We start from the raw sequence: 121,896 nt of genomic DNA on the forward strand, positions 1-121,896 counted from the left end.
TAGGTCACGAGCGGAGTGACTCTGCTCAGTTCGCTCTCGGAGGGGGGAGAACTGTGACGTAGTGGGGGTCATTGCTGGGCTGTGGTGACCCCTGCTGTCTGGAGCAAGACCCAGCAGGGAAAACCTCACTAGGCAGAGGTAAGGCCAAACTGGTTGAACCAGTGGCCAGACACCCCCCATGGAGAGGAACAAAGGAAGGTGGACTGCGGGGGCAGGGCTGGAAGGGAATTTAGTTAGACTGTGGGAGGGCATGGAGGAGAGCCTAGAAGAAGGGACTGGAGTTTAGGGGCTCAGTCTCCCCCATCTCAAGGGGGCCTGAGGCATCCTAGCCCAGCTCTGTGGCCAGACTACATCTGTGCTGGGCTGTATCCTGGAGAGGCAATAAACTTCCTCTATTCCACCGGCTGGTGAAGTCTGTTTGTGCCATTTCGGGGTGCAGGAGACAGGGGACCCCCAACGCGCTGTCACAGTCCCCGGTAGCGTAGGCGCGGGCCCGTGCATTGCGGTCATACCAGACCTTCTGCTTCCTCTGGGCCCTGCTCAGGTTCTCTCTGGCCAGGCCCATGAGCTCGGCAAGTCTTTCCCGGAATGTCAGGACGTATTCCACGACCGGCTCACCCTCCGGGGAGACCTTCCCCTCCCACTCGTCTTTCAATAAGTCCAGGGGGCCCCTCACTCGCCTCCCATATGACAGCTCAAACGGCGAGAACCCCGTGGACTCCTGGGGCACTTCCCTGTACGCAAACAGCAGGTGGGGTAGGTACTTGTCCCAGTCCTGCGGGTGTTTGTGCATAAAGGTCCGTAGCATCTGCTTCAGAGTCCCATTGAACCTCTCCACCAACCCGTTGGTCTGGGGGTGCTACGCCGAGGCCCAGGTGTGTTGCACCCCACTCTTCTCCCACAAGCACCGGAGCAGGGCCGACATGAAGTTGGATCCCTGGTCCGTGAGAACCTCCTGGGGAAACCCCACCCTGCTGAAAATGGTCAGCAGTGCGTCTGCCACCGTGTCTGCCTCGATGGAGGGCAGGGCCACGGCCTCGGGGTAGCGGGTGGCGAAGTCCACCACCACCAGGATGTATTTCTTCCCCGTCCGGGTCGCTCTGTTGAAGGGCCCCACAATATCCATCGCCACCTTCTGGAAAGGCTCCTCTATGATGGGCAGGGGTCTCAATGCAGCTTTCTTCCTGTCTTGGGCCTTCCCCACCCGTTGGCAGGAGTCGCAGGACCGGCAGTACCGCTGGACAGCTGCAAACATCCCCGGCCAATAGAAGTTTTGGAGCAGCCTCAGCCGCGTGCGCCGGATCCCCTGGTGTCCCGAGAACGGGACGTCATGGGCCAGGTGTAGCAGCTTGCGGCAATACCTTTGGGGAACCACCAGCTGCCGCTGGAGCCCCCACTTGCCTACCGTCCCGGGGGAAAGCCATTCCCAGTACAGAAATCCCCTCTCCCACCGGAACTTCTCCTGGCAATCTCCTCCTAGGGGTTGAGCGGCACCCAGGTCAGCCCGGTCCCTCAGGGCCTGCAAGGAGGGATCCGCTCGCACCTCCGCCTGGAATTCAGCGGCTGGGGCTGGGACAGGGCCGTGGTTCCCCCCACTGCCTAGGTCCAACTCTAGGTCCGCTGGGTCGGGGCCCTGGGCCCCCTGTTGGGGAACCTCCTCGAGTTCCGGGCCACAAGCCCCTCGCTTGCTCTGGCGACGGGTGGTGACCAGCGTCCTGTGGGGTCCGTCTGGCCACTCCTCTAGGTCACTCCCCATTAGCACGTCAGTGGGCAAGTGCGGGTGCACCCCCACTTCCTTGGGGCCCTCCTTGGCCTCCCATTTCAGATGCACCCTGGCTACGGGTACCTTAAAGGGGGTGCCGCCTATGCCCCTCAGTGTCAGCTGAGTGTTGGGTAGCATACGGTCTGGGGCACTATGTCGGGTCGGGCCAGCGTCACCTCCGCCCCTGCGTCCCAGAAACCCGTAACCTTCCTACCATCCACCTCCAGGGGTATGAGGCAGTCCCTCCGTAGGGGCCGCCCCGCCCCCACCCGGTGCACGGATAAATCTGTCTCCCGGGGGTCAGACCTCCCAGGGGAGGTGCACTGAGCATCCTTCCCCCCTCCCCAAGTGGAGGTTTGCCGGCCAGCCCCTGCCTCTGGGGCAGCCGGCCTTTCCTCCCGCCCCAGCCAGTTAACCCTGGAACGTCCCAGGTCATGGGACCTGTTCTTGCGCCTGGTGCATTGAGCCCTCTTGTGGCCTCGTTGCCCACAGCGATGGCAAGTTAGGTTCTGTGGGCCCATTCGGGTCGGCTCTGCCCGGGCCCTGGCTGGTTGTTCTCTTCTAGCTTAGCAATCAGCTGGGCCTTGGTTGCTTTCTGCACAGGCAAGCCCCTCTCTCTGCACAGCCCCACCAGCTCTGCCTTCAAGAGTCGGGCGTAGGCCATCTGCCTGCTGGGTCCCTCGGTGCAGACTCACCAGTCTAGTGCTGCAGCGCCCCACGATTCCCAGGAACCGCTTCGCTCTGTCTCCAGCATGCCTGGCTCCAGGGCTCTTGCTTCTACTGTGCCTTGTCGCTCGCCGCTGGAAGCTCCATCCACGGGGTGCAGTGCATCCCACTCCTGACACCAGTGTGACGGCGCGTTGGGGGTTCCCCGTCTCCTGCACCCCGAAATGGCACAAACAGACTGCACCAGCCAGTGGAATTGAGGGTGGTTTATTGCTCCTCCAGCACAGCGCAGCACAGATGTAATCTGGTTACAGGAACTGGGCTAGGATGCCTCAGGCCCCCTTGAGATAGGGGAGACTGGGCCCCTAAACTCCAGCCCCTTCCCCTAGGCTCTCCTCCATGCCCTCCGACAGCCAGCAACCAACCCACTAACTTCCAGCCCTGTCCCCCAGCCAGGGCAGCATCCACCTTCCTTTGTTCCTCTCCATGGGGGGTGTCTGGCCACTGGTTCAACAAGTTTGGCCTTACCTCTGCCTAGTGAGGTTTTCCCTGCTGGGTCTTGCTCCAGACAGCAGGGGTCACCACAGCCGAGCAAGTACCCCCACTACGTCACACAAGGCGACAGAACTGCGGACACAAGGCGACAGAACTGCAGACACAAGGCGACAGAACTGCAGACACAAGGCAACAGAACTACGGACACAAGGCGACAGAACTACGGACACAAGGCGACAGAACTGCGGACACAAGACGACAGAACTGCGGACACAAGGCGACAGAACTGCAGACACAAGGCGACAGAACTGCAGACACAAGGCGACAGAACTACGGACACAAGGCGACAGAACTGCGGACACAAGACGACAGAACTACGGACACAAGGCGACAGAACTACGGACACAAGACGACAGAACTGCGGACACAAGGCGACAGAACTGCAGACACAAGGCGACAGAACTGCAGACACAAGGCGACAGAACTGCGGACACAAGGCGACAGAACTGCGGACACAAGACGACAGAACTACGGACACAAGGCGACAGAACTGCAGACACAAGACGACAGAACTACGGACACAAGGCGACAGAACTGCGGACACAAGGCGACAGAACTACGGACACAAGGCGACAGAACTGCAGACACAAGACGACAGAACTGCGGACACAAGGCGACAGAACTACGGACACAAGGCGACAGAACTACGGACACAAGGCGACAGAACTGCGGACACAAGGCGACAGAACTACGGACACAAGGCGACAGAACTGCGGACACAAGGCGACAGAACTGCGGACACAAGGCGACAGAACTGCGGACACAAGGCGACAGAACTACGGACACAAGGCGACAGAACTGCGGACACAAGGCGACAGAACTGCGGACACAAGATGACAGAACTGCGGACACAAGGCGACAGAACTGCGGACACAAGGCGACAGAACTACGGACAGAAGGCGACAGAACTGCGGACACAAGGCGACAGAACTGCGGACACAAGGCGACAGAACTGCGGACACAAGATGACAGAACTGCGGACACAAGGCGACAGAACTGCGGACACAAGACGACAGAACTGCGGACACAAGGCAACAGAACTGCGGACACAAGATGACAGAACTGCGGACACAAGGCGACAGAACTACGGACACAAGGCGACAGAACTGCGGACAGAAGGCGACAGAACTGTGGACACAAGATGACAGAACTACGGACACAAGGCGACAGAACTACGGACACAAGGCGACAGAACTGCGGACACAAGGCGACAGAACTGCAGACACAAGGCGACAGAACTACGGACACAAGGCGACAGAACTGCAGACACAAGGCGACAGAACTACGGACACAAGGCGACAGAACTGCAGACACAAGGCGACAGAACTACGGACACAAGGCGACAGAACTGCAGACACAAGGCGACAGAACTGCAGACACAAGGCGACAGAACTACGGACACAAGGCGACAGAACTGCGGACACAAGGCGACAGAACTGCGGACACAAGGCGACAGAACTGCGGACAGAAGGCGACAGAACTACGGACACAAGGCGACAGAACTGCGGACACAAGACGACAGAACTACGGACACAAGGCGACAGAACTACGGACACAAGGCGACAGAACTACGGACAGAAGGCGACAGAACTGCGGACACAAGACGACAGAACTGCGGACAGAAGGCGACAGAACTGCGGACAGAAGGCGACAGAACTACGGACACAAGGCGACAGAACTGCGGACACAAGACGACAGAACTACGGACAGAAGGCGACAGAACTGCGGACACAAGACGACAGAACTATGGACAAAAGGCGACAGAACTGCGGACACAAGGCGACAGAACTGCGGACACAAGGCGACAGAACTGCGGACACAAGACGACAGAACTACGGACACAAGGCGACAGAACTGCGGACACAAGACGACAGAACTATGGACAAAAGGCGACAGAACTGCGGACACAAGGCGACAGAACTGCGGACACAAGGCGACAGAACTGCGGACACAAGACGACAGAACTGCGGACACAAGGCGACAGAACTGCGGACACAAGATGACAGAACTGCGGACACAAGGCGACAGAACTACGGACACAAGGCGACAGAACTGCGGACACAAGGCGACAGAACTGCGGACACAAGATGACAGAACTACGGACACAAGGCGACAGAACTACGGACACAAGGCGACAGAACTGCGGACACAAGGCGACAGAACTGCAGACACAAGGCGACAGAACTACGGACACAAGGCGACAGAACTGCAGACACAAGGCGACAGACCTGCAGACACAAGGCGACAGACCTGCAGACACAAGGCGACAGAACTACGGACACAAGGCGACAGAACTGCAGACACAAGGCGACAGAACTACGGACACAAGGCGACAGAACTGCAGACACAAGGCGACAGAACTGCAGACACAAGGCGACAGAACTACGGACACAAGGCGACAGAACTGCAGACACAAGGCGACAGAACTGCAGACACAAGGCGACAGAACTACGGACACAAGGCGACAGAACTACGGACACAAGGCGACAGAACTACGGACACAAGGCGACAGAATTACGGACACGAGGCGACAGAACTACGGACACGAGGCGACAGAACTGCGGACACAAGGCGACAGAACTGCGGACACAAGGCGACAGAACTGCGGACACAAGGCGACAGAACTACGGACACAAGGCGACAGAACTACGGACACAAGGCGACAGAACTGCAGACACAAGGCGACAGAACTGCAGACACAAGGCGACAGAACTACGGACACAAGGCGACAGAACTGCAGACACAAGGCGACAGAACTGCGGACACAAGGCGACAGAACTGCGGACACAAGGCGACAGAACTACGGACACAAGACGACAGAACTGCAGACAAAAGGCGACAGAACTGCGGACACAAGGCGACAGAACTGCGGACACAAGGCGACAGAACTGCGGACACAAGGCGACAGAACTACGGACACAAGGCGACAGAACTACGGACACAAGGCGACAGAACTGCAGACACAAGGCGACAGAACTGCGGACACAAGGCGACAGAACTGCGGACACAAGGCGACAGAATTACGGACACGAGGCGACAGAACTACGGACACAAGGCGACAGAACTGCAGACACAAGGCGACAGAACTACGGACACAAGGCGACAGAACTACGGACACAAGGCGACAGAACTGCGGACACAAGGCGACAGAATTACGGACACGAGGCGACAGAACTACGGACACAAGGCGACAGAACTACGGACACAAGGCGACAGAACTACGGACACAAGGCGACAGAACTGCGGACACAAGGCGACAGAACTGCAGACACAAGGCGACAGAACTGCGGACACGAGGCGACAGAACTGCGGACACAAGGCGACAGAACTGCAGACACAAGACGACAGAACTACGGACACAAGGCGACAGAACTACGGACACAAGGCGACAGAACTACGGACACAAGGCGACAGAACTGCAGACACAAGGCGACAGAACTGCGGACACGAGGCGACAGAACTGCGGACACAAGGCGACAGAACTGCAGACACAAGACGACAGAACTGCGGACACAAGGCGACAGAACTGCGGACACAAGGCGACAGAACTACGGACACAAGGCGACAGAACTACGGACAGAAGGCGACAGAACTGCGGACACAAGACGACAGAACTGCGGACACAAGGCGACAGAACTGCGGACACAAGGCGACAGAACTGCGGACAGAAGGCGACAGAACTACGGACACAAGGCGACAGAACTGCGGACACAAGACGACAGAACTACGGACAGAAGGCGACAGAACTGCGGACACAAGGCGACAGAACTGCGGACACAAGACGACAGAACTACGGACAGAAGGCGACAGAACTGCGGACACAAGACGACAGAACTATGGACAAAAGGCGACAGAACTGCGGACACAAGGCGACAGAACTGCGGACACAAGACGACAGAACTACGGACAGAAGGCGACAGAACTGCGGACACAAGACGACAGAACTATGGACAAAAGGCGACAGAACTGCGGACACAAGGCGACAGAACTGCGGACACAAGGCGACAGAACTGCGGACACAAGACGACAGAACTATGGACAAAAGGCGACAGAACTGCGGACACAAGGCGACAGAACTACGGACACAAGACGACAGAACTATGGACAAAAGGCGACAGAACTGCGGACACAAGGCGACAGAACTACGGACACAAGGCGACAGAACTGCGGACACAAGGCGACAGAACTGCGGACACAAGGCGACAGAACTGCAGACACAAGGCGACAGAACTGCGGACAGAAGGCGACAGAACTACGGACACAAGGCGACAGAACTGCGGACACAAGGCGACAGAACTGCGGACACAAGGCGACAGAACTGCAGACACAAGGCGACAGAACTGCGGACACAAGGCGACAGAACTACGGACACAAGGCGACAGAACTGCGGACACAAGGCGACAGAACTGCGGACACAAGACGACAGAACTGCGGACACAAGGCGACAGAACTGCGGACACGAGGCGACAGAACTGCGGACACAAGGCGACAGAACTGCAGACACAAGGCGACAGAACTACGGACACAAGGCGACAGAACTACGGACACAAGGCGACAGAACTGCGGACACAAGGCGACAGAACTGCGGACACAAGGCGACAGAACTGCAGACACAAGGCGACAGAACTACGGACACAAGGCGACAGAACTGCGGACACAAGGCGACAGAACTACGGACACAAGGCGACAGAACTGCGGACACAAGGCGACAGAACTGCGGACACAAGGCGACAGAACTGCAGACACAAGGCGACAGAACTACGGACACAAGGCGACAGAACTACGGACACAAGGCGACAGAACTGCAGACACAAGGCGACAGAACTACGGACACAAGGCGACAGAACTGCAGACACAAGGCGACAGAACTGCGGACACAAGGCGACAGAACTGCGGACACAAGGCGACAGAACTACGGACACAAGACGACAGAACTGCAGACAAAAGGAGACAGAACTGCGGACACAAGGCGACAGAACTGCGGACACAAGACGACAGAACTGCGGACACAATGCGACAGAACTACGGACACAAGGCGACAGAACTACGGACACAAGGCGACAGAACTACAGACACAAGACGACAGAACTGCGGACACAAGGCGACAGAACTACGGACACAAGGCGACAGAACTGCGGACACAAGGCGACAGAATTACGGACACGAGGCGACAGAACTACGGACACGAGGCGACAGAACTACGGACACAAGGCGACAGAACTACGGACACAAGGCGACAGAACTGCAGACACAAGGCGACAGAACTACGGACACAAGGCGACAGAACTGCAGACACAAGGCGACAGAACTGCAGACACGAGGTGACAGAACTACGGACACAAGGCGACAGAACTGCAGACACAAGGCGACAGAACTACGGACACAAGGCGACAGAACTACGGACACGAGGCGACAGAACTGCAGACACAAGGCGACAGAACTACGGACACGAGGCGACAGAACTACGGACACAAGGCGACAGAACTACGGACACAAGGCGATAGAACTGCAGACACAAGGCGACAGAACTACGGACACGAGGCGACAGAACTACGGACACAAGGCGACAGAACTGCAGACACAAGGCGACAGAACTGCAGACACGAGGTGACAGAACTGCGGACACAAGGCGACAGAACTGCAGACACAAGGCGACAGAACTGCAGACACGAGGGGACAGAACTGCGGACACAAGGCGACAGAACTGCGGACACAAGGCGACAGAACTGCAGACACAAGGCGACAGAACTACGGACACAAGGCGACAGAACTGCAGACACAAGGCGACAGAACTACGGACACAAGGCGACAGAACTGCAGACACAAGGCGACAGAACTGCAGACACGAGGTGACAGAACTGCGGACACAAGGCGACAGAACTGCGGACACAAGGCGACAGAACTGCGGACACAAGGCGACAGAACTGCAGACACAAGGCGACAGAACTGCGGACAGAAGGCGACAGAACTGCGGACACAAGGCGACAGAACTGCGGACACAAGGCGACAGAACTACGGACACGAGGCGACAGAACTGCGGACACAAGGCGACAGAACTGCGGACACAAGGCGACAGAACTGCAGACACAAGGCGACAGAACTGCGGACACGAGGCGACAGAACTGCGGACACAAGGCGACAGAACTGCAGACACAAGGCGACAGAACTACGGACACAAGGCGACAGAACTACGGACACAAGGCGACAGAACTGCAGACACAAGGCGACAGAACTACGGACACAAGGCGACAGAACTGCGGACACAAGGCGACAGAACTGCGGACACAAGGCGACAGAACTGCAGACACAAGGCGACAGAACTACGGACACAAGGCGACAGAACTGCGGACACAAGGCGACAGAACTACGGACACAAGGCGACAGAACTGCGGACACAAGGCGACAGAACTGCGGACACAAGGCGACAGAACTACGGACACAAGGCGACAGAACTACGGACACAAGGCGACAGAACTGCAGACACAAGGCGACAGAACTACGGACACAAGGCGACAGAACTGCAGACACAAGGCGACAGAACTACGGACACAAGACGACAGAACTGCAGACAAAAGGCGACAGAACTGCGGACACAAGGCGACAGAACTGCGGACACAAGGCGACAGAACTGCGGACACAAGGCGACAGAACTACGGACACAAGACGACAGAACTGCGGACACAAGGAGACAGAACTACGGACACAAGGCGACAGAACTGCGGACACAAGGCGACAGAATTACGTACACGAGGCGACAGAACTACGGACACAAGGCGACAGAACTGCAGACACAAGGCGACAGAACTACGGACACAAGGCGACAGAACTGCGGACACAAGGCGACAGAATTACGGACACGAGGCGACAGAACTACGGACACAAGGCGACAGAACTGCGGACACAAGGCGACAGAACTACGGACACAAGGTGACAGAACTGCAGACACAAGGCGACAGAACTACGGACACAAGGCGACAGAACTACGGTCACAAGGCGACAGAACTGCAGACACAAGGCGACAGAACTGCAGACACGAGGTGACAGAACTACGGACACAAGGCGACAGACCTGCAGACACAAGGCGACAGAACTACGGACACAAGGCGACAGAACTACGGACACGAGGCGACAGAACTACGGACACAAGGCGACAGAACTGCAGACACAAGGCGACAGAACTGCAGACACGAGGTGACAGAACTGCGGACACAAGGCGACAGAACTGCAGACACAAGGCGACAGAACTGCAGACACGAGGTGACAGAACTGCGGACACAAGGCGACAGAACTGCGGACACAAGGCGACAGAACTGCAGACACAAGGCGACAGAACTACGGACACAAGGCGACAGAACTGCAGACACAAGGCGACAGAACTACGGACACAAGGCGACAGAACTGCAGACACAAGGCGACAGAACTGCAGACACGAGGTGACAGAACTGCGGACACAAGGCGACAGAACTGCGGACACAAGGCGACAGAACTACGGACACGAGGCGACAGAGGCGACAGAACTGCAGACACAAGGCGACAGAACTACGGACACGAGGCGACAGAACTGCAGACACAAGGCGACAGAACTACGGACACAAGGCGACAGAACTGCGGACACAAGGCGACAGAACTACGGACACGAGGCGACAGAACTACGGACACAAGGCGACAGAACTGCAGACACGAGGTGACAGAACTGCGGACACAAGGCGACAGAACTGCAGACACAAGGCGACAGAACTGCAGACACAAGGCGACAGAACTACGGACACAAGGCGACAGAACTGCAGACACAAGGCGACAGAACTACGGACACAAGGCGACAGAACTGCAGACACGAGGTGACAGAACTGCGGACACAAGACGACAGAACTGCAGACAAAAGGAGACAGAACTGCGGACACAAGGCGACAGAACTGCGGACACAAGACGACAGAACTGCGGACACAATGCGACAGAACTACGGACACAAGGCGACAGAACTACGGACACAAGGCGACAGAACTACAGACACAAGACGACAGAACTGCGGACACAAGGCGACAGAACTACGGACACAAGGCGACAGAACTGCGGACACGAGGCGACAGAATTACGGACACGAGGCGACAGAACTACGGACACAAGGCGACAGAACTACGGACACAAGGCGACAGAACTGCGGACACAAGGCGACAGAATTACGGACACGAGGCGACAGAACTACGGACACGAGGCGACAGAACTACGGACACAAGGCGACAGAACTACGGACACAAGGCGACAGAACTGCAGACACAAGGCGACAGAACTACGGACACAAGGCGACAGAACTACGGACACAAGGCGACAGAACTGCAGACACAAGGCGACAGAACTGCAGACACGAGGTGACAGAACTACGGACACAAGGCGACAGAACTGCAGACACAAGGCGACAGAACTACGGACACAAGGCGACAGAACTACGGACACGAGGCGACAGAACTGCAGACACAAGGCGACAGAACTACGGACACGAGGCGACAGAACTACGGACACAAGGCGACAGAACTACGGACACAAGGCGATAGAACTGCAGACACAAGGCGACAGAACTACGGACACGAGGCGACAGAACTACGGACACAAGGCGACAGAACTGCAGACACAAGGCGACAGAACTGCAGACACGAGGTGACAGAACTGCGGACACAAGGCGACAGAACTGCAGACACAAGGCGACAGAACTGCAGACACGAGGTGACAGAACTGCGGACACAAGGCGACAGAACTGCGGACACAAGGCGACAGAACTGCAGACACAAGGCGACAGAACTACGGACACAAGGCGACAGAACTGCAGACACAAGGCGACAGAACTACGGACACAAGGCGACAGAACTGCAGACACAAGGCGACAGAACTGCAGACACGAGGTGACAGAACTGCGGACACAAGGCGACAGAACTGCGGACACAAGGCGACAGAACTGCGGACACAAGGCGACAGAACTGCAGACACAAGGCGACAGAACTGCGGACAGAAGGCGACAGAACTGCGGACACAAGGCGACAGAACTGCGGACACAAGGCGACAGAACTGCAGACACAAGGCGACAGAACTACGGACACGAGGCGACAGAACTGCGGACACAAGGCGACAGAACTGCGGACACAAGGCGACAGAACTGCAGACACAAGGCGACAGAACTGCGGACACGAGGCGACAGAACTGCGGACACAAGGCGACAGAACTGCAGACACAAGGCGACAGAACTACGGACACAAGGCGACAGAACTACGGACACAAGGCGACAGAACTGCAGACACAAGGCGACAGAACTACGGACACAAGGCGACAGAACTGCGGACACAAGGCGACAGAACTGCGGACACAAGGCGACAGAACTGCAGACACAAGGCGACAGAACTACGGACACAAGGCGACAGAACTGCGGACACAAGGCGACAGAACTACGGACACAAGGCGACAGAACTGCGGACACAAGGCGACAGAACTGCGGACACAAGGCGACAGAACTGCAGACACAAGGCGACAGAACTACGGACACAAGGCGCCAGAACTACGGACACAAGGCGACAGAACTGCAGACACAAGGCGACAGAACTACGGACACAAGGCGACAGAACTGCAGACACAAGGCGACAGAACTACGGACACAAGACGACAGAACTGCAGACAAAAGGCGACAGAACTGCGGACACAAGGCGACAGAACTGCGGACACAAGGCGACAGAACTGCGGACACAAGGCGACAGAACTACGGACACAAGACGACAGAACTGCGGACACAAGGAGACAGAACTACGGACACAAGGCGACAGAACTGCGGACACAAGGCGACAGAATTACGTACACGAGGCGACAGAACTACGGACACAAGGCGACAGAACTGCAGACACAAGGCGACAGAACTACGGACACAAGGCGACAGAACTGCGGACACAAGGCGACAGAATTACGGACACGAGGCGACAGAACTACGGACACAAGGCGACAGAACTACGGACACAAGGCGACAGAACTGCGGACACAAGGCGACAGAACTACGGACACAAGGTGACAGAACTGCAGACACAAGGCGACAGAACTACGGACACAAGGCGACAGAACTACGGTCACAAGGCGACAGAACTGCAGACACAAGGCGACAGAACTGCAGACACGAGGTGACAGAACTACGGACACAAGGCGACAGAACTGCAGACACAAGGCGACAGAACTACGGACACAAGGCGACAGAACTACGGACACGAGGCGACAGAACTGCAGACACAAGGCGACAGAACTACGGACACGAGGCGACAGAACTACGGACACAAGGCGACAGAACTACGGACACAAGGCGACAGAACTGCAGACACAAGGCGACAGAACTACGGACACAAGGCGACAGAACTGCGGACACAAGGCGACAGAACTACGGACACGAGGCGACAGAACTACGGACACAAGGCGACAGAACTGCAGACACAAGGCGACAGAACTGCAGACACGAGGTGACAGAACTGCGGACACAAGGCGACAGAACTGCAGACACAAGGCGACAGAACTGCAGACACGAGGTGACAGAACTGCGGACACAAGGCGACAGAACTGCGGACACAAGGCGACAGAACTGCAGACACAAGGCGACAGAACTACGGACACAAGGCGACAGAACTGCAGACACAAGGCGACAGAACTACGGACACAAGGCGACAGAACTGCAGACACAAGGCGACAGAACTGCAGACACGAGGTGACAGAACTGCGGACACAAGGCGACAGAACTGCGGACACAAGGCGACAGAACTACGGACACGAGGCGACAGAGGCGACAGAACTGCAGACACAAGGCGACAGAACTACGGACACGAGGCGACAGAACTGCAGACACAAGGCGACAGAACTACGGACACAAGGCGACAGAACTGCGGACACAAGGCGACAGAACTACGGACACGAGGCGACAGAACTACGGACACAAGGCGACAGAACTGCAGACACAAGGCGACAGAACTGCAGACACGAGGTGACAGAACTGCGGACACAAGGCGACAGAACTGCAGACACAAGGCGACAGAACTGCAGACACAAGGCGACAGAACTACGGACACAAGGCGACAGAACTGCAGACACAAGGCGACAGAACTACGGACACAAGGCGACAGAACTGCAGACACGAGGTGACAGAACTGCGGACACAAGGCGACAGAACTGCAGACACGAGGTGACAGAACTACGGACACAAGGCGACAGAACTGCAGACACGAGGTGACAGAACTGCGGACACAAGGCGACAGAACTGCGGACACAAGGCGACAGAACTGCGGACACAAGGCGACAGAACTGCAGACACGAGGCGACAGAACTACGGACACAAGGCGACAGAACTGCAGACACAAGGCGACAGAACTACGGACACAAGGCGACAGAACTACGGACACAAGGTGACAGAACTACGGACACAAGGCGACAGAACTGCAGACACGAGGCGACAGAACTACGGACACAAGGCGACAGAACTGCAGACACAAGGCGACAGAACTACGGACACAAGGCGACAGAACTGCAGACACAAGGCGACAGAACTACGGACACAAGGCGACAGAACTGCAGACACAAGGCGACAGAACTGCGGACACAAGGCGACAGAACTACGGACACAAGGCGACAGAACTGCGGACACAAGGCGACAGAACTGCGGACACGAGGCGACAGAACTGCGGACACGAGGCGACAGAACTACGGACACAAGGCGACAGAACTGCAGACACAAGGCGACAGAACTGCGGACACAAGGCGACAGAACTACGGACACAAGGCGACAGAACTGCGGACACAAGGCGACAGAACTACGGACACAAGGCGACAGAACTACGGACACAAGGCGACAGAACTGCAGACACAAGGCGACAGAACTACGGACACAAGGCGACAGAACTGCGGACACGAGGCGACAGAACTGCGGACACGAGGCGACAGAACTGCGGACACGAGGCGACAGAACTGCGGACACAAGGCGACAGAACTACGGACACAAGGCGACAGAACTGCGGACACAAGGCGACAGAACTGCGGACACGAGGCGACAGAACTGCGGACACAAGGCGACAGAACTGCGGACACGAGGCGACAGAACTGCGGACACAAGGCGACAGAACTACGGACACAAGGCGACAGAACTGCGGACACAAGGCGTTATTCCTCGGAGAATGAGGTTTACCGCCGTCGACAAAACTGCCGAGTTCTGTTGACGTCATGTTGACAGAACTCGGCGGTAGTGTAGACACAGGGATAGTCTTGTTGACAAAACCCTGTCGTCTAGACACACCCCCGGGGAGAAGAGCTTGGGGGCTGGGAGGGGCAGAGGGGGTGGGGTGGAGTGGCCCCCGACAGAGCTAGGTGGGGATGGAGAAACTGGCCCTTCCCAACACACACCGCCTGCCCCAGAGCTCAGGCGCTGGTGGGAGGGACACCGCCATGGAGAGACGGGCCTTCCCGGGGGAGGGGACGGGAAGGTCTGGCTGAGGATGGGAGCCCAGAGAGTGAGGAAGGGCATTTCCAGCTGACAGTGGACAAGAGCGGACAGACGGGGCCAGGCCAAAGGTCTGTCCAGCCCAGTGTCCTGTCTGCCACCAGCGGCTAATGCCAGGGGCCCCAGAGGGAGGGGACACAACAGGGAATCATCAGGAGAGTCTCCCATTCCCAACATCTGGCAAACCTCATCCTCGCCCGTCCTGGCTAATAGCCACTCATGGACCTACCCACCATGAACGTACCTAGTTCTTCATTTGAACCTATTGTAGACTTGGCCGTCACAACACCCTCTGGCGAGGAGTCCCACAGGTTGTCTATGTGGATGATCGCAGTATTGCCAACCTCAAGAAATCAGAGAGCATGAGTCAGACCCTTAAAAATCCCTTCAATCATTTTTAAAAAACATAATCAAGTTGCGGGTTTTAGTCTGCCCTGACTTTAACTCTCTCCTGCTCCTCTCCTGGTGTGTGTGTGTGATCATTTCGGGATGAAATGCCGCACTTTAGCACACCCACCTTGCCTGGCTGCTCTGATGGAGACTGGAGAGGCTCAAATACATTCAAGGAGAATTAAACAGAGACGAAAATGGTGCAGTCTTTGTTTTATTTGGGTTAGTCCTAGGCTACGTCTAGACTGGCATGATTTTCCACAAATGCTTTTAACGGAAAAGCTTTCCGTTAAAAGCATTTGCAGAAAAGAGCGTCTAGATTGGCATGGGCACTTTTCCGCGAAAGCACTTTTTGCGGAAAAGCGTCCGTGCCAATCTAGACGCGATTTTCCCCAAGAAAGCCCCAGTCGCCATTTTCGCGATCAGGGCTTTTTTGCACAAAACAATACTGCGTTGTCTACACTGGCCCTCTTGCGCAAAAGCATTTGTGCTATAGGGCTTTTGCCCAAACGGGAGCAGCATAGTATTTCCGCAAAAACACTGACAATCTTACATGAGATCGTCAATGTTCTTGCGGAAATTCAAGCGGCCAGTGTAGACAGCTGGCAAGTTTTTCCGCAAAAGCAACTGCTTTTGCAGAAAAACTTGCCAATCTAGACACAGCCCTAGTGACAAGCGATTGATTTCAGTATCGTGATGCTTCTCTTAATGGCTACAGATGTGGCTTCTGACAACCTGTGTCGCTGACAGGACGTGAGCAGGGAGAAATGGCCATTTGCTAACTCACAAGGGGAAAGCGAAGGAGTTTGCTGGTGTTAGAAAGGAAGGTGGGATGTTGCAAACGAATGGTGAATGAATCACTCGCTAAAGTCAGGAGGGACTGGTTTGAAGGAGGGCGAATGGGGAGAACGGAAGGTGCTAAGAACATGCAAGCCAAATCGAGACGTGATTGATTGCACGAGGAGGAAGAGATTATGTAAAGGCACTTGGAAAACAGAAAAAAGAGCACACCTGGGCTGAGGATGGGCTGTGTTGCCCGCACACATTTCTCTATCCCTTCTCCTGTTTAGAGACACACCTCAAGGTGCAACCCTGTGAATTTACACACCCACCCCACCCAATTCCCAGGGCTCAGGGCGGAACTTGCTGCGGGTTTGCAGGGTTTGCAGAGGAGTCCTGGCAGCTCTGGTCTTAGGCCGTGTCTTGAAGGGGAGTTCTTCTTCCAGGTCTTCCTTCCTTTCCCTTTTCCTTCTTCTTCCTCCTGCTGGTCTCCTTCTTGGCCCCCAGTTTACATAGTGACACTTGCGTCCTGCTTAGCTAGACTTCAAGCAACTATTTTAGTATAATTTTACCAGCCACTCACCCCATAGCGTAACAGAATTACCTACCCAACCTTCGCTGGTTTACCCCTGCAAAATGAATTATCCAGCAGACAGAAACAGTTCCAAAGCAGGCAGAGATCACACAGACCAACAATAGGAAGGGTGAGCGGAGGACGAGCTGAGGATGGGGATGGGCTGAGGTTGGGCTGCGGATGTTCCAGGAGTTCCTGGGTTTGGACGTTTCCGTCTGGTTGGACGCCCTGGGCACCCTACACTCTGGGCTAAGGGAGTGTGTTGTACGGGAATGTGTAGTTGGAGCTGGTGTGTTGTGGCTCTCTGGATCTCCCCCTCCCCCCATCAGAGCCACCCTCTCCTGGAGCCAGGCCGGAGGGCAGAGCAGAGACCTGGCGTTGTATTACACCGGAGGGCTGGCTGGAGCTGGCTTGCGGGCTTGCGTTGTTGTATCTGCCCACAGGCCCAGCAGGGGGCAGCAAGACCCTACTGTAGTGTCCTTGCACCAGGGCTCTGGCCTGCACTGTCCTTGCACCAGTGCCCCCTGTGGCAGGGGGCGGGGACAGGGCCTGCGGCCTGGGAGGTTCGGCTTTTCTCACCCCACAGGGCACACAGTGCCAGGTGCCGAGCGCCGTTCCGCGGCTGCCAGGGCCGAGGCGGCCAAGTAACACCCTGCTTGTCCGTCACCTCACCCTGCACTGCCAGGCGGGGTCTGAGCCAGGATCCAGGGCCTGTCACCGGCAGGGCTCAGCCCCAGCTTCCAGTGTCTGCTGGGAACCCCCCGCCGGACGCTGCTCCCGAGAGGCCAGCTGGCGCCCTGGCGCACGAGGGTCTGTCCCTTCATAGGCCGGGGTGGCACTTCCTGACCCTCCCCGCCGCAGAGGACCATCACCAGAGCATGGGTGCCCCCCTTGACCCCGAGATCCCCACCGTCTCCTCCCCTCTGCCCCAGCCCCTGGGGTTCCTGCTCCTCAGCATGCCCCTCCTCCTCGGGACGGGGGGCAGAGAGCGACAGAACCAGCGGCCACCAGACCAAGGCAGCTCAGCTGGGCACCGCTGGGGCTGGCAGATCAGTGGGGGAGGAGGAGCTGGTATTTGGGAGGGCGCGGGCTGGGCCCGGCCCTGGAACCAGCCCGACTCAGGCGCTCAGGGGCCAGCAGCTGGGCCTGGTACTTGGGGAGGCTGCTGGCTCAGCATGGAACTGGGGCTGGCCCTATGCTGGGGCCACCCAGTGTATGGGCGAGCTGGAGGCTCTGTCTAGTGTTGGGGGGCTCATGATAGTGGCTCGGCCTGATGGGGCTGGGACAGGTGGGGCAGGGCTCCTCCAGTCAGGGGCGGGGGAGGCTCAGTGCTTTTCCTTTTATTGGGGGGTAGGGTTTCAGGGTTCAGGCATGCAGGGGAGGGAGGCCCTGGCAGAATGGGCGGGGCCAGTAGACCAATATGCTCTCTAATTGTTTTCATCCATGTGCAGAATAAATGTTGTTCTGTGCACAGAGGCAGGTGCGGATGGGCACCACCAGTGCAAACACCTGCTGCTAGCTGTGGGCGCTATGCCAGTCAGCTAGGGGCCTGTGAATCTCTCTTGGGTGATGGCCCAGGTGCTCAGCTCACCCGGGTCACTGTGGCAGGCTGGCCTCCCCCAAGGGGGGCTCGCTGCTGCCCACACGTCAGGGGCTTTCATTCCGGACAGGGCAGCCAAAACCCAGGGCTCCCCAAATCAACGGGTGCTTCGACTCGCCCGCTCTGGCCCGGGGGTTTGACTGCCCAGAGTCCTGCTGTTTCATCACATTTGTGCCCTGGCTTTGTGCTGCCTCAGCCCTCCAGGGGGCACCAGGGCTGCAGCCCATGGCTGACGGTGCCTGCCCTGGCGCCAGGCTCTCAGGGCTGCACCGGCCCTGGCCCGCAGCCGAGAAGAGGCAGCGAGGGCAAGTGGGCAGTGCACCAGCAAGGGGCTCCGGGGACTGCTCCTGAGCCTAGTCTGCTGCGTGGCCGGGGGCAAGTTGCTGCCCCTCTGCCTCAGTTTCCCCATGCCCGGCAGGGGGTTTGGGGTACTGAGCAGCTTCGAGCACTCCCGAGGAACCGGGCCCCCCTCAAAGTGCTGGCGCCCGTCGGGGAGGGGGCACTGGGCCTGCTGGCCACAAGGAGCTTTTCCCTCCTCACTGGTGGCCCATGGGGGAGGGAAGTGCAGCTGCAAGCCCCTGACCCCAGTTTGTGCCTCTCCTGGACCCTCAGTTGACACCCCTGCTAGAACCCAGGTGTCCTGCCCCCCCCCCCCCCCGCCCGACACAGCCTGGCTCAGAGCGCCCTGGCCCCCCCCCCCCCCGCCCGAGACAGCCTGGCTCAGAGCGCCCTGGCCCCCCCCCCCCCCGCCCGACACAGCCTGGCTCAGAGCGCCCTGGCCCCCCGCCGCCCGACACAGCCTGGCTTGGAGCGCCCTGGCCCCCCCCGCCCGACACAGCCTGGCTCAGAGCGCCCTGGCCCCCCCCGCCCGACACAGCCTGGCTCAGAGCACCCTGGCCCCCCCCCCCACCCGACACAGCCTGGCTCAGGGCGCCCTGGCCCCCCCCCCGCCCGACACAGCCTGGCTCAGGGCGCCCTGGCCCCCCCCCCCCCGCCCGACACAGCCTGGCTCAGGGCGCTCTGGCCCCCCCCCCGCCGCCCGACACAGCCTGGCTCAGAGCGCCCTGGCCCCCCCCCCCACCCGACACAGCCTGGCTCAGGGCGCCCTGGCCCCCCCCGCCCGACACAGCCTGGCTCAGAGCACCCTGGCCCCCCCCCCCACCCGACACAGCCTGGCTCAGAGCGCCCTGGCCCCCCGCCGGCCGACACAGCCTGGCTCAGAGCGCCCTGGCCCCCCCCCCCCCCCGCCGGACACAGCCTGGCTCAGAGCGCCTTGGCCCCCCCCCCGACACAGCCTGGCTCAGAGCGCCCTGCCCCCCCCCCCGCCCAACACAGCCTGGCTCAGAGCGCCCTGCCCCCCCCCCCGCCGCCCGACACAGCCTGGCTCGGAGCGCCCTGGCCCCCCCCCCACCCGACACAGCCTGGCTCAGAGCGCCCTGGCCCCCCCCCCGCCCAACACAGCCTGGCTCAGAGCGCCCTGGCCCCCCCCGCCCGACACAGCCTGGCTCAGAGCGCCCTGCCCCCCCCCCCCCCCCGCCCGACACAGCCTGGCTCAGAGCGCCCTGGCCCCCCGCCGCCCGACACAGCCTGGCTTGGAGCGCCCTGGCCCCCCCCCCGCCCGACACAGCCTGGCTCAGAGCACCCTGGCCCCCCCCCCGACACAGCCTGGCTCAGAGCGCCCTGGCCCCCCCCCCGCCCGACACAGCCTGGCTCAGAGCACCCTGGCCCCCCCCCCGACACAGCCTGGCTCAGAGCGCCCTGGCCCCCCCCCGCCCGACACAGCCTGGCTCAGAGCACCCTGGCCCCCCCCCCACCCGACACAGCCTGGCTCAGAGCGCCCTGGCCCCCCCCCCCGCCCGACACAGCCTGGCTCAGAGCGCCCTGGCCCCCCGCCGCCCGACACAGCCTGGCTTGGAGCGCCCTGGCCCCCCCCGCCCGACACAGCCTGGCTCAGAGCACCCTGGCCCCCCGCCGCCCGGCGCCAGGCTCGCAGCTCTGACGGGAAGTGACAGTCGTGCGAGGGCGGCTAATAGCCTGTCAATGCCTGGGCAGGGATGAAATAAAACATTCCCGGCTCCTGCGCTTGGGACTGCGGCCAGGGTCAGAAGCCGACTGGGGCGCGGGCGGAGACACTGGGGAGAGGGGAGGCTGGGCTAAGAGCCCAGAGAAGACAAATGGCCTTCCTGGCTTCCCGCCCTCTGGACCAGGTCTGGGGGGCTCCCTTGGCTCACAGCCTGGCTGGATCCTACCTGCAGCTGCCCTGGCCGGCGCCCGGGGAGACAGAACAGCCGCTGAGCGGCGCGGTCGGGGCGGCTCACACCCTGCTGCTGCGGGCGGGGCGGGGAACCCGATTTCTCCTTTCTACGGGGTTAAATACAAAATCATCCGAGGGCAAGAAGCCTGTTTGAATGGCAAAGTCAAGCCCTCCGGAGCCAGAAAGGCCAGAACGCAGGGGGGCCGTGACACCCCCCCGGACCTGAGGTACCTAGCGAGTCCCCCCAGGCTCACCTACCCTTCCTTCCTCTGGAGATGGGACTTCACAGCCCCACCGTCTGGGAGGGGGACAGAGAGAGGGACTGGAACGCCCACCCCCCTGCGCCCCAGGTCAGCACCACGCCCAGGGCATGGCCAGATGCAGGTCGCCACCCCCCTCCAGCTGGCCATGGGGAAGGGAGGGGCCTGCAAACATGGGAGCCCCATAAATACATGTGCCTGGTGCTCCTCCCCCCCTCAGTGCTGGACCCGCTTTCCCCCCCAGTGCTGGACCTGCTCTGCCCGCGGGGCACTCCTCCCCCCCCTTCCAGTGCTGGACCTGCTATTGGGACATGGGGACATGCCCTGCTAGGCCCCCACTCTTGGTGCTCTGAGCAGGTCAGGATGTGGGGGCTTGTCTTGTCCTGGCTGATGCTCCCAGCAGGGTCTGGCTTCCAGCTGAACAAGAAGCAGGATTGGGGTTGCCCCACCCTGCCCGCCCAGCGCAGAGAAGGGGGCCGGGTGTGGCGGTGGGGCAGGGGACCCCCGACTCCTGCACCCCCATAGTAGATGGACAGACTCCGCCAGCCGGTAGAATAGAGGGAGTTTATTGCTTCTCCAGGATACAGCCCAGCACAGCACAGATGTCATCTGGGTACAGGATGCCTCAGCCTCGCCTGAGCCCCTAAATCCCCCCTTTCCTAGGCTGCTTCTTCCATGATACCAGACAGAAACTGAAATGTCCCTTCCAGCCCTGCCCCCCCGCCAGGGGCTGGCCTCCCCTCCCCTCCTTCCTTTGTTTCTCTCCCTGGTGCTCTGGTCGGACAGGTCGGGAGCCCCTTGCATAACGCCTCATCCCCTGCCCTGCTGGGCCGTGCTACAGACAGCCGCCAGCGGAGGTCAGCCACAGCCCACCGCCCAGCACAGCAACCAGCAAGGTACCGACACTACATCACACCTGTCGTCGTCCCCCCCAGAGAGCGAACTGAGCGGGGCCACTCTGCCGGTGGCCTGTGGAGGATCGGGCCCCCCCACGGGACAGCGCGGCGGCGATGATGTTGGCCTCCCCTTGACGTGGATCACTTCCATGTCGTAGTCCTGCAGGAGCAGGCTCCACCGCAGCAGCTTGGCCTTGGTCCCTTCATCTGGTGTAGCCAGGTCAGGGGGCAGTGGGCGGTGTCACCGTGAAACGCCGGCCAAACAGGTACGGCTGCAGCTTTTGCAGGGCCCACACCATGGCCAGGCATTCCCTCTCTACGGTCGCGTAGCTCCGCTCCCGGGCCAGCAGCTTCCTGCTCAGGTACACGATGGGGTGACGTTCCCCTTTCTCGTCCGCCTGCATCAGCTCCGCCCCCAGCCCGGTGTCCGAGGCGTCCGTAAATACGATAAAGGGCTTGTCAAAGTCTGGGTTTACCAGCACTGGGGCCTTGGCCAGGGCTCCCTTCAGTGCACAGAGAGCCCTCTGGCACTGCTCCGTCCAGACCACCCTGTCTGGCCTCCCTTCCTGCACAGCTCTGTGATCGGGGCAGCGATGGAGCTGAAGTTGGGCACAAACCTCCGGTAGTACCCCGCCATCCCAATGAAAGCCTGGACCTGCTTCTTGGTCTGGGGCACAGGCCAGTCTCTGATGGCTCCACCGTGGCCAGCTCTGGCTTCAAGCAGCCGCTCCCCACCTTATGGCCCAGGTAGGACACTTCGGCCATTCCAACCTTGCACTTCCCAGCCTTTACGGTCAGCCCGGCCTCCCTCAGCCGATCCAGTACCTGGCTGACCTGGGCCACGTGGTCCTCCCAGGGCTGGCTGAAGACGCAGATGTCATCTATGTACGCTAGGGCACAGTTCTCCATTCCCCGCAGCAGCTGGTCCACCAGACGCTGGAAGGTGGCCGGCGCCCCTTTGAGACCGAAGGGCAGGACCAGGAACTCATAGAGCCCCAGCGGCGTGATGAAAGCCGATTTCAGTCTGGCCTCCTGGTCTAGCGGCACCTGCCAGTAGCCCTTGGTGAGGTCCAGGGTGGTGAGGTAGCGAGCTCCCCCCAGCTTGTCCAGGAGCTCGTCGGGCCTTGGCATTGGGCAGGCGTTGGACACTGTGATGGCGTTGAGCTTCCGGTAGTCCACGCAGAACCGGATCGACCCGTCCTTCTTGGGAATCAGCACCACGGGAGAGGCCCAGGGGCTGGAGGACGGCTGGATCACCCCCAGGGCCAACATGTCCTGGACCTCTCTCTCCAGGTCCTGGGCTGTTTTCCCCGTGACTCTGAATGGGGAGCAGCGCACTGGGGGGTGAGTGCCCGTCTGCACCCGGTGGACAGCCAGGTTGGTGAGACCAGGCTTGTTGGAGAACAGCTGCTGGTGGGAGCGCAGCACCTCTCGGATCTCGGCCTGCTGGGCCGGGGTGAGCTGGTCCGAGAGGGAAATTGACTCCAGTGAAGAGTCTGCTCCGGTCCCAGGGAACAGGCCCACCAGGGGATCCTCCCCCCGCTCCTCCCAGGGCTTACACACGGCCAGCACCCAGTTCTCCCTGTCCCAGTACGGCTTCATCATGTTCACGTGGTACACCTGCTGGCCACGTGTCCGGCCCGTCAGCTCCACCACGTAGTTCACGTCACTCAGCTGCTTAACCACCTTGAAGGGGCCGTCCCAGGCGGCTTGCAGCTTTTTCTTCCGCACGGGGATCAGGACCATCACCTGGTCCCCGGTAGCGTAGGCGCGGGCCCGGGCATCGCGGTCGTACCAGACCTTCTGCTTCCTCTGGGCCCTGCTCAGGTTCTCTCTGGCCAGGCCCATGAGCTCGGCAAGTCTTTCCCAGAATGTCAGGACGTATTCCACGACCGGCTCACCCTCCGGGGAGGTCTTCCCCTCCCACTCATCTTTCAGTAAGTCCAGGGGGCCCCTCGCTCGCCTCCCATATAACAGCTCTAACGGCGAGAACCCCGTGGACTCCTGGGGCACTTCCCTGTATGCAAACAGCAGGTGGGGTAGGTACTTGTCCCAGTCCTGCGGGTGTTTGTGCATAAAGGTCCGTAGCATCTGCTTCAGAGTCCCATTGAACCTCTCCACCAGCCCGTTGGTCTGGGGGTGATACGCCGAGGCCCAGGACTGCTGGACCCTGCTCTTCTCCCACAAGCACCGGAGCAGGGCCAACATGAAGTTGGATCCCTGGTCCATGAGAACCTCCTGGGGGAACCCCACCCTGCTGAAAATGGTCAGCAGCGCGTCTGCCACTGTGTCTGTCTCAATAGAGGGTAGGGCCACGGCCTCAGGGTAGCGGGTGGCAAAGTCCCCCACCACCAGGATGTATTTCTTCCCTGTCCGGGTCGCTCTGTTGAAGGGCCCCACAATATCCATCGCCACCTTCTGGAAAGGCTCCTCTATGATGGGCAGGGGTCTCAATGCAGCTTTCCTCCTGTCTTGGGCCTTCCCCACCCGCTGGCAGGAGTCGCAGGACCGGCAGTACCGCTGGACAGCTGCAAACATCCCCGGCCAGTAGAAGTTTTGGAGCAGCCTCAGCCGCGTGCGCCGGATCCCCTGGTGTCCCGAGAACGGGATGTCATGGGCCAGGTGTAGCAACTTGCGGCGATACCTTTGGGGAACCACCAGCTGCCGCTGGAGCCCCCACTTCCCTACCTTCCTGGGGGGAAGCCATTCCCGGTACAGAAATCCCCTCTCCCACCGGAACTTCTCCTGGCAATCTCCTTCTAGGGGTTGAGCGGCACCCAGGTCAGCCCGGTCCCTCAGGGCCTGCAGGGAGGGATCCGCTCGCACCTCCGCCTGGAATTCAGCGGCTGGGGCGGGGACAGGGGAGTGTTTCCTCCCACTGCCTAGGTCCAGAGCCCCAGCCTGGTCCGACTCCATGTCCGCTGGGACGGGGCCTTGGGCCCCCTGTTGGGGAACCTCCTCAAGTTCCGGGCTGCAAGCCCCTCGCTGACTCTGGCTACGGGTGGTGACCAGGGTCCTGTGGGGTCCGTCTGGCCACTCCTCTAGGTCACCCCCCATCAGCACCTCCGTGGGCAAGTGCGGGTGCACCCCCACTTCCTTGGGGCCCTCGGCCTCCCACTTCAGATGCACCCTGGCTACGGGTACCTTAAATGGGGTGCTGTCTATGCCCCTCAGGGTCAGCTGAGTGTTGGGTAGCACATGGTCTGGGGTCACTATGTTGGGTCGGGCCAGCATCACCTCTACCCCCGTGTGACGGCGCGTTGGGGGTTCCCCATCTCCTGCACCCCGAAATGGCACAAACAGACTGTACCAGCCAGTGGAATTGAGGGTGGTTTATTGCTCCTCCAGCACAGCGCAGCACAGATGTAATCTGGTTACAGGAACTGGGCTAGGATGCCTCAGGCCCCCTTGAGATGGGGGAGACTGGGCCCCTAAAACTCCAGCTCCTCTCCCTAGGCTGTCTCATCCATCCTCACAGACAGCCACCAACCAACTAACTAAATTCCCTTGCAGCCCTGCCCCCCCAGTCAGGGCAGCATCCACCTTCCTTTGTTCCTCTCCATGGGGGGTGTCTGGCCCCTGGCTCAACAAGTTTGGCCTTACCTCTGCCTAGCGAGGTTTTCCCTGCTGGGTCTTGCTCCAGACAGCAGGGGTCACCACAGCCCAGCAAGTACCCCCACTACGTCACAGTTCTCCCCCCTCCGAGAGCGAACTGAGCAGGGTCACTCCGCTCGTGACCTAGGGAAGTTCGGGTCCTCTGTGTGGGAACCCGCCCCGGGGACATGGGTGCTCCCCTTGACTCAGGCCGGCCATGGCAAGGCCCCACATGAGCTGGCTTCCCTCTGTCCACTCGCCGCCCCGCTCCAGGGCGACTGGCGCAGGCCTGTCCTCGGGGGTCACACCCACCCTTCCGCTGGCCTTGATCTCTGGCCAGGGTCTCTCGGGCCGGGGCCATGAGCCCAGCGAGCCTTCTCTGGACAGCCAGGGCGGCTTCCACCCCCGATGCTCTATCCAGGGAGGTCTTCCCCTCCCATAACTCTCTCAGCAAGCCCAGAGGGTCTATCTGGGGTAGAGACCCCCAAGCCGCTTTCCTCCTGTCTTGGGCCTTCCCGCCCCTCTGGCAGGAGTCACAGGACCGGCAGTACCGCTGCACGGCTGTAAAGATTCCCGGCCAATAGAAGTGCTGGAGCAGCTTCAGCTGGGTGCTCCGGATCCCCCGGTGGCCCCCAACGGGGACATCGTGGGCCAAATACAGCAGCTTGAGACGATACTTTCGGGGGACGACCAGCTGCCGCTGGACCCCCCATGCCCTCGCCTTCCTGGGGGGGAGCCACTCACGGAACAGGAGCCCACGCTCCCGCAGGAATCTCTCCTGGCCACCTCTCCCCCGGGGCTGAGCTGCACGGAGGCCAGCCTGGTCCCTCAGCCTCTGCAAGGAGGGGTCTGCCTGCACCTCAGCCTGGAATTCAGCTGCTGAGGCAGGGATCGGGACCTGTCCCCCACCTCTGCCTAGGTCTGGAGTCCCAGCCTGGCTGGACCCCGTGTCCACTGGGATGGGACCCTGAGGACGCTGCCAGGAGTCCTTCCCTGGACCCACGTTGTCAGCCCCCCGCTGGCTCTGGCTCCGGGTAGTGACTAGAGCCCGCTGGGATTCATGGGGCCACTCCTCTAGGTCATTCCCCATCAGCACCTCGGTGGGCAAGTGCGGGTGCACCCCCACTTCCTTGAGGCCCTCCTTGGCCCCCCATTTCAGATGCACCCTGGCTACAGGCACCTTAAACGGGGACCCGTCTATGCCCTTCAGGGTCAGCTGCGCGTGGGGTAGTATCCGCTCCGGGGCCACTATGTCGGATCGGGCCAGAGTCACCTCCGCCCCCGTGTCCCAGAAGCCCGTCACCTTCCTACCATCCACCTCCAGGGGTATGAGGCACTCGCTCCGCAGGGGCCGTCCTGCCCCCACCCGGTACACGGAGAAATCCGCCTCCTGAGAATCAGACCTCCCAGGGGAGGTGCACTGAGCATCCTTCCCCTCTCTCTGAGCTGAGGTTTGCCTGCCAGCCCCTGCCTCTGGGGCAGCCTGCCCTTCCTCCCGCCCCAGCCAGTTAACCCTGGAAAGTCCCCGGTCCCGGGACCTGGTGCACTGAGCCCTCTTGTGGCCTTTTTGCCCACAGCGATGGCAAGTTAGGCTTTGGGCTGTCTCTGTCCAGGCCCTGGCTGGTTCTCTGGGGCGCAGACGACCTGTTCCTTGGTCTCGCCCCGTAGTTGACTCCCTCCGTCGCTCAGCCGAGATCCGGTCTCTGCGCGGTTCCCTCTCTCTCGGTCCTCTACTTCCAATTCCCTGATCCGCAGCTGGATCTCCAGCCGCCGCAGCTCCGCTGGGCTGGCCCCTGCCCTAGATGGGCTACGGCTTGCAGGCCTCCCGGGAGACGCTGTCTCATCTCTCCGGTGGGTTCCAGCGCTCCTCCCCCTCTCTGAGCCTGACACACTCTCAGGGGGGGTCTGGCTGCTTCCCCTGGGGACAAGATCCTGGCCCTGTGGCTGGTCATTATCTTCCAGCTGGGTAATCAGCTGGGCCTTGGTTGCTTTCCGCACAGGCAAGCCCCTCTCTCTGCACAGCCCCACCAGCTCTGCCTTCAAGAGTCGGGCATAGGCCATCTGCCCGCTGGTCCCCTTGGTGCAGACTCACCAGTCTAGTGCTGCAGCGCCCCACGATTCCCAGGAACCGCTTCGCTCTGTCTCCCGCACGCCTGGCTCCAGGGCTCTTGCTTCTACTGCGCCTTGTCGCTTGCCGCTGGGAGCTTCATCCACGGGGTGCAGTGCATCCCACTTCTGACACCAGTGTGACGGCGCGTTGGGGGTTCCCCGTCTCCTGCACCCCGAAATGGCACAAACAGACTGTACCAGCCAGTGGAATTGAGGGTGGTTGTGACGGCGCGTTGGGGGTTCCCCGTCTCCTGCACCCCGAAATGGCACAAACAGACTGCACCAGCCAGTGGAATTGAGGGTGGTTTATTGCTCCTCCAGCACAGCGCAGCACAGATGTAATCTGGTTACAGGAACTGGGCTAGGATGCCTCAGGCCCCCTTGAGATGGGGGAGACTGGGCCCCTAAACTCCAGCCCCTTCTCCTAGGCTCTCCTCCATGCCCTCCGACAGCCAGCAACCCACTCACTAACTTCCAGCCCTGCCCCCCAGCCAAGCCACCATTCCACCTTCCTTTGTTCCTCTCCATGGGGGGTGTCTGGCCACTGGTTTGCATAGTGACTCATCCTGTTTTGCTGGGTCGTGGTACCCACGGCAGCCAGTGGGGGTTCCCCCAGAGCCAGCAGCATAGAAACCAGCCAGGTACCCCCACTACGTCACAGTTCTCCCCCCTCCGAGAGCGAACTGAGCAGGGTCACTCCGCTCGTGACCTAGGGAAGTTCGGGTCCTCTGCGTGAGAACCCGCCCTGGGGACACGGGTGCTCCCCTTGACTCGGGCCGGCCGTGGCAAGGCCCCACATGAGCTGGCTTCCCTCTGTCCACTCGCCGCCCCGCTCCAGGGCGACTGGCACAGGCCTGTCCTCGGGGGTCACACCCCCCCTTCCGCTGGCCTTGATCTCTGGCCAGGGTCTCTCGGGCCGGGGCCATGAGCCCAGTGAGCCTTCTCTGGACAACCAGGGCAGCTTCCACCCCCGAAGCTCCATCCAGGGAGGTCTTCCCCTCCCATAACTCTCTCAGCAAGCCCAGAGGGTCTATCTGGGGTAGAGACCCCCAAGCCGCTTTCCTCCTGTCTTGGGCCTTCCCGCCCCTCTGGCAGGAGTCACAGGACCGGCAGTACCGCTGCACGGCTGTAAAGATTCCCGGCCAATAGAAGTGCTGGAGCAGCTTCAGCCGGGTGCTCCGGATCCCCCGGTGGCCCCCAACGGGGGAATCGTGGGCCAAATACAGCAGCTTGAGGCGATACTTTCGGGGGACGACCAGCTGCCGCTGGACCCCCCATGCCCTCGCCTTCCTGGGGGGGAGCCACTCACGGAACAGGAGCCCACGCTCCCGCAGGAATCTCTCCTGGCCACCTCTCCCCCGGGGCTGAGCTGCATGGAGGCCAGCCTGGTCCCTCAGCCTCTGCAAGGAGGGGTCTGCCTGCACCTCAGCCTGGAATTCAGCTGCTGAGGCAGGGATCGGGACCTGTCCCCCACCTCTGCCTAGGTCCGGAGTCCCAGCCTGGCTGGACCCCGTGTCCACTGGGATGGGACCCTGAGGACGCTGCCAGGAGTCCTTCCCTGGACCCACGTTGTCAGCCCCCCGCTGGCTCTGGCTCCGGGTAGTGACTAGAGCCCGCTGGGATTCATGGGGCCACTCCTCTAGGTCATTCCCCATCAGCACCTCGGTGGGCAAGTGCGGGTGCACCCCCACTTCCTTGAGGCCCTCCTTGGCCCCCCATTTCAGATGCACCCTGGCTACAGGCACCTTAAACGGGGACCCGTCTATGCCCTTCAGGGTCAGCTGCGCGTGGGGTAGTATCCGCTCCGGGGCCACTATGTCGGATCGGGCCAGAGTCACCTCCGCCCCCGTGTCCCAGAAGCCCGTCACCTTCCTACCATCCACCTCCAGGGGTATGAGGCACTCGCTCCGCAGGGGCCGTCCTGCCCCCACCCGGTACACGGAGAAATCCGCCTCCTGAGAATCAGACCTCCCAGGGGAGGTGCACTGAGCATCCTTCCCCTCTCTCTGAGCTGAGGTTTGCCTGCCAGCCCCTGCCTCTGGGGCAGCCTGCCCTTCCCCCCGCCCCAGCCAGTTAACCCTGGAAAGTCCCCGGTCCTGGGACCTGGTGCACTGAGCCCTCTTGTGGCCTTTTTGCCCACAGCGATGGCAAGTTAGGCTTTGGGCTATCTCTGTCCAGGCCCTGGCTGGTTCTCTGGGGCGCAGACGACCTGTTCCTTGGTCTCGCCCCGTAGTTGACTCCCTCCGTCGCTCAGCCGAGATCCGGTCTCTGCGCGGTTCCCTCTCTCTCCGGGACTCCCGTTCACACCCGGACCGGCTCTCCGTGAACTCGTCCGCCAGTCTCCCGGCCTCCTGGGGGTTCTCTGGTCTCCGGTCCTTGAGCCACAGCCTCAGTTTGGGTGGGCACGCTTCATAGAACTGCTCCATCATGACCAGCTTGAGCAGCTCCTCTGCGGTCTGGGCTCCGACTCCAGACACCCACTTGCGGCAGTATTGCGCCAGGCGGGAGGCCAGATCCACATAGGTCTCCCGTGGCCCTTTCTGTACCCCCCGGAACTTCTTCCTGTACATCTCGGGGGTCAGCCCGAACTTGTGCAGCAGGGCCTCCTTGACTCGGTTGTAATCCCCTGGCTGTAGGTTCTCCAGCTGACTGAGCACTCCGGCCGCCTCCTGGTTCAGTGCGGGGACGAGCTCCTGCAGCCAGTCAGCCGGGGGGACCCGTTGCAGTCCACAGGCCCTCTCAAAGGCACTGAGGAACCCGTCTATGTCACCCATGTCCTTCAATTGGGCCACCACGAGCCTCTCCAAGCGTCTGGCAGTCCTGGGACCTTGGGGCTCATCCGCACTTGGCGCAGCCGGTGCCCCGCCGGTTCTCCGCTCTGCCATGGCCAGCTCATGCTGTCGCTGCCTCTCTCGATCTTGGCGCTGCCTCTCTCGATCTTGGCGCTCCCTCTCTCGGTCCTCTACTTCCAATTCCCTGATCCGCAGCTGGATCTCCAGCCGCCGCAGCTCCGCTGGGCTGGCCCCTGCCCTAGATGGGCTACGGCTTGCAGGCCTCCCGGGAGACGCTGTCTCATCTCTCCGTTGGGTTCCAGCGCTCCTCCCCCTCTCTGAGCCTGACACACTCTCAGGGGGGGTCTGGCTGCTTCCCCTGGGGACAAGATCCTGGCCCTGTGGCTGGTCATTCTCTTCCAGCTGGGTAATCAGCTGGGCCTTGGTTGCTTTCTGCACAGGCAAGCCCCTCTCTCTGCACAGCCCCACCAGCTCTGCCTTCAAGAGTCGGTCGTAGGCCATCTGCCCGCTGGGCCCCTCGGTGCAGACTCACCAGTCTAGTGCTGCAGCGCCCCACGATTCCCAGGAACCGCTTCGCTCTGTCTCCAGCACGCCTGGCTCCAGGGCTCTTGCTTCTACTGCGCCTTGTCGCTTGCCGCTGGAAGCTCCATCCACGGGGTGCAGTGCATCCCACTCCTGACACCAGTGTGACGGCGCGTTGGGGGTTCCCCGTCTCCTGCACCCCGAAATGGCACAAACAGACTGCACCAGCCAGTGGAATTGAGGGTGGTTTATTGCTCCTCCAGCACAGCGCAGCACAGATGTAATCTGGTTACAGGAACTGGGCTAGGATGCCTCAGGCCCCCTTGAGATGGGGGAGACTGGGCCCCTAAACTCCAGCCCCTTCTCCTAGGCTCTCCTCCATGCCCTCCGACAGCCAGCAACCCACTCACTAACTTCCAGCCCTGCCCCCCAGCCAAGCCACCATTCCACCTTCCTTTGTTCCTCTCCATGGGGGGTGTCTGGCCACTGGTTTGCATAGTGACTCATCCTGTTTTGCTGGGTCGTGGTACCCACGGCAGCCAGTGGGGGTTCCCCCAGAGCCAGCAGCATAGAAACCAGCCAGGTACCCCCACTACGTCACAGTGGTTTATTGCTCCTCCAGCACAGCGCAGCACAGATGTAATCTGGTTACAGGAACTGGGCTAGGATGCCTCAGGCCCCCTTGAGATGGGGGAGACTGGGCCCCTAAAACTCCAGCTCCTCTCCCTAGGCTGTCTCATCCATCCTCACAGACAGCCACCAACCAACTAACTAAATTCCCTTGCAGCCCTGCCCCCCCAGTCAGGGCAGCATCCACCTTCCTTTGTTCCTCTCCATGGGGGGTGTCTGGCCCCTGGCTCAACAAGTTTGGCCTTACCTCTGCCTAGCGAGGTTTTCCCTGCTGGGTCTTGCTCCAGACAGCAGGGGTCACCACAGCCCAGCAAGTACCCCCACTACGTCACACCCCGTGTCCCAGAAACCCATCGCCTTCCTACCATCCACCTCCAGGGGTACGAGGCAGTCACTCCGCAGGGGCCACCCTGGGCCCTTGGGGCCTGTGCGCACTCAGTGCAGCCGGGGCCCCGACGCTTCTCCGCTCTGCCATGGCCAGCTCATGCTGTCGCTGCTCTGTACGGTCCTGGACTTCCAATTCCTTCATTTGCAGCTGATCTCCAGCCACCGAAGCTCCGCTGGGCTGGCCCCTGCCCTAGACAGACTACGGCTTGCTGGGCTTCCCGGGGAGGCAGTCCAGTCTCTCCGGCAGGCTCCAGCGCTCCGCCCCCTCTCGGAGCCTGAGACGTTCCCAGGGGGGGTCTGGCTGCTCCCCACTGGGACAGGATCCCGGCCCCATGACTGGTCATTCTCCTCCAGCTGGGCAATCAGCTGGGCCTTGGTTGCCTTTCCCACGGGCAGGCCCCCCTCTCTGCACAGCCCCACCAGCTCTGCCTTCAGGAGTCGGGCGCAGGCCATCGCCCCGCTGGGCCCCTTGGTGCAGACTCACCGGCCTAGTCCTGTAGGGCCCACAATTCCCAGGAACTGCTTCGCTCTCCCTGGGAAGCAACTGGTCGGACAGGTTGGGAGCCCCTTGCATAATGACTCATCCCCTGTCCTGCTGGGCCGTGCTACAAACAGCCGCCAGCGGAGGTCACCCACAGCCCACCACCCAGAATAGCAACCAGCAAGGTACCGACATTACATCACACCGGGGTTGCCCCGCCCTGCCCGCCCAGCGCAGAGATGGCGACTGGGCCCTGCCCTGCTCCAGCTCCCTCGTACTTTCTGTGGGGAGTGTGGTCCAGGCACCAGGGCTCGTCCTGCTGTGGCTGCCTACTGCCCCTGGCGGAGAGTGGGGTTGGGGGCTTACAAGCCTCCAGTCCCACCCAGGCAGGAGCGCTGGGCAAGCAGAGCAGGGCCAGCCCCCGACACCGCTCCCCAGGCCCAGCTGGAGCAGCCGGTGGGGTGGGGAAGCCCCCTGTCTGGGCGGGATCCGAGCCAGGACTTGGGGGGGCCTAGATCCCAGGTGGGTGGCCCACCCTTGACATAACCACTGGGGAAGTCTGGGCTGCAGCCCCTCTCCGTTATGTCCAGGAGGCCCCTCGTTCAGGGCGCTGGAGCGAGCGCTTGGGGGGGACGCGGAGCTAGGGGGTGAATGAGAGTCTACAGTTCAGAGCAACGGGGCCCTCTTCCCCCACAGCGCCTCTGTAAAGCCCAGCTCCTCAGCCTGCTGCTCCCTGGGCACAGACCCACCTCTCCCCCTCCTGGCTGGGAGCTTCCAGCCTGCCCAACCCGCCTGCTCGGAGGCAGTAACTTGGGGGGGGGGCTTCCCCAGGCCTTTGTACGCGAGCGGCCCAGAGAACACGGATTAATACCGAGGCAAGAGGCTGCATGTCCCCAGGCTCCCCACCTGGACACGGCAGGAGCCAGCCTGGGCCACAGGATCGTAACAGCCCCAGCGCAGTACAAGCCCATCAGCCTTGGGGGCTGGGAAGTGACAGGGGATCCAGGGCACCACTCCTATGTCCACATGGCGGCTGGGCTGGGCTAGGCTGTATCCTGGAGCAGCAATAAACCCCCCGTTCTACTGGCGGTGGAGTCTCATCCTGCTGCAGATGGGATGCAGGGTCGGGGGATCCCTGATGCGTCGGCACACAGAGCACCTCAGCTGCCACCCTGGCCAGCAAGGAGCCCCCCAGCAAAACCCCTCAGGCACTCCAGTGCTCCCTGTGCCCCCCCCATGCCCCACCTTAGGCAGGGGAGAGGTTATAACCCATCCCCCACCTCCCCTCACACACCCCAGTGCTCCCTGTGCCCCTCAGCCCCCCTTACACAGGGGAGAGGTTCTAACCCATCCCCCACCTCCCCTCAGACAACCCAGTGCTCCCCGTGCCCCAGCCAGCCCCCCCTCACACAGGGGAGAGGTTATAACCCATCCCCCACCTCCCCTCACACATCCCAGTGCTCCCTGTGCCCCCCCATGCCCCACCCCACACAGGGGAGAGGTTCTAACCCATCCCCCACCTTCCCTCAGACACCCCAGTGCTCCTTATGCCCCCCCATGCCCCACCTTACACAGGGGAGAGGTTATAACCCATCCCCCACCTCCCCTCAGACACCCCAGTGTTCCCTGTGCCCCCCAGCCCCCCTTACACAGGGGAGAGGTTATAACCCATCCCCCACCTCCCCTCAGACACCCCAGTGTTCCCTGTGCCCCACCCAGCCCCCGCTGACACAGGGGAGAGGTTCTAACCCATCCCCACCTCCCCTCAGACACCCCAGCGCTCCCTGTGCCCCCCAGCCCCACCTCACACAGGGGAGAGGTTATAACCCATCCCCCACCTCCCCTCAGACATCCCAGTGTTCCCTGTGCCCCCCAGCCCCACCTCACACAGGGGAGAGGTTCTAACCCATCCCCCACCTCCCCTCAGACACCCCAGTGCTCCCTGTGTCCCCCCAGCCCCCCCTTACACAGGGGAGAGGTTCTAACCCACCTCGGAGCAGGCTCTCCCCGTCCCAAAGGACCAGCCAGGGGCTCAGGTCAATGTGTATCTTGGCTCTTACCCAAAGCAGCTGGCTGGGCCGGTCCTCTAGTACCTGGCATGGGAAGGTTTCTTAATAACAGGAGCGGCTGAGTAGGGGGCCGAGGAAGGCGCCTTATGTTCCTTGGTCCCCAAGTGCTTGACGCAGGCTCTTAGCCGAGACGGAACCGGCTGCTGGCTTCCACGTCTCTGTCACGATGGGTCGGCGGATCCTTCCCGGCCTCGGCAGGGTGCTGCGGGAGCCGGGAGCGGGAGTCCAGACGGAGGCACCTCAGGGCCCTTTCTGGCCTCGCCCTGCCGAGGGGAAATCCACTGTCTCCTGGGACCTCCCGAAAGGGGGCTGATCACATGACCACCAAAGCTGAGTGTGCACCTTGGGCCGGGAGGCCTGGAGTGCCCAGGCGTGTCCTCAGGCCAGGGGCCATCGGGTCCTCCTCAGGTGTCAGCTGGCCACGCACAGGAGCCTTGTGCACCCAGCACCGGGCACCGGCCCCTCCCAGGAAGTGGTCGACGCCGTCGGCTGCCTCCCGCCCCACACAACAGGTGTGAAATACCGACTCACAACTGTGCACACCCATCGCACAAGCACGGGAGTGGCCTGGGCAGAGCCAGCAGTGCCCAGGCTTTGTGTGACACCTCATTCGGCCCCCAACCCACACTGGTGGGGGCAGCGCTGACCTGCCTGCTCCCACTCGAACCCAGTCCCGTGACGGGGGGCTCTGGACCTTCATGCAGCGTGTGACCCTGGGGGCTGCTTAGAGAGGGGCTTCCTGCGTCACTGTGGACATGGGATTCAAAACCAGCTGGCATAAGGGGCGGGGCCTGCACCTCGGAGTGGGTGGGGGGGTTGGGCGGTGGCTGGCACAGAGGGCGGGGCCTGCACCTCGGAGTGGGGGGGGGTTGGGTGGTGGCTGGCACAGAGGGCGGGGCCTGCACCTCGGAGTGGGGGGGGGGTTGGGCGGTGGCTGGCACAGAGGGCGGGGCCTGCACCTCGGAGTGGGTGGGGGCTTGGGCGGTGGATGGCACAGAGGGCGGGGCCTGCACCTCGGAGTGGGTGGGGGGTTGGGTGGTGGCTGGCACAGAGGGCGGGGCCTGCACCTCGGAGTGGGTGGGGGGTTGGGCGGTGGCTGGCACAGAGGGCGGGGCCTGCACCTTGGAGTGGGTGGGGGGTTGGGTGGTGGCTGGCACAGAGGGCGGGGCCTGCACCTCGGAGTGGGGGGGGGGTTGGGCGGTGGCTGGCACAGAGGGCGGGGCCTGCACCTCGGAGTGGGTGGGGGCTTGGGCGGTGGCTGGCACAGAGGGCGGGGCCTGCACCTCGGAGTGGGTGGGGGGTTGGGCGGTGGCTGGCACAGAGGGCGGGGCCTGCACCTCGGAGTGGGTGGGGGGTTGGGCGGTGGCTGGCACAGAGGGCGGGGCCTGCACCTTGGAGTGGGTGGGGGGTTGGGTGGTGGCTGGCACAGAGGGCGGGGCCTGCACCTCGGAGTGGGTGGGGGGTTGGGTGGTGGCTGGCACAGAGGGCGGGGCCTGCACCTCGGAGTGGGTGGGGGGTTGGGCGGTGGCTGGCACAGAGGGCGGGGCCTGCACCTCGGAGTGGGTGGGGGGTTGGGTGGTGGCTGGCACAGAGGGCGGGGCCTGCACCTCGGAGTGGGTGGGGGGTTGGGCGGTGGCTGGCACAGAGGGCGGGGCCTGCACCTCGGAGTGGGTGGGGGCTTGGGCGGTGGCTGGCACAGAGGGCGGGGCCTGCACCTCGGAGTGGGTGGGGGGTTGGGCGGTGGCTGGCACAGAGGGCGGGGCCTGCACCTCGGAGTGGGTGGGGGGTTGGGCGGTGGCTGGCACAGAGGGCGGGGCCTGCACCTCGGAGTGGGGGGGTTGGGTGGCTGGCACAGGGGGTGGGGCCTGCTCCCGCCGGGCAATTCATCAACCCGCCCCCCCCCACCAAGCTATGCGTGTCCCCCAGCCTCTGCTGAGCCGCGTGTTCCTCTGCCCCCGCCAGGCGCTCCCCTGCTGACCTGCCTGCTCCCACTCGAACCCAGTCCCATGACAGGGCCCCATCAGCCAAAGGCCTTGCAGCTTGTCCAAGAAGGGCTGGGGCGCCCCGGGCCAGAGGGCCCCGTTTGCTGGATCCCGACGGAGCCTCAAGTCGGTTTTTATCCAAAGGGCCTGTCGTTGTCGGCTGCTCTCTGGCGGGGCCGGCGTTACGCTCACTGGGGCGCGGAGCGGGGGAGGGAGGCTTCCCTGTCCCGCTGAAGCCGAGACCTGAGCTGCCTGCTGTGACCCCACTTGTCTCCCAAGGGTCCCTTTGTGCTCGGGGGGGGGGGGGCACCCACAGTGTGGAACCCTCTGCACCCTGTTTACCAAGTGACTGTCCCGCTCACATTCCCCCTGGGCCTCGCATTCCCCCAGCCGCCCTGCTGGCTACCCCGTAATGCCGGCCTGATCCCCCGGAGATGCCAGTGAATGCCAGAGTCTCCCCAGGGTACCACTGAGCCACCCTCCTCCCTCACCCGCACTTCCTGGAGGACGGCAGTGCCCCCGAAATGCCCCCCGAGACACGTATTCAGTAGGGTGTGTCCAGCGAAGCACCGTACCCCCCTGCAGGCCCCACTCCACCGTCCCCACACCCCGCCCCACCTCTGATCCACCCTTCCCCCAGCAACGTCACCTGGGTGGCAGCCGCGTTCGCCTCCCCCCACGCAGGTGCTGGAAGCAGAGAGCCCTGGGGCGGGCGCTGCGAGGGGCGGCCCCGTGGGGCAGGGCACAGTGCAGCAGGCTGCCAGGCCGCCCGTGTGGGGGGGGGGCGCAGGGCATGGGGCGGCCACCCCCCTCCATCCTATGGCCTCTGGGGGCGGAGAGCAGGGCAGGGCCTGCAGGCGGAGACAGGCGATGGGGGCGTAGGGCCGGGGACGGCCAGGCGCGACCCTTAGGCCGCAGGGTCAGCAGGTGACACCGGGTGTGTCGGTGGCTGGAGGCTGCGTCCGGGCGCCACTAAGGGCCAGCAGCGCCGAGCCGGCTACCTGCGACCTGCCCCCCGGAGCCCTTCCCGGGGCAGTGGGGCCGGGGCCCGAGGACGAGGGAGGGTCCCGGGCAGGACGTGCTGGCAGCTAACGGGGGGAGCAGCGGGGGCCTCGCTTGGGCCGAGGCTGCAGCTCCGACCTCTGGCCGCCTGAGACCAGCCGAAGCCCCCGGCCAAGACCCAGCCGCCCGCCCGGAGCCATCAGCGCCAGCAGGGGCAGCGGAGCGGGCATGCGATGAGATTGCTGGGCCTCAGCTCCCGGCCCACGGGCCGCTCCCCTCCCCGCTCGGGCGGCACCAGGCCGGCGGGCACGGGCGCTGCCTGACCCGGCTCCGCAGCCGGGATCCCCGTTCGCCGCGCCCCGCAGTCGGGCTGGGAGCTGCGGGCTTTGGGACCCGGGATCCCTTCCCTGCCGGCCGCCGCCGCTGTTCCCGCTGCCTCCGGCGGCTCCTGCCGGCAGGTGCCTGGGCCCGGCCTCTCGCCCTGGATCCCGGGAGGGGCCGGAGCCGGGCGCCCCGCCCAGCCCCGCCCCGCCCCGCCCGGCTCCAGGCAGCGCCCCGAAGTTACAAATAGCGGCGGCTGCAGCTTCGCTTCCTGCCTAGCGCAGCGCGGACCCGCCTGCAGCTGCCCCGGACCGCGCCTCGCTGCGCCCCGCGCCATGGAGCCGCGGAGCCCGGCCGCGCCGCGCTGAGCCCCCCGCGGGGCCCGTTCCGCGCCTGCACCCTGGCTCTGGGCGCCTGGAAGCAGCTCCCGGGGCTGGGCTTGAGCAGCAGGATGGGCAACGCCGCCGGCAGCGCGGACCCGGCTCCGGCCAAGGAGGCGAAGACGCAGCCGCCAGCCACCGCTCTGCCGGCCAAGCAGCCCGCGTCCCCGAAGCAGCCCATGCCCAGCGCGGGCGAGCTGGAGGCGAGATTCAGCCATGTGCTGGTAAGTCACAGCTCCGGGGCCGGCCCCCGCGGCGCCCTCGCCATGGCCCCCGGGCCCCCCGCGGCCCCCTGGATCCCCCAGGCCGGGCTCCCGGCCCCCCGCGGCCCCCTGGATCTCCCAGGCCGGGCTCCCTGCCCCCCGCGGCCCCCTGGATCTCCCAGGCCGGGCTCCCTGCCCCCCGCGTCCCCCTGGATCTCCCAGGCCGGGCTCCCTGCCCCCCGCGGCCCCCTGGATCTCCCAGGCCGGGCTCCCTGCCCCCCGCGGCCCCCTGGATCTCCCAGGCCGGGCTCCCTGCCCCCCGCGTCCCCCTGGATCTCCCAGGCCGGGCTCCCTGCCCCCCGCGGCCCCCTGGATCTCCCAGGCCGGGCTCCCTGCCCCCCGCGGCCCCCTGGATCTCCCAGGCCGGGCTCCCTGCCCCCCGCGGCCCCCTGGATCTCCCAGGCCGGGCTCCCTGCCCCCCGCGGCCCCCTGGATCTCCCAGGCCGGGCTCCCTGCCCCCCGCGGCCCCCTGGATCTCCCAGGCCGGGCTCCCTGCCCCCCGCGGCCCCCTGGATCTCCCAGGCCGGGCTCCCTGCCCCCCGCGGCCCCCTGGATCTCCCAGGCCGGGCTCCCTGCCCCCCGCGGCCCCCTGGATCTCCCAGGCCGGGCTCCCTGCCCCCCGCGGCCCCCTGGATCTCCCAGGCCGGGCTCCCTGCCCCCCGCGGCCCCCTGGATCTCCCAGGCCGGGCTCCCTGCCCCCCGCGGCCCCCTGGATCTCCCAGGCCGGGCTCCCTGCCCCCCGCGGCCCCCTGGATCTCCCACGCCGGGCTCCCTGCCCCCCGCGGCCCCCGTATCCCCCCACCTGCGTCCGCCTCGCCATGGCCCCAGGGCCACCTGTCCCCTGCGTCTCCCTGCATCCCCCATGCCAGGCTCCCTGTCCCCTGCATCCCCCTCGCCATGGCAACAGGGCCACCTGTCCCCTGCATCCCCTTGCATCCCCCTCTCCGGGCACACCAGGCCACCTGCTCCCTGCACCGCCCCACACCGGGCTCCCTGCATCCTCATCGCCATGGCCCCAGGGCCACGTGTCCCCTGCGTCTCCCTCCATTCCCTATGCCGGGCCCCCTGTGTCCCCATCGCCATGGCCCCAGGGCCCCCCCATGTCCCTTGCATCCCCCTCTCTGGGCACGCCAGGCCAACTGCCCCCTGTATCCTCACACACCAAGCCACCTGCCCCCTGTGTCCCCCCTTGCCATGCCTCCAAGGCCACCTGCATTCCCCGGTCCCCCCCCCCCCCGACCCTATTGCCATATTCCTGAGCCCGCCCGCCCCCCCCATCCCCATTGCCATGGTCCCATGCCCCTTACTGTGCCCCCAGGTCCACCCGCCCCTCTGCATGCCCTCAGACCTGCCCCCCCGCCTTCCCATCGTTGTGTCCCTAAGCTTGCCTGCCTGCCTCCTGTGTCCCCATGCCCGTGCCCCCAGGTGCCGCCTGCCCCTGCGTTCCTAGTGGGTCTCTGTGGGGAGCAACGTACAGTGGCAGCAGCTGGCTTTTTGCTGCCAGCCTGTCGGAGGCTGCGGCACAAGCAGGGGGCCTGTGACCTTCCCTTTGGCCTGCAAGACAACTTGGCCCCAGGAGCAGAGAGGGTGCAGGCCCCACAGCGTCCAGGTCACTGTGGGGGTGGGGGCAGCGCAGGGGCCTGGCCCCTGTCTCAGCCCAGGTGGGATGGCCCCAGCCCTGTGTGCAGAGAGAAGGTCACCCAGACCTTCCGGTCCCCTCCCCAAAGCGGGCGGTGACGCTTCTCAGCCTCTCTCTCGGGGGGAGGGGGAGCCGCCCGCCTGCCTGGAGAAGTTGTTCTGTGCGTGGGTGTGTGAGAGCAAAGACTATCCTGGCCCTTCCGAGGGGCCCCCAGGCCCACCCAGCCGCGTGCCTGCCCTCAGCCACTCAGGCACCATAAGTTTTCGCTCCTGTGTTGCTGCAACATGACGGCTCCCTCGGCTGCCTGGCAGCTGGGCCCGCGCCTCGCGCCCGGAAGCAGAGCTCTGTGCTCCCCTGCATCGGAGCGGCTGGCTCCCAGCGTCCAGTGGAATGGATGGGCGCTGGCTGGGGGACCCCGGGCAGGAGCAGTGAGACTCGGGCACCTGGCTTCTCTTGCCTTTCCGCTTGGACCGTGAGTCAGTGCTGGGGCTCTGGGAGGCAGCCAGGCGAAGGTTCCATGCGGACTCCGACGTAGCGCTCCTGGCGCAGCCTGGAATGTAGGAGTCTTGGAAACTGTTGTTTGCCGGGGTGCACCATTGGTCCAGCACGGCCAGGATCCTGCCTTTGGCAGCAGCCAATTGTGCGTGTGCGTGTGCGTGTGGTGCTGCAAACCAGAGCACGAGAGCTGTTCCTACGGGACCTCTGCAGCCACCAGCTTCTGTCCTCGCGTTGCACGTCTGTGCACCTTTGGTATTGGGGGTCAGTCCTTGTTTTAAATCCAGCCTCACATTCCTGCAGCAGGGAATTCCACAAGTTCTCTATATGCTGCTTTAATGTGTTGCCCTCTGATTTCATTGAATGGCCCCCTAGCCCATATCCAGTTATGGGACAAGCAAAACCAGAGGGGAACAGCCCAGTTTCATGCACTAGTGCTCTTCGAACCCTTCAGCACCTCAGTCAAACCTCCTCCCTGCGCCTGCTCTCCAGGCTACTCAGATTGGAGTCTGAAATTCCCTGTTCGAGACCCGCCCCCACCCGCCCCTTGCCACCGCTCTTGCCTGTAATTGCAACGCTTTCTGAATTGCATTGACCCCTTTTGCCCATTTGGGGAGCCAGTTTGTGCGTTTTTTCCTGTGGCTCCTGTGGCCTTCGTGGCCTTGCTCCTGGGCCTGGTCCCGACTCTCCTGAGCGTCTCACCCGCCTGTCTGCTGCTGTGTGTGGCCCAGGGGTAACAAGCCTGGGAGCCCAAGGGAGGCCGAGCTGCCGGCGCCCCCTTTGGGGCTGGTGGCAGGTCTCGGTCTGCTCCTTCGGGGGTTTGTCTAAAGCCGTATGGACTCATGTTGAGGTCCCAGGGCTGGGGATGAGTGAAGCTGGGGTCTGTTTTGCCTTCCTGAGTCTCAGTTTCCCCATCTGTAGCATGGGGGCAGGCTCCCTTGCAGCAGGGCTGTGAGTTTTGTGTGGTGCTGCGGGCCCCTCGCCTCAGTGGCCTTGTATCATCCGAACAGCCCTGGCACCCTCCACACACACAGTCAGATGATCCCCTCCCGAGCTTCCGTCGCTCTGCGGTGCAGCCGTCGCCACGGCCCTTCGCTTCCTGTCAGTTAACCAGGCCTAGCGTGCGGCGGGCGCCTTCCCCTTTGCTCTGTGCCGATTTCCCTACTCGCCCTGCGCAGCCATGGACTCCGGGGGGGGGGGGGTTCTGATCCTCTAGTCCCGCCCCCGCAGGCCAGTCTGGCCCAGGGAGCCTGGGCCGCTGCTCTGAGCTCAGCAGGGTCCTGTTCTGACCAGATTTAGAGGCCACATCTGCTCCCCCTCCCGAGGACGGGGGAGGAGGAGCAGCCGTGCGGTGCCGTGAGCCCAGTGGCAAGTGCACAGCTCAGGTTTGCCGGCCTGCACAAGCCAGGACAGAGCCGTGGCCCAGCGCCCCCCACGTGCAGCTCCCAGCGGTTAGGGACCTGCAGCAGACGCCCTGCTGCAAGGGAGCCTGCCCCCATGCTACAGATGGGGAAACTGAGACTCAGGAAGGCAAAACAGACCCCAGCTTCACTCATCCCCAGCCCTGGGACCTCAACACGAGTCCATACGGCTTTAGACAAACCCCCGAAGTAGCAGACTGAGACCTGCCACCAGCCCCAAAGGGGGCGCCGGCAGCTCGGCCTCCCTTGGGCTCCCAGGCTTGTTACCCCTGGGCCACACACAGCAGCAGACAGGCGGGTGCGACGCTCAGGAGATGTCCTGTGGGGGTGTCGGGCGTGTGCTGCTTCGGCAGTGGCAGGGCGGGAGAAGGGGAAGGGGATGGTTTCCTAGCACTGTTGGCTGGTTACGGTCGGGGACTGAGAGTCAGGGTTCGGGGCTGGGCGGCTGTGGGCAAGTCTGCCTCTGGTTCCCCCAAAGAAGGGGGCTGCTGTCTCGGGCGACTGAGACCCGGGGCAAAGCACCATTGGAACCGCCTGCCTTGATCTGCCCCCGGAGCCGGGCTGCCTGCAGGAGGGAGTTGCAGCAGGCCCTGCTTGCAGTCACATGGGCGCTTGTGAAACGTGGCTGATGGCCCAATCTCTCTTCCTCCTTCCCATGGACTCCCCCAGGCCGCTTACCATCAGGGAGCCTGCCCCAAGGGGGGTTGGCTTGCCAAGCAGGAGTCGGGGCCGGGCAATTCTCTCCGTCCCTCCCAGCCCTTCGAAATCTGCGTTGGAACTTTCCCAACCCTCTCGGCAGCGCGAGTGGGCGGGTAGCGCGGCGGCGCAGGGCCCACGGGCCGGGTAGATCCGCGCGGCTGCTGGGGCTGGGTTGCGCTGGGGGTGAGGTCCTAGCGGGAGCTGCACCCGGGCAGCGCTTGCGAGTTGCAGAGTCAGCGCCGCACAAAATCAGCGCAAGCCGGCCACCCCGGAGCCCCCAACCGGGGGGGGGTTAATGGCGACTCATCCGCCATCGCTCCCACGGGCACCCCCAGGGACCCGTCCTTGCGCATGGCCGTCCTCTGTCTGCATCGACGATTGGGGCAAAGCCGAAGGGCTGATGGGACGCGCTGGAGGTCGGTGAAGCGCGGTGGAGACTGGCCACGTAGGGCGTGTCTACGTGGAAGGGTGGGCGCTGCTGGCAAATCTCCTCCTCCCGGAACGGCGTATTCCTCCAGGGCCCACGTGCGCGGCGCCTTGCAGGCACAGAGCAGCCTGTGGGCGTGGAAGGGGGGAGGCGAAGGTGCCTTGGTGTGTTGGCCCCCGGGCTGGGCTGCCCTTCGACGGGCGCTGGCAGACTGCTGAGGAGAGACCTAGCGCTCGGCCGAGGGAGAGAAATCGCCCCCATCTGTCCGGTTTCACGGGGAGGGGACGGGGGCTGTAGCGGGGGCTGTGGGGCCTTGGGAGGGGGCAGATTTCTGCCGCCAGGGGCCCTTTAGCCCGGCAGGCAGCTGGAGCGAGAGAAAATCTGACTGGAAATCAGGGCTGGCTGCTTGAGAGTGGCAGCGATTGGCTGTTGGAACAGCTGGTGGAGGATTCTGTGGCCTGCAGCCTTTACATCGCTGGGGCCTTTCTCCTGGGCGGGTGCAGGAATCGCTGGCCTGTGTGATGCACCCGGCACCATGTGCAACGACCCTCTTCTCTGGGCCAGTCGCTGACCCATCCCTGGGGTTCCTTTGTGAGGCTGCTCTGCAGCTGAGCAGTTGGGCCCATGAACAGAAGAGCGGCCAGGCTGGGCCAGACCAAAGATCCATCCAGCCCGGTGTCCTGTCTGCCTCCAGTGACCAATGAGAGAGCGAACAGACCAGGGAGCCATCCAGTGACCCCTCCCTTGTCACCCGGGCCCAGCCTCTGGCAAGCAGGCTAAGGATGCCAGGCCATCCCTGCCATCCTGGCTAATAGCAGGTTTAGGGCCGATGGACCTGTCCTCCATGAATGTAGCCAGCTCTTTTGTAAACCCTGTTATGGTCCTGACCTTTACAACATCCTCTGGCAAGGAGTTCCACAGGTTGACTATGCGCTGTGTAGAGAAAAAACTTGCTTGTGTTTGTTTAAACCTACTGAATATGAATTTCTTATGTTGTGGGGACAAGTAAATAACTTTTCCTTATTCAGTTATTCTACACCAGTCATGATTTTATAGACCTCGATCTTATCCCCCCTTGTCTCCCCTTTCCTACGCTGAAAAGGCCCCATTTTATTAATCTCTGTCCTCCTATGGCAGCCGTTCCAAACCGCTAATCATTTTTGTTGCCTCCTCTGAACCTTTTCTAATTCCCGTGTCTCTTTTTTGAGAAGAGCAACCACATCGGCAGGCAGTGTCCGAGATGTGGGCATCCCATAGATTTACACAGAGGCAGTAAGATGTTCTCTGATGTATTCTCTGTCCCTTTGAAATGATTCCTACCGTTGTTTGCTTTTGACTGTCACTGCCCTGAGTGGATGGTTGCAGAGAACTCTCCACAGTGGCTCCAAGATCTCTCTCGCGGGGTAACCGCTCATGTAGCTCCTGTTCTCGTACGTCCGGTCGGGATTAGGTTTTCCAATGGGCTTTCCTTTGCATTTATCAGCACTGAATTTCATCTGCCGTTTTGTTGCCCGATGGCTTCGTTTTGTGGGAGCCTTCTGAAGCTCTTCCCAGTTTGCTTTGCACGTCGCTATCTGGAGCAGTTTGGTCTCCTCTGCCAGGTTTGCCGCCTGGCTGTTCAGCCCTGTATTGATAGGTTGATGGGGCCGGGCCCAGCACGGACGCCTGGGGGACCCGCTAGTTACCGCTCTGCATTCAGAGAGCTGGCGGTGCCCCCGGCCCGTCCTTCCCTGTCGTTTAACTGGTTATCAGTCCATGCCAGGACCTTCCCTCTTGGCCAGGGCAGAGTCTTTGGGGCGGGTCCTTGTCAGCGGCTTGCTGCAGCCTGGGCTCTGTGGCCGCCCCTCCTACAAGCCCTGAAGTGAGCGCACAGGTTCAACGACCTGCCCCTTTGTAAGATCTGGGGTGGTGGGGGGAGGCCCTGCTCACCACGGCCCGGCCCTGGCCGTGCCCCCAGCGCCCCCACTGGCAGTGAATCCGTTTGCAGACATCCCCAGTCGCTGTCCCTGCCTCATCCGTGCAGCTCCCCCTCCCCTATGGGTGTGGGCAGCCAGGCCCTGATCCGGGGGGGGGGGGGGGGGTGGAGGGAGGATCCTTCTCTGCTGCAGGAGCCCTGGGGGTGTGGGGAGTGAGTGGGCAGGTGTCTGGGAGGCTGGTCAACCAGAGAGCCGCTTGCTCTCAGAACAGAGCTGGGAGCAGCCGTTGGCGGCTCCGTCCCCCGTCCGCAGAGCAGCCTCTGGCAGTTCAGCAGATGGCGTGTGCGTGACGGTCTCACGCTGGCGTCAGGATCCTCGGGGGGACGCGGCGCCCCCAGAGCTGGCGCTGGGCGTGGGAGGGGATGCTCCACGCCTGGAGGCCTGCTCGCAGCCAGGTCCCGGAGCCTCGCCTTGCAGGCGGGGAGACCTGATCCAAGAGCAGGGGCAGGGTCCGTGGCATTTGGAACCCCTGGGCCGGGGGCTGCCTGGCTCGGCATGACGCCCCTACCCCGGGGGCAGCTTTGGGCCTAACCCACCTGAGCTGCAGGCTGCATCGGGCCAAGTGCAGCACCCTGGGGCCCCAGGCAGGACTCTGGCCGGTACCGACTCTAAACCGACTGCCCTGGGGCCAGAGGCACCGCCGTCCCCTCTAGCTGGGGGTGGCCCCACCCTGCTCCACGCCGCCCTCTCCCCCAGCCCCGCCCCTGCCTTCCACCCTGCAGTCAGGCGGTTCCTGGGGCGGCTGGCCCTGTCCTCGCAGGGCCAGCAGTTTGGGGCGGGGATGCCTCGGCCACAAAGCGAAGCCCCGTGGGGCGCTGCGTTTCCCCTGCCAGCGGCGCTGCTGTGCAGGGGAGGGACCCGTCCTCCTTCCCCGGGGGAATCGTGCTGGACAAATTCCACGTTTGGAGGGGAACTGGGGTCTGTTCCCCCCCCGTCCTGCCCCAGCTACAGGGGCATTTTATTACTAGAGGCCCCCGTGAGTTCAGGGCCCCCATGCTGGGGGCTGCAGGCACAGGCGCGGTCCTGAAGAGCTGGTCCCCAGCCAGCAGCTCAGCATCTGAGTCAGGAACAGAACCCAGGTCTCCTGATGACTCATCCAGGGCCCTACCCACTAGGCAATGCTGCCACCGTGGCAGGTGCGTGCTCTTGAGCCTGCCATGTATTCTGCGTGGCTTGGGAAGGTCCTAGTGGGCCCAGGAGATGTGACCCTTCCCCCGTCCCTGCGCCTGTGTCGTGCTGCCGCTGGTGCAGCCGGCCAAGAGCAAGCCGGCATCTGCCTGCGCCATGCATCAGCCGAGCTCTGGGGCGGGGGCTCAGCTGCCCCGTGGGGCACCTCTGGCCAGGCTGCCTGGCTCCATGGCTCTGGCTGCAGCTGCGCTCAGGGCCCAGGCTTGCTGCACCTCTGGCCAGGCTGCCTGGCTCCGTGGCTCTGGCTGCAGCTGCGCTCAGGGCCCAGGCTTGCTGCACCTCTGGCCAGGCTGCCTGGCTCCGTGGCTCTGGCTGCAGCTGCGCTCAGGGCCCAGGCTTGCTGCACCTCTGGCCAGGCTGCCTGGCTCCGTGGCTCTGGCTGCAGCTGCGCTCAGGGCCCAGGCTTGCTGCACCTCTGGCCAGGCTGCCTGGCTCCGTGGCTCTGGCTGCAGCTGCGCTCAGGGCCCAGGCTTGCTGCACCTCTGGCCAGGCTGCCTGGCTCCGTGGCTCTGGCTGCAGCTGCGCTCAGGGCCCAGGCTTGCTGCACCTCTGGCCAGGCTGCCTGGCTCCGTGGCTCTGGCTGACGCTGCGCTCAGGGCCCAGGCTTGCTGCACCTCTGGCCAGGCTGCCTGGCTCCGTGGCTCTGGCTGACGCTGCGCTCAGGGCCCAGGCTTGCTGCTCCTCTGGCCAGGCTGCCTGGCTCCGTGGCTCTGGCTGACGCTGCGCTCAGGGCCCAGGCTTGCTGCTCCTCTGGCCAGGCTGCCTGGCTCCGTGGCTCTGGCTGCAGCTGCGCTCAGGGCCCAGGCTTGCTGCTCCTCTGGCCAGGCTGCCTGGCTCCGTGGCTCTGGCTGCAGCTGCGCTCAGGGCCCAGGCTTGCTGCTCCTCTGGCCAGGCTGCCTGGCTCCGTGGCTCTGGCTGACGCTGCGCTCAGGGCCCAGGCTTGCTGCTCCTCTGGCCAGGCTGCCTGGCTCCGTGGCTCTGGCTGCAGCTGCGCTCAGGGCCCAGGCTTGCTGCTCCTCTGGCCAGGCTGCCTGGCTCCGTGGCTCTGGCTGACGCTGCGCTCAGGGCCCAGGCTTGCTGCTCCTCTGGCCAGGCTGCCTGGCTCCGTGGCTCTGGCTGACCCTGCGCTCAGGGCCCAGGCTTGCTGCTCCTCTGGCCAGGCTGCCTGGCTCCGTGGCTCTGGCTGACGCTGCGCTCAGGGCCCAGGCTTGCTGCACCTCTGGCCAGGCTGCCTGGCTCTGTGGCTCTGGCTGACGCTGCGCTCAGGGCCCAGGCTTGCTGCACCTCTGGCCAGGCTGCCTGGCTCCGTGGCTCTGGCTGACGCTGCGCTCAGGGCCCAGGCTTGCTGCACCTCTGGCCAGGCTGCCTGGCTCTGTGGCTCTGGCTGACGCTGCGCTCAGGGCCCAGGCTTGCTGCACCTCTGGCCAGGCTGCCTGGCTCCGTGGCTCTGGCTGCAGCTGCGTTCAGGGCCCAGGCTTGCTGCACCTCTGGCCAGGCTGCCTGGCTCCGTGGCTCTGGCTGCAGCTGCGCTCAGGGCCCAGGCTTGCTGCACCTCTGGCCAGGCTGCCTGGCTCCGTGGCTCTGGCTGCAGCTGCGCTCAGGGCCCAGGCTTGCTGCACCTCTGGCCAGGCTGCCTGGCTCCGTGGCTCTGGCTGACCCTGCGCTCAGGGCCCAGGCTTGCTGCACCTCTGGCCAGGCTGCCTGGCTCCGTGGCTCTGGCTGACGCTGCGCTCAGGGCCCAGGCTTGCTGCACCTCTGGCCAGGCTGCCTGGCTCCGTGGCTCTGGCTGACGCTGCGCTCAGGGCCCAGGCTTGCTGCACCTCTGGCCAGGCTGCCTGGCTCCGTGGCTCTGGCTGACCCTGCGCTCAGGGCCCAGGCTTGCTGCTCCTCTGGCCAGGCTGCCTGGCTCCGTGGCTCTGGCTGACGCTGCGCTCAGGGCCCAGGCTTGCTGCACCTCTGGCCAGGCTGCCTGGCTCCGTGGCTCTGGCTGCAGCTGCGCTCAGGGCTCAGGCTTGCTGCTCCTCTGGCCAGGCTGCCTGGCTCCGTGGCTCTGGCTGACGCTGCGCTCAGGGCCCAGGCTTGCTGCACCTCGGCCTGGCTGGCTCCCTGCGGCGCTGGCAGGCGAGCTCGGCCGGGCAGGGAGCGCAGCGATCGCTCCCCGGGGCACGGCGCTGCAGGACGCCCGTCGAGGGGCCCTGGGGCAGGAGCTCCGAGAGCAGGGGCCTGGCATGGCGGGGAGCAGGATGGGTCCCTGCAGGGAGTCCAATGGCAAACCTGGGCCCTTCAGCCTCCAAGGGGGGTTAATGCAGGTCTTGCCCCACGCCGACCCGCTGGGGAGCAGCCTGGGACTCCCGCCCTCAGCAGGAACCCGAGCCTTCCAAGCCTAGTGACCCCCCCACCCCCAGAGCTGCTCCAAGTCAGGGGGACCTGCCCTTGTCCCTGCCCCCTGCCCTGCCAGGGCGCGCGGCACCTCGTGGGAACTCCCAGCCCTTTTGAACAGCCTCCCTCTGGTTCCCTCTGGGGCCACGCGCCCCTGGCGGGGGAGGAGACTTCGCGTTCCCCCGGCCTCGGGTCTCGAGTGGCCTGGGGGCTGCTCAAAGGGCCGGACCCGGCCCACGGACGCTGTCTTGATCCAGCCCGTCCCTGGCAGGTGTCTGCCCAGCCTGCTCCTAAATGTCTCCCGGGATGGAGACGCCCCAACCCTCCTTGGCAACTGAGTCGTGTCACCGCCCTGGCGGGCAGGAAGTTTTTCCTACTGTCCAGCCACAACCTCCCTGGCTGCAGTTGAAGCCCATCGCTGCCTGTCCTGCCCCTCGGCCTCCCCTCTCCTGGACTAAACAAGCCCCTTTCCTTGAGCCTCGCTTCCCGCCCTGGCCGCGGTTTGTTGCTCTCCTCTGGGCCTTCGGGGATCCCCCAAGGAGCCCGCACTGGGGCTGCCCCCGTCGCTGGCTCTCCATGTGGACTCTGGGCGTGGTCCCGCCTGGGGGGCTCCCCTCCCAGCGAGACCAGGAGCACACCTGTCCCTCGGCAGGAAACCCAACCACAGGGAGGGGCCGGCCCCTTCTCGCGCAGCAGCCTGCTGATGTCACACGTGGGGCAGCTGCTTCCTGCCACTCGCTGCCTGGCCAGCCCCCCGGCACAGGGGATCCCCGCAGCCCAGCTGCTCCCAGCCAGGCCCGGCTGTGCTGGCCGGAAGTGGGCCTGGCGTTGAGAGAACCCTGGCTCAGGCGGCCCGGCTGCCTCAGGGCAGGGGCTGGTCAGTGCGCCGGGAGCCACGTGCCTGCCGCTGGGTCTGCTCCCTGCCGGCCTGGGGCAGCTTCCGTGGGATAGGGCCCACATGGGTGGTGGGGGATGGCAAGCCTCAGCCCCGCCCCTTATGCCTGATGCCCCACCCCTGGAGCCGAGCCCCGCCCACCTCCAGCCCAGTCCTTCTTGGCTACATGGAGGGCTGGGGCTGTAGCCCCAACCGTCCCAGCAGCCAGGCCTGAAGGCAGTTTTGGGAAGGCTGTGCCTTCCCTTGCCTGCATTGCCGGCTGGGCGCGGGGCCCTGGGTGTGTCCTGCTCATGGGCCCGTCTCTCAGGGCCCTCGGGCGTACGTATCTCTGGGGCCCCGGGCGAGTGAGCCCCCCCTCTCCCTGTCCCGCTGCCAGCTGGGCAGAGGCAGTGCAGCGCAGTGGCTAGAGTGCCACATAGGGACTTGGGTTTGGTTCCAGCTCCATTCTGGCCTGCTGTGGCGCCGACTCTCCCCGCTCTGTGCCTCAGTTTCCCCTCTCAGCCCGTCTGTTCAGGCACTGGGTGCACTCGGCCCAGGGGCTCGTGCTGCCCCCTACGGAGCTGCATCGACAGCCTGACTCGGGCGGGGGGCGTAGGGCTGCTGCATCACCGCCCGTAGGCCCCTCTGCCAGCACCGGCCTGTCTCCGCCTTGCTCGTGCTGCCTGCGAGTCCGTCCTGCACCCGGCACGGGGGCCCCGATCTCGATGGGCCTCCGGGCGCTGCCGAGGCGCAAGTGCTAGAACCTCCACAGCCCAGCTTCTAGCTTCCACGGGCAGGTCCCGTTCCTCTGGGCTGGCGCGGGGGGTGCCCGTGGCCGGGCACGCCCAGGGCCGAAGGGGTTGGCGTCGCCCGACTGCAGAGGGGCCGCTGGGCCAGCGCCGCTGAATGCGCCAGCCGCCTGCAGCGGGGTCTGAGCAGCCTCCCTCGGGACCCGGCTCCGCAGCAGGCTCCGGGGGCTGGGCCCTGCAGCGGGTAGCAGGACTCCTGGGTCCTCGGCTCCCCATCGTGGGGTGAGCTGGGGCGTCATGGCCCCTCTCTGGGCCTTGCTTCCCCTCTGCCGTGGGCAAACGGCTGAGCCCCTCCAGGAATGGTTATTTGGCCAAGGCCGGGGTGCCTGGCGCAGGCCGATGGCAGCTCCCAGCCTGAGGGGGGGGTTGCTGGGGGAGCTGGAGTTGCAAGCACACAGAATGGGCCCAGCTCCGGGCACAAGTGGGTCCCAGCTGACTTGCCTGCCGTCCCCCCCCCGCCCACCTGCAGCCGATGGCCCGGCGCTGGGAAGAGCCAGCTGGCTCAGACGGGGTCCCTGGGAAGCCCTGCCCGGCATGAGCCGGTGCGCTCTGGCACTGCCGGAGAACAGGGCCGGCTCCCTCCCGAGCCTTCCCCAGCGTCCCCCCGCGGGCAGTGCTGGCGAGAGGCGTTAAGCTCTGTGCTGCCAGGAGACGTTTCACTCCGGCGATGGCAGTTCAGGCGTGTGGGTGGGTTTGTGGGTCACACGTCTGCGAAAGCCGGGAAGGTTTTCGAATGGCAGCGGAGACCCTGGGAGCCTCCCCACGGATCCATGAACCCCGGGGGCTGCAAGTCTGAGCGGGGCAGCGCCCGGGCACTGCTGGGTCTTGCTCCTCGGCTCAGGCCATTGCGGCACCGGCAGCCTCCCCTGCTGAGCCAGCACCAGGGCCCGCTGGTGGAGTTGGCGTGGCTGGGGCGTGTGACGTGGGGGGGCCTGTCTGCTCTGTACCCTGGGGTCCCACTGACTCACCCACGTGTGCGTTGGCCCAGCCTGAGCAGAGAACAAGGCTCGTCCCAGGGGGAGAGACAAAGGAAGGGAGGCGGAGACGGCACCTGGCTGGGGGCAGGGCCTGGGAGCTGGGCAGTCTTGTCTGGAAAAAGACAGAGAGAAGAGACTAAGCTGAGTACTGGGGGTTGGGGGGGGGGGGGTGGATCCCTGCCCCAAGGGGTCTGAGGCTGCCTGGCCCTGACTCCTGTGTCCACATCACATCTGTGCTGGGCTGTGTCCTGGAGAAGCAATAAACCCCCCGTTCTACTGGCTGGCGGAGTCTCATCTTGCTGCTACGGGATTGGGGGGTTCCCGACGCGCCGTCACAGCATGTGTTGGCTAACTGGCAACAAGAAGTGCTTTGTCACACAACATACAGCCGACCTGTGGAACTCCTCGCCAAGGGGTGTTCTGAAGGCCAAAAATATAACGATTTTAAAACCCCCAAGCTAAGTCCCTGACAGATAGGTCCATCCATGGCTCTCCACCCAGGTGGGCAGGGATGCAACTCTGTGCTCACTCGGGGTGACCCTAAACCGCCAGCTGCCAGAAGGCAGGAGGGGAGGAGAGGGGTGCAATTACCCTGGTCTCTCTACTCTCCCTTAGCTCCAACACTGGCCACAGTCAGAGACAGGATCCTGGGCGGCTGGTCTGGCCCTGTGTGGCGGCTCTTGCACTCTTGTATTGTAGGGGCGTGCAGAGCACCCAGGGGAGATCGTGTTTGGGTAACAGTAGGGACCAGGTAGCACGAAGTCTTGGGTGCAGGCCTGGCAGTCTGGCCCCTGAGGCTGCAATAAGCCGCAGAGCCTTGTGTCCACAGAGCACGTACGGATGTGTTAACTGGCAGACAAGTCACCGGGGTTTCAACACCCCATGGAAGGCAGTTGCCTCTCGTGCAGCTCCCTGTTCATCCTGCTAGTAGTGACCGAAGTTTATTCAGCTCCTTTTAGCCCAAAGCACAGCGCTGTGCCAGCTGCGGGGAGGAATTGAGTCACCCAGCCCTGAAATGCAGCCACCTCTGGGGTGGAATGGGCCAGCACACAACAATGAAACACATGAGTTAAGGGTAGGACGTGCAGAAGGATTCGTTGTGCAATTGAAATTGCTGGGGTGGTCTAGGGATGCAGAAAGCAAACGAGCAGGCTGGATGTGAGGAGAGATTAACAAGATGGGGACTTTTCAGCCTGGAAAAGAAATGACTGCAGAGGGCTATGGGAGAGGTGTGTAAAACCATGGGTGGGGGGGCAAAGTGAATAATGAAGAGTTATTTACTCCTTCCCATAACACAAGAACTAGGGATCACCTTATGAAAAAGGCAGCAGGTTTAAAACAAACACAAGGTAGTATTTCTTCACACAACACACTGTCAACCTGTGGAACTCCTTGCCAGAGGATGTTGTGAAGGCCAGGACTTTAACAGGGTTCACAAAAGAGCCAGATACATTCATGGAGGATCAGTCCATTAACGGCTGTTAGCCACGATGGGCAGGAATGGTGCCTGTAGCTTCTGTTTGCCAGGGCTGGGAATGGGTGACGGGGAGGGATCACTGGCTGGTTCCCTGTTCTGTTCACTCCCTCCGGGGCACCTGGCTTTGGCTGCGGTGGGCAGCCAGGACACTGGGCTACATGGACCTTTGGTCTGCCCCAGCCTGGTTGTTCTTATGAATTGGGCCAGGACACCTGGGTTGACTAAGCCTCTTGCAGGGTGTGATGGGATTTGAACTGTTGAAGCCTCGGGTCATCCAAAGACAGACACCCCCCCCCCCCGCAGTGCCAGAGCCACCTTGAGATTGATAGGGCGGCTGGCAGGAGTGGAGCAGTCCCTGCCCTCTGCTCGGGCCCAGGTGCTGCCCGTCCTGCCCAGGGGAGGCTGCAGGCTGGGGTGCTAGGCCAGTCCGAGAGTGTGCTGGTGGCTGAGCCCCCGCAGGACGGGATCAGAGCAGGGTCTGATCTGGCGGCGCGGGGAGGGGCTGGTGAATCACGGGACAATGGGAGGGGGGCTCTTGGGAGCCCAGGCTCTGGCTGGCTGTGTGGGGCGCACTGCGAAGCCTCGGCGGCCCCGTTGGGCTCTGTGCCGCTCGCCAACAGCCCCTCTGCCGTGCGGCCCCTTTCGGAGGAGAGCGGCAGCACAGGTGCCGCTTGCGAGAGGAGCCCCGTCCCGCTCTGACACCAGGCACTGAGCGCCGGAGCCGCTGATTGGTCTCCCCGAGGCTATTTCTGTTTCTAGCCTCACAACCTAATTTTAGCCTCCTGCTCCGCTCGCTCTGCTCGGCTGCGGCAGGGAGGGAGGAGAGGCCCAGGCAGATGCTCACCCCAAAGCGGAGGTGGGATGAGCCAGCGTGGAGGAGAGTGAGTGGGAGGCAGGAGGACCCAGCTACGCCCAGCGGTGCTGGAGCGAGGGGCTCCCCAGGCCCGGGGATGCCAGTCTCTGGCCCGGGTTTCCCCACGGGGGGAGAACCACGGAGCCCTCTTGAAGGTCTCCCCACAGTCGCACGGCCTGGCTCTGACGCCTCGTTCATCCCCCGGCACCGCAAAGGGCACTGAGGTGCCATTAGCGGGTGGAGAGATTTCCCTTCCTCGGGAGCGGCTGGCTTGGCAGGTCTCCTCCGGGATGCCCTGCTCCCAAGTGAGGCTCCTCTCGGTTTGTGCCTGCACAGTTTGGTTCTAAGCCCAAACCCCTCTGGGCCGTGTTCCCTGCAAGCTGAGCGCTTGGGTGGGAGAGACTCAGGTGCCGCTCAGCTGACTAGCAGGGCGCCCACAGCCAGCAGCCTGTGTTTCTATGGGTGGTGCACATCTCCACGTGCACAGAACAAAATGTATTCCACCCACAAATGGAAACAATTCTGCGAGCCTGGTTCCTTCCTTATTTCTTGTTTTCTCTGCTCCAAGGATGCTCTGCCCCTGTGGCCCAGTTTTGGAGGGAGCCTGATGGTGTGAAATGCTGTGAGGGCTGCTGCCCTCAGCTTTGAGCACCAGGAGAAATCTACAGGCACGTCACGGTTGTCTCTGTCGTCACCCAGTCATGGGAGCCGAGGAGCTAGAACTCAGATCCTCCTGCTCACACAGCAGCAGCCCAGAGCCCTACTTAGCGATGAGAATCCCTGTTAGCAGTGTAGGGTCTATGACCTACAATGGAGCGGTTCTCAATCCATCCAGCAGAGGGCAGTGACTCACAAACGCCTGCCAGCTCATCGCAGGGTGGAAGGGCATCCCATGAGCACTGCAACAGGGTCATGACTCGCCACATGGCGCCTCCTGCTGGTCTCCTGGGGAACTAGCCCAGGGCGCGTCGGCTGGCTGGTGTCCCGCCCTCGGTACCCGGCTTCTGAGTCCCTCCCGGCCAGTGGTGCCCTTCCCTCGCGGTACGGCCCCGTGGCCGAGCCCTGCACGCTGGCGCCCCCCTCCCGGCGAACCCCAACATCTGTGCTCCCCTCGGTGCCCTCTGGCATGGCCACTCCTCCCTGGCAAGGGTGGGCCTGCTGCCTTCTGCCCTGGCTGCCGCCCTGCCGCCCTAGCACCCTCAGGCCTGGCGAGCGAGGCCTCAGCCTGGGACTTTGCCTGGCCCGAGCTCCCCGGCGCTGCTCTGTGTCCGGTGCCCTCTGCAGCGCCCGGCAGCCAGGCCCCTCCTGCCCACGGCTGGAGCCAGAGCGGCCTTTCCCTCTTCAGACAGCCCCAGCTGGGCCCTGGCTGGCTGCCGGCCACTCTCCCAGGCTGGATTTCACCCTTGGTAGGGGCAGGGCAGGGCAGGCGCCCCGTCCTAAGCACCTTTGGCCATTGCTCCTGCCCCCGTGGGCCGTGGAGCTTTTAGCTGCCCCAGTTGGGGGCCGTGGCTCCCGGCTCCTTGCTGATGGGGGGGGGGAGCTGACAATTATCTTGAGAACCAGGAAAGTAAATACCCCTCCCCCATGTTAAATATCTGTGGGGAGCTGCTGGGGTGCGGCTCTGGCCCCCCGCCCTGTTCATACCCCCCCTGGCTCCTTTTGTGGCTGCCGCCTCTCTGCGAGCCCTGAGTCTGGAAAGCCGCGGGCGGGAGGGCCCGTGCTGGGGGGGCAGGGCGGCAGGCCCAGGGCGGCGCAGGCTGCTGCGTGTCCGGTGTTTGAGCTTCCTGATCGGGAACCAAACGGCGAAACCAGAACTGTCGGGGATGCGCTAAATCAGACGTGATGTCGATAGTGATGTCACGTCCAGTGTGTCTGGGATTCCTGTTGAAACCATCCGGCCCCCCCCGCGCGGCCTGTGCTGAGAGCCAGTGGCCTGGCGGCGCGGGGAGCTGAGAACGCCAGGTCGCTGGGCCCGAGCCCTCCCCCCGCCTGGCCACGCAGAAGGAGAAGTGGAGGCCCCGTGCTCCCCGCGGAAAGGGGAAGTGAGGTCACCTCCTGACCCTGCGCACGCAATGCCAGGCTGCCTGGGGATTAGCCACCCGGCTGCACCCAGTTACTGCACGAGGGGCCCGATCCTGGGCCGCGGCGAGCTGCCCGGGGCCCTCGCCAGCTCCCCATTCTGGATTGGGCCCTGACGGCCGCTGCCGCGGGATGGGGAGGCAGGAAGGAGCTGGGTTGAGCAACGTCAGTGCCGAGAAGACCACAGTGCACAACATCCTGCTGCTGAGATAATGCCTCTCACAGACACTGATTTCGTGGGCTGAACCCGTCGGGCGGCGCCCGTAGCCATGGTCTCTGGCAGGGAGAGCGCCAACCGCTCGTGTAGGAGGGCAAGGCCGATGGCCGCAGCTGGGGGCTGGGAGCCAGGAGTCCTGGGTTCTGCACCCCTGCACTCACTGTGTGGATTTAGGCAAACCACGCCCCCTCACCCCCCACCTGTGCCTCAGTTTTCCTGTCCATAAAATGGGAGCTAGTGACACTGACCCACCATCAGGGCTGGCTGTGAGGCTTTGAGCAGCTGACTGTGAAGCACCCAGAGACCTGGTTAAAATGCAGTCAGACACACTCGGATCTGGGCTGGCTAGGACCAGGCGTCTCAGTCTTTGCAGGAAGATTCAACTTGGCTTTCTTGATTCAGCCCAGGCCCCGCCGCAGCACTGAGCCAGCTGGGCGGTCCTGCCCTGCACCGTGCGCACTGTGAATCCCAGGGGGCGAAGGCTGGCTCCTGCTTGGTGCTGCAGCCAGGTCTCTGCCTGTCTAGGGCAGACTGTGCCGGGGTCCCTTTCTCTCTGGGACTCACCTGACCAGTCCTGGCGGGTCTGGCTGGTGATGGAGCAACCTGGATTGGAGCTGGCGCTCAGGGTCTTTGGAGGCGGAGGTTCGGGGGATGCAATGCTGGGAGGAGGGTGGAGACCTTACGCCTGCCCCTTGGGCCTGGTGCATTTGAGGAAGGGGAAGAGGCCTCACCTGGATACCTGGGCAGCAAGGGGCCCTGCATCGTCCGTCAGCCTGGACAGACAGAGGGGGCTCTGCCCACCCCTCGCGGGGCTCTCCCCCTCCCTCAGGGCTGGGACGTAACTTGCTCCCCTCCCGTCTCTCCCCTGCAGGATTCCATGAACCTGCCGCCCGACAAGATGAAGCTGCTCTGCCAGTACGACAGCGAGAAGAAGTGGGAGCTGATCTGTGACCAGGTGAGGCAGAGGGGCCTGATCCAGGGCGTCTCACGGGGCTGGGGCACCCATGGGTCACCCCCAGGGCCACCCTAGCACCTGCTGCGAGCGGCTCAGCTGCACCTTTTGCCTGCCGCTCACAACAGGAAACTCACACCCAGACGCCCCTTCCGGCATCGGCAGGCTGGTACCTGGGCTGAATGCTGCTTTGCAGCGTGGCGCTCCCTGCCCTCCCCACAGGTGTTCTGGGGCGCAGGCCCAGCAGCCGCTGCTGCCCGGGGGCCGTCTGAGGGCTGGCTCCCCGCCAGCGGGCCCCGCAGAGCAATCTGAGGCGCTGAATCCTCGGGAGCCAAGAGGCCAATCCTGGCACTTCCTCGCTGAGTCATTTCTCTCCGCCTGCCATCTCTGCACCCACACTCAGTCACTTCCTTAGCAGAACGACTCCTGCGGAGCCGGGCTCGCTGGGCCCCCTCGCGGCGGCCTGCAGAGACCGCGCCGGCCCCTCTCGCCGGGGTGTGCGCTGGCTCTGACCCAGCCCCGGGCCAGGGGAGGCTGCCGGCTCGGCCCATAAGGCCTGCCAAGCGCTCTGAGGCTGCAGACGCTGCACAGCGCCGAGTATTATTAGAAACCGGCGAGATCAAACGCCTCAGAAACCCTGAAATTGCCGCATCTCACTAGAACGGCTTCCTCCCGGGGGCGGGGGGGGGGGGGGGCATTGCCAGAGTGGCTGAATGTTTTAAGCAGCCTCTGCACTTGCTTAGCTCAGGGCCCGGTGACTCCAGGTTTCTGCTGTGGGGGGTCTACGCTGAGCAAACTCCTCAGGAGGGTCGGGGGGGGGCTCCTGGCTGGCCCGGGCTGCCACGTTTCTCTAGAGCAGGGAGTTTGGCTGCTTCCCCAGGGGGCAAGGAAAAAGCAGCATTCCCACGGCCCTGCCTGCGGCTGCTGGCAGGCCCCACGGAGAGGCCAGGGGCTGGCTGGGCGGAAGTCAGGCACCTGGGTCTTTGTGCTCTGAATAGATGGGCACAGTCCCCGCGGGTCCCTGAGCCAGGCAGAATCCCCCCCCCCACCGAGATGCCAAGGGCCGGCTGGCCCACGTGTGGCGGCGCGTCGGGGAGCCCCGACCCTGCACCACGTCCGCAACACGACGAGACTCCGCCAGCCAGTAGGACGGGGGGTTTCTTGCTTCAGCGAGGTACCGCCCAGCCCGGGTTCTATGTGGGCATCTGAGTGAGGGGGCAGGCAGCCTCAGAGCCCTTGGGGGAGGGTCCAAGACTGACTCTTCCCCAAGCCACCCCCTCCCCTTGTCCAGACCCCTTCCCTCTCCGGTGAGACCTGGCTGGGCCCTGGGCCTCATCCGGGCCCCCAGGGCGACCCCCCGCTGGGCAGTGCTTACAGACTGAGGCCAGTAGGGATCATCCACTGCGCACAGCCCAACCACAGCGCCCAGCGCATGGACCGTACCCCCACGGCATCACACCATGCACGCTCCTGAGGGGGTGGAGCAGGGCCGGAGCCATCACATGCCGGCTGGGGATACCATGGCACACCACAGCCACAGCCGCAGGGCCCTGATTCTGGCTCTGGCTGGGCACAGGAATCCCGCACCCATCAGCTGTGCCGTGGGGGAGCAGGCCCAGGACCATGCCGTGGGTGGGGGCAGGCCTGGTGCCATATCACGTGGTGGGGCAGGAGGCAGCCTGATGCTGTGTGAAGGGACAAAGCCTGGTCTGTGGTTAGGCCCGGAACTGGACATCAGGAGATCTGGGTTCTAATCCCACTCCTGCCACCAACTCTCCCTTGGGCAGCTCCCTTCATTTCTCTGCTTTGTGAAGCAGGGGGACTATTCCCGAGGCCGTGGGCAGGGCCTGGCTTGGGGCGGATGGGGAGGTGCCCACAGAGCGCTTGTTCGGGGCTATGGGGGTTGGGGTGGGGAGACAGGAGGCTGGACTAGAGAGCACAGGGGTGTGGTCTGGGGCAGGGCACTGCCCCGGGCAGCTTCTGTCTCCAGGCCGTGGCTGCCGGGGGAGGATCCCCGGGGCCTGCCCGGTGTCCGGGGGGGGCAGGGTGATGCCGCAGCCGAGGGCACCCGCTCGCTGTGCCCTGGAGGACGGGGCTGGCGGCCGGTTCGCTTGCTCCCGCCCAGATCCCGGCATGTCGGTTCTGCGTGGAGCCGCCGGCGCGTGGTCTGGCCGTTCCCGGGGGGTGGGGGCGACCTGGCTGCCGTGGGCTTCCTGAGCCGCTCTCTCCCTGGCCCTCCGCAGCTGTCCCTTGTGCACAGACCCCTGCGGCTGCCCAGTGCTCGGGGCTGTATGAGAACCAGGCCTGAATGTCTCCCCCCTCCCCCCCAGGAACGGTTCCAGGTCAAGAACCCCCCCTTCTGCCTACATCCAGAAACTGAAGAGCTACCTGGACACGGGCGGAGTCGGTAGAAAGGTGACTTCTGATTGGCTGGTTTTACCCTCCCCCTTTTGTTCTCCCCTCCCCTTCCTGGCCCTTCCAGCGCCGAGGTCGGGGGGGGGGGGGGGTGTCCCAAAGGGGAGGGGAGCCATTGGTGGGTGGGCTGCCCTCTCCAAGGGGGAGGGAGTCTGGCCGGACAGCCCCTTTCCTTGCCACGACCCCTTCAAGGAGGCAGCAAACTCCCCGGGGGCTGGGGCCAGGGGCCCATCGGGCGCAGCGTCCGCAGCAAGCGGCTCCCTTTGCCAGGAGAGAGACGCCTGGTCGGGACCCAGAAGGGGGGCTGGGCTGGGGGGGCTGCCTGAGTCACAGCCCGGCCCCCTCGGCTTCCTGGGAGCCCAGGGCCACGGGGAACAGCCGAGGGCCCCTCGTGGGGGGTGGGGCTGGATACCGGTGGGCTGGGGAGGGCGTCTGGCCCAGGGACCAGGCAGGGGGGGATCCCTGGGAAAGATGCTCCGGTGAGGTCAGGGGCCGGCTGAGCTGCCCGGCTCAGAGACATAGGAGGGGAGTCCTGGCACCCCTCCCCCGCTCCCTTTCCCTCCCGCCCCCAGCGCCCCTCCCCCGCTCCCTTTCCCTCCCGCCCCCAGCGCTCTTCCCCCACTGCCTTTCCCTCCCGCCCCCAGCACCCCTCCCCCGCTCCCTTTCCCTCCCGCCCCCCCAGCGCCCCTCCCCCGCTCCCTTTCCCTCCCGCCCCCAGCGCTCTTCCCCGCTCCCTTTCCCTTCCGCCACCCAGCGCCCCTCCCCGCTCCCTTTCCCTCCCGCCCCCAGCGCTCTTCCCCCACTGCCTTTCCCTCCTGCCCCCAGCACCCCTCCCCCGCTCCCTTTCCCTCCCATCCCTAGCGCCCCTCCCCCGCTCCCTTTCCCTCCCACCCCCAGCACCTCTCCCCGCTCGCTTTCCCTCCCACCCCCCAGCGCCCCTCCCCCGCTCCCTTTCCCTCCCGCCCCCAGCGCCCCTCCCCCACTGCCTTTCCCTCCCGCCCCCAGCGCCCCTCCCCCGCTCCCTTTCCCTCCCGCCCCCAGCGCTCTTCCCCCGCTCCCTTTCCCTTCCGCCACCCAGCGCCCCTCCCCCGCTCCCTTTCCCTCCCGCCCCCAGCGCTCTTCCCCCACTGCCTTTCCCTCCTGCCCCCAGCACCCCTCCCCCGCTCCCTTTCCCTCCCATCCCTAGCGCCCCTCCCCCGCTCCCTTTCCCTCCCACCCCCAGCACCTCTCCCCGCTCGCTTTCCCTCCCGCCCCCAGCGCCCCTCCCCCGCTCCCTTTCCCTCCCGCCCCCAGCGCCCCTCCCCCGCTCCCTTTCCCTCCCGCCCCCAGCGCCCCTCCCCCGCTCCCTTTCCCTCCCGCCCCCAGCGCCCCTCCCCCGCTCCCTTTCCCTCCCGCCCCCAGCGCCCCTCCCCTGCTCCCTTTCCCTTCCGCCACCCAGCGCCCCTCCCCCGCTCCCTTTCCCTCCCGCCCCCAGCGCTCTTCCCCCACTGCCTTTCCCTCCTGCCCCCAGCACCCCTCCCCCGCTCCCTTTCCCTCCCATCCCTAGCGCCCCTCCCCCGCTCCCTTTCCCTCCCACCCCCAGCACCTCTCCCCCGCTCGCTTTCCCTCCCGCCCCCAGCGCCCCTCCCCCGCTCCCTTTCCCTCCCGCCCCCAGCGCCCCTCCCCCGCTCCCTTTCCCTCCCCGCCCCCAGCGCCCCTCCCCCGCTCCCTTTCCCTCCCGCCCCCAGCGCCCCTCCCCCACTCCCTTTCCCTCCCATCCCTAGCGCCCCTCCCCCGCTCCCTTTCCCTCCCGCCCCCAGCGCCCCTCCCCCGCTCCCTTTCCCTCCCGCCCCCCAGCGTCCCTCCACCGCTCCCTTCCCCCCTGCTCCCAGCACCCCTCCCCTGCTCCCTTCCCACCTGCCCCCAGTCCCCCTCCCCCTCTCCTTTTCCCTCCTACCCCCAGCGCCCCTCCCCCGCTCCCTTTCCCTCCCACCCCCAGAGTCCCTCCCCCGCTCCCTTCCCTCCTGCCCCCAGCGCCCCTCCCCGCGCTCTGACCTCGTGGGAGCCAGGTCCCCAGCTCTCCACACGTCAGCGTCCCCCTCAGCGAGACCCCCCCGGGCTCCCCCATCCCAGGCAGCAGTAGCCAGGGGCCTGTCGCTTGGGTGCTGGGAACACGGAGCTCTGCCAAGGCCTGGGGGCGCTGAGGGGCCGGGCGCTAGAGTCCCCGTTGCAGCGGGGCGGGGTCAGGGCTGCTGGGGCGCGCTGGCCTAGCGGCTGGTTTGCGGCAGAAGAGCCGCGAGGCTGCAGATCTGCCTGACCCCCCGGCCTGTCTGCCCCGCAGTTCAAGAGGCGAGTGCAGGAGTCCACCCAGGTGCTCCGAGAGCTGGAGATCTCGCTGCGCACCAACTACATCGGGTGAGTGTGTGCGGGTCGCGGGCGCCGGCACGGGCCTGTCGCCCTCGGGGGGCCGCTCCCAGCCCGGGGGCTCAGTCCGGGGCGGGGCCCGTGCCCTGGGGCTGTCGGTCTGTGCTGGGAGGGGGCCGACGCAGGAGCGAGCGGGCAAGGGGTGCTGTGCTCTTGCCTGCTCAGCGCTGCAGCCAGCCCGAGGTCTGGGCCGGTCACTGCCTGGCTGTGCCCCGGGGAGCTCGCGATGGGTTTGCCACGGGGCTGCCTCCCCGGCAGCCATCTCCTGATTTCGTGGGCCCCAGGCTGTCTGCCGGCCCGGGGCAGGGCGGGGCCGAGACGGGAAATTCCCTCGGCTGCCCCTATCGCCGTGTCGGGGGCAGCGGCCCTCCCTTTGCGCGTGTCCACACGGGCGCCGACGTTCCCGGCTCTCGGGATCCGACCTGTCTGCACGGCCACAGCGGCCCGCAGTGCATCAGGCTAAATCTCCCCCGGCGCGGCCTTGGAACGGCCATCCTGTGGTCTGGGCATGGGGCAGGGCCCCGCCCTGAGCGTGGGGCTGGGGCTGACCCATGGCGCCCATGACGGCTCAGAGCGGCAGAGGCAGAGAGAGGCACCTGGGCCTTCTCCCCGTGCAGATGGGGTGGGGGGCGAGCGGGGGGATTGACGGGACAGCAGCAAGGCAGGTCGGGGGGTTCAGGCTCTGGGACTTGGGACAATTCCCAGCCTTGCCACAGACTCCCTGCCTGGCCTTGGGCATGTCCCCGAGCCACCATGGGGCTGCGAGACGGAGAGGCAGTGATGGCCTGAGCAGTCCGGGGGGCGCGCGGAGGCTTTGGGGGTGGGACAGAGCTCTCAGGAAAGGGCCAAAGTCCCCCTGGAGCAGCGAGCCTGGGACGGCTGTGCGGTGCGGGGGGGGGGGGGGGGGGCGCGGAGGTACTGCTGGCTGTCCCTGGGGGTGCAACCACATGGCCGGGCCCCGATGGGGAGTGAGCCTGGAGACATGTCAGACCGGGCCGGACCAGGCTGCCTCGGCTGTGACCTAGCTCACTGGGGGGAGCGCTGGGATCGTGCAGGGCAGGGCTCCCCATTCAGCGGGGTTCAGGCCAAGTGGGGGTAGCCGCAGGGCTGGGACGCTCCTGCCTGGGAGGGAGATGCGGGGGGGGGGGGGGCAGAGCGCCAGCCTGGGCGAGGAGGCACCTGGAGAGGAAGCAAAGGGAAGGGGGGGAGCGCAGCCGAGGGGAGAGGAGAGGCTGCAGCTGGGCTGTCGGTCCCTGGCTGACGCCCGTCTCTCCGCCAGCTGGGTCCAGGAGTTCCTGAGCGAGGAGAACAAGGGTCTGGACGTGCTGCTGGATTATCTCGCCTTCGCCCAGTGCGCCGTCACGTGAGTCATGGCTGAGCCCGGGGGAGGGGGGCTGGCGGGACTTTGCCCGGCCCTTTCCTCCGCGCGCAGAGCAGTGGGGGGCTGTGAGCGGGTCCCACCCAGAGCCAGGGACCTGCAGGAGCAGCGTGCTGCCCGGGGGCCACGCTGCCAGCTCCGGGGCGGGACTCCGGGCCCCTCGCCCTCTGGGCCCCCGGGGAGCAGGGGAGGCAGCCCCGCCCGCAGGAAGGCCGGCGAAGAGCCACAGACGGGGCAGCGCCCGGCCTGGGGGGCCGTGGGGCGCTGGCTGGCCGGTCTGCCCTGGCACGTTTCACTGTGAAAAGCGATATCCACACGCCCTTCCCTGGCCAGGCACACGACACTCTGGGGTGGCCGGGGGCTGCAGGAACCTGGCCCCTGCAGCGGTGGGGCGGATGCCCCAGCTCCCCACGGGAGGCCGGCGGGATCTGGGGTTGCAGGAGCAGGCCCAGGAGCAGAGGGCTCTGGGATGGAGCAGGCAGGTGGCGTGAGGCCCCAGGGAAGCCAGACAAGTTGTGACTGGAAGGGAGGGGCCAATTGCTCCCGGGAGGGCGATTAACCAGCGGAACAGCCTGCCTGGGGGAGGATCAACTCTCCGTCCCTGGGAGGGGCTACTCAGGACCAGCCCCCTCCTCCAGAAAGCTCCCTCCATCCTGGCACTTTGCCATGGGCGGCGCCCGACCCCCGGGCAGCGTGACAAGCACCTGAGCGTCTCGGTACCATGTAGAGCGAAGTCCTGTCCCCTGCCCCCGTGCACCCTGAGCATCGCGGGGGCGTGTGGGCCAGGCTCTGGGAACGCAGAGCCGGCAGCCCCGCTGGCCCGGGTGGCGCCGCAAAGGCCACCTCGTCGAGCCGCGGCGGAGGGGCGAGCGTGGCTGCGTGGGCTGGGGCTGAGAGCTTGCGGTAGTGCACGCTGCGGGGGCCTTTGGCTCCGGGGCTGAGAACCGGGCTCTAGTTCTGGCGGGTGCCAGGGCCCTGGGGAGGGTCCATGGCCGGGGCTGGGCGGGACGGCCGGCGTAGATGGTCCCGTTTGCCTTTAAAACCGATCTAGGAAACCGCAGCCCGTTAGCAAACGTGGCCCCATGAGCGGAGGCAGTTCCCCTCCCCCGGCCCCGTGGCTGTCCCTGTCCTGGGTGCTGAACCCTCTGCCGCGGGCAGGCTGAGTTCCCTCAAAGCCCCGCGCCTGCAGGGCCGGACGCTGGACGGTGTGCTCCCGGAGCCCTGGGCCCCCGGTGCCACGCACGCCCGGGGGCAGCAGGACGCGGGGGAAGGGCTCGTCGGGCTGAGGGGCTGGCCGGGCCCGTCTCCGCCCGCCCTGCGGCGTGGGAGCAGAGCGGGGCCGAGCCGTCTCCGCCCGCCCCGGCTCGCGTGGGGCCTCCTGTGGCCGGGCTCCGTGCTGGGCCTGCCCTTCCCCCGCGGGCCGGGATCCCGCTCACACCCGGCCTCACCTGACCGTGCTGTCTCCAGGTACAACATGGAGAGCGCAGATAACGGGAGCCCGGGCTCCGACAAGGGCAAGTCCCCTGACAGATCCATGGAGGACCTCAGCAAGAGCAACTCCTCCTCCCCCACTCAGGGCTCCTCCAAGACAAGGCACATGACTGTCAGGTAACACGCAGCCCGCTGGCGGGGAGGCTGTCGAGAAGGGGCAGCCCTCGGGGCCTGGCTCTTCTGGCCAAGCAAACGGGCTGCAAGAGTCCTCGCCCGGCCTGATGTTAGCACAGCCCGTGGGCTGCCTGCCCCGGGCCAGGCGGGCGGCACCCCCCTCCCAGCGGGGAACACTTACAGCCATGCACACACCAGCCCCGCCCTGTGGGAATGCCCGTGGGCCTACTGCCCCATGGCCGCCTAGCAAACTCCACACACAGCTTTGGCTCAGGGCGCTGGCAGGTTGCCCAGTACAGTCTGGAGTTGCTGAGCTGAGGAACCCGCCCCTCTCCCCACTAGCATACCACATCTGTAACTTGTGGCACTCCATGCTGCAGGATGTGCCTGAGGCTAGTGGCTTGCTGGGTGCCAGGGAAGAGAGAGAGCTGAATAGTGGAGCTGGCTGAAAGGTTTTACAATTAAAACTGCAACGACAACAATAATATTTGTCAAACCCACCACCGAGAGAGAGATGCCCAGCGCTGCTCCTCGTGCTGCGTGTGTTGGCTGTGGCTGAGTGGCCCTTGCAGCAGGATCGGGCTGTAGCCACTAGAGGACCAACGAAACCTGCCCTGATCCGATGTTAGCCCGAAGGCCGGTTGTGTAAATGGCAAGCTGGGGGCTCTAAACCGCCCCCGTAACTGACAGAGCTGGAGCTGGGGGACCCAGAGAGCAGGCGGAGGCACAGGCTGCCCAGTGCCGGGGCCTAGCGCCAGGAACCCAGGCTGTGCTCCTGCGAGACGCTTGCAGCTGCTTCCCGGTGCCCCCGGCCTCGGCTCGTGCGTTTCCCGTGGTGCCCGTGAGGCAGCGCAGGGCCGTTCCCCCCTTCCCATCCAGTGCCGGCAGCACGGCTAAGCCCTGTGCCCAAGGCCACCCCGCAGTCGGTAGCAGAGCAGGGAATTGAGCCTCCTGCCCTGATCGCTGACACATTCCCCCCCCACCCCGACTCTCCGTGTGCCCCAGGGCAAGGCCTGTCCCATGATGGGCCTCGGTCCCCGGTAGCTGCTAGCTCAGGCCAGGGCTGAGGTGAAACGTGGGGATCTGAGACAAGGGGAGATGGACCAGTGGGCCCTGAGGAGCTGGACCCAGCTGGCTTCGGCCCCTGCTGATGGGAGACGCTTCTGAGCCTGCCCGCCCCTCCCATGTTCTAACCACAGTCTTCTCTTGCACGCTTCCCTTGGGCCGCGGCTCACGGTAGGTGCCCAGGCTCTTGGGATGGGGGAGATTTGGCTCTGCCGTCTGCTCACCCGCAGGGCGCTCCCGCCTCGCTGTACGACCGGTGCCCTGGCCCGCAGCTGGGCTGCTCCTGCCGGCTGTGCGCTCTCAGGGATACGGGCTTTTCCCCTGTGGCCCCGTGGGGCCCAGCCATGGGGGGGAGCCAGAGTCTGACCCCGTGGGGCCGGCCCAGCAATGGGGGGAGCCAGAGTCTGACCCCGTGGGGCCAGCCCAGCCATGGGGGGGAGCCAGAGTCTGACCCCGTGGGGCCGACCGAGCGCAGGGGATGGGGCAAGCGGGATCCTGTGGGACCCTGTCTAGCCAGGGGCAGTATCCCAGCGCGTCCTCCCTTGGGTGCAGCGGGTGCCCGCCGGGGCTGTGGTGCGCGGGGCCTGCGTCGGCCTGTGGAGCCCGAGCTGGACATGCCCCCCAGGAGTGTTAACAAGGCTGCCGTGGAAACCAGAGTCGATCCCCTCGGGCCCAGGGCACAGATCGCCCTTCGTGGGCACTTCCCGAGTTCCCGGCTGCCCCGGGAGGACCCCAGCCCGGGAGTGCTGGCTGAAAGCCCCTCGCTGGGTCTGGTGGCGTCCCTCGGCGGGGCGGGCCTGGAGGGACGGGCAGGGCAGGGACGTCAGGGACAGGCTGGTGTGAAAGGCGGAGGGAGCGCGCTGCAGGCAGACGTGAAGCCCAGCAGGATCCAGGCCCGCCCCCGCGATGCTGAGCGCTCGGCCCGGCCTTGCTCCCCTGCCGCCTGCAGGGCCCCGAGGCCTCCCGGCCCCCCATTCCCCCCCGCCCTGGGCCCGGGAGGAGGGAGCAGCCCCGTGAAGCTCTTTCTCCCTCCTGTCCTGCAGGCCTAATCCTCCTTCAGCTGCTGCCTCTTGAACCAGCAGGCCCACACCCTCTTTCCGCAGGCGCGCCCAGGCCTTCCCTCCAGCGCCCCTTGGAGCGAGCAGGAGAGTAACCCACCTGTGACCTCCTGCGCGCCCCGGTGAGCCTCCCGCAGCCCCCGAGATCAGCCGCGCACCGGGGCCGCGGGCCCAAGCAAGCGCAGTGCCCGGCCCGCCAGCCCTGGGCCTAGGTCCCCCTGGACTCCCCACAGCACCTCCCCGGCTCGCCCGCCGCACGCCCGGCCCCGTCCCCACGCCAGCCCCGGGCGGGAGTGGGTGGCTCGGGGCTGCCCTGCTGCCGGCCTGAGCCAGGCCCTGCCGGAGCTTCGGCCGCCCCCGCCCCGCCTCACCCGCTCTCCCCTTGGCGCAGGCTGCACCCGGCGCCCAGCAGGAAGGCGCTGCGCAACTCCCGCCTCATCAGCCAGAAGGACGACGTCCACGTCTGCATCATGTGCCTGCGCGCCATCATGAACTACCAGGTGGGGCCGGGGGCGGGGGGCAGCCTGGGGGCTCCGGGATTTCCCTGCTCGGCTGCAGCCCGGGGCCCTGCTGGGCCAGGCACAGGGGCCCCAGGAGCAGTGGCCACTGGCCCCTGCAGTTAATCTGCGGGGTCCCGGCGGCAGGAGGCTGCGGCCCTGCTGGGCACCCCCTGGGCGCAGCTGCTGGATTCATCCCCGGGCCAGGGGCCGGCACGGACGGGGGGGTTCCTGGGTGGGGGCGCTGGGCTGCACTGACCGGAGGGGGGGGCTGAGACCCGACAGTCTCATGGCTGAGCAGCCTCCCTCCCATGTCCCCTGCCCCCCTCGCGCCCCTCCCTTGTGTTCTCCCTCCTGCCCCAGCCCCTCCCGAGTCCTGGCTCTGGGCCTGGGCTCCTGCTCTGCCCTGGCATCGGCTGCTCCGCGCCGGCCCCGTCTGACGGGCCTGGCTGCGCTCGCTCCGGCCCCGCGGGGGCAGGCCAGGGGGCTCTGCCGTAAGGGCACCGGCGGGGCGGGGAGGCTAACGCTCGTCTCTCCCCTAGTCGGGGTTCAGCCTGGTGATGAACCACCCAGCCTGTGTCAACGAGATCACCTTGAGCCTGAACAACAGGAACCCCAGGTGCGCTGCCCGGGCCCGGCGCCGCCAGACAGGCCGTGGGGCCGTGGCCTCCGCCCCGGCGGTGGCATCGTGCAGGGGAGGGAGTTGAGGAGGGCACATGCCCCCGGGGGTGGGGGAGCTGGGGGTGAACGGCGGGGGAGGGTGCAGGGGCGGGTGGGGCGTGTGACACGGGGGGAGGGCGCAGGGGCGGGTGGCGGAGGGCGCAGGAGGAGGGCCGTGGCCGTGGCCGTGGCAGCAGGCTCCGGTCCGACCCGCGCTTCTCCCTGCAGGACCAAAGCCCTCGTCCTGGAGCTGCTGGCCGCCGTGTGCCTGGTCCGAGGAGGACACGACATCATCCTCTCTGCCTTCGACAACTTCAAGGAGGTCAGAGCCTGGGGTGGGGGATGGGGCGGGGGACTCCTGCCTCCTAGACCCAGCTCTGACCGCAACTCTCCATGCGGCTCCGGGAATCCCTGCCCTTCCCCTGCCTCAGTTGCCTTCTCTGATCCCCAGCTCCCTGCTGGGGCTGTGCGGGTCAGGCCTGAGGAGAGACGCGCCTGGACTAGGGGACGTGGCAAGCCGGGGAAATGTAACCCCTCCGACGGAGCAGCCTCTGCCCATTCCCCTCGGTGCTGCTTTGCTACGGCCCTGCCAGGCACCTGCCCCCACTCTGGGCTGTGCCCCGTGGCCCTTCTGGGGCTCTGCTCACTTGGATTCCTAAAGCGGTGGCCCTGGGCTGAGGTGCTGGGCATGGTGGGGCCGGGGCATGGGGCGTGGGGCGGTCCCACATGGATTGGGTCAGGTCTGGCCAGGGCAGGAGCATGTGGAGCGTGGCCTCGCCAGGGTTTCTCATCTCTGTGCAACCTCTGCCCTTCGCACTAGTGAACAGTGCGGCGCCCACAGTAGCCCCTTCCACCAACCAGCTCGAGGGGTTTCCTGGCACTGATATTCAGTCCCTCGCAAACCCTGTGGAGGGATGTCTCAGGTACTCGCCCCTCTTGCACATGGGGAAACTGAGGCACAGATATCTTGGCGTCACTGTGGCTAGTTCTCTACAAACACCACTCAGCGTGCAGCGGCAGTCAAACAAGCAAGCAGAATGTTAGGAATCATTAAAACCATGGTCCGCCCTGATCTCGAATACGGCCTACAGACGTGGTCGCCTCATCTCAAAACAGATCTCTTGGCACTGGAAAAGCTTCAGAAAAAGGCAACAAAAATGCTGAGGGGTTTGGAACAGGTCCCGTATGAAGAGAGATTAAAGAGATGGGGACTGTTCAGCTTAGAAAAGAGGAGACGAAGGGGGATAGGACAGAGGTCGATAAGATCATGACTGGTGTGGAAAAAGCGAATAAGGAAAAGGTATTTACTTATTCCCACAATATAAGAACTAGGGGCCATCAAATGAAATGAACAGGCAGCAGGTTTAAAATATAAAAGGAAGTTCGTCTTCATACAGCGCACAGTCACCTGTGGAACTCCTCGCCAGTGGATGTGGTGAAGGCTGGGACTTTAACAGGGTTCAAAAAAGAGCTAGACAGATTCATGGAGGTTAGGTCCATCAGTGGCTATTAGCCAGGTTGGGTAGGACTGGGGTCCCTGGCCTCTCTTTCTCTGGAGGGGGTGACAGGGGAGGGATCGTGTGAGGATTCCCTGTTGTGTCCCCTCCCACTGGGGCACCTGGCGCTGGCCACTGTGGGCAGACGGGACGCTGGGCTGGATGGACCGTTGGTCTGACCCCGTCTGGCTGTTCTTAGCCTTCGCGGGCCCCTCTGAGCTGCAGCACCTGGGGGGGGCAGTTGGGCTGGGCTGGGCTGAAGCCAGGAGAATGCTGGGCTCAGACGCTCCCTGTGGGTCTCCTGGGCTCCCGCTCCCTGCTCATGCCACCTCGTGCCCTGCACTGGGGCCTCTGCCGACTCACGGCCGGGGCTGCGCCGCCGAGCTCCCCGCCTCCTCCCTGCCGCTGCAATCCCAGGCCTGGCCCCTGCAGGCCTCCCCTCCCCTCTGGGTCGCTGCCATTCCCAGCCCCGCAGGGCAGCCTGGTCGCTAGTGGCCAGGTGTGACAGACTGGGCCGTGTCTGGGCACAGCTAAGGGCGTCCGCTCAGGGCGAATTGCTCAAACCCGGGGCTCCTTACAGCCCCCGACTGGTGACCTCTCCAAACAGGTCACACACCAGTCCCACCGAGCGCTTCAGCTGCCTGCCTGAAGCCTCCCGAGCAAAACCCCTCCGACACCCCAGCAATATCCGTGCCCCAGATGGCCCCGGGCCTCATACACAGGTGGGGGGTCCTAGCACCCAATCCCACCTACCCCGAACAAGTTCTGTCCGGTTCCAAGAAACCAGCCACAGATCCCTGGTCAATTTATCCTCTGGACCTTACCCACAAACCACGCTGGGCCAATCCTTTAGAATCTATATCTAAAGGTTTATTATTACAAGAAAGAAAAGCATGAGAGTAAGGTTATTAAAGTACAGTACGTTACATGCACCGAATCTCCCAATCCTCGATGCAGGCTCTAGCAGAGATGTTGCAGCTGCTGGTTAAAAAGTTCTTATTGCACATCCTACGATCAGGATGGGTTCACAGGTCTTCCGGGCTCTTCAATCCCTGCAGTGCTGCCTCTGGGATGAAGTGCTGAGCTGAGAACAAAATGGCATCGACCACATGGCCTCTTTATACTCCTTCCTGGCCTCTTCTTGTATGCAGCAAGTCACCTGGTCAGAGGCCAACCTCTGTGTTCCCTGCTGGCTGCCCTCAGGTGACAGCCCCCATTCTTTGGGTGTGTCCTTGGCCCATCAAGTGCCATTGTACCACAGGGCCTGGCTAATCAGCCTGTTCATAGCCATGCAGCTTCCACACAGATCACAGATTCCTACCTACACACACAGACATTACTCACATAAATAGCGTACATAAGATCAACAAACAATAATCTCCCATTCAATACCCCACATGGCTCCCCCCACACCAATTTCTGGGGCCAACACCCCCACCTAGGGGTGCAGCAGTGATCTGGCTGCTTCCCTCCAATTCAGCAACGTGACACCAGGTGCCGAGGCTCCAGCCTGGGCCCAGCTGTTATCGAAGAGTCTGGCTTGTGCTGCAGCAGTGCCTGGGTGCCGGGCGCAGGGCAGGGCCCCATGCGGGGGGCGGGGGGGGCTGGGACCAACTGGACTAGTGCAGCCAGGAGGCAGAGCTGGAGGCGCCCTGGGGAATCACCCCAATCCCCAGCTGCCTTTGGGTGCCTGGAGATCTCAGTTGCACCGGGCTGGGGGTTTACGCCGAGGGCTCGTGGGCTCGGAGCTGGCACACGCTGTGGTGAGGCCTGGGCCCGCACGGGGGCGGGGAATGGGGGGCGAGGGGCCCGCATGGGGGCAGGGAATGGGGGGCGAGGGGCCCGCACGGGGGCGGGGAATGGGGGGCGAGGGGCCCGCACAGGGGCGGGGAATGGGGGCGAGGGGCCCGCACGGGGGCGGGTAATGGGGGGGTGTGGGGCACTGCTCTGGGGCGCACTGACGTGCACATGCGCCCGTGACAGAGGCACCCCCAAGGGCTCCTCTGCGACCTCACCCCGTCACGGCGCCCCCCGCCCAGACTGCCACGTGCCCCCGGCGCGCCCGTCTCATGCCCCGTGGCCGGCAGGGCGGTCGCTGGGCGGCGTCTAGGGCAGTGCCCTGGGGGGCGGTGTCTAGGGACCCTGAGGCTGCCCCTGCTGAGTGCTTTGGCCTGCCCACAGGTCTGCGGCGAGAAGAATCGCTTCGAGAGGCTCATGGAGTATTTCTGGAACGAGGACAGCAACATTGACTTCATGGTGAGCACGCGGGGGCCGGACGTGGGGCCAGGCAGCTCCTTCTCCGGCCCACCCCAAACCGTCCGCCCTGCTCGGCCGCTCCCTGCGCCTTCGGGCCTTGTGTGGTGTGGAGGGGGCGGGTTTGCCCGTCGGCTTAGTGCAGGACAACGCTGTCTGCAGCCCCTCCCGTCCACCGGCGCCAAGGGGCCACGTCCTGCCGCCCGCGGGTGGATCCAGAGTGTCACACGCAGCCGTCAGCCTGCCCAGCCCAGGCGTGGGGTGCCGAGGAACGACTGCAATCCTGCCCCAGGCCTCTGGCGCCCCAGCGACGAAGGGAATCTCCCGTCAGTAGGAAGGGGGCTTTTGTTGTGCACAGGCAGCTAAGCACTAGGGGGCAGTGGATCGGAGCCAAGCCCCACACAGCCTGGGGGTCTCCAGAGCTCGCCGGGGGCCCCCCAAATGCCGCGAGCCCCACTGATGGGTGTCTGAGGCTTGATTTTCCCTGGGCCCCGCTGGGGGGGCTTCCCTCGTGTCCGCCCCCAAGGCGTGGCTGGAAAGACAAAGCGGGCGACGCTCTTGGGGCTGAGCGCGCGGAGGCGGCTGCCCGGAGAAGCCTGGCGCCGAAGCGGTTCAGCACAGGTGCACGCGCGGCGGCTGGCGATGGCCGGGGCTGGGGCCGTTGTTCGGGGGTTTCCTCTCACGGGGGAAATGAAAACATGCAACTTGGGTTGGAAAGAAGCTGGTTTACCGGGGTCGGGTTTAGCCCCCAAGCCAGTCGGCGACGTCGCCGGCTTGAACGCAGGGGGCAGGGCTGGAGTGGGCGGCAGGACGCCGGGTTCACGCCTCGGCTGCTGGCCTGGGTCCCTCTGCAGCGGCTCGTCCGGGGAACGCCGGGCCCTGCCCGTACCGCTGCTGCCGGGTTCCGGGCAGAGCGCAGCGCCGTGCGGCAAGGTCCCAGGAGGCTGGGCAGGGAGGCCCAGCTGTGGGAGGCGCTGGCGCTAACCCCGGCTCCCCGGCAGGTGGCCTGCATGCAGTTCATCAACATCGTGGTGCACTCGGTGGAGAACATGAACTTCCGCGTCTTCCTGCAGTACGAGTTCACCCACCTGGGGCTGGACGAGTATCTGGAGGTGAGGCTGCTTGGGGGGCGGGAGGGGAGCTGGTCTGGGTGCCCTGCCCCACGGCCGGGGCCCTCTCCCCAGGCCTCATCTGCGCACGCCGAGTGGGTCATGGGCCGGGCCACCCGGAAGTGCTGGGATGGGGTAGAACGGGGGTCCCCTTCCTGAGCCCCGTTCCAGAGCAGCGGGAGGCGGGTGGGCAGAGGGGCCTTGGGCGGGCACAGTGGGCGTCCGGCAGGGCTACGGGCCGGGCCGACTCACCAGGAGCCCTTGCTGTCTGGCGGCAGAGGCTGCGGCACACGGAGAGCGACAAGCTGCAGGTGCAGATCCAGGCCTACCTGGACAACATCTTCGACGTGAGCGCCCTGCTGGAGGACACGGAGACCAAGAACGCTGTGCTGGAGCACTTGGAGGACCTCCAGGAGCAAGTGGGGCAGGTGAGGGCCTGGGCAGCAGGCAGGGAGCGAGGCGGTGGCCGTGTGGCCGTGCGCTCTGGCCAAGGCTGAGCGGGCTCCCTGCTCGTCCGTCTCTTGGCCGGGGGTAGAGAGCGAGCCCCCCGCCACCGGCAGCTCCATCAGCCCGGGGGCTGGCACTGTCACTTAGCCCAGCGGCTCCCCTGGGCTGGGCCTGCTGCCCCGGGCCAGGAGGTCCCAACCCCTGGCACCTGGAGGGGACGCCGGGCCACTCGTGGGTGGGGCTCCCAGCAGGGTCTGCTGCACACCCTGCTCCTGGATGCCTGGCACCGGGGCTGTGCCAGCGGCACCTCCCCTCTGCACGCTGTGCCCTGGCCTCGCCCCGCTGAGGCCGGCTCCTCTCGCAGCTCACAGAGAAGCTGCAGGATGCGGAGAACGAGTCCCTGGCCAAGATCGCGGCGCTGGAGAAGCAGCTGAGCCAGGCGCGCCGTGAACTGGAGACGCTCAGGGTGAGAGCCGGAGGGCGGGGCAGGGAGCTGGTTCTGGGCATGGGGTGTTTGGGGGATGTTCCTGCACTGAGAACTCGCGGGGTGGGGCCCAGGGTGGGGCGGGTGGGGGGCCGGGGTGGGGGCAGGGAGCTGGTTCTGGGCATGGGGTGCTCGGGGGATGTTCCTGCACTGAGAACTTGCGGGGGTGGGGTGGTGGGGCGGGGGGGGGCAGGGAGCTGGTTCTGGGCATGGGGTGCTTGGGGGATGTTCCTGCACTGAGAACTCGCGGGGGTGGGGTGGTGGGGCGGGGGGGGGGGCAGGGAGCTGGTTCTGGGCATGGGGTGTTTGGGGGATGTTCCTGAACTGAGAACTCGCGGGGTGGGGCGGGTGGGGGGCCGGGGTGGGGGCAGGGAGCTGGTTCTGGGCATGGGGTGCTCGGGGGATGTTCCCGCACTGAGAACTCGCGGGGGTGGGGCGGTGGGGCGGGGGGGGGGCAGGGAGCTGGTTCTGGGCATGGGGTGCTCGGGGGATGTTCCCGCACTGAGAACTCGCGGGGGTGGGGCGGTGGGGCGGGGGGGGGCAGGGAGCTGGTTCTGGGCATGGGGTGCTCGGGGGATGTTCCCGCACTGAGAACTCGCGGGGGTGGGGCGGTGGGGCGGGGGGGGGGCAGGGAGCTGGTTCTGGGCATGGGGTGCTCGGGGGATGTTCCCGCACTGAGAACTCGCGGGGGCGGGGCGGTGGGGCGGGGGGGGGGCAGGGAGCTGGTTCTGGGCATGGGGTGCTCGGGGGATGTTCCCTCACTGTGAACTTGCGGGGGTGGGGCGGGTGGGGGGGGGGGCAGGGAGCTGGTTCTGGGCATGGGGTGCTCGGGGGATGTTCCCGCACTGAGAACTCGCGGGGGCGGGGCGGTGGGGCGGGGTGGGGGCAGGGAGCTGGTTCTGGGCATGGGGTGCTCGGGGGATGTTCCCTCACTGTGAACTTGCGGGGGTGGGGCGGGTGGGGGGGGGGGCAGGGAGCTGGTTCTGGGCATGGGGTGCTCGGGGGATGTTCCCGCACTGAGAACTCACGGGGGTGGGGCGGTGGGGCGGGCGGGGGGGGGGCAGGGAGCTGGTTCTGGGCATGGGGTGCTCGGGGGACGTTCCCGCACTGAGAACTCGCGGGGGTGGGGCGGTGGGGCGGGGGGGGGCAGGGAGCTGGTTCTGGGCATGGGGTGCTCGGGGGACGTTCCCTCACTGTGAACTCGCGGGGGCGGGGCGGTGGGGCGGGGGGGGGGGCAGGGAGCTGGTTCTGGGCATGGGGTGCTCGGGGGATGTTCCCGCACTGAGAACTCACGGGGGTGGGGCGGTGGGGCGGGCGGGGGGGGGGGCAGGGAGCTGGTTCTGGGCATGGGGTGCTCGGGGGACGTTCCCGCACTGAGAACTCGCGGGGGTGGGGTGGTGGGGCGGGGGGGGGCAGGGAGCTGGTTCTGGGCATGGGGTGCTCGGGGGACGTTCCCGCACTGAGAACTCGCAGGGGTGGGGTGGTGGGGCGGGGGGGGGCAGGGAGCTGGTTCTGGGCATGGGGTGCTTGGGGGATGTTCCCGCACTGAGAACTCGCGGGGGCGGGGCGGTGGGGCGGGGGGGGGCAGGGAGCTGGTTCTGGGCATGGGGTGCTCGGGGGATGTTCCCGCACTGAGAACTCGCAGGGGTGGGGCGGGCGGGGTGGGGGCAGGGAGCTGGTTCTGGGCATGGGGTGCTCGGGGGATGTTCCCGCACTGAGAACTCGCGGGGGCGGGGCGGTGGGGCGGGGGGGGGCAGGGAGCTGGTTCTGGGCATGGGGTGCTCGGGGGATGTTCCCGCACTGAGAACTCGCAGGGGTGGGGTGGGGCGGCCGGGGTGGGGGCAGGGAGCTGGTTCTGGGCATGGGGTGCTCGGGGGATGTTCCCGCACTGAGAACTCGCAGGGGTGGGGCGGCCGGGGTGGGGGCAGGGAGCTGGTTCTGGGCATGGGGTGCTTGGGGGATGTTCCCGCACTGAGAACTCGCGGGGGTGGGGTGGGGCGGCCGGGGTGGGGGCAGGGAGCTGGTTCTGGGCATGGGGTGCTCGGGGGATGTTCCCGCACTGAGAACTCGCGGGGGTGGGGTGGGGCGGCCGGGGTGGGGGCAGGGAGCTGGTTCTGGGCATGGGGTGCTTGGGGGATGTTCCCGCACTGAGAACTCGCGGGGGTGGGGTGGGGCGGCCGGGGTGGGGGCAGGGAGCTGGTTCTGGGCATGGGGTGCTCGGGGGACGTTCCCGCACTGAGAACTCGCGGGGGTGGGGCGGTGGGACGGCCGGGGTGGGGGCAGGGAGCTGGTTCTGGGCATGGGGTGCTCGGGGGATGTTCCCGCACTGAGAACTCGCGGGGGCGGGGCGGTGGGGCGGGGGGGGGGCAGGGAGCTGGTTCTGGGCATGGGGTGCTCGGGGGATGTTCCCGCACTGAGAACTCGCGGGGGCGGGGCGGTGGGGCGGGGGGGGGGCAGGGAGCTGGTTCTGGGCATGGGGTGCTCGGGGGATGTTCCCGCACTGAGAACTCGCGGGGGTGGGGCGGTGGGGCGGGGGGGGGGCAGGGAGCTGGTTCTGGGCATGGGGTGCTCGGGGGATGTTCCCGCACTGAGAACTCGCGGGGGCGGGAGGCCGCTGCCTCCTTCCCAAGCAGCCCCCCTGCGGGCCTGTGGGCGGCAGCCGGTGCCGAGGGGCTGCCCAGGCGTGATGATTCCCGCGGCCCGGCCGGCTCCAGGGGGTCGGGCCCCTCGGCCTGGGGGCCCTGCACCGACGCGCTGCCTGTGTCTGCCCAGGAGCAGCTCAGCGAGGCCGGCAGCCGCGCCGGCTCCTCCCCGCCCCCGCCCCCGCCGGAGCCGCACAGGCCGGCGGGCGCCCGTCCCTCGGCCTTGGAGCAGAAGCTGGCGGAGCTGGAGGAAAAGGGGCTCGTCCGGATCCTGCGTGGGCCGGAGGGAGACGTTGCCATCGAGATTGTCCCTGTTGTCATGGAGACCACAGCAGTCCCCATGGTTACCAGAGAAGCCTCCACCGCTACCAGCACAGGTACCTTGGGGGGGGCGGGGGGCTCCCACGGACACCCTGGGGCTGGAGCCTGCCCTGGGGTCAGACCGAACGCCGGGTCGCCATGTCCCACCCCACACGCCTCCAGGGCGTGTTCGTCTGACGGTGCACACGGGCCTTGGGGCCGGGCCCCAGACAGGCACCAGCACTGCCCCTGCCCCTCCCTCTGGGGGCCCCAAAGCACTTTGCGAAGGAGGGTCAGCACCATGGTGCAAATGGGGAAACTGAGGCCCGGAGTGGGGCACTGCCTTGCCAGAGGTCAGTGGCCAAGCTGGGCCAGCCCCCTGCCCCTGAGCTGGTCTCTCCATTGCTGGCGGGGGGGTGACATTTCTCCGGCTTTCCTTGCAGATTTCCCATCTCCTTCCACTTGCCCCCCACTGCCGCCCCCGGCTGCCGCCCAGACGATTCCTCCGCCGCCCCCGCTGCCGCCCCACGGTGAAGACGCCGGCTCTGCCAACCCGCCTTCCCAGCAGCAAGCCCCACCCACACCCCCTCCAGCCCCGCCCCTTCCTGCGAGTGATGCCCCTCCTCCTGCCCCGCCCCTTCCAATGGGCGGGATCCCACCACCACCTCCCCTGGTGGGGGGGGGTGGTCCGGTCCCCCCTCCCCCTCCGCCCCCACCACTGGGCATGCCGGCTGGAGGGGACGGTGGCCCGAGCACAGCGGCCAGTTCAGGTGAGTCCTGGGACACAGCGGAGTCGGTGCTGGAGGGCGTGTGCTGGTGGGAGCCAGAGCACAGCGCTGGGCCGAGGGGCGGAGAGCTGTGGGGAGCCGGGCCCCTGGTGATCCACAGGGCAGGCATCGCTGGGCCAGCATCGCTCACCCTGGGCAAGGGACGTCCCCGTTCGTGTGCCCTCGGCCTCAGACAGCCTCGGGGTGGCCGGGAAATCCACTTGGGTCAGGCCATCGGTCCGTCACACCCAGGAGCCTGCCCCTGGCCTTTCCCGCCGGAGCCCTGGCCGCCTCGCCCGGTACCTGGTTATTCCCACTGGGGCCCTGGCTGCCTAGCCCGGTACCTGGTTATTCCCACTGGGGCCCTGGCTGCCTAGCCCGGTACCTGGTTATTCCCGCCGGGGCCCTGGCCGCCTCGCCCGGTACCTGGTTATTCCCGCCGGGGCTCTGGCCGCCTCGCCCGGTACCTGGTTATTCCCGCCGGGGCCCTGGCCGCCTCGCCCGGTACCTGGTTATTCCCGCCGGGGCCCTGGCCGCCTCGCCCGGTACCTGGTTATTCCCGCCGGGACCCTGGCCGCCTCGCCCGGTACCTGGTTATTCCCGCCGGGGCCCTGGCCGCCTCGCCCGGTACCTGGTTATTCCCGCCGGGGCCCTGGCCGCCTCGCCCGGTACCTGGTTATTCCCGCCGGGGCCCTGGCCGCCTCGCCCGGTACCTGGTTATTCCCGCCGGGACCCTGGCCGCCTCGCCCGGTACCTGGTTATTCCCGCCGGGACCCTGGCCGCCTCGCCCGGTACCTGGTTATTCCCGCCGGGGCCCTGGCCGCCTCGCCCGGTACCTGGTTATTCCCGCCGGGGCCCTGGCCGCCTCGCCCGGTACCTGGTTATTCCCACCGGGACCCTGGCCGCCTCGCCCGGTACCTGGTTATTCCCGCCGGGGCCCTGGCCGCCTCGCCCGGTACCTGGTTATTCCCGCCGGGGCCCTGGCCGCCTCGCCCGGTACCTGGTTATTCCCGCCGGGGCCCTGGCCGCCTCGCCCGGTACCTGGTTATTCCCACTGGGGCCCTGGCCGCCTCGCCCGGTACCTGGTTATTCCCACCGGGGCCCTGGCCGCCTCGCCCGGTACCTGGTTATTCCCGCCGGGGCCCTGGCCGCCTCGCCCGGTACCTGGTTATTCCTGCCGGGGCCCTGGCCGCCTCGCCCGGTACCTGGTTATTCCCGCCGGGGCCCTGGCCGCCTCGCCCGGTACCTGGTTATTCCTGCCGGGGCCCTGGCCGCCTTGCCCGGTACCTGGTTATTCCCGCCGGGGCCCTGGCTGCCTAGCCCGGTACCTGGCTGCCTGCCGGCTGGGTGCAAAGATCACCCATGGTGCACTGGGCCGGCGGCAGCATGAGGAAGCCGCCCCAGCTTTGCCGGGGGGCTGGAGAAGCTGCCAGGTCCCGGTGGTCCTGGGGCCCGGGCGGGCTCTGTGCTGCCAGGCCCACACCGCTCTCCGTTCCAGCCGTCAGGATCAAGCAGCCGATCCAGACCAAGTTCCGAATGCCCATCTTCAACTGGGTGGCCCTGAAACCCAGCCAGATCAACGGGACCATCTTCCACGAGCTCAACGACGAGAAGGTCCTTCAGGTGAGGCTGCCTGGCCCAGGCCCTCTTCCTGGCACCTGCCCGACGGCTGGTGCACAAGCCCTGGGTGCAGCCCGCCCCGGCTGTCAGACACGGCTGGAAGATCTGCCTGCCCGGGGGGCTGGACGGAGCCGTTCAGCACCCTGGAGAGGGGCTCTCAGCGCCGGGAGCTTTGCCCGGTCACTGGCTGCAGCCCAGCCCCGGTGACGGCTCCCCGCCCACGCGCCCGCCAGCTGTCAGCTGCATTCTGTCGCGCCCCTCCCGCAGGAGCTGGACATGAGTGACTTCGAGGAGCAGTTCAAGACGAAGGCGCAGGGCCCCAGCCTGGACATCAGTGCCCGGAAGGCCAAGGCTGCTCCGAAGGCCCCGAGCAAGGTGACGCTGATGGAGTCCAACCGCGCCAAGAACCTGGCCATCACACTCCGCAAGAGCAGCCTCAGCACCGAGGGCATCTGCAAGGCCATCCAGACGTGGGTCCCTGGCCGGGGGCTGGGGAGTGGGGGGGGGCGAGGGCAGAGCCTGGCTGGCGGGGCGGTGGGAGGAGGGGCCGGGGCAGGGATTCCCCTGGGGAGGGGAGAGGGGGAAGGGGCCCAGGGCTCTGCAGAACTGAGGTTGTCGGCCTTGTGTCCAGGACCCGGTGCTGGGAGCCCAGGCAGGGGTGGGATCTGGCACTGCTGGCTGAGGCTGGTTTGGAGCGGAGGATCGGGGGGGTCCAGGGCAGAGGGGGGGCGAGCGGCAGGAGGGCGGGCTGCGAAGCAGGGAGCTGTTGCTGGGGGGAAGGTTGCCAGGAAGCCAAGGAGGAAGGGACGCAGCGGGGCCCTGGACCCAGCAGGAGGCGCCCCTTAGATTCGGTGCCCTGGCCCGTTTGGCCCCCAGGTACGACTTGCAGGGCCTGAGCCTGGATTTCCTGGAGCTGCTGCAGCGCTTCGTGCCCACGGAGTACGAGCTGACGCTGATCCGCAAGTACGAGAAGGAGCAGCGGCCGCCGGAGGAGCTGTCGGACGAGGACGCCTTCATGCTCCAGTTCAGCCGGATCCCGCGCCTGGCCGAGCGCATGAGCATCATGACCTTCCTGGGCAACTTCAGCGACACCGCCCAGCTCCTCATGCCGGTAGGGGCCGCCCCAGGCCCTCCCGCGCCCCCTGTGTCTCCTCCGGGCCTCGTGGGGCCTTGGGGACGGAGGAGCCAGCGGGCCCCAGGGAAAGGCAGGGTGGGGAAGGGGGGCGTTTGCTCTCCGGGGATCTGGCTTGGTCTGCCCAGTGGGCCCTGGGGCATCTCCCGCTAGTTCCTGAGCCGTCACGTGCACTGGGGGCCGCTCGCCTCCGGGCTGGCCCAGCAAAGCAGGGGGCTGGGAGGGCCCAGGACCGGGGGCTGGGGCCGGGGCCTTTGGACGAGCGGGTCTGGGGCTGCCTGGGTGCGCTGGGATGGGTGTCGTGGTGCGCTCAGGGCGGGGATGCTGGTCTTGGGCTGGGGTAGGGGCCCAGCCCCGGGTGGTGTGGGGGCCCCTGGTTGGGATGCCTGGGGCTCGGAGACTCTTGGGTGGGGCCTGCATGGGGGGCTCGTGCTGGCCGGGGGGCCGGTGTGCGGGGAGCAGGAGCCCGTCTGCGCCAGGCTGGGCCAGTCCAGGGGGGGCGTCTCACCCACCTCTCCCTGCCTGCAGCAATTCAACGCCCTCATCGCCGCCTCCATCTCCCTCAAGTCTTCCACCAAGCTCCGCCAGATCCTGGAGGTGAGGGGCCTGGGCTGGACTAGAGGAGGAGGGACTGGGGCAGGGGGCACAAGCTCAGGCTGAGCTGGGTGGGTAGACGGAGGGGGCTGGGCAGCGGGATGGGCTCGCTGGGGTGCGGGCTGGCTGGGCTGGGGAGCCCAGGGCTGGGGGGCTGGGGCTGGGGAGCCCAGGGCTGGGGGGCTGGCTGGGTTGGGGGGCTGGGGCTGGGGAGCCCAGGGCTGGGGGGCTGGCTGGGTTGGGGGGCTGGGGCTGGGGAGCCCAGGGCTGGGGGGCTGGCTGGGTTGGGGGGCTGGGGCTGAGGAGCCCAGGGCTGGGGGGCTGGCTGGGTTGGGGGGCTGGGGCTGGGGAGTCCAGGGCTGGGGGGCTGGCTGGGTTGGGGGGCTGGGGCTGGGGAGCCCAGGGCTGGGGGGCTGGCTGGGTTGGGGAGGGGCTGGGCTGGGCGCAGAGTCTAATTTGGTAGAAGCCTCCCCCAGCCCGTCCTGCGGCCAGTTGCCTGGTGTCGGGCTGCCAGCCCAGGGTGCGGGACATCTGCCCCGAGGACAGGCCGGTCCCCACTGGGGGCCCCCACTGGCTGCCGTGGGAGCCATGGTCTGGCTGCGCTGCCGGCACTCGCTACCGGCTGTCTCTCCGCAGATTGTCCTGGCCTTCGGGAACTACACGAACAGCAGCAAGCGCGGGGCGGCCTACGGCTTCCGGCTGCAGAGCCTCGACGCGGTAGGTGGGGGCTTGGCCCCCAGGTGGCACCTGCTGTGGCTGGTCGTGGGGGGTCCAAGCAGCAGGTTGTGGAGTACTGTGGGGAGAACCCCAAGCTCCCATGCCGTGGGGTGGGGGGAAGCTGGCAGCTTGAGGTCTGGCCCCCCCAGCGAGGAAATCCAGCAGTGTGTGGGGGGGGGCAGACAGTGATGGCTGGTTGTGGACACTGGGGGGTGGGGGAATATGGGGGGTACAGATGTAGGCACTGAGGGGTAGGGAGGCAGATGGTGGCTGGGTGTGGATGCTGGGGGGTGCTGGAGTCGGGGGTGGGCTCTGGGGGTGAAGAGGTGGGTGCTGGGACCAGGGTGTGTGTGTAGGGAGTGCTGGGGGGGCGCTGGGACCGGGGTGTGTGCGGTGGGGTGCTGGGGGGGGCGCTGGGACCGGGGTGTGTGGGGGGGGCGCTGGGCGCGAATACCCGGGCACAGCCCAGCCTGACTGTGCCCCGCAGCTGCTGGAGATGAAGTCGACGGACCGGCGGCAGACGCTGCTGCACTACATCGTGCGGGTGGTCGCGGAGAAGTACCCCGGGCTGACGGGTTTCCACACGGAGCTGCACTTCCTGGACAAGGCGGGCACAGGTAGCATGCGGCCGGGTGCAGGGCGCCCCAGGCAGGCCAGGCCGAGCCCTGGGGAAGTTGCAGGGAGCAGGCCCCGATCCCCATTCACTCGCCATTCTCCCCTGCCCGCCCAGTGTCCCTGGACAGCGCGGTGCAGGACATGAGGGCCCTGCAGCGGGGCATGGAGCTGACCCGCAAGGAGTTCATGCGGCAGGACGACAGCCAGGTGCTCAAGGACTTCCTCAAGGCCAACACCGAGGTGATGGAGAAGCTGCAGACGGACAGCAAGACGGCCCAGGTCAGTGGGTCTCTGCAGGCTGGGGAGTGGGGGGAGGGCTGGGCTGAGGGTGTCCAGGGGGGTGGGTCTCTGCAAGCTGGGGGGTGGGGGGAGGGCTGGGCTGAGGGTGTCCAGGGGGGTGGGTCTCTGCAGGCTCGGGGGTGGGGGGAGGGCTGGGCTGAGGGTGCCCAGGTCAGTGGGTCTCTGCAGGCTGGGGGGTGGGCGGGGGGCTAGGCTGAGGGTGCCCAGGGGTCGGGTCTCCGCAGGCCGGGGGCGGGGTCGCTCTTGGCCTGGTTGGGAGGCGGGTGCCCGCCGGTGGTGCTGGAAAGGATGCAGGTGGGGTGTGACAAACCAGGCCGGGTTTGAGTGCAGCTGAGGGCGTCTGCTCAGGGCGAATTGCTCAAATTCGGGGCTCCTTACTGTCCCTGACTGGAGCACCGAGCGCTGCAGCTGCCAGCCTGGCCAGCCACAAGCCTCACGAGCAAAACCGCTCTGACACCCCAGCTCTATCTGTGCCCCAACAGCCCCGGGCGAGGGGTTATAGAACCCAACCTCACCTACCACCAGGCACACAGCTGGTGACTGTGACAGCTTCTTTCACTCACCTGGTTACCGCATTCTCCCGGTGCGGCACACCCACTATGTTATTCCCCACCAAGACCTCAGCTGGGATCAAATCCTGGACAGCCATCAACACCTGCCCCCTAAACCCCCCCACTCGAGATGGACTTTAACCACTGGCAGGCTCAGCGAGTACTCAGACAAGGCCATTAATGTCACACACTCCCCAGGCAACACGTCTTCCGGTTTCACTAGGTGTGACGGCGCATTGGGGTTCTCCCATCTCCTGCGCCCCCGTAATGGCACGGACAGACTCCACCAGCCAGTAGAACAGAGGGAGTTTATTGCTTCCCCGGGATACAGCCCAGCCCAGATGTAATCTGGTTCCAGGGCAGGCCTACGATGCCTCAGCCCCCCCTTGAGATGGGGGAGACTGGGCCCCTAAATTCCAGCCCGTTGCCTAGGCTGTCTCTTCCATGCTCCCAGACAGAAACTAACCCACTCTCTTCCAGCCCTGCCCCCAGCCAGGGCTCCACTCCCCTTCTTCCCATTGTTCTACTCCCTCGGAGATAACTCGTCAGACAGGTTGGAAGCCCCCTTGCATAATGACTCTTCCCCGGCCCTGCTGGGCCGTGCTGCAGCCAGCAGCCAGTGGGGGTCACTCACAACCCACCGCCCAGCATAGCAACCAGCAAGATACCCCCCACTACATCACACCGGTGCCCCTTAACTGTTGTGATATCAGAGCCAGGGTCTCGCCAGCCCCTACATTCGACCCCATTGACCTTCGCCTCCCCCATGAACTGTTCGCTGCCCTTCCACGCCTCAATCCCGACATGCTGGGTGAGCTCAGTGCCTTCCCCCACACCACCGTAGGTTACTGGGTTAACGTTTGCCACTGCAGTGCTCACAACTGGACTCAGGGTGGCGTCATAGAGTTGCTGCTTATGGAACGGCCAGGAGCTGCTGGCCTCCGGCTGCTCTTTATGTCTGGACACTCAGGCCTTACATGGCCAGATCTGCCACATTTGGCCTGCTTATCCGAGGGGTGAGCACTCCTGTCTTCGGGGCTTCTCTGAGCTCCCTTGTTAGATTCAGGGCTGAGTCTGCTCCCGAACCCCTCCCTTCATCTAAACTGTGGCAAAAGGTGCTGCATCTCCCCAAGGGGTCTGTGCCCGTCCCGCGCCCTGTTCTGGGCATGGGCGTCTGCAAACTCCGCAGCCCGTAGGACCGACTCAGGCTCCCGATCACACACAGCCGCCCTGACCTGCTCAGGCAGCACATTCAGAAACTGCTCCAATGTGATCAAATCCAGCATTTTCTCATAGCTCCCCTTTGCTTTAGGCCCCGTAACCCACTTTTTAACAAAGCCCATGTGCTTGTGAGCGCTCTCCACACAGGTACAATCACTGGACATTTGAAAGTTCCTAACTTTAACCCGGTGAGATTCGGGGGTAACCCTGACCCGTTTCAGTGCAGAGTCTTCAAACCGCCTGTAGTCTAAAGCTTCTTCCTCCCCCAGGTCATTAAATACCTCCCTGGCCTTGCCAGTCAGTCTGGCCATCAGGACGGGCATGCGCTGGTCAGGGGATCTGGTTCACGCTGCAAATACGTTCAAAGGTGGCCAAAAACTCCTCAATATCCTCGTTCTCCTGGTATAAGGGACAGATCCTTTCCCAACTCTTGTTGGCAAGTGGGGGTGGGTTCTCAGGTTGCTGTACCTGTTGTGGTGCCTAAGTATCTGGAGCTCCTTCCTCAGCTCTTCCATTCGCCGTGTGTGGTCCGCTTCCTTTTCCTTTCCACGTATCTCGGCCAGGGCCCTCTCCTGTTCCAGCTCCATTTTCTTCAATGCCTACTGCTTTCTAATTTCTTCTGCAACAGCATCCTCGGCATCGGGTGGAGCCGCTCTCTTGCCCACTGGTCCTTCTGCCGTAGCAAAGATGTCAGCTGCTGCTTAGTAGCGCTCTTCCTAAAGTCAGTGCCTCCCTCTGAGCACAAACCCTTCCGAGCCTCTCTGTTCAGACTTTCCTACTGGTGCTGACTCATTGCAGCGGCTCTTTAACCAACCAAACTGTCAGCACCAAAACCCAAATGTAGACAGCGCGGGGTCCTGACCCAAAGCTCCGTTGACCAAGATCTGTGGATCCTGCCGAATACACCACTGTGACGGACTGGGCCGGGTCTGGGCACAGCTGAGGGTGCCCGCTCAGGGCTCCTTACTGCCCCTGACTGGAGACCTTCCCAAATAGGCCACAAACCAGCTCCACAGAGCGCTTCAGCTGCCTGTCTGGCCAGCCAGACGCCTCACGAGCAAACCCGTCTGACACCCCAGCTCTATCCATGCCCCAAACAGCCCCGGGCCTAACACACAGGTGAGGGGTTTTAGAACCCAATCTCACCTACCCCGAACGGGTTCTCCGGTCCCAAGAAACCAGCCACAGTTCCCAGGTCAATGTACGCTCTGGATCTCATCCACAAGATCATGCTGAGCCAGTCCTTTAGAATCTAAAACCTAAGGGTTTATTACTAAAAGAAAGAAAAGCGTGTTAAAAGATAATACATTACATGCATCGAATCTCCCAGTTCTCGATGCAGGCTCGAAGCAGAGATGTTATAGCTGTTGGCTTAGAAGTCATTGGTGTATATCCTATGTCAGGATGGGTCCACAGTTCTTTGCGGCCCGGGATTCCCTGCAAGGCTGCCTCTGGGATCAAGGGCTGAGCTGAAGACCAAGATGGAGGGTGCCACATGGCACTTATATACCTCTCCTAGCATCTTCTTGGCTGCAGCAGGTCACCTGGTCCGTGGCCTATCCCTGTGTCCCATGCTGGTAGCCCTTAGGTATCAGTCACATTCCTGAGATGTGTATTGGCACCTAGAGATTCATTGTCTCCTTGCTAATTAGCAGAGCCATAGGCTGAGCTTTCCTTGCTCGTTGCTCTGCTTCAGACAGAGAATCTTCAAACATCAACAGAGTCCATCATTATAACTCCACATACAGACCCCCTACAAGTACATGAATAGCACATACACCAGCAGTAGAGCGTAGGCTTTGTCTGACACCTCACATGGCCCCCTGTGTATACACTTTTGGGGCAAACACCCCCCTCCCCCATGGGTGCAGCAGTGATCCTGGCTGCTCCCCTTCAAAGTAACGTGACAGGCGGTTTCTGGGGCTATTCTGCCTCTGGAGCCGGCTCCTGCTTGGAAGGGGCTGGGCGAAGTGGGGGAGGAGGCATTAGAGAAGCTGACTCCAGCTGGCTGCGGGGAGGTGGCAGGGCTCCCTGGCCGGGCGGGGCGGCACTAACGGCTCTCGCCTACCGGCAGGAGGCCTACGAGTCAGCTGTGGAGTACTTCGGGGAGAACCCCAAGACCAGCCCCCCCACCATGTTCTTCCCTGTGTTCATGCGCTTCATCAAAGCCTACAAGGTAACGGAGCCCGGGGCCGGGCCGGGTCTTGCTGCCCGCGGGCTGGGGGCGACGCTCCGGAGGGTGGCAGCAGCCCCGGGATCCCCCTGGGTCTCGCCCCTGCCAGCAGAGACCAGCAGGGCCACTGCCCAGGCGAGCTCAGGGCCAGTCCCAGCCAGGCTGTGAGTGCGGCCGCTGGGTCCCACGAGGGGGCTGCCCGGGGCAGGGTGCCCAGCCTGCGTAACCAGTGCCCCTCCCCTCCCCTCCCAAGAAAGCGGAGCAGGACATCGAGACGTGGAAGAAGGAGGAAGCAGCTGCCAAAGAAGCAGAGTCCAATTCCCCCGCCAAGCAGGAGCCAAAGGTACGAGCTGGACCTGGGCCTGTGGGCTGGCGCAGGAGCCTGGGAGCCTTTCCCACGAGACAGGGTGTTGGTGCCAGCTGCATGTCAGCTCCCGCCCCCCAGCAAGCGCCCTGCCTGCCACGTGGGCTGGGCCGCGGCTGCCGGCTGCTGTTCTGCGGTGGGTGAAGCGATTCTGCCCAGGGCCAGGCACTAACGTCTCCTCTCGGGGGCTGCCAGTCCCCCGTCCACAAGGCCAAGCGCCCGCCCATGGACATGATCGCCGAGCTGAAGAAGAGGCAGCTGGTGAAGGAGCCTCTCATCTACGAGGGCGGCGATGGGGCCATTGAGGACATTATTTCAGGTAAGGGGGCGCAGGCCAGCCGGCTCTCCCAGGCACAGGAGTGAACCTCTGGCCAAAGGGGCGTGGCCGGGGGGGCCCCAGGAAGAGCCCACTGGTCTGTCAAATTTTCTTTGGGCTCTGCCTGTCATGTGACGTGTTGTCTGTCACGTGACCACTAACCTCCACGCTTGGCCGGGTGGTGCACAGCATCGCTGCGGCCCATCCCTGGGCCGGGCTCCGGCCTCGCCTGCCCAGGCACCCGCTCTGCTTTCCCCCGGCCCAGCGGGCAGCAGCCAAGCCCCGGGGCTCAGGGCGAGGGGGCACCGCAGAGGGCCAGGGGGCTGCGTAGCCGTGGGGAGCGTGGTCCCTGGCTGGAGCAGGGAGTGGCAGGCACGAGGCCCAGGGTCTGCTCCCAGCTCTGGCGTTGCCCCGAGAAAGGCCCCGGTCGCCGGGTGTGTCACTGGGCAGAGCGGCCAGGCCCGTGCTGGGACTGAACATTCCTGCCTGGCGGCTGCAGTCAGCCTGGGGGCTCGGCTGTCACCTTTCCACAGCACCCCTGGCTCTCCAGCCCCCCGGGTCTCCCTGGCCTGGGCTGAGTTGACCTCCCGAGCAGCTGGGAGGGGGCAGGTTCAAGACCCCCCCGTGGCCCTCTACCGGCACCTCGCCACCTGGTTGTCACATGTTAGTTGGGCTGCAGGCTGAGACCCACAGCGCCCCCACCCAGAGACCCCCCTGCAGAGGGCAGGAGCAGAGCCCCAGGGGTGGGCACAGCTATACTGGCCGGGCAGCCGTTAGCCCACGGGGGGCTGCAGCCATGCGGCGCCTGGGCCGCGGTGGGGAACCGTGCTCTAGAGCCTCGCTCCGGCTCCAGGTGCACCTTGCTCTCTCTGCGCCACTCTCGGCCTCACCTCCTTCCGCTGCTCTCCCCCCCGCTGCCTCTCGGGATCGCTCTGCGCAGTGCTCAAGACGGCTCCGTTCACAGCCCGGACAGGCAAGCGCTCGTCCCGGCTCTTGTGCGAGGCCAGCGTGAATGAGGAGAGCCCCCTGTAGCTCTCGGCTCTAGGTAACCTGCCTGGGGCGCTGGGGGCCCGGGTGCGGGGAGCCGGCGCTGCAGCGCAAGCATGGGGGGGGGGTTCTGTGCATGTACCTGCTGGGGCTCAGCCCGTCCCCCCAGAGCCGGGCTCGCTTGGGGCGGCAGGACACTCTCCAGTGCCGGGCAGGGGCTTCGCGGCTGTCGTCTCGTTCCTGCCCTCACTGCTTCGGCCCCGCCTGGGGCTCGCGCGCCGGAGCCTGGGGCCTGCTCCGTGCAGGGCTGGCAGAGGCCCCGGCGAGGCCTGTTGCAGTAGGACGCCGTATCCCCAGCTGGTGGTGTTTCGCCTCCCTCCCGTGTGGTCCGACGGGACAGTCTCCCCCCCCCCCCCCCGCAGCCTGCATGTCGGGGGGGTGGCACCAGAGGCGTGAGCCGGTCGCCCCCCGGCGCCAGGCTCCGGTCCGACCCCCGTGTTCTCTGGCCACAGGCCTGCGGAACCAGCCGTACCGGCGCGGCGACACCGGCCGCTGCAGCGTGAAGAAACGACCCGCCGGCCAGACCCTCCAGGTGACCTCTGACCTCTCGCTGTGAGCGGCGCCGCCCGACCGGGAGGAGACGCTGAGGGGCCTGGGCCAAGGACCTGCACCAACGGGAGGACTGCTGCTCCAGCCGCTTAACTGCTCAGCCCCCCAGATCGGCCACGTACCTGGGGGCCCGGCCCAGGGCTGCCACGCCGGCCACGGCCCTGCTGCCAGGGAGCAAGACCAGCGGCCAATGCCTTGGCTGTGGGGGAGGGGAACGTGGGGCACGTGGCAGCTCCCTGGCCCTCTGCCCCCCAGGCTGGCCGGAGCACAGCTCTGCCCACATGCCCGCCCTGCAGCTGCTGTGGGGCCGAGGTCACAGTCCACAGGCTGCAGCCTGGTGGCCGGGCCCCTTCCCTGCTGCACTAGGGCTGCCCCCAGCCCCTGCCCTGCCCTCGGCGGGAGCTGCAGGGACCTGCCAGGCAGAGCCAGGGCGAGCTGGGGGGAGAGGGCTGCTGCGGGAGCACAAAGCCTGGGGCTTGGCAGGGGGACCCGCGCGAGCAGCCAGCCCCCTCCCTGAGGGGCTTGGCCTTGTACAGGCACCTAGATGCTCCTCCTGCCCCCGTCCCCGTCCCCACGGGCGGCTTTTTAAATCTGGCTTTCTCCTCGCTGCGCTGCAGGCGGGAACGGGCCGTCCCACCGGGTGCTGTCGCCATTCCGCCAGCCGCCACACGGTGTCACCCCTTCCCCACCAGCGGCTCGGGGGCCTCGCCCGGCAGGGCCCAGCAGGCGGAGGAGTGAGGGGGCGCCTGCCTGGGGGGGACCCTTGCCCGTGGCTCTGGGCAATCCCAGCGCCCTCGGCGCACACGCTCCCCGCTGCACCGGCCCGAGGGCGCGGCCCCCAGAGCGCAGCAGCCCCCAGTGCGCGGCCCCCCAATTCAGGCGGGCAGCTGCCCTGTCGCCCGGGCCCTGCTCGCTTCCGGCTGTAAGAAAAAGGCACAATGCCAGCTGCACTCACACGGCACGGGGGGGCGGCGGGGGGGTGAATGTATAACTTATACTATGCCTTGAAGCAAGACTTGTAAGACAGCGGCCCTGCTACTTTCTATACAGTATTTTTATATCCTGGCAGTGAGACCTGTTACTCCAGCCCAGAACTGGTCCTACCCCCTCCAGCTACCGCCCAGCCTGGGGCACATGGCTCCCTGCCCTTGGAGCGCGCCGGTCGGCAGCCAGGTCCGGCCCCAGAGGGGAGAGGCGGCAGCCAGACTTGCGCGCTCGCAGCCCAGAGCTCTGTGAACGCTCAACCCCTCCCTCCCTCGGCCGCCAGGGAAGCGTCTCGTCCCCCTCGTCTCTCCAGCGAGCGAGGCAGCGGCCAGCAGCAGCCCCAGGCCAGGGCGGGAGCTCACGGTAGCTCTGCAGAGTAGCCGGCGGCTCAGCAGGGCAGGGGGCACGTTCCTGGGAAGGCAAGATCGGCAGTTACCAGGGGAGCCACTGGCTCCTTGGAGCGGTTCGTCCACTTCAGCCCTTAGGGCTGGGGCGGCCCGGCCCCCCGGTCCTTGCCCCGAGCACCAGAAGGGGAGAGCCCTTGGCGCCGCGCAGGGCCAGGCCATTCCTCTGGGCACCCCTGCAGGGCCTAGTGCCAGCCCGTGTGCGAGTGGCCCCGAAGGGCCACAGCTCCTGGCCTGCTCCCTTGTCGTTGCCCCCCAGCTCCGGCTTGGCCAGTGGCACTTTCTCCGCTCTGTCGGGATAACAACCTTCCACTGCTACAGTGACGCGCCACCCCATGCCTGTGTGACGACCATGGCTGCCACGCAGCTCCCACAGCAGAGCCCTGCCTCCCCTCTGCCCACGGGGCTGCACCCAGCCGTGGGCTGCGTGGCCAGAAAGGGGCAATGGCTCATGCAGCGGCACCCTTGGAATTGAGCCACTGCAGCCCCCACGGACGCCCTGAGGCAAAGGCCGGCACGACCGCGGTGGCGTCTCGGGCAGGGTGTTCGCCTTTAGGCATCAAAACCGATCCAAACCCTTTGGAAAGGGGCAGCCCCCGCCCGCCCCAAGCAGCTTTTCCCTCCCCCGGGCTCAGGCTGCGCGACGCAGGTAGTCTGGGAAGCTGTGAGCGGTGCCTGGGACCGGGCCTTACCCCAGTGACCCAGGCAGTCCCTTCACTCCTAGGGCCCAAGCCCAGCCGTACAGCAGGAACAGAGCTGCCAGCCTAGCTGTAGCACAGGCCAGTGGCCATGTGTCGGCCAAGGCGCCCGCGTTCACGCTCGGCCACAGCCCGGTGCTGGGTTTGCTGCTTGCACAGCAGTGGACGGGCCCGGCCCTCACAGGCGCAAGACGTGGAACCTCTCTGGCTCAGCGCTCTGTTGCCCCGGCTCCGGCCCATCGTGGCCATTGCATTGGTTCAGCACAGAGCCAGGGCTCCAGGTGCTGTTTCCAGCAGCAGCCACAGACCCCCCCAAAGTGCCTGGAGGGTTGTACAAAATGGATGGGAAACGCCAGCATGGCTGCAGCCTGCCTTGGATGGGTGCCCAGGGAACTGGCCCGTGGGTCAAGCCATGGGACGGGATCAGGCCCCCTTTTGGTTTCAGGTGCAATCTCTGGGCCTTGCTCTGGGTCACCAGCCCCTCTAACACGGCACATAAGCCACCAGCCCGTGTATTGAGCGCTCGGAGCCGGGCAGGCTGGCCCCTGCACGCACGGGTTCACGTAAGACACCTAATGCCAACAGGGGGGCGGGGGGAGAGGAAGGCGGGTGGTTTCAGCAGCAGACCAAATCCAGACAAGCCGTAGCTAGGGCTGAGCACGCTGCAAGACCAGGGGCAGGTGCCGGCAAACAGCTTCTTGCCTCTGCTGGCCTGAACAAGGAACACAGCAAGCCCCAGACATCAGACTGCATCAGGGGGCTGCCCTAGCCAGTTGCTGGCTGCTCAGAACCGGCTCTCAGCCCCACCAGTGCTCAGGAGCATGGGGTGCTGCCCGGACGCCCTCTCGCAGCCCGGCCCGGAGGCCAAGGGTGTGCTTTGAGCTGTCCAGCCCCCAGCATGCTGGCTCTACGACCGGAGCCTGCACCCACTCACAGGCCACACAGTTGGACAGGTGGGTTATAAGCTGCATCTTCGCTGCTTGGCACTTGCTCAGCGCAGGCTCGAAGCAGCCACGTTATGCTCCCAGCTCATCGACGCTGCAGGAGTTTCCCTTTCTGCCAGTTCCTGGCACCTCCACAAGCCAGGGGCTGATACACCCAAGCACTTCTAACCGCTCCTGTGATCCAAACCTCAGCTCCCCCCCCAGCCAGCCACAAAGCATAGTGCAAGGCCAACGCCCTCGCCCAGGGGCGTCTCCACTGCGAGCAGGAAGTGGGACTGGAGTGCAGACAGACGTAGCCGGCCGCTGAGAGTGGAGGAACTGGATCGGTGAAGCCCTAGTAACGGGTAAGCCCCACCCACTGGACTGCACCTGCACCGTGCTGCAGATAGGCCTTCACCCCCCCGCCCCCAGGCCTGCCAGCAACAGCCACTGTCCCACAGCAGCTGGAGGGAGGGCCCAGGTATCCTTGTGAACACAGGTGGGGGGTAGATCTCCCTCTGGCGTGCCTGCCCCATTCACATCTCACATGCCTGGGGAGGCCAGTGCAGCTACAAAAGCCACATGCTGGTTGGAATCTCGGCCTTGGTGCCCTGGGCCGGCTGTTCCCTGCAGCCCAGAGCAGAGCAAATACCCAGGTCTCGCGGGGGGCTCTGGGCAGAGAGGCTGCAAACGACGCAGATTGTGCGGCAGGCGACACTCAGAAGGGCTGCATGGGTTCCCCTTGCACCTAGCCTGCCAGAGGGCCTGTCCCCACAGCGCAGGGGCTAGTCTAGCCTCCTTTCAAACATCTCAAGCACCTCCTTGGGATGCCAGTTCCAGACACCCAGCCTCGGTTCCCCTCCTCCCCCCGCCCTGGGCCCTCACTGTGGACCCCTCCCACAGGAGGATGTCGTCATTCACCGAGGAGCAGTAAACAAAAGCTTCATGAGGCTGGGACCCAGGCGAGGGCTGGAGCAGAGATGAACCCAGGGGTTGTAGGGTTAAACGGGGGGTTGGCAGCGAGAGGCCCACTTTCCTCTCCCAGGGACCTCCCTGGTGTATTGCTCTCCTGGCCACTAGCGGGAGGGGCAGGCTTTCCAGCCGCTCCTCCTGGGTCAGCTGCCATCCTGCAGCAGCCCCGTGCCCCACAGACAGCTCCGCGCGGCCACAGGCGCTGGTGTGACAAAGCTTTATTCTTTCCATGGGCAGGGCCCCCTGCACCTGCATTTCTGGATTTTAAAAGTCGGTTTTGTGAAATGTCTTCCAAGGACAGCAAGGTTCCCGGCCCTCCGGAAGCCAGGGCCCTGCCTCCGCAGCCACCAGGCAGGAGGGAGCAGCGAATGCCACCACTGTTACTTGGTCTGCTAGTCCCCAGGCAGCGGCTCTTCTCTGGCCGTGCCCAGCCCCACGGCAAGCAACACGTTCTTAGCCAGCGCCTGCAGGCGTGTTGAGAGCAGCTGGTTCCACCCTGCAGTCCGACGGGGAGGCCGGCCAGTTAACCAGATCCCACACTGTCACTGGCAACAGGACTAGGGCCAGCCCTGGAAAGCCATCTCACGGTGCAGGCTAATCTGATTGAGAAGCCTGGTAGCCCAGGCCCCAGAGGGAGTCTGCTAACAGAGAGAGACAGACGGGAAAGATGAGGGGCTCCTGGTACCAGCACGGAGAGGCAGCCCTGTTCCTGCCAGGCAGAGATGGCTGAGGCTGGGCAGGGCACTTGTCCCATAGAAGTCGGATCACAGTGGTATGAGGCTACCAGAGGCCGTCAGGGGGATGAGATACATGAGCAGAGATGCTGGCTAATGCTAGAGTGACAAGTGCAGGAGGGCTGACATCCGCACTTTTACTCACCCTTCAGGTGGGCAGCATTAATGCTAGAAGTAAAATGCAGAGAGCAGTAGCTCTCCACACCCTGAGGGCTGCTGCTTTTCCCTCTAGTGTTTGAGTTTGACACCAACAGGTTAACAAAAAGAGCAAAGTTACGGAGGAGAAACTGGCCACATGATGTAGGATCTCCCCTCAGAAACCAGAACGACAATGTGCTGGCAATAGCTTGGCCTAACTCCACGATGCGAGTGGAACTTGACACACAAAGAGCCGCGTATTTCAGTGTTCGTTCAATCCTACGATACTTCAACAAGAGTATAAACCACGTGGAGTCCTGTGGCACCGCAGAGATGAACAGATTGATCTGGGCACGCAAGGTGCATCAGAGACGCGCTTTTACCCACAAACCCTTATGCCCAAATCAATCTGTTCTTTGCAGTGCCACTGGACTCCTGGCTGTTTTCACAGCTACAGACTAACACGGCTACTCCTGAGACTTGCAGAGAACACGTCTCTTGCCAGCTGCAACGCAGGCAGCTCTGGGGTCTAGCAGTGTGTGGCTAGCAAACACACGGCACTCCCAGAAGTGCCATGGGAACCGAACTTTTCATTTTCACGGAATCTGCGTGACTCTTGTTTTCAGAAGCCGTAAGGTGCACAAGGCCGTTCTGCTACCCGCCCGACAGGCCGGCTTAGTAGCGCTGGGGTTCGACCCTCTTTCCACAGAGTCCAGGAATTCTAATGCTTAGTCTGCTGCAGAACATTCATTGGCAGTGGGGACTCTGGTTCCTGTCTTCTCCTGGGCAGGACTTTCTCTTGGTCCTCCAACAAGCACAGCATTGTAAGCAGCAGCTGTCAGTGTGTGGCTGTGACGTAAGTATTGCTGCCTCCCGCCCTCTGCTCCCTCACTGGCCCGGGTCAGGAACCAGGGGGCTAGGCCCAGCTCTGGCCTGCATCCCGAGGGTGCACTTGTCAGATCAGTAAAATGGGGCGGCTGAGCTGTGCTTCCTGGCAGAGCACTCGGGATGGTAAATGCGGTTACCCTGGGAGGATGGGGGGGGGGGGGGGGACTGGCTCCTGGGAGTGGCGCAGGTGATTACAAAAGCCAGTTGCTGCAGGGAAGGGAAGCGGAATGCAAGGATCAGAACCTCACACTCCCCCAGTCACAGCGGCTACGTTTAGACCCCTGTGCAGATACAAAGTTTGTATCCGTATCCACGAGGGAGCTGCGGGTACCCGCGGAGAGAGCGCAGCTAGCTAAGTCTGCAGGGTTCTAGATGCAAAACTTGCATCTGCAGCCATAGCTGCACAAACGAGCCTCGGCTACGCACACTGACAGCTGCGGCTGCAGATACCCGTGGATTTGCAGGGCTCTATTCTCCCAGCCATTCTAATCTTTAGGCCATTCAAAACCTCTGGAAACAGAATTTTTCCTCCACCAAGAAAGGAGTTGTCTGCAGGGGTAGGAGGTGGCAGCAGCCACCCTACTACACTCTAAATCCCTGGCTCCCTTCCACATTTGCTCTGAGCACTCGGTGTTTCCGGCACTCTCCTGGAAAGGGCAGATGCCCGGCAGCGCACTCCTGGTCCTCTCTGCTGCAGCCATCGCTCTAGAGTGCCCTGTGAGGGCAGCACCCCTCTAAAGGCCGGATCCAGGCCAAGCAGCAAGGAGCTGGCGCACTAAAGCTGTGAAAAGCCGAACCCGAATCCTAGTTCAATAGGAAATGTCAATAGCTACAGTTTTGTCTCAAGCACCAAATGACTGTGGGCCTCTGCAATCCCGCACTTCGGCCTCACGGTCTGTTCTCCAGCTGACCATGCTTGACTCGCCAGGACCAGCCGAAACTGCAGTCAGGAGCCAGGGTGCACTGCAGCTCTAGGCCCGAGTCGGGAACCTCCATGTCACAGCCAACAGGCCGGCCGTCCTTTGTAACAAGGCTGAAAGCGGAGGCTGGTATCTGTGAACCAGAGCACAGAAAGGTGAGTGGCACTTGGCAATCAGTGCAATTCAATGCATGGCCAGGCTGCTCTAGCTGGCACCCAGCGCTCGCTGATCAGCAAGAAGTGCCAGGAGAAAGGGGTTCGTGTTCGGCAGGATTCATGCCCGTTTTCCTGGGGACACCAGTTATACCCGGCTTCTGTTTATCCCGCTGCGGGATTTCCTCCCACGCATAGTGCCTACTGCTAGCCATTTGTTAACTGGGATGGCTGGGTTAGCTGAGACTCCTAGGGCCTTCCGTCTCTAGCTGATCTCTTTGCTTTAGGATAAGCCACTCCCATGAGGGGGACCCCTCCAACACTACAGATACGTCGACTTCTGCAGCCCCTTTACTCGGAGGCCATCAAAGCGTTTTATGACAACTAAGCCTCAAAACCCTGCAACGCTGGTGCATCCCTCAGCCCTTCCAGGCCCAGCTGAGGCCGGCCAGGAATTACAATGGAAGTGGACGACTCCCACAGGGCATTCATTACGTGCCTCTTCCCTGCGAGCCACGTTCTAGTTCCCAGCCAGGGAGAAGAGCCCGGAGCGCCTGGCCCACTCCACCACCGCTCAAAAGTGTCGCACGAGCCCCATGATGGGTCGCGAGTACAGTTCCTTAACTCCCAAGCCACCCACTAGCTGCCTCCCAGCAACAGCCCAACAGCCGCTGCTGGGCTTGCTCCTCACCTGGCTGCTTATCCCAGTAGCAACGTCTCCCACCTTGGTCCTGTGGAACTCTCGGATATGAAGATTTTCTCCACTTAGCAACTGGATCTGGATTTTCACTCCTGAAACATCAGAGTCGTTTACTCCTGCGGCAGGCGTGATGAGTTACAGCCTCTCGTCCCAATGCCGGGCTGCCCTAGAGGCAGCCAGCGTCCAAGGCCCTGACAGGAGCCTGAGATACAGACTTTGCCACTAAGTGTCTCATGCACGGAGGTCCAAGAGCCCAGTCGCAGAGCTGTGCCCCTGGAGCCCTGCACACAGCAGCTGTCCTCTGGCAGCTCTGATGAGAAGCTAGTGGCCTGAGCACCCCACGAATGCACCAGGAGCTCCGGGCACAGCCTCTCGGATGGTCTCCTGCTTTGCGCTAGATGAAGTGTCACAGGCTGAGCAACACCCCCTCTCAGATGGTTCCGTTGGGTGGATGGGGAAAACAGGAGCTCCCATGCATGGTGGGCACTGACCCACCCCTGCCCTGCAGGATGCGGGGGAACTGCGTCCTGCCCAGGTACATCAAGATCCGGAGACCCAAGGGGACTCACCATTGAAGTAGCAGGGGGTGTCTGTGTGCCGGCTGCGACACAGCAGGTTGTTCCAGCTGAAGCTCTGTCCGTCAGTCTGGCTGCACCAGGAATGAACCCCCGAGCTCATGGTGTCCCTCAGGCTCTGGGAACCCTTCAGAGAGCTCTGAAAAAGCAACCGAGACAGTTCACTCCCTGCTGCCGCATGCACCAGAGCATGTGATTCACTAGCCCGCACCTCAGGGCTGAGCTATGGAAGGCCATTTCCCCAGCGCCCATGTTCCTATGTGTCCCCCCCGCCCGAACACAGTCCCCAGGTTACCCCGGATCGGCCCAGAGGGAACACTGAAGGCAGCACATTCGACAGCTGCCATACTTCCATGGCTCCAATGCTGCCGACAGCGAATCTCCCATCTGACACCAGAAGGCACACGCCTTTCAAAGCGCAACGCAACCCCTGCTGGCATCTGCTTATTCACCTTCTCGCTGGCATCCGACACGAGCGGGCTGTCGATGCTGAGACATGAGAGCATTTGCTCCTGCTCCTCCAGAGAGTACGGCTGAGACAGGCTGTTCAAAAACAACTCTAAATGGGAGGAAACGGAGAGAGATTTGCAGCTGTCCCCATTCCACACCTCCCCAGCAGGGTTCCCTGTAAGGTGCACACCAAGAATTGCAATCCTGCCCTCCCCCTCAGCACAGCAGTGCAACCACGCTCCAGCTGCTCCCAGGGAAGGGGCTGCAGGGCAGGTGGCTGCCTTGCTCCAGGAGCAGCTGGGCAGCCACCACAGCGCCACACATTCCAATGCTTTTCTGGGCAATGGCAAGGACTAAACCTTGGCCAGCCACTGGAAATGGAGCTTCCTGGCCACTGGACACAGGAGATGCTGCCCACACACGTCCAGGCAGATCTTAGCTGCACTGTCCCTTTGCACAGCTCCCATCAACGATGCTTCAGCCTGCATAACAAGAATGGGCTTTGGCCCGGCCAAAGAGCGGCGCAAGCTGGAACTCTCCCTCCCGCGGGGCCTGGGCAAGCTCTGCGCATTTAGGCCCTGCAACTGGACAGGGGCTGAAGTGCCCGGGCACAACAGCCCTTCATTGTGGAAGGGCTGGGGAACCTCACAGCACCAGTCTCAGGATCCTGCCCTACAGGCCCTGAGGCCCATGCGAGTGGGCGAGAACCACTCATCTCGACGATCCAGGGAGGGCAGCAAATAAGCCGTCTCCCCTTTCCTTGAGACAAATGCACAAAGCCAATTGTGGGCCCCAGGAGGGTGACCGTGACGGAAGACAGCAGAGAGCACTTCCCCCTCACACCTCCAGCGCTGGTAACAGCAGAAAGCCAGTCCCCAAGTTACCTATTTCCAGCTGCTGAAGCTCCTGTTCTGAGATAGTTGTTGTCCGTTCGGAGGAGCTGCTGCTCTTGGTGGGGACAGGAGGCAGGGAGGAGAGGGAAGGTGGATCACAAACCCTAGGTAACTCCTTGCACAGATTCCAAGGGGTTACCCCAGTCTTCTCTGCCAGCTGCAGGCTTTGGGACAGGCATGGAGCTTTGAACGCTGACCCTGGGCTAGCCACAGTCTCAGAAATTAGGCTGACTGTTGGGGACAGGGAAGCTTGTGGGTTGTTTTCTTCATCCAGAGACAAGCGTCTAGGTTCTCTGTATTCTCTCGAGGGGTTCTTTGCATCTCCCACTACAGAGCAAATGCATACATAGCACTGTTACCCAGCGAAAGGGGCAGCACATTTCTACACCAGCCAACAAGTATCTTCCTGGGAACACCCCGGGGCATCCCAAGGTGAAGCCTGTAACTTCCCTGTAAATCAGTTCCTGGCACATTACAGACTTGCCAGAGGCTTGGTGCCAGAGGAGACTTGAGATCGTCTCAGAGGGAGCATCGGTGCATGGGTGGGGTCTGTGCAGGGATGTGACACACACACTATTTTCAGCGTTGCTAGATACCAAACACCAGCTGTTTGCCATTGGAGAGCGGGGGGGGGGGGGGGGTGTCTCAGGTTGCCTGGCACATGCTAACAGCCTCAGAGAGCACAACATCTGCTTCCAACAGAGCCGAGGGATGCAAGAATGCATGGCAGAGCTTAACATGAGAGTCACTATCTGCGCTGCAAACTCATCGGGTGCCTTCCCTGGTGATTCATACAAACAGGGTCTCTACAGGCCTCCATCCAACCCTCAGGGACGTGTTTTGGGTCTACATGGGGAGCAGCAAGGCAACGCATACACTGCAGCCCCCGTATGGGGCCTTCTGTCCATTCCTGGCACCTGGAAACAGGCCTGCACCACAGAAGCGTGGTTCAGACATGCCGGGATTCTTACCGGTGCAGAACAGACGAGCTTTCTCTTAGAAGCAGGACAGTCTTACCCTGCTGAAGTGCTGTGTCAGCCTTGGTCTTCAGCTCGGCTGCAGAAGCTCTTCTAAGCGGCTCCTTCTCCAGCCCAGCTTTAATGAGCTCGGCCGTGGAAGGGTTACAGGACGGCGGGATTTCCCTCCAAGGAGGCGGCTCTTTGGCTATCTGCATCACACAAAACAGCAAGGGAAAGGGGGTGAAGCGAACGCACAGACACTCCCTTCAGCTGCCAAGAGAGACCGGCTCTCTTCTGCGCTGGCCAAGCCATGCCGCCCAGGAACCCGGTTAAGAGTGTGGAACCGGGACCAAAGGTTGGGTAATTAATTCTACAGCTATAAAGATCATGCACCTCAGAGACAAGCAAAGGGGAAACAGGAAACAGCTTTTGCATGACCAACATAGGGCCACAAGTAACATAAGCAGGCTCCTCCCAGTGCTAGTCCCGCTTTGCGCTTTCAGGCCCTGTGCCCACTGCGTTCTGGCTAGGACGCAGGTTGCTCACCGCTCTGGGTCTCCGGCAGCGCACTGTTGCTCACTCACCTTTAAGCACAGAGGGTGGTTGTAATAGCGGGTCCAAGGATGACACCCATTGAGCATGTGCAGCATCATGCAGCAGCTGCTCCAGATGTCCACCTTCGAGTCACAGCGCTTTCCCATTACTACCTCTGGAGCCATGTGCGTCTCTGTGCCCGGCATGTAGGACCCTAGAGATACAAGCCGCTCTCAGAGATGGCCATCAGACCCGCCGAGTGCCCGCTAAGAACTAGCCCAAGTGCCATACAGGCGCCAAACAGCCCACAGGAGCCCAAGGCTTTCATCCAGAGCTTTGGTCTACAAGGCAACTGGGACCCAAGAACGATAATGTGGGCAGATGGGCCTTACCGGTCACTAGGCACTTCCCCAAGCCATCTGGATGAAGACGAGCAGAGTGGCCGAAGTCACAGAGACGAGCCCGGCTTCCATCCCTGGATAAGAGCATGTTGTCCGCTGCCAGGGAGAACATTTTCAATCAGTCCTCCCATTCACCGAGGTCAACCCCATGCAAAAGGGGCCAAACCCTTGTGGAGCCCAAAACTTAGGATTCTGCTCAGGCTCACAAAAAGCTGCAGCAGCCAGAACGTGGCACGATGCCAGGCACGAGCCTGCCAGCTCCGCCCTACAATATTCCCTCTGCTCCAGTGTTGGGCCTCCCCATGCACCATCCCGGTCAGGTAAAACACAGCGGTAGGGAGGAGGAAATGACACACATTATACTCCTGCCCACTGAGAGGCTAGCGCACTAGGCCACAGCATCCCACCTGCCATGTGGAATTAGGAGGTGCCTGTTCAGTCGGCTGTTCGGAGGAACAGGCGTAATAGGGTGTTACGTGGAACCCTACCTTTGACATCTCCATGCAGAATGTGATGAGCGTGAAGATACTCCAGACCATCCAATGCTTGACCCAGGTAACTGAGGGCTCTATCCTCTGGCAAGTAACCTCTCTGTTTAATCAGCTGGCCTAATGAGCCACCTGAGAGAATTCAGAGGATCCACATGTCAGTCAGATCTGTCCAGTAACCCTCAGGAGCATCAATATTCCTCCCCTTCTGCTAGGCCCAGAGGGGGGACACATTTGTCTCTCACAAATGGGCAAGATCCTGTTTATTCCCAGAGTTCTTGTTATCCAAGGTAACCTCCATCTTCCAAGTCCCTTAGTTTGGTCTCACATAATTTAGTGGTCTCCTGAGGCAAAATTATCAGCCTGACAGAACCAACCCCAACCAATTCCTGCCAGTCATCAACTGATCCGTGAAGGGGATGCACTTTCTGGTGCCCTGGTTGAGACTAAGAGCTATGTGCATGGAAGGTACCATGTTCAACACCTACCCCCAATCCACACCAGTATATTACGTGGGATCACAGAGATGAAATTCCAGAGTTAGTCCCAATAGCAAACACTGTCGCATCAAAGCAAACCGGTATTTGCTTCGGTTGGCAGCGTGGAGGAATTTTTTGGTTTTCTAGGGTCAGAAATGTAAATCCTGAAGGGGAAGGATCACTCAGAATAAATGGATAGAAATGAACATCACCAGTGTTAACCCACGATCGCTGACGCCAAGATACTAACTCCAGGGAAACCCCAGACTACCACCAAGGAATAAAAACCATTTACAATTGTGGCCAGGGCGGAGAAGGCATCAATGCCCATGTTTGATGCTGGCAAGGGTACTTCCATCTATCAGGGATGATCAACATCGAAGCAGGCAATTTTTTGAGGGGGGCCACTCCAAGAATTTGGAAAATGATCAAGGGCTGTGATATTAAGGAAAGGTTTGATATGAGGTTGGTGCAGAAGGGAGCTTGCGGTAAGGAATTGGGGTGCAGGAGAGGATGAAGGGTCCGTGAGGGAATTTGGGTTAAGGAGGCAGCTGTGTCAGGGGACTAGGGTGCAGGGGTTTGGGTTGTGACCTGGGTCAGGGGACTGAGGTGCAAGAGGGAGGCAGACGTTTTGGGTTACGTGGTGTAGGGGTGCAGGAGGGAGGGCAGGGGTTGTGACCTAGGACAGGTGGGGCTTGTGACCTGGGGAAGAGGACTGAAGTGCAGGATGGAGGCAGAGAGTTTGGTTGTGTGTGATGGGGGGCAGAGGGTTGGTGTGCCAGAGGCAGGCTTTGGCTGAGAGCAGCTGTGCGAGGCAGGGAGTCTGCCCGAGAGTCTTTGAATAGCTAAGAGCCTAAGGAGAGGGCAGGAGGGTGCTTCACAAACTGCCTGTTGACAACAGCAGCTCCCATTGACCAGAAACCATGCAATGGGATTGTGCTGGGGAGGGCAGCACACGAAGCCTCTCCCACCCCCGGGTTTTCAGCTGTTCAAACAGGGAAGGTGTGTTTGGGGTTGGAGGAGGGGCAGGCAGGGAGCATGCCACATGGCCCGTGGGCTGTATTTTCCCCAGCCCTGATCTAGACAGTGTTTAGCCCTGCCATGAGGGCAGGGGACTGGACTCGATGACCTCTCGAGGTTCCTTCCAGTTCTAGGATTCTATTCCATTATGCTTGCATCTTCCTCACCCTCCATTAGTTCCATGAAGATAGTAACCCAAGGGCCTTCCTTCACTGCTCCATACAGAGGGACAACTTTGGGACTTGTTACTCCAGCACATGTCGTCAACTCCTCTGCACGAAAGTGTTCGACTTGCACCTGGAGAACCACAGAAAAAAAAACTGAAGTCAAGATGTCCAATTCCAATAGCTCAGCTAGGTCTGTTCCAATACCCTCCGCTTCCTGGGTTCCTCTGGAAAGGCAGCTCTACCCTCACATATGGGACAGCACCACTGTTAAAGTACTGGCCAAGCGCATCAGTTCTGTGCACCAATGGGACCTGAGCAGCAGAGGACAAGAGACAGTACTAGGCACTTTGGGTCAACCTTTCCAACAAGAAAGAAAAATGCCACTATGAGACTCAGTAGCTGTCAAAGCTACAGAACAGTTTAAAAATGGCCAGGAACCAAAGCTCAGAGTTCAGTGCCCTTTCCCCAGATCACTTCCTTCCCTTCAGTCTGCAGATTATGGCTGAGTGCATAACATTTTGGAAGGAAGATAAAAATCAGCTCTAGATAGGTCTTGTTTAAAAGGAAAACTCCACGCGCCCTGCTGACTGAACACTTCTCTAACCCACAGCATTGCTCAAGAGGACAGGCAGTTTTCCTTTACTCTCACTTTTCAGTTTGCTCTGTCCATTTGATAACACACAGAGTGTCCCTTTTTGTGCTGATCTTTCATGCAACAGGAAGAAAATGTTTTTCAAATGCCAGGAAAATGTGACAGTAAAAGTCACAACGGAGAGGAAAAACCAGCACAGCACCTAGAATAACTTGTAAGTCACTTTAAGTGAACACGATTTTCAAGTCCTCTTTAATCTGCTAATGTGAGGGAATCTGCTCTATTTATCACTTCCTTAGGCAGTTGCCATGCGACACAAGAAAAAACGAAGTAGAAAGTTGATTCACAGCAGTGGGCCAAACAAAACTAGACTCTGCTGAAGAAGGAAACCCTGACTCATCTGGACACTGATGGGAAAAGGATGCATCATGTTTCGTTGCTTTTAGTGATCCAGCCACTGCTAGTCTGGTTCAGTCTCAAGCATTTGCAAGCCAGCTGCTGAGATCAAGTTTGGTAAGATATGGGTAGGTAGCTCAAATCCCATAAACACAGAGGTGGCATTAATTTCAGGCAAGCAGGGCAATGCATCTCATTAACACATAACCAAGATCTTCACATTTCTTCATTGCTGTGGTTTTTTTGACTATGAAAGATACATTAAGTCAGAAATACCTTCCCTTCTGAAGACTGCGGGTAACATTTTCAAAACGCTTACCGCCATTTTCAAACATGCCAAGCATGTCTGAACATTTTAACTTGTAGCAAACAGGAAAATAATCCAGAAGCAAAATTATCTGAATACATGCGTCTGCCAGAAGGATACTTAACCCAAAAGAAGAGATTGTGTATATGTTATGACATCAGCACAACTTCATGTAGTGGCCAGAAGTCGTGTGTGTCTATATTTTAAATGTACTAGGCAAATGTTATATTGCAAGGTTTTCTGGTTTGTTTTAGCTCTGGCTCCTGAACAGCTCACAAGTGGGAAGAGATCAGATGTATTATTTTTTCCAGTATGGTTAATTATAGTTTTGCTTGTTTGTTTCTATCAGTAATCAGTCAAGCTAAGAATTATTTATATCTCATAGAAAAACCCCCACTCAAAAATATGTACTCAAAAAGATTCTGAACCCAAACTCTAAGAGTCAGTTAACTCCCACACTCTTGATTAGAGTAAATATGGGGGAAATATTTTTAAACAGCCACCAGAAAGCAAATGCATTCTGATATCTGCATTACAGTACTGTGCACTAAGATTATGACTGAAGATAATTGGTATAAATGTAACTACCTACAAGGGAGGAAGGGAGGGGAGCATAGCTAAGACAAATCTTCAGAGAAATCGCCACGTTCTATAGGCATCATGCCACGTTTCATGAAGACATCTGACTTTATTGTACAAGATCTGAAACTTGCTCAACCATTTAGGATCTGGAAAAGTACAGTTCCTTTGCAGAGCCTATAATATAATTTATTACTCTTTACAGAAGGGCTACTCAACACGCAGCCCGTTTGTGGCCCGCAGTGCAGTTTGGGTTTACGTGGGGCTCACAGAGGGGCTCACCATGTGGTCCACAGGTGGGAGCCAAAACAAAAAAGTAGTCAATAGAATGGTCTTCTGCTGATATGCGTTTTAGCAGTTAAATTCCTGGACTATCATTGTTCATTAAAAATGCTGTCATACGGATGAAAATACTGCATTTTATTAATATCAGCAGAACTGACTTAAATGGGGCCTTAAACTTTGTATTCATGCCCGTCAGCGTGAAAGAAACTATTTGCATATATATGCAACCACACTTAAGTTATGGCCTTCAGCATCTGCTGTGAATATCATTGTGGCCTCCTGGGCTTCCAAAGTTGAGTAGCCCTGCTTTACAATTTACCAGCATTGTTCAGACATAATATGCAAATTGATAATGCCAAGAAAAAGCCTTCAAGTTATCCTCATTCTAGGGTATTTGCAGTCACACATTTTTTTAGTACTCACATATCAAGTAGAGGATGAAGCACTTACCCTTTTGCTCTGTGCCCCTAGACCAGGAGTTTTCAAACTTTGGGTTGCAGCTTGTAAGGGTAAGCTGCTAGCTGGCTGGGAGATGCTTTGTTTACCTGAGCGTCTGCAAGCATGGCACTCTTAGCTGCCACTGGCCGCAGTACACCGTTCCCAGCCATGGGAGCTGCGGGAACGGTGTATCAGTCACCAGGAGCTGCAAGGAGCAATGCCTGAGGACATTCAGGTAAACAAAGCAGCTCGTGGCTAACGAGTAGCTTACTTTTACAAGCTGCAACCCGAAGTCTGGAAACCCTTGCCCTAGACACATTTTAAGATTTCAGTTAGATTCATGTAGCAGCTAAAGACATGCTTCCGATCCTTAGGACTGAGTTCTCAGAATCCACCCAGCCTCTTTCAGCTCCCAGTAACAAGGGTGCCCCGCAGCATGCTGTGAAGAATTATATCCGATCACTGAAATACAGACTCGCTTCACCTTACCACACCTACAAAAGTTCTGCTGTTTGATGTATCCATACCAATGCTTTGCAGTTTGCCCATGAATGCACAACTTCAACAGCACTGACTCTCATAAGAGTAACAGACCTATAGTCCTTAGGAGTTGGTACAAAAGCAGACCAAACTTTGTCTTTGTGCCTTCTTTTATTGGACATATCAAACTTCCCTTTGTTTTTGTAACTTACCTTTTTGGCAGCACACTGAAATCCCGTCTGTTTGTCCTCTATTTTGTACACTTCCCCAAAAGAGCCAATGCCCAGGAAGTCATGGCACTTGGTCCAGTGAACTTCTTCTCGGTATTCATAGTCCACTGGCTTTAATTTCTAAGAATCAGAAGTAAAAGACAAAATGAAGCAAGCATGCAGGAAGATGGCTGCCCATCTTGTGTGTCAAATTATTGCCTAAAACAAGCCCTCCGCTCCTGCTCCATCTAGATTTCTTGGTCTCTGATCTACATCCCTCCATCTCAAAGAGAAAATGAGCTATCCCCTAAAGATCTAAAGGTTTCTAGATAACCAGTCCACCTTAAGGCTGTCCCTTCCAGAGGCTGAGTGGACAATGCACTCACTGGACACAGCTGTAACAGCTAGTGCTACAAGATCCAGAAGCAGGTGGATGTTTTTTGCCTGCAAGATTTACAAGTACTTCCGTTGCTCTGGGAAGCCCTACCTATGGACTGGTAAACAAAAGTACCCAGCTGTGGAACAAAAGTAGGGTTTGGAGGGGCAAGGGAAAAATCTTGCAGGTGTAATTTAGCAACCTTCTGACCACTGGACTCCAAATAAATTGCAAATTGCCTATGGCAAAAGCGTATGATATATTTGCCCACGTGGGCTAGGCCCTTTTACCACTGAAAAATTAGTCTCTGAAGGCTGGCTATGTTCCAAATCTCTTCCTACTATAAACACCCACTATACCAAGCTCTTTATGGTGCTCACTGAAGCATTGTAAGCCAGACAGAATCACAAAAGACTTTACACAGTGCAGGAGTTGTTAGAGTACTGCTTGAATTCACGCACACTCTCAATGGAAGAGCATACACCACTACGGATACACTCCAAGAGGCATTTAGAGGTGTAAATTCACAGTGCTACTAGACAGAAAGGAACACCATGCCTGCCACTATGTTGGCCCAAGATCTATGCCAAAAGTATCACCTCCGTAAGCAGCACCCCTTCGTTGTCATCTGCCTCTTGAAACTGCCCCTTCAAATCCAGACCGCCTCCTCTCCACGTCTTGGCAAGGCTGGCTAAGTTCCGAGGCTCCCCGAGGCTCACGCTCCCTTTAAGAGCATCCACCAAATATTCTTCCACAGAAAGTTTGTCCGAGGTGGTTTCCGTGGACTGGCTGACACATTTTGAAAAGGTGTGTTCTAAGCTTAGGCCAGACAAGCGTGGCTCACTAGTCGCACAGGCCCAATCGTCACGGAGGTAAGTCTCCAAAGGGTTACGCTTCACGGCACAAAGAGGACCATCCAGAACAGAGATGCAAGAGGGCAATCTGTTGTAAGGGAAGGGATGGAGGGTCTCTGGCTGAGGCACAAAGTCCCCCTGACAGTGTAACTTCCAAACATGGTTCAAGCACTGAACTGGGCTTATTAACTTGTGCAGCTCTGATCTATGTGGGTTTCTTAGTGACTGGAGTTTGTCTGTGAGCAGAACTTTTCTAGGTTTATCAAACAGTATCTGATCAGAGATTGAATCCTTGCAAGGTTCTGAAAAACAGGAGCTGTTACTGAAGAGAATGTTTTGGTGAGTTTCATCCTCCTGGAACACAAGAGGAAGAGAGTTAGGCAGGAACTCTAACAATAAAGCCAAAGGATTTCTCCTCCCAATCTATGGAGCTGAGCTAATGGGTCTCACCTGGACTGGGATCGGAGTACAACTTTCTTGTTCTGGAGTTCTGGGCCCTTGCTTAGCAGGGGCCAGTGTTTGAATTCGAACCCTGGATCTTTTCTTGCGACGTTTCTTCCTGCCTTTACCCCGATGCCTTGCCCTCCAGCAGGCTGGTGCCATTTTCCCCTCAGTAGCATGGGCCACATTGTTAGGGATCTGATCAAGATTGTCTGACCTGCTAACAACAAGAAAAGCGAAGGACACATTTTAATATGATAAACAGCAGGAGCACGTCTTCCCTGGCTGGTCACTGGCAACGACACCAAACCAGGCAGGAATGGAAGTTGCCAATATTGTTTTGTCAGTAGGAAAAGTTATGAATGCAAAAGCGTATTTGCATTAGGTAAGAAAAAAAAGATCATGAGAGCAGACAGCAGCGTTGGGCCCAGTAGAAGACACAGTCAACATATTTTGGAAGGTTTTGCTGGAGCCACTGGCAGTGAAAAACATTGCCAAGTTGCTCTATTGGCACAAACTCGCAGTGTACTGCATGTACATTTAATTAAGTTTACAATCTCTCTTATGTAAAGGAAATCTGTAGGCATGCTTAGAACATCTTTTTTACATTTTAAAAAGTATATTTAGTGTTAAAGAAAGGATCAGGGCCCATTGTTTGCAACAGTTTTCAAAATTTAAACCAAAAACCTCTAGTCTGTGATGACTGGGACAGTAAAACTAAAAAAGTTTTACTAGGAAATCATAACTGTGCAACCCAGCACCACCCTAAGGGATGTGCAGCAATAAAAAGATTGGTCTTTCAGAAGACAAATATTCACTGTATGAGGCATTCATTAGTCACCTGCCACCAGAAGTTGTTCAGTTCCAGCTAACAGAGAAGGAGAGGGGAGACTGCTCCTCACGAGAAGAATTTCCAAGTTTACCTTGCATTGATTCACACAGTGTAGCCATTTGCCCTTCTCACAGAACCTGGGCAAATGGAACCTTTTCAAAGCTTTTTCAGTCATTCCTAGCAGCCTTTTCTCTCACTGCACATTTAGCTGGTTTAGCAGCCCAATGGTGGGTGCTAAGCTCATGGTGAGATGGTGGCACTAAGCACTGGCCATGTTTCATTGCACTTCTTACATACTTAAGGGGTTAAGTTACCATGTTACAGCACAATTTGCACTTTTTCAAAGGATACTGACCTAGAGGAAAACATCTGCCATGCCAGCTGAAGGCAAGGCAGTAGTGGGCATAGAACAGAGGTATCAAGGATACAACCCTGAGCATCTAGTGTCCTTAGCCCATATCAAAGCAATCCGCCTGGAACTGGTTCTGCAGGGCCAGGAGGAAGTTGGCACTTCCTGAAAGTGAGGAAGTGTATGCTGATGGGGTGTAGTTACCTGCGGCTACCCATCCCTTACTCCAAAACAACTCCACTCATGGCACCATCAGCACTGAGCCCTACTTCCAAGCTTGCCATAAGCTCATCCCAGCCACAGCTGAAGGGCCCCTAAGTTCCACTTCCTCATCCTGTGGCTGCTACTCCCAGCCCTTCTCTTTCCCTCTCTCTGAGTTGCTGGCACCACCACCGAGCCCTGAAACACCAGACTTACAGGTGCTGGCCCTTCTCCTCCCACTTGGCTTTATCTGCCACAACTGGTTCCAGAGAATAGGTCACAGATCTGCTCCTGCTGCCCAATTGCCTCCATCAACCAGCTCAGCCTCCCACAGCTTTTCGGAGGCAGATGTGGGAAGGATTCATTAAAGAACGTCTCTCCAGCTAAGTTAGTCAGAGAAGACTAAAAAAATACGTCCCTTACTGTGAACTTTCTTCTTCCAACTCAAGGACCTAAACTAAAAAAGGTCTTTCAGCTCCCACCGAGCAACTTTGGTGTAAATGTTCAAGTGGGTGGAGGGGGCGGGCCTGGGGGGAAAAACACACCAAGATTTTAGGGATGAAGAAACCAAGACGCTGACAATAAGGATAGCTAAACACAAAGCCTTCAACATGGTTTGTGGGGCAGCATGTCACAGGACAGGACGCGATGCGAATGTAGACAGAGGTGGGGGGGGAGAGTGTTGTGAATTTCTCACACTCCTTAGAAAAAACAGAGGTCATCACTTCTGAATAGAAACAAACTATGACAATACAAAAGGGCACCACTGAAGTAGTGATGTTAGATCAGTAAATGCCACACGTACTTGTAACTCATTTATTTTAAAGGCCTCTTACCTGTAACGTTTACTGTCAGCTATGAAAGGCCTCTCTGAAAAGGTGGGTAGGAACTGCTGGCTGTTCTCACCTGTGTGAAAGAAAACAAAGAGCACAGTGGAGTTTCAATACTAGATAGTCTCCACTGACGGCAGCAAGTGTCTGAACAAGGAAATGGTGGTAACGTCCTGCTAAGACCAACAGTGATCCAGGAGATTCAGTCACTGTATTGATCATGACCAAGGATCTTAGCAATCCATTTGCCACAGAAAAGACAAAACAAAACACAGAATTTGCATTTTTGTAGAAAATCTTGTTTTGACATTTTGTGAAAAAAATAAAATCTAAAATAGAAGTCTGTCACCAGCACACACAGAAATATGGGGGACTGATGCTGACTCCCCTGGGCAGCAAGGTTCCTGCTGACAGATTTCACTGCAATTGTGCATGTGCACACACACAAGAGGTTTACATAGTGATAGAAATGTAGCCGTGTTAGTCTGGTGTAGCTGAAACAAAAGACAGGACTATGTAGCACTTTAAAGACTAACAAGATGGTTTATTAGATGATGAGCTTTCGTAGGCCAGACCCACTTCCTCAGATCCTGATTCTAATAAACCATCTTGTTAGTCTTTAAAGTGCTACATAGTCCTGTATTTTGTTTCAAGAGGTTTACAGTATTTTTAACTGGAGAATGGGGGTGAGGGGAAACACAGAAAACTAGGCTCCTTGGTCATGACAGATTATAAAGAATTACAGTATTTTTTTCTTGGCGTCCAACACTCCCCAAACACTAGGACTCTTCCCACGCATCTTCTCAAGCTTGCTCAAAAAACTCAGAACTTACTGCCACAGAATGTTCATTGCAGGTCATAAAATCAGGGCACAGCTTGGGACACATGGGCACATGTGAGAGCAACATTATACAGCAGTCCTGGTCTGCTATAACCCTGCTATTCCATTATTCGGCCTTTATTCAGCAGAGATTGCCATGCTAGTCAAATATTCGATGAGTGGCTAAATGGGAACTGGAAAAAATCACCAACAGATTCGCCCTCCCTGCAATCGCGAAGACAGATTTGAACCCAGCTCTCCAGAATACAGAACTAATGAAATATCCTACTCCCCTCTCAATAAAAAGCATTCTACTGTGAAACTTACATTCAGCCTGGGCAATGATGGAAATGGACGCAGAACCTCCTTCTGTCTCTTCTTTTGCTGTTCCTTTGGTGATCACATCTTTCAGGATCTTCCACTGACTGTGGAAGGCAACTTTCTCTGAATCTTCTACTTTGCAAACACTGCTCTGCTTCTCACCCACTGTTTCACTCAGCCCTTTAGTAGCAGCAAGCTCCTTCTGGTGCCCGATAGTGGGGTCAGGAGCTCCTTGGCATGCAATTTCCATCACGGCCATTTCATAGGCTCACAAAGACACTGTGTAAAAAAAACAACCCTTGTTAGAATTTACAGAAGGATAAAATATTAGTTCACGCAAGAGTCTCACAACTTAAGTTGTAACAGCCACATGAAGCCAGGGACAGGTTAGATTTGGGTGGCACCATATGTTACCCCAGGTCACACAGAACCTGGGAGCTGTAAACAGAACTGTGATATCCTAGGTCCTAGTTCCCTGCTCTTATGACCAGATCAGAGCTAAATTATTAATATTATTTCAAATTCTACAAAGATGGAAGATTTTTCCTTTATCTCATATTCATGCGGCCTAACTACAAACAGTAATTAAGCATAGTAATTTAAAACCCCCATCATTTTACAGAGGGAATGGTCACACATCTCTATTCTGTTTGCTGAACGTTACCAGTTAGATCTGCAGATTCCATATTCTCTGTACATCCCCTTACAACCTGTACCTTTGAAATGGGCATGAAGTATTCCTGTCTTTGAATTTCTCTCTTACAGCTTGTGTGTTAAGAGTAGCTTGTTTGTTTTTGGGGGTGGGGGGAGAAGGGCAGAGAGGGAAAGAAAGAGTTCAATAAAGTTTGTTGATGTGTGTGGGTGTTTTTAAAAAAAAAAAGAGGAAAGTATATTCTAGCTATTCATGAGTCATTTCCTCATGCCAGTCCATCCACCAGTAAAAGTGAGATCCTAAAGCAAATGCTTTGTATTAAGCAGTTTGTGAAAATTCAGATTCCTACATCAAACGTAGGCAGGTGAATGTGTAAGTCCCAGCCTCCCCCATTCCACAAAAAGTGTGAGAAAATGGAAAGATGATGCCTGAATAAACCAGTAAAGGCAGAAACACAAGATCATTCCAAGCACATACCAACAGACTGCTTTTGCTGGTCACTGCCTGGGATAACCAAACAATCCAAAAATGCACATAGTGACTACTGTTATGATCCTCAAGGGAGCATTAAGGGTGCTTAGCAGCTCTCAGGATTGGTGCCTAAGGGGCAACCTTAGGAAAGAAATGAACTGTTTGAACTCCAAGTGCACATACCTGTGAGTGGTTTGCAAATGAACCACCTAACAGCCTGGGACCAACTAGGGATGTGAATGGTTAGCCGGTAAGCCTCACCCTTAGCTCAGCCAGAACAGCCCCTGGTCAGCAACCCACACAGCAGGTCAGGGCGCTCCAGTCTAACCAGAGCAGTCCCCCATCCATCCCCCCCTTTAAATCAGTTAACCAGTTAAACATTACATTTAACCAGATAACTAATTAAATGGGATTACACACCTCTAGGCCCAACAGAACTACAATAGGCAGGCAGGCATACAAGATAAACCAGCAAGGACCATATTCAGAGGCTAACTGAACACACAACAGCTGCCATGAGTGCTGGTGACAGAATCCTTCTCACTACACTAATCCTTGTGCCTCTTCCCTATAGAATGTGTGTCAAGACCAAGTGCTATGAAATCTCCAGAGCAGCCGAGAGCCTGCCAAAGGACTAACTCAAGCCACCACTGACATGGTAGACAAGTTCAGGGCTATTTTCATATTCACACTCTCCTGATTTGCAATACACTTAGCTTGTACTCTCTCCATGTCCTTTAAGACCCAGGTAAATCCTTGAACTCTCTCTCTCAAGTTAAAACATTAGTATCATTCCTAAATACCTCAGATTAGTTAAATACATGTACTGGGATTGACCCATCACAAAGTCCCGGTCCTTTAGAAATAGAAGAGAGTTACACACAGCTATACTGACATTGAAGTCAGTGCAAGGAAGACTTTTTTTAAACATGTAAAATAAACCCGAGAAATCCCACAGAACTAGTGTAAACCCAGCCTTTTATTAAAAACCATGGTGATAATCGCTACACAGTCAATTTAACACATGATCCAAGTGAGCAGGGCTGTGAAGGAGAAGGGAGTTTTGCCTGTTAACTGAAATTAGCATTACAATTTGAGAGGTGACAACTAAGTGGTGGGAATTCTCAGGAACAGGGAGCTGGAAATGAGACTGAATAAGAAAGACTGGCCATCATATTTATAACCACAACATTCCCTAGAACAGCGGTCACCAGCCAGTGGATCGGGATCTACCGATAGATCTTGGAGCCTCTGACAGGTGACCCTGACTGGTCTGGCCAAGAGACTATCAAGTGCTGGCACTTCAGTTGCCCCTTCCGCCACTTCTGCGCATCTCCTGCCCTTTGCCTTGGAGCTGTCATCTCCAACCCCTAGGAGCCTCCTGCTTGCTGGGCTGGACAGGGGAAAGAAGTCAAAGCACCCGCCTCCTACCCTGTAGCCTATCCCCACAGAGCAGAGAGGGAGCACAACAGGGCTTGGGATGGAGTTTGCTGGCTGCTTTCAGGAGTGGCGCAGGGCCAAGGCAGGGGTGAGCCTGCCTCAGCCCTACTGCACAACCACTCAGGAGCCACCTGAGGTAAGCAGTACCCAGTCGGAGCCCACATCCTGAAACCCTACCTCAGACATGAACCCCCTCCTGAATCCCAGACCTCTGCCCTGGCCCCAAGCACCCCTGCATCCAAACACCCTCCCCAAGCCTGCACCTAGAACCCCCTCCAGTATCCCAACTATCTGCCTCAGACTCAGCTCAGAGCCCCTCTCGCACGCCAAATCCCTTAATCCAAGATCAGAGACTGCACCCCAACCCTCTTCCCTTGCCTGGTGAAAGTGAGGGAGGGTAGAACAGGCAGGGAGGGAGGATAGAGTGAGCAGGGGCAGGGCCTTGGAGAAGGGGGCACAAAGGAGGTGGGGCCAGGGAATTTGGGTGTGAGGCAGATCTTGGATTACACTTACATTCAAAAAGCAATCTCATGCTTAAAAAGGTTGGAGGCCACTGCCTTAGTGGTTCCAACCCCAGCAGGAGAGATTCAGCCCTTCCCACATACGTAAACTGGAGGCTGTAATCCTAGAGAGGTGCCAAGTACTCAACTCTCACTCATGTGGTTACGGGCACTAACCACCTCTTGGCATACCATTTTTTTCAGTTACATTTTAGAGAAAAAGGCCTATATTCTCAAAGGCATTTAGGCACTCAATTTACAGAAATCAATGGGAGTAAGATGCCTAAATCCCAGAGTCCTGTGGGCTCTGAACAGACACTACAGATTTCACAGTGTTATTCATAAGATAAGCGTGCCCCCAGGCAACTGAGGACTGTGTTGCTGTTTGTCCAGCAGGCTGACACCCTGCCACTGCAGCAGAGATCACATCCTCACCAATTCATGGGAAAGAAAAGAGATACGGGAAGGAAAATTTAAGTTATGATTATAGTGTGCAGTTAAGACAGAGTTTCCTAGTTTCATTAGTCAAATAGGTTAAATTCTTCCAGATTTCATCCCTGCCTGACCACAAAGACCTGTTTCTTTTTTTAATATAAAGGACAGGCCCATGAAAATGAAGAAATCACAGAGGGGTCAGCAACAGAGCTAGGAGCCACGAACACTATACCACCTTCCTGCAGTTGAACTCACTCAGTTTTTAAACAGTAATGGAGCTAACTGCACTTTGTACCCACTAAGATTTTACAGCAAGATAACCAAGCCACGTTAGCTATTTTACTGTAAAACACACACCTTTCTGGCAACGAAGGTACAGCCATACGAACAGCGGCTGGGAATGGAAAGTCATTGTACAGCACTACTGAAGATGTACAGTCATTGATCTAATTGCATCAGTGTCTCTTTCCCCAAATAGCCTCAGATGCTGAAAACACAAACACACAGCCTAGGATTTTTCAGAGGAGCCTAAAGGAATTACTCACCCAAATGCCATTTAAGTTCAAAGAGAATGGAGTGCTCAAATCCCTTCAGCTCCTTAAAAAGACCCAACCCCGATCATTTTGCTACTTTGAGGCACCACTTGTCTACTTCAGTTTTTCATCTGAAGATAACGTCCAACTGAAGTAGACTCTGGAGCAGGGACTTTGTCTGACCTGCCAAACACTCTGTGATTTTAAATAAGTCTAACTCTAGTAATGAGGAGTCCTGTGGCACCTTATAGACTAACTGAAGTGTAGGAGCATAAGCTTTCGTGGGCAAAGACCCACTTCGTCATGCATCTGACGAAGTGGGTCTTTGCCCACGAAAGCTTATGCTCCTACACTTCAGTTAGTCTATAAGGTGCCACAGGACTCCTCATCGCTTCTGCAGATTCAGACTAACACGGCTACCCCTCTGATACTTAACTCTAGTAGAATTTTAACAGCTGGGCCAGGGTGAACCAGAACAGTACATTTCAAAGTATGAAAGATATACAACACATTATAGTTGGCCCCAATCAGCTGCTGTGAAGGCCAAATCTCTCCCGCCAATTGCTATTTTGGAATGGTTCTAAGTTAGCATTTTGTCAGAGGCCAGGCAACCTACAGATTGGAGAGAGCTACCCTAAGTCAATTTATACATTTAAGAGGGGTACTTTTAAAAAAAATCTAATGCTCTTTCATTCAAATCACCCCTAAGATGCTTATGATGTTAGAACATACAATTTAAGTCTTAGCAACGTTACTCTGATGACCTATATCTGGCCACCAAAAACAAAACTTCACAACTGTGGGATGGAGCCTGGAATTTACACATAATACCACCAGGGAGTGCTACATCCCCATCCCCAAGACCATGCCTACACTAAGGTTTATGTGGGAATCTTTAATTTCCAACAAAGTAGCACTCTCACTACAGGTAGCAACTCAGAAGCAAAGAGCAGTCCAAGGCTCAAATGTCTGAGATGTTAAACATGAGGTGGTAAAAAATACTGGAACCTGTATGAACTTTTATCTACATCAAAGATTTCATAAGGAGAACAGCCCTTGCTGAAAGTTACAAGTCCAACAGAAACCCTCAGAATATAAAATGTTCTGGGGAACTGAGAATTTTGTATAAAGCCGTAAGATGCCAAATTCTGTCCTGTAAAAAGGACATGATCAACCCCAACACAGTTCTTACAAGTTTATTATGCCTTCTTTAACATTTGAGAAGTGATGTTTTCCCGCCATTTATTCCTTCCTCCATTTGGTTGGTGAACATAGATTTCTTCCGCTGCCCATGTTTCAAATGGAATTGAAATTAAGATAGTTCTGTTTAACTTGTCAGTTCCAGCCATATTATGGCAGCATAGCATTGGGGTTGTCTGTGAACTAGAGTCAGCATGTAGAAGTTTCAGTTAATCTCAGAATGGATTAAAGAAACAGAACATGGAGGACCTTCTCCAATCAATTTGTTAGGATTTTAAGGTCAGTATCAGCAAAAAGAGGATTTATGGAAATCTGAGTTACCTGACGGATTAAATGTAGGCTTTGTGCAGAGACCTGCTGTTTGGTGACTGAAAGCAGTGCGAGTTAAATGACTTGTTATCCTTCTAGAGAAGTTTTAGAGAGGAAGCCATGTTAGTCTGTTTCAGCAAAAACAAGGAGTCTGGTGGCACTTTAAAGACTAATGTAATAGGGCATAAGCTTTCCTGAGCTACAACTCACTTCCTCAGATGCTGAAGAGAAAAAGAAAAAAAAAAAAAGATAGAGATGGGAAAGTGACATTAGTGCTAATGAAATCAGAGTGGAAGTGGTTCATCCACAACAGTGGTAAGAAGGTGAGAGTACTTGAATGGGAAATTACCTATTGTAATGCGAGAACAATTCCTATGTTTATTTAGACCAAGGGTCTGCAACCTATGGCTCTCGAGCCAAATATGGCTCAGTATGGAACCAAATATGTCTTTTTGTCAGTCTCAAAATACATGCAACTTTTTAAATTAAAATGAAACATTCAAAATTTTAAAAATGTGTAACTACTTATGTAGCTTGATTGTGTGCTTGAGCCTGAATTTGACCAGTTATGTTGTAAACTTTAAAGAAATTTACTGCTACATCTTTTTGCACAAGTCCCATTAAATAAAGTCTGTGAGTACAGTTTCATTTACACTATTATTAATCATCATGTCAATTAATAATATTAAGTTGTATATTTTTAGTCATGCAAATGGGCGTTCTTATACAGTTTTTTGTTGACTTGTTCTGAATTTTGATGTAGTTTGGCTCTTTGGTTTGAAAAGGTTGCTGACCCCTAATTTAGACCTTGGTTCAGGGTGCCAAATTTGCATATGAATTCCTTTCAACATACAAATGCAGGTGGGGGAAGCACTTTAACCTTCCTGGGCACCTGTCCTGGACTTGAAAGTAGAAACTCTCAGGCAAAACAAAAACAAAAACCCCTTCAAAACAAGACACTGCTAAGCTGAGTGTAAGTTTGCACCGCTTACATGGCTTACTTTTTACACTTCAGAGTAATTAATGAAATAGAATTTTTAGCTGTCATGCAGTACTACAATGTAATGCAATGCAGAAGGAAATACCACACATTTAAGCAGGTCTACCTTTAGTCTTCCCTTGCCGCACACTCATTTTTGTCTAGGGAGAGAGGCGGAGAACCTCAGGCCCATGGGCTGGAAGCAGCCCCCAAGGCTCAAGCTTCCGCCCCCAACCAGCATAGGGGAGCCAGCGGTGGCCCCCCCGCGAGGCTGTAAGCACACAAAAATCTACGAGGCTGGGCCCCCCCTAGGCTCTGGTATGCAAGGGAAATGTGGGGAGTGTCTTTCTCCTCAGTTAGGGACTATGTCCGTGAGAGGTTTTGTGTTTTTTGCTTCTCACTTGTGTATGGCCCCCCGACTGATTTTTCCACTTCCGACCCAAAAAAGGTTCCCCATCCCTGGTCTAGGGCCCCAGCCAACTCCTAACAATGTTATTTTCATAATATTGAAATGGGATGAGATTCACTAAAGCTATTTGATAAAACATTTACCCATTTCATTCAAGTTAACGTTTGCAAAGGATTTTGTACATAACTCCTGTAGAAGCTGCATATACTAAGTTAGTAAGCATCAATCTAGACAAGGTTATATTTTCAATTAAGTTTAGTTGTTTTTACATCTCCATCAACCTTCATTATGCAGTAGTCCAACAGAACATTCTGAACTCATTTTTTAAAAGATGACATTTCTTAAGCAGAATAGTGATAGAAATGTAGCCGTGTTAGTCTGGTGTAGCTGAAGCAAAATACAGGACTATGTAGCACTTTAAAGACTAACATCTTTAAAGTGCTACATAGTCCTGTATTTTATTTCTTAAGCAAGCTTAGTTGCCAATATTACATCCCCAACTTAAAATAAGTTGGTACTTAAAAGGGACATTCCTCTCTGTGTCCTATTTATGCTACCAAAAACTTCCATGTTACACAATTCAATGTTTTCTGTGTAGACAGAACTAAATTTTAACCAAATATAATAAATATTGTAAACTCCACTGCCAAAGACAATCAAAAGATTTGGTCCCATCTATACCAACCATGCTACTTCTCTTCCCAGACCCTTACATGAAATATTTTGTAATGTCAACAGAAAAAACCAGCTTTCACTTAAATGGTTTTTACTAAACTTAGTAGAGACGGAAGCATTTCCACATAAGATTTATTTAAACATTCCCCTTACCTTGTGAACCCCAAACACATCATCACAATAGTGAACAAGACCCAGAAAGCTAAACTAACTCATTTAGTTTCACTGTCCAATCTGAGAAAAATACTATTAATCAAACAGCAATATTTTAAAGATTTATAGCAAACAATTTCAACTTAAGTTGAGACATTTAGATATTTCTAAAGCACCATCACCATGCTAAATGCAAAAGTTAAGAATACCAACAAATGTGTACAAAATTGACTGACCTCTCCTTCCACTCAGCTGTTGCTATTAATAAGGTTAAAGTAACAGTATGATATTCAGAGACTCAGCTTTTCATGACAACAATCACTTAGTAATTCAACTTTTTACATGTGCAATCAATTATAACAACTGCACAGCCACTAGATTTAAGATAGTTAAATGTATATACCTATGTATAGCCCTTATGATGCTTAGAGTAACTTGGATGTCTTCTAACCCTAATTTCATCTGCAGACTCACACTGTGGATAAACAAAGAAGAATTATCACTCATACAAGGGCTCAGAAATCCTATTTAAAAAGCAATTTGCAAGATGTGTCAAGCTGCCACTTTCAATTCGTGCACGTATGTTTCCAGCTTAACTGATATTAAGATGAAGCAGACAGGAAGCATCTGAAATCAACCACAGCAGTGACTTATTAATCAGCAAAGCAGTATTTTAACCTTTTGCCAAAAAAAGTTGTTTTAAAGAGAAGTGATGGTCAGATAATGAGTAGTGAGTAAACAGGCAGTTAAACTGAACTCCAGATCTTATTCACTTGTATATTTTGATTGGCTGATCAAGGTCTCTGCCTTTTTCTCTCCTCCCCCACTGTAAAGGATAGCTTTTGCAGATCTGCACCTAGCAACTCCTAATCAAAACAGCAAAAGTCTGCTGTTTACTCTCCTAACTTATTAGGAATGCTTTTTTGCTGTAAAGAAGCAGAAAGCAGGCAGAAGTAAGTTATCCCCCCTCCCCCAAATCAAAAAGGAAAAAAGTCTGTTCATTAGTAGAAAGATACCATCTGGGCTAAAAGTGTCTCTTTAGGCCTCCTCTGAAGCTACTATAGGAACACATGGAAAAGAAAGAGCAAGTTCAACTGAATTCTAGGCTGAAGATACATATTAGTCAGTAATGAGATCACTTAGGAATACTCTGCTATGTTCAAGAATGTTTCACAAAATAATTGTTAATTTGCTGAAATACTTCACATAACGTTAACAATGTGAAGATGTTTAGGCTGCACAACACACTAGTAGAAATCAAAGGAACAAAACAGAGTTCAGCTATCATACCTTAACTAAATAGTTAAAGTTATCATACACATCCAAATCTGCCACTCTTTCAGTATTCCACTGAATAAAGCTGATGTTTTGCTAATACCTTATTTCATTGTTATTTTCAAAACATACTAGGTATCAGATGTTGCTATCAAAACCATTCATGTCAGAAACGAAGACTCTCTTATTTTAGTTTAACAAGTTCATAGAATCAGAGCTGCAAAAGACCTCAGGAGGTTATCAAGTCCAGCCTCCTGGCTCAAGGCAGGACCAATCCCAACTAAATCAACCCAAGTTCAAATAGCCTTTGCTGATGCTTCCCAGCAGAAGGTTCTAAGAGAGGAAGTCAATTTATGACCAGAAACAGCTCAGATTTCTGGTATCCTCACTTTAGAAAGTTAACAGCAGTTTTACTGTTTAACACATTTTAAACAACTGAATTCTAGAGCTGACACGTGGAAGCTACATCTGGATGGAAAGGGAGCCAAGGAGCCCAACAGGGCAATGCTCACACTAGGGTGGTAAATATGAACACTGATTGGCTTGCTCTTGCCCCTCAGAGACTAGGGGTTACTATTGCATGGGACTGCCTAAGACCCCAGCCCCCCCATTTCACAGCCCCACCCCCCTCGACGGGCCCCCAGCCCCCCATTTCACAGCCCCACCCCCCTCGACGCGCCCCCCAGCCCCCCCATTTCACAGCCCCACCCCCTCGATGGGCCCCCACTCCCCCCCATTTCACAGCCCCACCCCCCTCGACGCGCCCCCCAGACCCTCCATTTCACAGCCCCACCCCCTCGATGGGCCCCCACTCCCCCCATTTCACAGCCCCACCCCCCTCGACGCGCCCCCCAGCTCCCCCATTTCTCAGCCCCACCCCCTCGACGGGCCCCCACTCCCCCCATTTCACAGCCCCACCCCCCTCGACGGGCCCCCACTCTCCCCCATTTCACAGCCCCACCCCCTCGACGCGCCCCCACTCTCCCCCATTTCACAGCCCCTCCCCCTCGACGCGCCCCCACTCTCCCCCATTTCACAGCCCCACCCCCTCGACGGGCCCCCACTCCCCCCATTTCACAGCCCCACCCCCTCGACGGGCCCCCACTCCCCCCATTTCACAGCCCCACCCCCTCGACGGGCCCCCACTCCCCCCATTTCACAGCCCCACCCCCTCGACGCGCCCCCAGTCCCCCCATTTCACAGCCCCACGCCCTCGATGGGCCCCCACTCCCCCCATTTCACAGCCCCACCACCTCGACGCGCCCCCACTCCCCCCATTTCACAGCCCCACCCCCTCGACGCGCCCCCACTCCCCCCATTTCACAGCCCCACCCCCTCGACGCGCCCCCACTCCCCCCATTTCACAGCCCCACCCCCTCGACGCGCCCCCACTCCCCCCATTTCACAGCACCTCCCCCTCGACGCGCCCCCGAGGCGGCGGGGAGCCAGCGCCCCCTACAGGAGCCGGCCGCCGGGCGGGCTCGGCCGGAGCCGCGGGGGGAGCGGTAGGACCCGGCCGGGCGGCGAGTAACGGGGTCGCGCGCCGCGGGGAGGGGCCAAGCGGCCGGCGCGCGCCCACCTACCCGCTCCGGTCCGTGCGGGGCCTCGGGCGCGGCGCAGGCCTCAGGCTCCCTCCACGGCGCCTGGGGAGCTCGGGCCGCATCTGCCCCAGCACCTGCCTGGCCCCGCCCCCGCCGCCTCGGCCCCGCCCAACCGGCCTGCCAGGCATCGTAGCCACGCCCCCTGCCTCCCTAGAACCAATCCGCGCGCGTGCTCCTTGCAGCCTCGCTCCTCCCCGTCGGCAGCGCTGCCGCAGGGTCGCTTCTTCCGCCGCCCCGGCTCTCGGCTTTCATTGGACAGAGGGGGCCTGTGGTTTCCCAGAAATGGGCGGGGCTTCTCGAAAGCCTTTTCCCTTCCCCCTCCAGGCGCGGCGGAACTCGCCGGAATGCGCGTGCGCAGTCGGCCCGCGCGTGGGAGGCGGGACATGTGGCGTTTGCGATGCGCGGGCGCAGGTGGAAGGTTTAGTCCCCGGCTTCGAGCGCCCGCCGCGCGCATGCGCGGGGGGGCC

The 121,896-nt window shown here is 61.2% G+C and overlaps 2 protein-coding genes across 5 annotated transcripts; one reads left to right on the forward strand and one right to left on the reverse strand.

Moving 5' to 3' along the window:
* The first annotated feature begins 38,395 nt into the window (after window positions 1-38,395).
* Window positions 38,396-89,047, forward strand: FMNL1 (formin like 1). The gene is given in 27 exon segments (XM_075911473.1): window positions 38,396-38,729; window positions 57,150-57,233; window positions 59,561-59,581; window positions 59,583-59,645; window positions 61,966-62,039; window positions 63,328-63,411; window positions 64,894-65,034; window positions 67,546-67,654; window positions 68,194-68,270; window positions 68,540-68,633; window positions 71,989-72,063; window positions 73,062-73,172; window positions 73,448-73,597; window positions 73,981-74,082; window positions 76,873-77,119; window positions 77,486-77,812; window positions 79,308-79,432; window positions 79,697-79,899; window positions 80,306-80,540; window positions 81,090-81,158; window positions 81,792-81,872; window positions 82,360-82,489; window positions 82,603-82,766; window positions 86,634-86,735; window positions 86,986-87,075; window positions 87,292-87,415; window positions 88,912-89,047. Coding segments are annotated over 27 exon segments (3,339 nt in total). The 5' UTR covers window positions 38,396-38,576; the 3' UTR covers window positions 89,016-89,047.
* Window positions 88,909-121,559, reverse strand: MAP3K14 (mitogen-activated protein kinase kinase kinase 14). Of its 4 annotated transcripts, none has more exons than XM_075911475.1 (17): window positions 121,412-121,542; window positions 118,957-119,028; window positions 110,804-111,076; window positions 109,663-109,732; window positions 107,454-107,664; window positions 106,749-107,357; window positions 105,777-105,914; window positions 102,488-102,617; window positions 100,822-100,953; window positions 100,325-100,429; window positions 99,983-100,146; window positions 99,457-99,607; window positions 98,431-98,766; window positions 97,549-97,655; window positions 97,091-97,235; window positions 96,513-96,613; window positions 88,909-95,802 (listed from the first exon to the last, which is right to left on the reverse strand). In XM_075911475.1, exons 3-17 carry the CDS (start codon window positions 111,054-111,056, stop codon window positions 95,638-95,640), a joined length of 2,817 nt encoding a protein of 938 aa, XP_075767590.1. In that variant the 5' UTR covers window positions 111,057-111,076; window positions 118,957-119,028; window positions 121,412-121,542; the 3' UTR covers window positions 88,909-95,637. The 4 variants fall into 4 exon arrangements, with proteins under 4 accessions (XP_075767590.1, XP_006111897.2, XP_075767589.1 ...); XM_006111835.4 differs by lacking the exon at window positions 121,412-121,542 and adding an exon at window positions 119,844-120,416; XM_075911474.1 differs by lacking the exon at window positions 118,957-119,028 and having other exon boundaries at window positions 121,412-121,559.
* Between the last annotated feature and the right edge of the window lie 337 nt (window positions 121,560-121,896).

This window comes from Pelodiscus sinensis, chromosome 29 (genome assembly GCF_049634645.1).
Source record: "Pelodiscus sinensis isolate JC-2024 chromosome 29, ASM4963464v1, whole genome shotgun sequence".
NCBI classification, from domain to species: Eukaryota; Metazoa; Chordata; order Testudines; family Trionychidae; genus Pelodiscus; species Pelodiscus sinensis.

What these genes read in the sequence shown, in the direction of transcription:
- MAP3K14 (XM_075911474.1), bottom strand. Translation starts at nt 111,056, where the DNA reads ATGGCCGTGATGGAAATTGCATGCCAAGGAGCTCCTGACCCCACTATC. An exon ending in AAGGGGTGCTGCTTACGGAG is followed by an intron (nt 105,915 to 106,748) that starts GTGATACTTTTG and finishes TCTGATTCTTAG; the next exon opens with AAATTAAAGCCAGTGGACTA. An exon ending in TGACACAGCACTTCAGCAGG is followed by an intron (nt 98,767 to 99,456) that starts GTAAGACTGTCC and finishes TTTGCTCTGTAG; the next exon opens with TGGGAGATGCAAAGAACCCC.